Source organism: Ornithodoros turicata, unplaced genomic scaffold, assembly GCF_037126465.1.
Source record: "Ornithodoros turicata isolate Travis unplaced genomic scaffold, ASM3712646v1 Chromosome124, whole genome shotgun sequence".
NCBI classification, from domain to species: domain Eukaryota; kingdom Metazoa; phylum Arthropoda; class Arachnida; order Ixodida; family Argasidae; genus Ornithodoros; species Ornithodoros turicata.
Genome location: NW_026999305.1, coordinates 50,470 through 169,005, shown reverse-complemented (window position 1 = coordinate 169,005; position 118,536 = coordinate 50,470). Strand labels below are relative to the sequence as shown.

The 118,536-nt window shown below is 47.3% G+C and overlaps 5 protein-coding genes across 5 annotated transcripts; 4 read left to right on the top strand and 1 right to left on the bottom strand.

Annotated features, from left to right (window-relative positions):
* The first annotated feature begins 27,436 nt into the window (after positions 1-27,436).
* On the top strand, positions 27,437-29,500 carry LOC135371988 (uncharacterized). The gene has a single exon (XM_064605766.1). It carries the CDS (start codon positions 27,437-27,439, stop codon positions 29,498-29,500), a length of 2,064 nt encoding a protein of 687 aa, XP_064461836.1.
* A 174-nt stretch (positions 29,501-29,674) lies between these two features.
* On the top strand, positions 29,675-31,114 carry LOC135371987 (uncharacterized). Its single transcript, XM_064605765.1, has one exon. It carries the CDS (start codon positions 29,675-29,677, stop codon positions 31,112-31,114), a length of 1,440 nt encoding a protein of 479 aa, XP_064461835.1.
* A 5,640-nt stretch (positions 31,115-36,754) lies between these two features.
* Positions 36,755-91,691, bottom strand: LOC135371983 (uncharacterized). The gene is made up of 5 exons (XM_064605762.1): positions 91,374-91,691; positions 89,417-89,679; positions 76,421-76,648; positions 71,320-71,576; positions 36,755-37,541 (listed from the first exon to the last, which is right to left on the bottom strand). The coding sequence occupies exons 1-5, from the start codon at positions 91,547-91,549 to the stop codon at positions 37,218-37,220; spliced, it is 1,248 nt and encodes a 415-aa protein (XP_064461832.1). The 5' UTR covers positions 91,550-91,691; the 3' UTR covers positions 36,755-37,217.
* A 1,070-nt stretch (positions 91,692-92,761) lies between these two features.
* Positions 92,762-97,880, top strand: LOC135371985 (uncharacterized). Its single transcript, XM_064605763.1, has 3 exons — positions 92,762-92,825; positions 92,884-92,995; positions 96,708-97,880. Exons 2-3 carry the CDS (start codon positions 92,959-92,961, stop codon positions 97,778-97,780), a joined length of 1,110 nt encoding a protein of 369 aa, XP_064461833.1. The 5' UTR covers positions 92,762-92,825; positions 92,884-92,958; the 3' UTR covers positions 97,781-97,880.
* Positions 97,881-98,592: 712 nt separating this feature from the next.
* Positions 98,593-102,641, top strand: LOC135371986 (uncharacterized). Its single transcript, XM_064605764.1, has 3 exons — positions 98,593-99,219; positions 99,858-101,082; positions 101,293-102,641. The coding sequence occupies exons 1-3, from the start codon at positions 98,593-98,595 to the stop codon at positions 102,639-102,641; spliced, it is 3,201 nt and encodes a 1,066-aa protein (XP_064461834.1).
* Positions 102,642-118,536: the final 15,895 nt, after the last annotated feature.

Sequence of the window (118,536 nt, the reverse complement as noted above, 5' to 3'; positions counted from 1 at the left end):
TACTTACGCAGCCGCAAAAATCAATGACGTATTTCGCATCATCCGCTGGAGTATTATGGAGAATGTCGCTGCAAAAAAGCTACAAATACGGGTGTCACTGTGACTGTGCCGACATATGTCTGAAAGCATCTGACGGAAACCCCAGGAACCGGTACCGGGATTCGAATCCGGGTACCTCCCAGTCTCGACGTGATATGGCCAGCACGCTGTCCACTGAGCCACGCGAGCTAGTGGGTACCGCAATTCTTTTCCCGTTGCCACCGTGACGTTGGACCACCGCAGTGACTCCAGGTCGATACAGAGCCGTTTATAGAGAGAGTTTGGTCATTCTCTGATCTTTTGACGCCTTGTGGGTAGAGCCTATTTCGACGTCAGAGCGATCGTTGCGCAACCCAAGAAGCCATATACCAAGCGTAATCCGTCCAAAATCCGCTTGTCAGCTATCTGGGGCGCGCCATTTTGGTGCTCTCCGCCACCTGCTCGGCAGGTGCTTTGTCGAGCTCAATGTAATCTACAGAGATCGCCGGCTTATGACCCACAACCTTTTGTGATATAGGGTGTTTGCTGCAAAACTGGAAGAGTTCAAGACGAAGGACTTTCGAAGGGCGAACTACGCACGGGTCGTCCCTCCTTGGTATCGTAAACAACGCTCAGCATCAAAATAGCGTCGGCGGCCGGCTGACGACGGGGCAACAATAGAGCCCGGCGGGGAAGGTCCTTCAAATGTGACATCGCATGACCCGCTCCAAGTTGGGCTCCTCCCGATGGCTAAACTCTCTTTATAAACGCCAAGGGTTACTTAGCCGAAAGGCGCAACCTGTTGATGACGGTTGACAATCATGTCCTTTTACTTTTTCTTTTTTTTGAGAAAGACGTACAGCTCCCCGCAACCTTGGCTTTAACGCCGTTTCGTGTGGCGGAGAAGGAGGAGAGACACCCTTGTGGGATTCAGCGGAACTATTGGGAGAGCGCGTTTCGGGCTTCTCCACTCGCGTGTAGAGGTGTTTGGTTGTTGCTCAAACACCTCGAAGGCAGGCGGGCGTTAGTTTCTGAAAACGCCGTTATCGAGATGTCGATTGTTTGTGTTGCTTATATGAGGTGATATGCTGGATGATATCGGTAATGTGGGCGGTATTCGGGGCCATGGCCGCGTTGCCAGCTGGGAATGATTGTGTGCACCCGAATGGACTAGCAATGATGCTGTATCAACTCGAGACGAAATAAACGAGGATAAAACAACTTTATTTTGTAATTGTGATTGGAAAGTTTCAACTCCTTGTGTGGCGATGCTCTACACTATTGCGGTGAAATACGGATAAAGTGCAAAATACATTTATTTGACTCGGGAAGTAATGAAATTAAGTCAGCCGTAGTAGATGGCAATTGAAGCAGGACAACTTGTACCTTTCCTTTTCATGTTGCTGCATTTGCAAATGTTCTTGACGGCCATGCATCCTTGTACATATCCGGACTGTCCCGGGACTAGCCCATGCCTTCAGATGCTGCCTAGCAGTTTGAGGCGTTCAGCCGTTGCCCGTTAAAGAGCTTCAAGTCCTTTGGAACTGTACGTCTTACTTTTCTCTCTGGAGTCTTATGTTAAGCGTTATAGCAGTTTATGCAGACTACAGGTTATATCTATGCGGATCTTCTTCTTTATGCAACGATGTATTGACTGTCAACAACACTCGCAAGTCTGACTACACGAAAATGCACAAGTTGCCCTGTTTCAATTGCTGTTTCGGTACCCTATGTCACAAAGCGGAGATCACTGCCTCACACCTACTACGGCTCACTTAATTTCATTATTTCCTGAGTCAACTAAATGTATGATGCACTTCTATCGTTATTTCACCATATTACCATCAGCAATGGTGCAGAGCATCGCCACACAAGGAGATGAACCTTCCCAATCACAATCACAAAATAAAGTTGTTTTACCCTCGTTTATTTCGTCTCGAGTTGATACATTATCACTGCTGATCCATTCGGGTGCACACAATCATTCTTGGCTGTGAACGCATCCATGCCTCGCGAATCTCGCCGATATTACCGATATCATCCAGCGTACATCTCACATAAGCAACACAAACAATCGCCATCCCGATAACGGCGTCTTCGGAAAGCAACGCCCGCCTGCCTTTGAGGCGTTTGAGCAACAACCAGACACCCCTATACACGCGAGTGGAACAGCCCGAAACGCGCTCTCCCAATAGTTCAGCCAAATCCCACTAGGGTGCCTCTCTTCCGCCACGCGAAGCGGCGTTCAAGTTAAGGTTGCGGGGAGCTGTACATTGAAAAAAAGTAAAGGTTACTCGAACAAAGTAACTGAGTTACAGATAAAAGTACCTCCATGTACCTAATATTTCACTCAAGATACACAAACAGCGTCTCACCCTGCTTGTCACTCAGTTGGCCCGAGAACGACTCACATCCACTTTTCAACATTTGCTTCATCAGTTGTAGGATATGTGACGAATGTTTCGGTAATAGTAAAGCCTTTTAACGCTCGTACCAGGCGACCAAATTAAGCTATCGCGTTTTTACGTTTTTTTACGGTTTTTACGGTCGCGTTTATCGCGTTTTTACAAAGCACAACACTGCAGGGACCTGCATTTACAGGCCCGACACGGCTCGTACCCGACACCGTGGAGGCTTACCCGACTCGAGCGTTACCGGCTGCCGAAAGCAGGGCCGAGGCCCGCCTCGCAGCTGCATAGGAGGATGCCTAATGTGACCCGTCCAACACGTTCTATCTACACTATACACAGCAAACACCGGAAACCACACACACTTGCAACGCGCAAGCCCACAGTTTGCGGTCCGCCAAGTTTGGCGCGCCTCTTTATTGCGCGCCGCAGCGAGGGCGAGAATTTCCACATACGCGCGAAGTTGAGAATAAATAACTCGACAACTCGACGCCTATGTTGTAGCGTTTGAGCAGCACCCAGGTACATGGTTGCTTTGTTTCCAAAACGAATGCTGAGTATTAAATAATGCGAAAGAATGGCTCACGAAAGCTCGGCCCGACTGAGCCCACAGTCAAAACAGAGGACCGATTTCGGCCCGCGTGCCGGGTCTGGTGTTCGGGACGCACTTACTACAAAGTGGAATGTAAGTTCGTGAACGGCCAGATAGACGACCGATGCCAGTGACACTGAAAACGAGACATAGTGCGATGGCTACTGAACCGTCGAAATGAAGTCCCAGAACTGTGGCTCAGAGCACCGGAAACGAGTATTTAACCATGGCTACTCGTGCTCGTACGCCGTTTGAGACAAGACTTGGAACAAGGACTGTGCAAGCGGCCCAAGGCCTTCGCAGAATGTTCTGCAAGTAATGGTCCACCATTTCTCGTGGATGACGATGATTTAAAGGCTGGAATACTAGCAGGATTGGCATATCAGAACGATTTTTTTTCTTTTTCCTGTTTTGGTAACGGGGGGGGGGATAGTAAAAGACGTGAATTTAGTTTCTCTTTGTGTGCGAACATAGTCCTTCGCCATGAATCTTCGACAATTCCTTCGCTACAGTTTCCTGCAGATCGTAGCTGCCATGTCACAAAATAGCATCTGAATACGCCCTAGACTCCTCTAAAGAGGTCTAACAGCCTGTACTTTTCCGGGAGGTCCACAATCAACGATGTACAGTCTCAAATCGCGATACCCGTGCTTCAATTCCGCATATTAACGTGCTGCGGTAATGCATGAATTAGGGATTTTGTGCGCTCGCAACGCCAGCCCCTGAAAGAGGAAAACGTAGCTGGGTTGTTATACCTCTAGTTTGACAACGGCGCCCTGTTCATAAGCTAAATTTTCATACAAATTATGGAGAATATTATGAGAACGCGAGAGCGTGACACTTTTCTGCTTCGCAGGGATATGTGTCACTTCGGAGTGCAAATAACGGGGTATCTGAAACCTGAAATTACGGACACCCACCAGACTGGGATCAGACTATACCGGAAAAAACGTGTTTGTATAATGTACGTTTCAGTTTTACAGTACTCGTTGAGAATTTGTACGGGCAGGGGCGTCGGAAGTTCCTTTCCAACAGGAGGGCGAGCTGGAGTTCAAAGGATTCATGCACTAAGAACGTTCCGTATACTTCGAATAAATACAAATAAAATAGGAAAACGACACGTACTACGCGCAGTATAGTATTACTTCAAATATACTGCTACGAAAAACAGCCTCACCCTACAGCATTCAGTTACTTAGGAAACGAGCAGCCTTTCTTACATCTTGATAAGGAAAAGAGCAACCGAAGGTCACATCAACCGACCCCTAAAGTTCAAAACCCGCTCCCTCATCGTTCTCTAGTTACAGCACCCTCCCCGATCGCAACTTCCTGCACGTCTACTCCAAGGTGGCTTGGGCGACCGATGGACGAGCCATTGGCGAGACGGAGGCTGCTTTGCACCCTGAATAACTTGAAGATTATGTTGTAGGTCAGTGGCACGCTGTTGTGAAGCGGGTATCGGTGGGCGTCCAGTATGACGAGGGATATCTGTGAGTCGATGTTTCACGGGGAGGAGGATGGGGTGTCCTCATCAACGAAGAGCACGCCAAGGAATTTGAGGAGCAGACGTAGGGCGGAAGCTGCGCAAAGGCTTCTTTCTGGACGCGTAGGACCCAGATGCCTTCGGACGTAACAGACCCCAGACGCCACGAACGAACGTTTCCCTGAAGGGAAGCTCGACGTTTTGGACGACCCACCTAAAGACGGTTTCAACGGCTATGAGGTTAGCAGCGAGGCGTTCGATGTGGCCGTTCCAATAGTAGTCTGCTCTCACCAGTACGCCAACCTCTGCTGTCTCCCATGCGTCGGCGAACAGCAAGTCGCACTCACGCATAACACTGAGTGTTGTGAGGTCCAATGGGGAGAACGACGGGACAGTGGTCAGCGACTCCAAGAGCTGTCAAGTCGACAACGGAGAAACGACACCGGTCGAAGAGGCACTCGAGGCGCGACAGTGACCCGTTCGCAGCGGTAAACGAGAAACTGACAGCCAAATTTTCTTCATCCACGACGTCGCAACGTAGCTGCTGCAGAAGATCACGCCGGACGAACATCTGCTGACTGCCAGCGTCGAGGAGGATGTGAATTTGTTTTCTGCCGGCCGGCCTATAGGCCCACACTGTCTCAGTCTGAAGCCATGCAGTTCCCGGAGTACTTTGAAGACTTGAGGAGAGGGTAGTACGGCTGAGCGACTGCTGGGTTGGACTGGCCCTACCCGGTTGAGTAACGAGGGCCGCGATAGGGCGTTGTGGCGAATTACGCCTCTGGATGTCGCCCTGGATACGCCGCCGTTCTGCACAGTCTCGAAAGATGACCGAGTTTCCCGCACCGAAAACATCTGCCTGTTCGAGAAATCCGAAGCTTCTTTTCGGCGGGCGCTAAGGTTGCCGTACACGACTGCACTGGGTGTTTGGTAGAGGAGCATAGCAGACAAGTGGTAGACGAAGGATCAAGATTCGTGCGGCTGACGCAGATCGCTGGGCTGCTGAAGACGCCAGATCGTAGCGGATAGGGGCAACGTTGCGGTAGGGCCAAGGGCGCCGCTCGAAACTTTGTTGCCGCGCTCGACTGAAGGCAACTTCTTCACGCGTCTCTACTTACACTTTGAGGACGGATATTAAGGCTTCGATGTCTGCCGTCGGGCCCCCTGTGAGTTCGCCATTGGCTTGGTCTAATGCTTCCCCCCTTTTTTGCCGGAAAAGAACGCACAGATTATCATGAAGACATCGACAACCCGATGCAGAACAACTGCGTACTGTTCCTTAGGGACTCCAAGGGCGTCCAAGGCCTCTATGCAGAATGTCACAGGCGACTGGCGACCATGTGGAGACTGTCGTGCTCTCAACCGTGCCACAGTCCCCGACAGATATCCCATTCCTCACATCTTGGATTTTGCAGCGAACATGGAAGGGGCCACCACCTTTTCTAAGATCGATTTGGTACAGGCCTATCATCAGATCCCGATGGCGGGAGAGGACATGGTTAAAACAGCCATCACAACACCATTCGGTTTGTTCGAGTTCCTGAGAATGCCATTCGGCCTACGTAATTCGGCACAGACCTTCCAAAGATTCATCGATAACATCATTCGAGGCCTTCCCTTCGTCTACGCCTATGTGATGCGCACGCCTGCTCACGTCACGCTCACGATTAAATCTATCGACTAGAACTGTGTGGGTCCACGCTGAGGCGAGGAAAGACGACACGGAACTGACAAACAATTACAAAATGTTTAATTCCTATCTATGAACATCGCATGTGCGTCGGGCTCATCACTACGATGCGGCGTGACCACTGCTTCATCGAGGCTGCTTGCTCTGGCGAAGGTAGGTTGTCGCTAACGTCGACATGTGGTGGCGAAGTTGGCCCAGGCTGATTCCTGACGGGGGACCGAGGATGCAACGACGGAGTTGGCTGGCGAACAGCCGGCTCGGAGCACACCAGTCTGGAGATCTTTACTGTTCGCTGGATGCCGCTCTTCTCCCCTCTCAAGGGTCCTTTTCCTCGCTCGAAAGCTCGGTCCCTTTTGTTTCCTGGCCACCCACTTGTTTGTCCTTCGCTCTGTCCTCCCAGGTGGTTCTCATTTTCCATTCGTTTTGGGTGCCGCCGCCGTCGGGTTCCGTCGACTCACTCGAGGTGATGGTTCCGCCAATTTCTTTCAGACGCGGAGTCTCGGTGGCACGCTGTCCCGTCGCCTCACCAGGAAATTGTCGTCTGGCTTTCATTATACCTGTTCCCATCTGAGCATTGTTCGAACGTATACGGCGCCACGCATACCCATAGGGTTCGTCACATAAGGGTTCGTCACATCCGCTCACTCTCAGAGAAGAATTTTGTTGTAACAGACAAAATTCGTTTTCCACCACACTATGTTCACGCCACAAAGTTCATCACATAATTCGAGCACACCTGCAGCTTCCCGTACGCATCTGCGATGTTTCTTTTGAGTGCAATGCCACACTTAACTATACAACTATGACGCAACCGTGTGGCTTTCCCGGTCTGATCGCTAGAACTATCTAGAATAGCACACAATAGCACTACTGACCAATGGCAGAATACAACTCATATCATACATACTAAACACAACTCAAATGACGTACAGTAAGTTGCGCTGTTCCGTTCCCGTATCTCCATCAGATTGACCGTTATGGGGCGTCAGGCACGGGGCCGTGGCTCCGAAGTGCATATCGCGGAGTTGGAGGCACTACAATAGGGGCCGTTCTAGGGACATTCTGTGTCTCTGTGATCAAAGCTTCTTCTAAAAGAGCCTGCTCAGTATATCAGGGGCTATTTCAAGGGGAGTAAAACCATTGCCGCTAGAGGGAACCTGGTAAGAGCGCTGGGGAGGACTGTTTTCTGCTGCAGCGTTGTTACTCCTATGGGGTTCATTAAATGGATCGTGTGCGGGCTTTATCCTGTTCGCATGTACAACTTTATCGTCACCCCGCCTGACATCTCGGATTTTGAATGTCACGTCGGAACACTTTTCGATCACGCGATGTGGACCGGTCCATTTTGGTGCCAATTTCCCACTTACGCCCGGCGCAACGGCTTCCACCCGCAAGTACACGCGATCGCCCGGCTGGTAGCCCACGTTCCTCGCCCCCTTATCGTGTCTCTGCTTCCTTGTACTCGAAGCGTCCGTGAGACACGATGCCGCAATTTTATGTGCGATTGACAAACGCTGTATCAACTCCGCTCGGTAGTTCTCTAGTGTACCGTAATGAACTCGAGTTGACTCGTAAGCGACGTCAGGCACCACTGCTTCTCTACCGTGCAACAAGAAGTACGGGCTCTCCTTCGTTCCCTCATGAATGGCTGAATTGTGCGCAAAAAGAGCAAATGGAAGCCAAAGGTCCCAATCTCTTTGGTCATGGGACACGTAATGAGACAAGATTTTAACGAGCGTTTGGTTCAAACGCTCAACTGCACCGTTGCACTCTGGGTGATAAGCGGTTGTCTGCAGTTTCCTTACACCCAGCAGTGAGTATATTTCGTTCATCAGCCGCCCCGTGAAATTTGTGGCTGCTCGCTCAAAGGGGTACCGCGCCTCCCCAAATACCTGCATCGGAGCGCGTTTTTTGGTTTTTCGGGTCCTTTCTTAAACTGCACGATTCGCACGCGCGACAATACCTCGCAATGTCACCCCTCATTCCAGACCAGAAATACTGTTTTTGAACCTTCCGTATCATCTTCTTTACCCCCGGGTGCGCTGCATAAGGAGCATCGTGATATAACCGCAGCAGCTCTCCCACCATTGACCTCGGCGTGACTAGACGACCTTCCGATTTGCCAGCAGGGTCTATTTTCCGAAGAACCCCTCCTCGTTCAAGACAAAATTTTCCGGATGTTTTGCTAGGTGACGACTCACACACGTCGATAATCGGCCGTAGCCCCCCGTCTTTTCTTTGTTCCTCCTTCAGGTGCACTTGCTCCGCAGTGGGGATGAATATGTCCGCTTGACGGACAATGGCTCGACTTAACGCGTCCGCGTTCTGGTTCTTTTTGCCTGCTCTGTGGACGATTTCGAATTCGTACTCCTGCAGTAGGAGATTCCAGCGAGCAAGTCTCGAGTTAAGGGTCACGCGCGCTCATTAACCATTTGAGGGGTTGGCAGTCCGTAATTATGGTAAAATGGCGCCCGTACAGATAGCAACGGAAATGACGAACTGCCCACACGACGGCCAAACATCCTTGTTCGGTCGCTCCGTATTTTTGCTCAGCTTCATTTAGCTGTGGACTTGCGTACGCAACTGGTTGCTCTACGCCCTCAAAAACCTGAGAGAGGATAGCCCCTACTGCGTACTTGGAAGCGTCCGTTGTCAATGAAAATGGCCTGAAAAAATCTGGAAATTTTAGAACCGGTGCTTCGATCAGCTTTTGCTTGAGGCGGTCAAACGCGTCCTGAGCTTGTGTCCCCCAAAAGAATGGTCTCTTTGTCGTCAGCTGCGTTAGCGGGCGAGCGATCGCAGCAAATTCTGCAATATGCCGGCGATAATAGGTAAGTAAACCAAGAAACTGCCTCACCGTGGTTTTATCGGTAGGTGTTGGAAAGTTTCTGACACACTCCACCTTGTCAGGGTCGGGTCGGACCCCCTCTGCTGATACTATGTGGCCCAAATATTTAACCTCCCGTTTAAAAAACTGGCACTTGGAAGGCTTCAGTTTTAGTCCCGAGGACCTCAATCGACCAAAAATCGCTTCTACATCCTCCAGGTGCTTCTCAAATGAACCGCTGTATATAATTATGTCGTCTAGATAGACGTCACAAGATTTTCCGAGTAAGCCTGCAAGCACTACATCAGCTCTTCTCTGCCATACTGATGCACTGTTAACTAATCCCATAGGCATTCGCTTCCACTGATAGTGACCGGATGGGGTGTTGATGCCCGTTTTTTTCCTTGTCCCGTTCGTCCATATCAATTTGCCAATATCCGGACGCCATGTCCACCACCGTGAAATATTTAGCGTTCCCCAATTGCGCTAGAGTTTCCTGGATATTGGGAAGTGGGTATGGATCCACCCTTGTAACCCTGTTTAGGTCTCTGAAATCAACGACAAAGCGATAAGAACAATCTGGTTTTTGTACGAGCAGCGCAGGAGCTCCCCATGGTGAAGTGGAGTGTTCGATCACGTCACCCTCCAGCAGCTCGTTTACTTGTCTTTCCATTTCCTCACGCTTGGCATAGGGTATGCGGTACGCCATACGGAATACCGGTCGAGCATCTTCTGTCGGTATCCGATGTTTTACCGCTTTGCAGTGACCGATATCTGTACTGCCCCATGAAAATACATCCCCGTAGGTTTTAATTACTTCAGTCTGCGTTCCCGCTCCGTTCCGGCGACGTGCCCCAAATCAAACTTTGCAGCGACGTCTACCGCGTTAACCGCGTTGCAGTCTGAACGTAAGGGAGTCGATATCTCACCAATCTCGACGTCGACAAGTCTTCCCACTACCTTTTTTCGCGGAAGTTTTATCTCTTGTAAGGTAGTGTTGGCTACTCGTATGGGAATCGTACCGTCTTTGCGTATTTTTACTATCCCTGTCGCGACCCATGCGCCGGCCTCTATTTCCACATCGGACGTCTCCACAACCGCCACCCGACCTGCCATCCCTGGCGTGGCGACTCTCGCTGTCAGGAGCGACTCGCTCATGGGCGGTAAAGAGGAGGCGTCGACCAGCCGGACCTTCACGACAGTTTCCGCCACGCCCGAGCGTGGGACAATCTCCCCGCACGTTTGCGCCGTCCAATTCAAAATCGGGACCTCCCCGTCTTTCATCTGCAAAACGCCTCTGCTTAACAGCAGATCGGCTCCCTGGTCGCGAAGGATGTCTTGGCCAATCAGGGCCGCCGTAGGAAACGAAATTTGCTCCGTGCATACAAAACACAGGGAATTGAAACTGTGGTTACCAACTCTGAAGGGGATCTCGTAACAGCCTACCGTTTCAATCTTATCCCCTGTTATGCCGACCAACGTTCGATCGCCATTGCCCTCGCGGAATTTTCTTCGCCATCTCCTGTCTATGCGGTCTAGGACACATTCTTTTACTAGGCTGACCGTCGATCCTGTGTCAATTAGACACCTTACTCTGACGCCCCCGAGCTGGCATTCAATGATGGGACTTCTTTCTCAGCAGAATTTCACGTTAACTTCCTGCTCTTCCCCTTCGTCTCGGATACCCGAAGGGGACGCGACTAGTTTCCCGAGTGGGTGACCTCCCTATCTGTGTTGTTGCCTTCCGCGGTTTCACGTATCCCAATCGTCGGATTTCCCGTTGCCTGCGGGGTGTATCGTTGTGGACAGTTACGAGCAAAGTGTCCGACTTTACCGCAGACGTAACACTCTCCGCGTCTTTGCCGAGGTGCTGAACGTCGTTCCGCCCCGCGGCTCCGTAGTGAAATGGAGGCCTCGAACATTTTCTCCAAGCGATCGAGTCGCGCCCTGACATCGCCTCTCTCGGTGTCTTAGACGCGGCGTACGGAGGGTTGGCATTCGCCTATTGTTCGTTCGTGCATTTCTTCTTTAGCAGCAATCTCTACGGCGGCCTCAAAGCTTGCGGGGTCACGCGAAAGGGTGAAACGCCGCACTGGATCCCTTAGGCCCTTCAAAAAGTGTGTAAGCAACTGCTCTTTTAGTAATTGCTTAGAAATTTCAGCCTTTTGCTGAGCATCGTCACCTTCGTAACTCGCCAAAGTGGCGTTTCCTAGGTTGCGAAGTCTCGCGGCGAATGCACGCACGTCCTCCCCTGCGTTCTGCCCCGCTCCCGTGAATTTCTCCAATTTTACGTGCGCAGGCTCTGTGTCAAAGCGTTTCTTAGCCAAAGCCTTGAATTCAGTGAAAGTTTTGGCTGCACTGACTTCATCGTCCTGCCACGCGAAGTTATATGCCGCGCCTACCATTTTGCATCTGGCGATTCCTACGAGTTGATTATCCTGCCAACCTCCCATAAGGCCAACCTGCTCGAGGATGTTAAGGAAGTCTGTCAAACTTGGTCCCATGCTGTCCCCGGTAAAAGTGGGAACCATGCTGCCTAACGCTAGCACACCAGCACCTACACCTACACCCACCGGGTTAGCCACGGGTTGTGCCATAGCGTCTCGTTTTTCCTCTCGTGTGAGGGTACAATGATCTCACACTTTCCTCAGCGATTTCATCCACAGAGTATATCCCACCGCTGCCACCACTTAATGTGATGCGCACGCCTGCTCACGTCACGCTCACAATTAAATCTATCGACTAGAACTGTGTGGGTCCACGGTGAGGTGAGGAAAGACGAGACGGAACTGACAAACATTTACAAAATGTTTAATTCCTATCTATGAACATCGCATGTGCGTCAGGCTCACCACTACGATGCGGCGTGACCACTGCTTCATCGAGGCTGCTTGCTCTGGCGAAGGTAGGTTGTCGCTAACGTCGACATGTGGTGGCGAAGTTGGCCCAGGCTGGTTCCTGACGGGGGACCGAGGATGCAACGGCGGAGCTGGCTGGCGAACAGCCGGCTCGGAGCACACCAGTCTGGAGATCTTTACTGTTCGCTGGATGCCGCTCTTCTCCCCTCTCAAGGGTCATTTTCCTCGCTCGAAAGCTCGGCCCCTTTTGTTTCCTGGCCACCCACTTGTTTGTCCTTCGCTCTGTCCTCCCATGTGGTTCTCATTTTCCATTCGTTTTGGGTGCCGCCGCCGTCGGGTTCCGTCGACTCACTCGAGGTGATGGTTCCGCCAATTTCTTTCAGACGCGGAGTCTCGGTGGCACGCCGTCCCGTCGCCTCACCAGGAAATTGTCGTCTGGCTTTCATTGTACCTGTCCCCATCTGAGCATTGTTCGAACGTATACGGTGCCACGTATACCCATAGGGTTCGTCACATAAGGGTTCGTCACACCTACATCGATGATCTCCTAGTGGCAAGCTCTTCACCCGAGGAGCACGAACAACACTTTCACGCCGTCTTCACCCGTCTTCAAGAGAAACGACATTGTGATTAACGCTGCCAGGAGCGAATTCGGCGTCCAAGAACTAGACTTCCTCGGCCATCGGATCAACAGCCAAGGCATACTGCCTTTACCTTCTAAAGTTACCGCCATACGAGAGTTTCCACAGCCCTCTTCTCTCACCAAACTTCGACAATTCCTCGGGCTGGTAAATTTCTCCCGCAGTTTCGTCCCATCGTGCGCCGCTCTGCTTCACCCTTTGGAGGCCCTGCTCTCCACCTCTAAACGCTCTTCCGCAGCGCTTCAGTGGACTCCCGACGCCTCAGCAGCCTTCCAGTCCATCAAAGAAGCTATCGCCTCCGCCACGCTCTTGATCCACCCGCGGCATGATGCACCCACATGCATCATGGTGGATGCCTCCAGCGTTGCAGTCGGCGCCGTACTCCAACAGCAAGTTTCAGAGTCCTGGCACCCACTTGCATTCTTCTCCCGAAAACTCAAGCCTCACGAAACTCGCTACAGCACATTCGGCCGAGGGTTACTTGCCATCTACCTCGCAATCAAACATTTTCGCCATTTTCTTGAAGCCCCCCCCCCCATTTACAGTCTTTACGGATCATAAGCCTCTGACGTACGCCTTGTCATCCTCTGGTTCTGGGTACACCCCTCATGAAGTCCGGCATCTCTCCTTCATATCAGAGTTTACCACCGACATCCAGCATATCAGCGGCGCCGCAAACACTGTTGCTGGCGCCCTCAGTCGCCTGAGCTCGCTCACGCAAGCCGAGCGCACTTCCACCCATGAATCACCCTCGCTCGACACCCTGGCTCAGGCACAGCTTGTTGACCCTGAACTCGCCGCCTTTCGCGCTTCAACCTCAACATCCTTGAAGATCGAAGACGTCCACCTCCCTGGTACCACGACGGCTGTCGCCTGCGACACGTCCCAGGGCCGCCCTCGTCCTTTTGTCCCCGTTCCCCTTCGGCGTGCCGTCTTCGCCTGGTTCCACCGCCTTTGCCATCCAGGCATCCTTACTACTCAGCGGCTTATTACCCAGCGTTATGTCTGGCCCCACATGAAGAGGGACATCAAACGCTGGGTCCAGACCTGCCTATCCTGCCAGCGGAACAAGGTCCATCGTCACACTCGCCTGGCTCCTTCTGCTTTCCCACTCCCGTCGAGCCGCTTCGACCACATACATATAGAGCTTGTTGGCCCCCTACCATTGGCCAGCGGTTTCCGGTACATTCTCACCATCGTCGACCGATACACGCGCTGGCCGGTAGCCGTCCCCATCACCGTTGCTACCACCCCCACCATCGCCGAAGCGCTCATCAGTGCGTGGATATCACGCTTCGGGCTACCCTCTGTCATCACCACTGACAGAGGTCCTCAGTTCGAGTCAGCCCTCTTTACCAACCTCATGCGGACTCTTGGTACGAAGCGTTCCCGCACAACTGCCTATCATCCCGCATCCAACGGCCTCGTTGAGCGGCTCCACCGGCAGCTGAAGGTCGCCCTCCGCGCCGCCCAGCACACGCCCTGGCCAGAAGCTCTGCCCCTCGTACTGCTGGGCATCCGAACATCCTTCAAGCCCGACCTCGGCTGCACCACTGGAGATCTTGTTTATGGTGCCCCCCTACGCCTTTCCGCTGACCTCCTTGAGGCCTCGCCTACCCTGCCGCTCCTGGCTCCCGCCGACTACTTGTCCCGGCTCCGGCACACCATGGACGCTCTCCGCCCAACCCCTCCCCGTTCCAGTCGCGTCTCCAACGCCTTCCAACACCCGGACCTTGACCGCTGCTCGCACGTCTTCGTCCGCTGCGACGTGTCAAGAAACCGTTGCAGCCCCCTTACTCAGGGCCTTATCCCGTCATACGGAGAACCCCAGCCTACTTCACGCTTCTCGTCAACGGCAGGGAAGACACCGTTTCCCTCCACCGTCTAAAACCTGCCTTCATCGACGCCTACACCTTGCCGGCCGTCGCATCGCTTGGTCCCTCCGCCCCGCTTCCCACCAGTCAGCCTGGAGACCCGTCGCCAGCCCATTCGAGCCCTTCCCGTCCACATGTAACATGGTCCAAGCGCCTAGTCAGCAGTCGTCGCTTTACGGCGACTTTCTAGGAGGGGGGCAGCTGCAGCCGCACCCCTACCGCCATCGACAGCGCACCCGGAATCGTGGCACGCGATATTAAACTGCAGCCCAGCCAGTTCGGCTCTGGCTACCAACCAGAACGGTTGTGTCCGTGATTATTCTGGTTGAGCCAACAACCTCGTCAAGCAAAAGTCGAAGTTGGGAGATGTACTCGGTGCTTGCAACAGAGCTTGCAAGAGCTAGCAGATGATCAATGTGCTCCGCAGTCAGCAGCTCGGGACGGCCACACCTGTGCTTAAGTACGTCCACCGCCGCGGCATAGTTGTCTCCACTGATACGAATGCCATCGATGGAGCGTTTCGCTTCGTCGGTGACGTAGGTGGCAAGATATTTGAATTTCTCGACGGGGCCCAATGAGGTGTCTGAGTCAACTGTGACGTCCAGGTGTTCCCAGAAGAGCTGCCATTCTTGGGTTCTACCGGAAAACTTGGATATTTGAAGCTTAGGCTGGACAACAGACTTGGGCGTCTCTGAACGTTGCTGAGCTGAGAGGTTCTGAAGACGTGTCAATGCCCGACGTGCGCGGGCAATGGCTTCCTCAAGCTTGCGTTCGTACTGTAGAGCAGCGTTTCCCAAACTTTTGGCGGTGACGGACCCCCGGAAGCGATGAGAACCAATTCACGAACCCCCCCTCCCCCCACACACAAATATACCGGGATACGCGCTGTGTACACTGCATTGCATTGTACACTGCCGTCACTACCGCGCTCTCGTTCGCAGGACCGCCATGTGAATCCGACATTGGCCCGGCCGAAATGTGGCGGTTAGACGCCATCGGAATCACCGATGACCCCTCCGATCCCATGCACTTGCATCCAGCGTTGGATGAGTTTGAGCACCAGGTGGCCAAGATAGGCAATCGTTATCAAGTTCCGCTTCTCATCAAGGACTCCTGCTTCGGCGAACTAGCGGACGACCGAACGATTGCAGAGGCCAGACTCTTTTCGCAGCTTCGTCGCCTTCGCGATCAGCTCCAACTCCTGCGACACATATCCCCATATCATGACACGATATCGGAGTACTTCTCAGAAGGTCATGCAGAAGAGGTGCCCAACACGTCGAGCCGACCGTCGAGCCTCTATTACCTTCCTCATCATGCAGTCATACGCCAAGATGCCGTGACAACGAAGGTTGGGGTAATCTTCGGCGCCTCCTCGCATATGCCCGGCGAACTCTCGCTGAATCAAGTTCTGCACAAAGGCCTCTCAACGCTGACCTGAATCTCAACGCTGACCTCCTCGTGCAACTTATCGCGTTCCGCTGCCATCCGGTCGTACTGATTGCAGACATTCGCAAGGCCTATCTGCAGATCGCGATCCGTCCCGGGTGTCGGCACCAACAAATATATGTTACAGGAAGGAAACTCGGAGACCCGCTGTCATGAATATGGTCCCACTTTATTCCAGAGGGGCGGAACCAAACTGCCTGAACGAAGGTACAGGCCCGAGTGCCGGGCTCGCGATCCCTCTTTCTCTTTTGGTACTCGCGTGAGCAGAAACGTCCTCGTCGATTCCCAACAGACGGAATGGCACATAACACATTCTTCTCTCATTTCTGTTTTAGTCCAACACCCTGCGTGCGATTAAGTGCATACTTGATATTTAAAAAAAAATTAATCCGTGGTTGAGGGCTTCGTGCGCGGGGCCTATGCACGCGCGGGGCCTAAGGCGGACGCCTTACTCGCCTTACCCTATCGCCGGCCCTGGAGCCGGAGTAAGCCACACTCATAGCAACCGACCAATAGATCTCTGCCCGAGAAACTTCATCATGACGTTGATAGACAGACTCAAACTGAAACAAATCGGAAGGGGAAGGCTGGGTTCCATGAAATTGGTTCTTGTTCGCTGCATCCTATTGAAAGAAAAGTAGGATCGAAGGTCGCGTCCCTTTCAATGACCATCGTAATCCCCTCAAGACCGTCGCTTTTGGGCGCGACCTTGTTCTTCACTAGCTTCGAGCGTAGTTCAATTCTACCAAATTGGTGGCTGTTGAATTCTATGACGTCATTTGTTTACAAACAGAGAGAGTTCCATAGCCTTTAATCCGACTGATTGATTCAACCTGTGAACGCGTTACACGCGTTCCCTGCCCGCTTTAAACCCTTTACGCGTTAAACCCGCTCCTTTATCGTTCTCTACTTACAACACTATAGATTCGCAAATAAGCCATATTTAGGTTTCGAATGTGTATCGTATGAGAGGAGTAGTGATGTTCCTGGGAAATATATAACTTTTTTAATTAAGCTATGACAGCACAGACGGGTTATGCGGTCAGGCGACCATCCTGTCGGAAAGCACTGGACGACTATAATTAATACCCTAAAGTTAATTAATAGACCTTTTTCACAACGCTTCTGCGCATGGTCCGTGACCCTAGCGGCGCTGAAGAAGGTTCCCTACATATGCAATAGATACATGGCGCGAATATGGCGCAGGCTGTGCTTTGGCGCGCGCCGATCGTGTTTCGCTGAACAGCTGCTAGGATACGACGCGAGGGTGAAAAAGCTCCATTAACTTATTAATTAGATGATTTCGGAGAAACGGAAGATAACGGAATTGGATCCAGCAATTATTTAAATCCACCCTCTTTTTGAAATATCTTGAAAGGAGGATATAAAACATAGGTTCCCGAACACTGGAACCTTAAAGTACTCGTTAAATGGGTGCTCCATTTATATTGTTGCATTTCGGCAAAGGCTGCACTTGAAACCGCTATTACCTAATACAGCTCACCGTTCAGCGAGTGAAGCGTCACGCTGGTGAGTGCCAGCCGGCCTTGGAACTATTCTCGTGTTCTCGCGCATATCAACACGTGTGTTTATTTTGCCCACCAATGTGCAGATCACGAGACAATGACGTAGTTTTCCGGGAACTCTATTTGAAACGAAAATAAACTGACGTGCGAGTATTTTTAATAATTGGGTGTTTACGTCGCGAGACAATTAAGATCATGAGCGACGCCACAGCGGTCGGTCTGTGTACGAGTATTTAGGCAAGTGCAGCGTAATGGAACAGGAGCCGCACATTGAAACCACGCTTTATCTCTAATATTTCGGAAAACATTTCTAGTCGCAGTGCTAGAAACACGAAAACGCTTACCTACAAGAGTTCGTCTCCAGTGCGAGTGACTTGCCGTCCCTTTCATCCGCTCTTTATAAAGGAGTCTCATCCGGCGGTTAATTTATTTATGAAACACGGAACAAAGAGCCTTAGTTCTTGAATATGGTGCGTATAGCTTTGAAGGTACCTCGACGTTCGTGGTTAGAGATGCACATGGTTTACAACTTTACATTGTGATGTTTACAAGATGACTGCCGACTGCGTTTTGTACCTTGAAAACTAACGTTTCTTTGTTTCTTCTTCTTCTTTGTATTACACGTCGCCCGCTGTGTATATACCTTGCCCGCTAGTGAGTCTTGACAAGACCATGCTGCAAGCCCGACTGCGAGAACTTATTTGTCGATCTGCTTAACCCACTATTGTGTGAATGAACACGAACGCTGTCGGCTTGTTTGCTGATTACTCTTTATTCCCCTTTTCTCCTGCCAAAGGAATTCCCCCTTGCATGCTTGCTTGTGCTGTTGTTTCCGAGAGGTCTGTCCGCCATTGTGTCAGATTGTTAAAGACCGTAAGACCATAATGACCAACGAAGGCCGATAAATAGCCGTTCATTTTTAGCACTGTGGCTTCCGTGCTATTGAAATGAGTGCTAGCTCCCATTGTATTGAAACTTTAGTTTTGGCTCAAGTTTTGGACAAGCGGAGCTTGCACTGCAGCTCCGCGAGAATGAGAAAAAGATGCAAAATCAACGGTCTTCAAAGACTGGGGAAAATTTCGGGATTTTTGCTGACCTTGGAAACCACCCAGTGCCCTGACCTGACGGGCACAATGACAAATGTACGGGCGTAGATGTCGATGCAATGGCCATAACAGCAGCATTGCAAGGACAACAGTTCTTGCAGAATGTCTAAGAGGGCCGAGCCAGCACCTCCATCAAAATGTTAACGGTTTAATGGGCGGAATGGTCACGTGTGACACACGCCGTCGCTATCGTTACATCACCCCCTTCCCCTACTCCTCCTCCCAGTCTAGGGTCGTGACCTCCCGCGGCAAATGTGAACGATTGAGGATGTCATATGATGGATATCGACGCGGGTGTCAGTGGACGGTCTCGACGACAGGTTAGGTGACGCTCTGCTTATCTGCCCTAGTCCGATGTTTGTGGTTCCCGTACCATGTAAGATCGCCACTGTACGCTGCTATCCTGGGCGCGGGGCTGCGAATCATCGTCTCGTCTGTCGCGTTATCTGGGCGGAAAGGAGGGGCGTAGATGGCCGTGACAGCAGCGTTGGGGCAGAGACACAGCAATAGTAGTCAGGAAGTCACCGTTTCTGCAAAATATATCACTGCACTGCAGGATGTTTGAGGGGGACCGAGCGGAGGACCTCCACCAAGGTGACAGCAGCGTTGGGGCATGACGTCATAACGTCTATGCGGTCAGCCCGTCTTTTTCTTTATGTATGTGTGTGTGTGGGGGGGGGGGGGTCCCTTGTTTTGTAGACCGGCAAACCTCTTCCCTAGGGGAGGATCAGAAATTGATAGGTTAATCGCGGGCATGGAGCATTTCATTGTTCCACGAGAGTTTCCCCGTGTGCAATGCTTCTTCGGAGACCTGGACAGCTGACTAGCAGACGATACTCTGATCCAACCAGCGCGGACTGTTTGGCGTCAGCGCAACGTCGCAGGCTGGTACCGCTCTCCACCACCGTTGCGCACGGTCGCTTTCTTTTTTTTTTTTTTTTGCAGCGTGCTTTAAATTCAGTTTCCGCGACAGTTATGACTTTGTTGGGTGGGTTACTTTTCATGGGGCATTACAAATGTGCATTTTCACTCACTACTAGTAAGTTTTAGTATGTCGTACGACGACGCCTTTTCGTACGTAAGCCACAGCGTGGTGGTGCTGCGCAATGCGCAAAGCCCTGTTTATGTCTTGCACGTGCGCAGAATCACCAACGCTATCCCTTACGTACGCAAAGGCGATAGCGCACTGTCCCCCAATAGTCTTCCTTTGTCAAGAAACTCTTGCACGTGGCGGCGCATCGGTCCTTTAGGGACGAAGTCGTTTATGGGGGGGAGGAGAGTTTGGCCAATCTCTTGTGGCGGCCCGTGGACGACGACGACGCGCCTCTGCTGCCGCGCGCTGCCACGCCTGGCAGCCAGTTCTACCGGCACCGTCCTGGCGTGAAGCCACGACCATCTGTCCTCTGGGACATTCCATCATCGCAGGTCAGGACTCGTGTAGAGGAAGCCCATCGTCCTCTACATTTGGTGACCCGAACAACGAACACCATTGAGACTACAGGCCCTCCCGTTCACTGCCGCCCTCGCCGCTTGGCCCCGGAGAAGCTTACTGTAGTACGTAGCGAGTTCGAGCACATGCTTGGCCTCGACATTATTCGACTTGCAACCAACGATTGGTCTTCTGCTCTTCACATGACGCCTAAAAAGATCGGCGACTGGTGCCCATGTGGCGATTATCGTGCCTTGAACCTCGTGACCAAGCCTGATCGGTATCCGCTCCCGCAGTTTCAGAATTTCACCGCAAATTTATCCGGCACAACCGTCTTCTCGAGAATAGACTTCAAGAAGGCATACCATCAAATTCCTGTTGCGCCGGAAGATGTGCATAAGACCGCAATCACCACACCATTTGGCTTCTTCGAGTTTGTGCGAATGCCTTTTTGTCTACGCAACGCGGCGCATACCTTGCAACGGTTTATTGACAGCGTGCCGCGAGGCCTCCTCTTTGTTATGCGTACATCAACGACCTGCTTATCGCCAGCACCTCCCCTCAGGAGCATGAAGCCCATCTTCGCGCCGTCTTCTCAGGGCTACAATGCCATGACATCATAATCAACCTGGAGAAGTGCGAGTTTGGCGTGCCTTCACTCGAGTTCCTGGGGCATCGCGTTACGTCGCAAGGGAAGCTGCCTCTTCTCTCTGAAGTCCAGGCCATCACAGACTTCCCCATTCCGTCTACGGCGCAGCAGCTCCGCCGTTTCCTGGGCCTCGCTAACCATTACCGCCGCTTCATTCTCCATTGCGCCAGAACTGTCCGTCCTCTCGAAGACCTCCTCGGTGGCTTCTCTGCGTGGCACGCGTCGTTGTCACGGTCTCCGACTGCAGAAGACGCTGTTCAGAAAGCCAAGCACGAAATTGCATCCGCAACGCTTTTTGCGCACCCCAGACCTTGTGCTCCCGCTTTCCTCATGGCGGATGCTTCCGACGGAGCGGTCGGCGTGGCCCTTCATCAGAATCACGACGGCGCCGTTGTGCCGATCGCGTTTTTCTCTCATAAGCTGGCGCCCACGGAGGCCTCATACAGCGCTTTTGGCAAGGAGCTTCTCGCTGCGTACAAGTCCGTCCGGTACTTCCGATTCTTCCTTGAGGGCCGGCTGGTTACCCTGCTCACGGACCTTAAGCCGCTGACAACGGCCTTCACGTCGGACAGTAAAAAATACTCGATACCCGTGAATTCCGTCCTTTGTCTTCGTGGCGGGATTTATCACGGACGTCCAACACATGAAGGGGAAACTCAAACAGCCAGCTGACGCGCTGAGCTGAGTATGTGCGATTAACCCCACACTGTCTGTCAACTCCGATACTTTGGCCCGCTTACAGCAGGAAGATTCTGAGCTGCGCGAGGTCTGACGCTCAGCTTCTACTAGCTTGCGCTTCGAAGAGACCATCCTACCCGCGTCCAATACTCAGCTAACGTCTGACATCTCTACGGGAGCACCCCGACCCTTCGTGCCAAGACCTCTTCGACGCAGTTTTCTACCATCTTCACTGCTTAGCACATGCGGGCATCCACGCAATACAGCGTCTCGTAGCCGCAAGATACGGCTGTCAACGGGCTAAAGTGCACCCTCCAGCAGACTCGAGAAGGTGCATTTGGACATATCGGTCCTCTCCCACCATCCCGCGGCTGCCGTTATCTCCTTACGTGTATCGACAGGTACACTCGCTGGCCCGAAGCAGCCCCCATGCCGGACATAACAGCGGAAACTGTAGTCTCTGCATTTCTGCTGACTTGGGTTTCCGGGTTCGGAGTGCCCGCGCAGATCATCACCGATCGCGGACGGCAATTTGAAATCTCGCTCTTCTCGGGCTTGCACAAACTTCGCGGCACCAACTGCCGGCAACAAAAGAACTGTCGTCACTTTTGTTCAGCATGCTTGCATTTTCCAGTTGTGTCAGCTTTACAGGTGCAACTGACGGAAAGCACTGTACGAGGGTCGTGTGAGACCTATAACAAATGCTAAGTCATTTGTAAGGTACAGACACGTAGTCCAACGCGTTATTTGGGTTGCCGTGCAGGTAACGATTCACGAATTATGGGTGTGACTCTAGAAATCGGATCGCTGCGTTGTTGTGTGATTCATTCACTCAAGCTGCGTAACTGTATGCTGTCGCAGGAGCTTGCTCAAATTAGCTTGTGCCGAGGCGCTTTGGGCCATGGACGTACCGTGATGGGGGAAAGGCGGCGTGTCCCCCCTCCCGGAGCTCCAAGGTCACTTATGAAAGTTGTGGCTCTTTATAGTCTAATATGAACCTCTGAACACCCGCACAGTCCGCGGCGCCCATTTTCAGGAAGAGAGGGGGCGCACGCTTTGTTTCCCACTGAAAAAAATCCTGGGAATGCCCATGCTGCGGACTGAGTCGAAAATCACAAGCGGGGGGGGGGGGGCGTTTCCATGTGCGCGTCAACGCACTTGCTGTTCGTAGAGAGATTATTTCTTTTCTTCTTTTTTTTTTTTTACCAATCACGTCCACTTCTGTGCAAATGATCTGAGGAAATGTACTTATTACGTCTGTAGAGGAGGTGGTGTTCCTCTACATGAGTCCTGACCGGCGATGATGGAATGTCCCAGCGGGCAGATGGACGTGGCCTCACACTAGGACGGTGCCGGTAGAACTGCCGTGCCAGCGCCGTAGAGCGTGGCAGCAGAGGCGCGTCGTCGTCGTCTTCCACGGGCCGCCACATCACTCCCCCCCTCAGACGCGGAGCGGTGCATGCGGTTGAGGTCCGCGTCGATACCATGAAGAGGAGAATGAGGACGACTCGTGGACGGTGGACGTTTGGAGACACGGCTTGCGATTGTGGCTGTTGATGCAGCAGCGGGATGGCGGGAACAAGGGCGCTGCGGTCCGGGCGGGTTCCAAAGATGAGTTGTGAGTGCTGAGTGGTTGGGTGCTTGCGTGCGTTGTGTGGCGTTGAGTTGCTGCGTTGCTTGTTGCTGAGGGAGTGCGTAGAGTGATCGTTGTTGAGAGCTGTTTGTTGCTGATTGTGTTGAGTTGCTGAGTGGGCGACAGTACCGCGACCGGTACGACAGCGTGAATGCCGGTTGCCGCCAGAGAAGTGCCGGGGAGGACCATCATGAAGCAGGTGGAGGCCGGAAAGCCAGCTTACTGTGGTCTCCCTGCGGGTCCCCGGTGGAACAGTGGTCCCGGTGCGCCTTGCCTGCTAGAGGTTCGCTGCTGGTTTGCCGACGAAAAATTTAGGATGTTGAGTGGCCGAATTACGCCGAACATGGTGTTCGTTGTTCGGGTCACCAAATGTAGAGGAGGTGGTGTTCCTCTACATGAGTCCTGACCGGCGATGATGGAATGTCCCAGCGGGCAGATGGACGTGGCCTCACACTAGGACGGTGCCGGTAGAACTGCCGTGCCAGCGCCGTAGAGCGTGGCAGCAGAGGCGCGTCGTCGTCGTCTTCCACGGGCCGCCACACGTCCAAAGGCACGTTGTAGCTGATACAGGCTTTCACTTGCGAGATGTAATAGTCTTTGGTTAGTGTCACGTCGCAGTCAATTTCTTTTTCTAATCCGTAGACTCGCTTAATCAGCGCCTCTCCTTTCTGTGAGTTCGAGTCGCTAAGGCATTCACTAAGGGAACTTATTGCAAGAAACCCGCAAGAATTCCGAAACTGATGGGTTTACGCGGGTACGCGACCTGCGCGCTTCCGGTCACGTGTGGCGCTGAATGACATGGTTCGGAGCGCCCCCAAACGTCGTGCAACAGGCTATTGGGCACTTGTTCGCTGCCTCGTATTGAAAGCAAATTAGGACCGAAGGTCGCGTCCCTTTCAGGGACCATCGTAATCCCCTCAAGACCGTGGCTTTCGGGCGCGACCTTGTTCGCCTCTAGCTTCCAGCGTAGTTCAACCAGGCCCCCACAGCTCCCCCTCTTCGCGGCTCTAAAAAAATGTTTGCACGTCATAAACACGTGGTATTACTCCGTCAGGCATCATAGTTGATACCCATTGGCCGAAGGACATTACGCGCTCCGCTATTGGTTGGCAAAGTTTCAAAAGAGCATTCTTTCGCGGGCTGCCGGTCTGGCGGGCAGTTACGAGAAGAGAAATGGCAGCGGCGACGGCGTCTCGACGATGTCAGTTGACAGTACCGTATGACCACATTGTTCAAAGAGCAGTCGCAGATTTGTTTCAAAGTGACTCAGTTTCCAGACACAAGTATCCTACGTACGAACAGTCTCTCAGTTCAGAATAAAGCAGTAGTGAGCTGACGCCCGAGGAACACTTGTGAGCGCCGTCGCATTTTCAAATGCAGTCACAATGGAGACAGGATTCGGTGTCCGTGCGAGAAGCATTTCCCGCTTCGTTGTAACCTTCGCACTCCAACCAACGAAAGGAGATGTCACCGTGAAATCGCACGCACTCGTGTGAGCGTCACTCGCTTCTAGGAGTAGACTGTGTGTGTGTTTTGCGAGTTCGAACTTTGTCAACGAACGCAACGATCTGGACTCTGTACGCACGGTGAATATTTGTGTCAGACTATTGAGTCAGTACGATGTTTCAAATAAATGTGTATTTTGTCCAAAAGGGTGTAGTTCCGTATCGGGACCACTCATTTTTAAAAATTACTGAAACGGTTAGGCAAGTAAATATTGCATAGAAGTGGAAGGAGATCATATACTGAATCTAAAAATGTAAGAATTATAAAATTCTGTGGACTAGAAGTTTTTTTATATGCATTTAAACAACCCCATCTGATTCACCTTTAGCGCAGGAGAGACACGGGAATGCTAAGCCTAATGGTTTCGAAACTTGCCGTCTTGCGGAAGGTAGGATCGTTGAAATGGGCTAAATCACCTCACTTTAGTGAGGTTAGGTTAAGTTAGGTTCTACAGATTGGGGGGTCTGGGGGGCGCCCCCCCCCCCCAGGCACACACTAGGCGGTGCGGGCGTCGAGACTGTGCCTCGGGTTAGGTCAGTAAGGTCCTCAGCCAAGATGGCGGATCGCCATCAAGAAACCGACTATAAAATTTAATTTTTATAGGTTTCACGCAATATACGAGGGTCATTCCTGTTCAATTTCGTTACTAATTACTTCCTCTTTTACGTAAAAGCGTTTGATTTTTGTTTTTATTCGTCTTTCTTTAAAAAAAAAGCCAGTGGTCCCGATACGGAACTATATCCGTCCAAAATTTGCCTAGTTGTTCTGGAATACGGAATAACGAGCGTCGTGCATGAAAACCAGTAAAAGTAAAAGCCAATGGTAGCCAGTACCGGGCCAAAAGGCGAGCCAAAGAGAGATACTCCTGATTGGCCGAATGGTAGACATCATAGTTTATTTTCATTCGTTGCATGCCCAGTGTTGCATGAATTATCTCAAGCTATGGGCTCTATGGGGAGCTGTGGGAGCCTAGTTCAACTTAGAGTCACTATATAGGGCATGGAGGAAGGAAACACAAGGAGCGGCCCCTCCGACGGTTCCCCCTACGGTTTAGAGAGCCTCGTTTCAGAGAATTGCGTTTTAGAGAACAGGTCACGTTTTAGTGAGTTACGTTTTAGGGAAAAAGAGTCTCGTTTTAGCGAATACCGTTTTAGAGACTCCGGGGCACGTTTTAGGGAATGCCGTTTTAGAGAAAACAGATTTCGGTTTTGGTATGCTAGCTCCGAAGAACATAAAAGATGAAAAGAGGAGGGAAGCGCAGCAGAGATGAATATAGTTCTGGCTACTTGTTCGAGCGAAGACGAATTATTTTGCAACCGTCACTCCAGCAAGCATACATTTCTTACATAGTTTTATTACACTTAAGACATCGTAATAACCCCTGCGCTCCCTAAGCGTATCAAGACGGGGTAGTTTGTACAGGTTGAGCTTATGTTGTGTGCTTGTGTTTGTCTTGCTTGCTCTCCCCATCATGGTATCCTCCGTGAGAATACAGGGTGTGTTATTTATTTTTGGAAACGCATCACATCACAGCGCGTTCAGTTAAGAAAGAAAGAAAATCAACAATAATAATAATAATAATAATAATAATAATAAATAATAGTAATAATCAAATAACAACACACGCTGTATATTGCTCACAGTGTAGAAAAACTAGCAAATAATATTTCATAAATTTAATTAACTTGAAAATTATTATTACTTAAAAATTAGTTATGATGCAGCCATACATAAACCTCACCAACTAGCCAGACCTAGACACCATACATGAACACCGGCTTCTAAACTGAGCATACAAGAAAAGGGGGAAAAAATGCGTTGATGATTAGTGGGAAGCGAAACCTAAACCAAAATCGTGGTGGGTTTCGCTAAAGCGTTATTCTCTAAAACGGTTTTCCCTACGTAACCTACCGCCATCTTCTCTAAAACGCTATTGTCCAAAACGAGGCTCTCTAAAACGGGATCTCTAAAACGAGGTTCGCTAAAACGAGGCTCTCTAAAATGAACGGCTCCCCCTCCGACAGTTTTCTATCGGGACGAGCGTAGCCGGCCTCGCATTGCATTGCATTGCATTGCATTCTAGGATGCTCCTGTCTACCACGTGACCGCTCACGTGACCCTCCAGACAGCATGGGCATGGCTCCATCAAAGCAGACGACGCGAGCTGTAGTTTTGTCGCAGTTCAGATGGCAGTATTACGTTGAACGCGTGCTTGCACTTCATTTCTGTGTGTTCGAATGTTTACTGTTCTATTAGAAGACCAGTCACAGTGTGCAGAACGCAAAAGGAGTACGCGGGACCGGAAACATCACGTGTGGCAACGGTTACTTCCAACGTATGTACTTTTCTTGACTAAGTGGTACCATTAATCAGAGTTGTACAACAACAGAAGATATGAAATGAATATGCGGCAGAGTTTGAGGTCCCAAATGAACAATTCAAGACGACTCGAAGACACAGGGGCGGCTAAAGCAAGTTACCGTGTACTTACGAACAAAACGCGTTCCCATGACAGAGCTGCTTTCAGTTCGACGAGAGCCGCAGCCGGGACAGGAACACATTACCATACGCCGTTTCTACAACGGTGCTCACATTTTCACAATAAATTACTTTCAAAAACAAAAATCATACGGAGAGCAGCGCCAGAACCAAAGCTTTGCAAAACCGAAACTTTAGAGGGGATCACGTGGTGGACAGGATGCAATGGCGATTTTGACTCGAGCGACCGCTAGAGGATGGTTTTGCAGATTTGAGTTAAATAACTTCGTTGTCGTTGTCGTTCGTAAGTAGAGGAGGACGATGTGGGCCTTCGGGGACCTTAAATAGCGTGTGAGCCAATGATTGGGTAATATTTTTTGTTTGTTATGTTGCTGTTGTTGAATGGAGCGAAGCGCTCCGACCAGTTCCATAAAGAAGTTTGAAGTTTTGTCGAAGTCGTGGGTCCATTCTTGAATATTATTGGTGCCGAAAACCCGGGAACGTCGACTCGGTGACATACCGGAACGATCGATTCGAGGACCTGCTGACTTGGGAAATCTACTATCGAAGGTTCATCAACGGCCAGCACTGATGGAACGTCTGAAGGTCAAGCGAGGAGCGCGACGTGGACAGTCAACGAAGATTATCAATGAGGCGACGGCTGCCCTCGCAGACACGGGAACTACGGCACATACGTACGAGTCACTGTTGGAGAGACTTCTTACGACCAGCAGAGTAATCGGTCAACTCGACACGGAGCTGGAAGCGTTGGTGGCGACTGAGAGCCTCGCTGAAGAGTACGCTATGGTCCTGGAATACGAAGATCGCATCGCTCACACGACAGCGCTGTTGAAGGCGAAGATTGCGGAGTTAACGGAAGGTGACCGCAGACCTCCTGCGGCCTCTGCAGTAACCGAAGAGGGAACGAGAGGTAGGTCAAAGAGGATAAAGCTACCCAAGCTACAGCTACAGACCTTCCGTGGAGATCTGGATCGATGGCTCCCTTTCTGGGAACAATTCTGCGAAGCGGTGCACGAAAACGACGATCTCACAAAAAGTGAGAAATTTCAATACCTGCGGACGCTCTTGTCTGGACCACCCGCTGCCGCTATAGCTGGTCTGCAAGCTTCGGAGGCGTGTTACGAGGACGCTGTCAAGATACTAACCCGTCGATTTGGGGACCGGAAAAGGATCACCCAGGACCACCTTGTGAAGCTCCGGACCCTCCCAGCGGTGACGTCACCAAGTGATGTCAGAGGACTTCGACGACTGTACGATCACACGCAGGCTCATATCCGTGGTCTGCGAGCTCTGGGAGTTGCCAACTCAGCGTATGCTGCTTTGCTGGTGGACATCCTTCTCAAAGCACTACCCAGCGACATCACACTGGAGTACTATCGCCGATCAGCACGTGCAACAACAGCAACCGCTGTTCAACAGGACAGTGTATCGGGAGATGGTCAACGAGAAGTACAGCACGAGACCTCGTACACCGAAAATGAGTTAGAGAGAGTACTGGACTTCCTGCGTATCGAAGTGGAAAGCCGTGAGAAATCCGGTATGGTCAGCACGAACAGAGACGGGCCACCCAGAGGTGGAACCCTGGGAAAGAGTCTACGGAAAGAGAAGAACGTCCCAGCCGCGGCCGTACTGCAGTCATTAGCGAAAGCCACGTCAAAGTGCATCTTCTGCGACTCGGAAGACAACAGCAGTGGAGATTGCAACACACCCATTGAACTGGAACGAAAGAAGAAGGTACTCGCGACGGACGGCCGCTGCTTCAGGTGTACCGTCAAGGGGCACCGAGCTAAGGACTGTAGGCGAAAAGTCACATGCTTAACATGCAAGGGGAAACACGTGACCTCCATGTGCGACCCTAAATGGTCGGGAAGCTCGTCAACGAAAGCGAAAGAAGTTGACACAGTTGCCATGCACGCAGCAAGCTCCGATCGAGACAGGGTCAGTGCCACGGTACTTTTGCAGACGTTCCGCTCATGGGTCATCGCTGACAATCAATCCGCATATATCCGAGGTATTTTCGACGGCGGCAGTCAGAAAACGTTCGTTCGAGAAGATGTGTCACGGCAGCTGGAGCTACCGGTACTGGATGAAGTAACCGTGCGACTGAACACATTTGGGGACCCAGAAACGTCAGTAAGTTCACACAGAAGAAGACTGGTCCAGGTGCGTTTGCGGAGCCAGTACGATCAGAAAGAGCATATGATTGAAGCCGTAGAAATTCCTTTCATCTGTAAGGACCTGGCAGAAGCCACGGCAAATGACAGTTTCGTGGACGCCATCAGAAGGGAGGGCGGTTTCATTGCCGACAAAATGTTCTTCCCAGGAGCGAAAGCCAAAGCAGGAATCTGTCTTCTGATTGGAGCGGATCAGATGTGGAGGTTCCTAAAGTCCGATGTGCGACGGTCAGGGGCGGACGACCGTACAGTTGCGGTGAACACGCAGTTAGGCTGGACGTTCCAAGGTCCCACCGCTGTCCTGTCGTCAGTCACCGGAGACGTCACGCTAACCTGCGCGTTACACGTGGAGGCAAGCAACGAGGAAAGGCCGTTTGATCTCCGAATGTTCTGGGAGCTGGAAGGTCTTGGGATAACAGACGGCGCAAATGACCAGCGCTCAGAGGACGACGCAGTGTGACTACATTTCCAGGACACCATACAAAAGGAGGACGGCCGATATAAAGTGAGTTTGCCGTGGAAGACTGGCAGTGCCACGCTGAGGGACAACCGGGAAGTGGCTGAGCGTAGGCTGAGAAGCCTGATGAAGAGACTTCGTTCGAACAAAACTCTTCTGCTGGAGTACGATTGTGCGATGAGGAAGTACCTCAACGACGGACATGCAGAGGTAGTTACCGAAGCGGAGCAAGCACCAACAGAGCATATTTACTATATGCCACACCAGGCGGTTGTCCGGGAGGATTCAACGACAACGAAGCTCAGAGTTGTCTTTGATGCTTCTTCGCATGCCCCGGGGACCGCATCTCTGAACGCGCATCTCGAAAAGGGACCGAAGCTAAACACGGAACTACTGCCGCTGCTGCTGCGCTTTCGGACGGTAAAGGTCGCTCTGGTGGCGGACATTGCCAAAGCGTTCCTCCAGATTGTAGTCAGGGAAGAGGATCGTGACGCACTTCGTTTCCTGTGGTGTAACGAAACGTCGAAGGAAGATGGTCAGTTGCCCAACGTGGAAGTCTGGAGAATGACCAGAGTACCGTTCGGTACAACCTCCAGTCCTTTCCTTTTGTCGGCGACAATACGGTACCATCTAAAGAATGTGGAAGAGCACCTACAGGAAACGGCAGCGCATCTTGCAAATTCCTTTTATGTGGATGATCTATTGACTGGTGCTTCAAGCGAGGATGAAGCTGAAGAACTGTACAAGGACGCGAATACCGTCATGAGGGCGGCTGGGATGGAGTTAAGAAAGTGGGCATCGAATTCCCCGGCTCTCAATAGCCTCTTCGCAGATCACGAGCCACGCTTAGAAGAGCACTACGCTGCGACCATAGAAACAGGACTTTTGGAATTACGGTGGAATCGACACACTGACAGCATCAAGCTCACGGAATGCAGCCCACCCAACACCACGTCGGCGGGCAACACGAAACGCTCGGTGCTGCAGCTCTCAGCCTCGATTTTCGACCCACTTGGTGTTGCCAGTCCATTCACGATACGGGCTCGCATGCTCTTCCAGCGCATCTGGCAGCATGGTCTTAATTGGGACGACGAAATACCTGAAGAAATAGCTTTGGAGTGGAAGCGCTGGTGCGAGGAACTGCCGGACATGGCAAGAATCGAAATACCTCGGTATGTGAGCCAAGGGGTTGAAGACATTGCGAACGCAATCCAGGTGCACATCTTCACGGACGCCAGTCAGTCGGCTTACGGAGCCACCGTATACCTGCGCACAGAGGACGTCAATGGAAAGGTCGTGGTCACGCTGATGGTTGCTAAAGCACGAGTTGCGCCGCTAAAAACACTGACCCTACCCCGCCTAGAACTTATGGGAGCTCTAATAGGATGTAGGCTGGCCAAAAGCCTTTTGGGTTCGCTCTCTCACCTTCCCCTCCAGCTAATCTTCTGGACAGACTCGAACATCGTACTCTGTTGGATTAAAGGATCGGCACTGCGGTGGAAGCAGTTTGTACGCAACAGGGTGACAGAAATTCAAACTGCAACCGATCCAGCTGCTTGGAGGCACTGCTTGGAGGCCAGGGGAGCAAAATCCAGCGGACCTGCTCACAAGAGGTGAAAGCATGGAGAAACTGCTACACAGCAAGATATGGTTTAGAGGCCCTGCATGGTTGTCGGAGTCGGCGGAGTTATGGCCCAGCGGCACGCACGAACCACAGGTGAACGAAGAGACTGTAGAAGCAGAACGGGTAAAGATACAAGTGCTCTTCGTGGACACAGACACTACTACTTCCAGCCTACTGAGGCTAGATAACTACAGTAGTTGGTATTTCGTGTTGAGGCTCACAGCATGGATTCGCCGCTTTGCAGACCGTTGCAGGCGAAAGAAGAGGCGGCAAGGGCCCCTAACTGCTAATGAGGTTCATGAGGCGGAGGTCCATTGGGTTAAAGAGGCACAAAGGTCCGAGTACTACAAGGAGCTGCAGGAGCTCGCAGGTGGGGGCATGGTGAGCCAGAAGTCTCCGATCGCCCTCTTGCAGCCAGTTCTGGACCAGGATGATATTTTAAGGATCTCGGGACGGTTGCAGCACTCGACATTGCCAACAGACGTAAGACATCCGGTGCTCCTCCCGCACGGACACAGTCACCGAACTGATCGTTGAGGCGGCTCATCGACGGCTTCTCCACGGGGGTGTGCAAGACACCATAACCGAAGTGCGAGAGCGATATTGGGTACAGCGATGCCGGCAACTAGTCAAAAAAGTTCTCTTTCGATGCAACGCATGCAAACGACACCGGGTAAAGCCAGCGTCGGCACCTGTTGCACCACTGCCCAGCGAGCGGGTGACTGAGAACCGGCCATTCCAAGTGGTTGGGATAGATTTCGCGGGACCGTTGATCATCACACCAGCAGGTGGAGGCAACAAGAAGTCTTACATAGCGCTATTTACATGCGCAGTCACCCGTGCGGTGCACTTGGAACTAGTATCGGATATGACGACTCAAAGTTGTCTCCTGGCGTTCAAACGTTTCACTTCCCGGCGAGGGCTTCCATCGGTTATCTACAGCGACAACGCCGCAACCTTCAAGAAGGCCGAGAAGCAAGTGTGGAAAGCACTGAAAGACCCAGCCTTCCAGGACCACCTCACCACCGTAGGAATTAATTGGAAATATATCGTCGAACGCGCGCCCTGGTGGGGCGGTTTCTGGGAGCGACTGGTGAGAAGTGTCAAGACTGCGCTAAGAAGGACGCTCGGGAGGAACTGCTTCAGCTTCGAGGAGCTCACCACTGTTTTACATGGCGTAGAGGCAGTCATCAACTCTCGCCCTCTGACGGCTGTGAACGATACACCAGAAGACAGAGAGCCACTGACACCGGCCCACTTCCTGGTAGGGAAGCGGGTGACTTCTTTGCCACCTTTCGACATCAACCTTCAGGGGCCGACCACAGACACGCGGGCGTACTGGAAGCTTCATCAACAACTACTAGACTGTTTTTGGAAACGTTGGAGAACTGAATATCTTCTGCAGCTGCGGTCCGCCCATAGTGTCAAATCCACCGGTGGAACGACACCGCTTCGCGTCGGGGACCTGGTCATAGTGCACAATGAAAAGCTGCCCCGGCACATGTGGAAGACAGGACTGGTTGTGGAGCTGTTTCCCGGAAGAGATCGTAACGTCCGTGCGTGCGCTGTAAGATTGACTGATGGGACAGTGCTACGGAGACCAATTCAGTTGCTGTATCCATTAGAGGTTTATTGACTGAGTTAACGTGTGTTAGTAGTTTCACAAGAAAAATGAGACTTCTCATTTTGCCGGGGAGGATTTTGCAGATTTGAGTTAAATAACTTCGTTGTCGTTGTCGTTCGTAAGTAGAGGAGGACGATGTGGGCCTTCGGGGACCTTAAATAGCGTGTGAGCCAATGATTGGGTAATATTTTTTGTTTGTTATGTTGCTGTTGAATGGAGCGAAGCGCTCCGACCAGTTCCATAAAGAAGTTTGAAGTTTTGTCGAAGTCGTGGGTCCATTCTTGAATAGATAGCTACGCTAGTCTGAAGGGAACAGCCGCTCCTTGTGTTTCCTTCCTCCATGAAATAGGGGTACAGAGTATCGCACTCCTTTTCCGTGCCCGAGCCGCCGTCCGGTGCCTTCGATTGGGCCGATCGTGTCACGTGGTTTCTCCTTCCAAGATCGCGCCGTCCATGTTGAGACCCCTCCATCCAAAACCGGTTTCCTCGGTTGCGAGCTGGCTCGACTGCGCGCTGTTCTCCGGCGGAGGAGGAGATTGGCGACGCAGCCGCGCCGGACCCAAGATGGCGGTCTCGCTCGCCGGCGTGGCTCAGGGTCGCTACTCTGCTCCCTATTTAGTGACTCTAGTCCAACTCTACCAAATTTGTGGCGCTGTTGAACACTATGACGTCATTTGTATAGAAACAGGGAGAGGTCTATTAAATAACCATAGTCAGTTGGAGCAATGACACACACAACGCTTACTAACTCCCGACTCTACGGCGCGAGACAATAAAGGGTGTGGAGGGATATGTTTATCGATGATAAAAAAGAAAGCTTAGTCATTATGAGGGCTTGCTGTTCCCAAAACCAAAGAGAAACAAACAAAAAGGAAACAGAAGAAAAAGACACACAGAAAGTTATGGAAAAACACAGGAAAAAAAACAGCTCCTTCACTAGTCGACAACAACAACTTTACTCTTTCCGCTACCACAAAAGAATACAACAACAGAAGGGAATACTTAAAACTGCCCGAGTGACGACATTGGCCTCCGATCAAACTGAGCTAGATGTAATTGGTGCGCACCCGTCGTCGTCGAAGTACATCCCTAGCTCCAGTGCTTCTTGTGTAATGCGACACCGCAGAAGGCCGTTCTCATGAGATCCTTGAGCTTCCTAACTTAACGCAAATCGATGTGGGCAGCTTCAGTGTGCGTTTGGCAGCAGCGGCGGTGATGCGTCTTAGGGTGAAGCAGCCTTGCAGGACAATGCCGGCGGCAGGACAATGTGCGGGGGTTAAAATTGAATTTTTTTTTCTCGCTGCTACAACAAAAGGTGCTTCGATGAAACTTTGCAAAATAGATGTTCAAGGGGCTACTATCAAATGCAATTTGTCTCATATTTTTGTGAGGACCACCTCAGTGTGCAGTTGATGGCTGAACATGTAGTAAAAAACAACATTTCCGAAATTCCTTTTTTTTTCCTGCTTACTCTTCCAGGTCTGCCCGCCTCAAAGTATTTCTAACACGTTCTAGGCCTCCTACGCAGCAGCGCTAAACAGTTTTCACCTATAAAAAAATGCAGAGTTCCGTAAAAAATTCCAAAAGTTCCCGAAATTTTACAATTTTCTCGGGGGCATACACTCTCGATAAAGTGTTGATCGACTTTCCTAGGGCCTTGGCAGGAAAGTATTATGCCTTGTCTTCATCCAGAAGAGATTTCGTTGGAATTTGAGCAAAAGCTATTTTTTTAGATTTTTGTTTCGCCAGGTAGGTTGCATATCAAATCTTCAAGAGGTGGCCATGGCGAGACAAAAAAAAAAAAAAAACATGCGGCGAAAGAGGCCGGGAGCGCATTGGCTGCATGGGAACAAACAATAACTATTTATTTGAAAGAATTCGGGGATGGTCGAGCGCAATGTCGGGGGTGTGGTATGACCCTACTTTAAAAGATGATGGGAGAACTTGTGACATGCAAGACACATGATCTTGATCTGCCATTGAGCGTGATTTTTTTATTGCTTCTTCTCAGTGCTGTTCTGTTTGTTTTAGTGAGTCTGAAAGTTGTGTGTGTGTGTTTTATTCTGTGCTAGTGCCGCAAAGCAAATGTGGTCAGATCGAGAGAGGACAACAGGAAGGAGTGAGGGACAGAGGGGCTACTCATTACGTTCAGTACATGTAGTGAATGTAGTGAACTCTCTAGTGAAGTGAGCTCTATGTAGTGAAGTGAGCTTGCAGTGTGATAGCGAGGACAGCGTGATACTGGTGAAGATACTGATATGGCGATATCTTTTAACTGTTTGAAACACCTTCTACTTACAAATAAATGATACGTGTTTCAACACTTTGCTTTGTGCCTTATGTCCATGACATGTTCTCGTTATAAGTTTTAATGATCCTGGTCAACACTTATGTAAGGTGGTGCTTATTATTACTGCAATAATGTTTAACATTGTTTTAGTTTAGTTTATTTGTAGCACTATCAAGACACATGTCGGTACAAGGGTGACAAGACTCTTGGGAATGTCTCAAACGTTTTTAAACACAGTAGCTCTATAGGGCTATCGATGGCAGTAAAATTGTGTCAAGCTCCTTTTCGAATGGTACTAAATTTTTGAAAATGTATTCCCAAAGCTGCGCGATAAAGACATAATATTTTCTGTTTGGCCATTTGAGGTGATGATGTCGCCTCCATAGGTGGCGAAATATCTAGTACTGTTTTGTTTTATACTGTTACGCAAGCTGGAGTAGTAAAGACTTATACGTTATCTCCTAAATTTTTATTGGAAGCCCGTTAATGTTGAGTGAAGTTTTTATTGGAGCCCGTAAATTAGTTTAGTTTATTTATTTTTCCATGGCTACTGTGGTGGTCACACAATTGCAGCATATCTCAAACACAGTCTGCGTGGTGGTGACATATGGGTTCTTTTCTTTATCCAACCTGGGTAACTCGGAAGTAACCCTCGTTAGGCGAAATATCAGGGTTAGTGGAAATAATGTCATGATCCACTGGCAAAAATTCAAGTTTTGTCACCTGAGGGCGGCAGGAGTACCTACTCACGGCTATCCTGCTCGGCAGGTAGGTTAGATAGGGTTCTGACGTGACGCACACCAATTTTCACGAGCAGACGACAAGCCATGTATGGTTTCAGTTTTCATTTGACAGCTATGTCCCAGTCGATTAGACGTCTGCACTGTGAACTCAACAATGAAAACTTAGAAGAGCTAATTGAGGATATCCGCATTATCCACGGGTTACCTTCTGTCATAAATGTATCGTAAGTGCAATTTAAAGGCTTCATTTGCTCACTTGCTTTTGATCAGTCTTTACTTTCATTTAAACACACACTTTTCGTTGTATATTGTGGATGTGTGGTCCTGGGAGGACCATGGAAGACCTTTCATGCATAATAGCATAACAAAAAGCATAACTGATTCCTAGTGTTCCTGTTGTTGTCTTTTCCCTGAGTGATTTTTCTTTAAACAGGCTGTCCCTATTTTTAAGAGCAGTGCAACTATGGATATTATTTTGAAGTCTGTAAAGTATGCACCTTGTAATGCAAAATTCTCTTTATTCAGTTCTATGGACCTGTTATGTGCATTCTGATCAGAGTAGACGGTAAGCAAAACTATAACAACAAGCGACCACAAAAAAAACTTTAGCCCTTTGCCTACACGAATCATAATAAGACTCAATTATTTATTCCAAGGGTACAGTAACTGACAAACATCTTTTGCGCCTGCTATCAGGAATGCTGGCTATATTGTACTAGTATCTTGCCAAGTGTCTCTTCATCCATTCTTGAAACATATTCTCAGAATATTTGTGTCTGACCTTGTTCGACTTGTCTACCTTTCCTGGGAACCTGTACCTCCTCGCTCTACCGCGTATGGGGTTACATGTCATATCTGCATCGTGCCTCCTCTTTTTTTTCTATGTACTACATATTGTCCACCGGAACCTGACTCCGGAACACAGCGTACCTGCCGAAAACGTGACATCTGCAACAAACTGCAACACTGCAAGTGTGGAAATATCGTGCCCTAAAGAACAAATGAATTCCTCCGTGCCCATAAGCAGCACTTCGAAAAGAGTGTCTCCTTCGGCAGCCATGTTGAAAGTAACCCCCTTCGGGCAAAGATTCAACACGAGTGGTCACCCTCAGGTCACGAGACGACTTATGCTCATAGGTTACCAACTTACCCGAGGGTTACCCAGGTTGAATAAAGAAATACAGCCATTGTCGCATGACGTGGCTCTATGAAGCGTACACAACAAAATGTCTGAATGCACTCCTGATGTCATTTGGGATCTTTTAGTCATAAATCCCATCCCTCAGAGGGAGGGACCACCTCATCTTGCCCAAAGCCTGGTTGCAAGCAGTATTGGACATGCTTTTGTACGGGGAGACTTCTAACATTCCTATCCTCCACGTGGCCTACTTCCTTCCAATAGGCCAGGGTAAGAGGAAGTGCTCTCGACGAGCACCCTTTCACGTAGAGTTTGACGAGGTGTCCTCATTTGTCTTCTTCATCCCCGAGCTCTTTTCAAACCATTCCGTTAGCACAGTCTTTGGAAGTAGCGGCCGACGCTTCTCAATTGACCGGTGCCGTTGTGGGACAACCTTGGGCCGCTTAGAGAGCATTCTAGACAAGGCTATTGTCGTCACCGACATTGCCTTCACCGCCTCTTCTTCGCTATGGACCTGTTTCAGCTGTTCGCATATTTTCCTGAGGTGCTTTCTATAAGTGATATTTTTTACGGCCAGAGCATGGATCCTTTGCAACTCGCACAGACAATCTGCCACGCTTGCGTCCTGAAAGGCAAGAAAGACATCTTGTAAACACGGCATTAACTCCCATATTTAATGCATCCCCAACACTGGTGCCCAAATATTGACTGCTTTTTCCCTCTGGTATTTAACACACATGCAGAGATGCGTAACTTTCGGAAAACTGGCCCTAAATGCTTCTGGTGTCAACTTACTACAAAGGACAATACAGTTATAACGACTAATCACAACGGATCAGCTTCGGTTCGTGATGAGAGCTTAGTGAACGAGTTCAACAGATTTTCTTGTTCCATCACGCCATGTTTTCCTTCTTCTCGATATTGTCTAAATGACCTCGTAGTTAGTAAAGAGGGCTAAACCAGTTTAACCCACGAAAATCCTGCGGTCTGGAATGCATTCGTAACATTTTTCTAAAATGATATGCCGAATGGTGAGTAAGGTTTCTCACCGCAACATAAACCTCTTTAGTCTGTTGTCCGGGGATTTGCCAGATGACTGGAAAGTAGCAAAGGTAGTGCCAATACTTAAAAGTGGGGACAGTACAAGCGTAATTAACTCTAGACTGGTGTCTCCAGTGAGTATGTTTAGCAAGGTGCTAGAGCATTTTACGTATAAGCACATAATAACATTCTTAAAACACAACTCGTTTCTTAGAAAAGAGCAGCATGGTTTCCGAAGGGGCTTTTCAATGACAACTCAGCTTCTACACCTAATTCATGACTTTGCCGCTGCGGTCCATGACGATGTTCAAGTTGACGTTACATTCCTTGAAAGTTTCATAACGTAAATTGCTAATCAACGTGAGAAACTTTCTTGAGAATTATAGGATGATACTCCGGTTTGATTCCTATCAGCCTAAACCGAAACAATTTGTGAGTGTTCCTGGCGTCCTACAGTGCTCGGTACTAGGAAGGTGACTTTTCTCAAATCATGGTTAAAAGCGTTAAAACCCCAGTGCCGGGGAGCTAAAAAGACAGACACGGACTCTGTGTCTGTCTTTTTAGCTCCCCGGCACTGGGTTTTAACGCTCTTAATCATGATTCCAGAAAACCGAACAGCCCAATTTTTAACCCTTTTTGATATACAGTCATGTCTCGCTTATCTGGAGTTCAGATATCCGGAAAACTCGCCATCCGGACTACGATACCGGGAACGAACCTGCCACCATTGAATTTTGTCTCGGTTATCCGGAATTCGTTATCCATATCCGGACAGCAAGTAAGGGGACCAATCTTCCAAGACCTAGGTTATTCTGGTTCGCTTATACGGAAAAGTGCTAACGTCCTCTGTCCCTGGCATGTGCTGTGTTCGCATTGTTCCGGAAGAGGAACTTTCTGAGACATTACCCTTCTTTAAGCAGCCGGGTGACGCAGCGGGTGCCAAGGCTGTGACCAAAATCCTGTCGCACGTGCGCATGAATTTTTGAAGCAACGATATTTTCCTTGTTTTCCTCAATAGAACTATAAAGAGGTCTCCCAAATTCGTCGGGTTTCCCCGGAAATTTGTTGGTTCAGTTATCCAGAAATTCGTTATCTGGACGAAAAGTGACGACTCCCGAGGAATCCGGATAATAGAGACATGACTATACAGTCGACCCCCATTTATCCGGACTTCATTTATCCGGATCCCGCGGTATACGGACAAAAGGCACGGGAACGGATTTTCCTTCATGTATTTTGTTCTCGTTTATCCGGACTTCAGCTTCTGGACTCGGACAAGAATTCCAGGGAACAAAAGTCGAAAATTCTTGTAATCCAGCTTCAGTTATCCGGACTACCGTGAGTAAGAGGAGACGCTGACCCCGCTTCGTCACCCTTTTCGCTGTGTTGGGGTTATTCCCGTCACACGTCAGGGGCCTGCATTCCTCCGTAGGGGAGACAACCCTGCATGATGACCCCCTTTTCTATTTGTGTGCCTTGGGTCACGTTGACCAGTCGAGTCATTTGGAAATATCTCGAGCAACTGTCTGGTTCTAGAGGGGAAAACTCCAACCCGAGGGCCTGCTGCGATCCCTGATGCAGGGCTCACTGCGACTGCCGTTGCGGCTGCGGTTTCTGACTACGTTGACGTTGATAAGGATGGTGACGCGTGTGCTGCTATGTCTGATGACGGTGTGATTACTGATATTGACTCCGATGATGTGCAGCAAGACGGTGCCGATGACGCCAGTGAGAAACAAGGCTCCGACATTGACACTTTGCGTCCGCACTGACATTCTTTGAGCAGCGCAACAGCGTGGCTCAACTCTGTGCAATTAGCAAAAGTTTGCAGGAATGCCTACACTACTATGTAACCGCTGTCATTGACGAGATTTCTGTGTTTTAATTAAACCTTGCTCTGTAGGACGTTTCTATTCGGTCGTTTCATTTATCCGGATGCCACGGTATCCGGACGATTTTGCCGGGAACGGCACCGTCCGGATAAACGGGGGCCGACTGAACTTTTCTCAATATTTTAAAATGATCTTTATATAGATAACCCAATCCTACAATGTTCCTTTTTTTTGCAGACAATTGTATAGTGTACTGTAGAATTTTTGATGACAGTGAATATGAACACCCCTCTGCGTTTCATCTCCTCTTTGTGCAAGTGGCAAATGGTCGCAAAGGGGCACAAAAATGCAAAAACAAGTTGACTTCAAATTACGTTCCACGCTACGTTAATTTCAACCTTGTTGTCATAATTCAGAACTTTGATTCCGTTATGGAGCTACAATCAAAATTATACCAGACTCTTTCTTGCTTCGGCGCTAAGCAGTGAACGTCGTTTCAGGTCGTGCATCGGTGTTTTTAGTCCATGCTGCACGTTACATGTCACGGAGCAGTCCCGGTGAAAAACACAGTGCGCGTTGCGAAACGGACTGGCGTCGCTGTTCGAAGGACGCAAAGATAAATGTTATTAGTGGAACATTCGCCAGAACCGTTGTGGGCCACAACTCAGTGGATCGGCATTGAAAAGTGCAGCAGTGCTCATCATGCCGCGCATATCCGGAACACTACGATCGGACCCCTTCCAAATCCACACGGCCACGATGTACGCGCGGGCTTCTCCTGCTGTCTCATTGGATGCCACCAATCTTTGCCTCCTGGGAATCCCATTCGTTACCACCAAAGACGGCTCTGTTTTCATAGCGTTTTTCTGCGAAAGGGTAGCTCTGTGTGAGCTAATTTGACATGCATTATGCTAATTGAAACATGGATGCTCATTTGAGAGCGAGTTGTTTTTGCATTTTAGTGCCCCTTTAAACTTCGATTAATGCGTCCAAATGACAGTCGCGACCAAGAAAACAGCATTTTTCTTCTTACATAGCCTCAGTGATACAGCGCTCAGGTTATCAGTGTCCTAGAGTATAAATTAGGGATCCGAATCTGCAAAACCTCGCATCCTATGCAGGGATTCGAGGTTCGCGAATCTGAATCACATTGTTCAAAATAGCGAATCGAATCTTTCGAATCCACCAACCACGTTTGTTTCAGTGCCTCCTAGCCTGCTTGGCCGGCGGCCTCCAAGGCACGCCAGAACCGCAACATAAAGAACCAATATTAGAAGTTTAGAAGTAACACAGTTTTGCTTTGATTGTTGCTTTGTTTGATGGAGGAAATTCAGACTCCTGAGTTTTTGTATTTCCTGTAGTCGATGAACAACATGTTAAATAAGTTACACTTGGAAGAAGTGTATGCCCAGACAGCACAAGATGTTGCAAATGTGTTGCATTAATGTTACCTCAACGTCGAACTGTCGAAGCGATGTTTCATGCTCACATTCGTCGTTGTAGCAATATACTTGTTGCAAAGTTTATGCTATGTCTCAAAGATTGTGTAAGGCTAACATTGCGATGCTCTTACTGAAGCAATGCCGAGTATGTTACACTAAGCTAATGTGGCCTTTACATTGCTGGTGCAATGTTTTGCAGGCAATGTGAATGCCATGTTGCAATTACATTTCTTCCACAATGCTTAATCAGCAATGTGGATTCAACGATTGTGCAATATTTTATTTCAATGTTTTGCCATACTTCAAAAGATGCGTATAGCTAACAGTGTGATTGTGTCCCCAAATGTCGCAGTTACATTGCTGATGTGGTGTTTGGCAATTAATTTTAACGCAATGTTGCAATGGGATTGCTCACAAAAAAGTGCGTCGGTGGCCTAATCTTAGCGTTGTTGCACTATCATTATATCAATGTGTCTGCTGTATTTCAAAGGATGCATAGAGTTGACAGTGTGATTGTCTTGCGAGAGCAATGTTGCACAAGGTACATTGAGGGAACATCGTAGTTATAATGTGTAATAGAAATGTTACCTCTAGGTCAGGGTGTCGAACCGAACCCGAACCCGAACCGAAAACCGTACCCGAACCGTTATTTTTGCCGGAACCGAACCCGAACCCGAACCGAAATTTTCAGAACACAGCTGAACCCGAACCGGAGCAGAACCATAAAAAATAATAGCGGTAACCGGTTCGCAACAAAACGGTTCGGACATAGAAGTCAGCACAAGAGTTCCTCTCTATCCCCGAACGAAGACACACCGGTATCATCATCACGCGCCTATATCATGGATTTCAGAAATTTTCACCTAGCAGTCAGACGACGACGTATAGTAAGTATACTTTCAGCATCTTTTTAACATGTTGAAGCGCAGTTGTACTTGTGAGCGCCGCGGCTGGCGCCCCACGCACGCGGTGATGCGGCGTCTACTCTTCAGAGACGAGGTGCCACGCGGACGAATGCAACAGGAATGGAGTAGGCCAGTTATGTAGCTCTACACGACGAATATGTGATCAAATAAGCGCCCAAGATTTCTTTTTACACGTGAGCAGTAAAAATTAAACAAGTCAGAAACCTGAGAAGTGGAGAAGAAGCATACGCAGAACGGTGCCTGTTTGATTGGTCGTGGTTTGAAAAGTAAATGTGGTTCTGCTTATTGGTAGTGCAGTTGTGTCGTGATACATTGCCTTTGTGAGGTGGATTAACTAGTACACTGCTGTGAGCTTGGACAGAGTAAGGCTGGCAGGCTTATTTTCGACATGCTTCAGTACGGTTTCAGATCGATTCACGCTGCGAAGGCAGTGTGCCGGCAAGTACTGTCGTCTATCTTACGCTGTCCATCTTATTAGGCTTCCTTTAAGTTTATCTTGCTGGCACTGTGCGTGTGAAAAAGAGATTTTGGGAACAGAAAGTAGCGGGACAACACCGCTTCATCAGCGTGGACGCTATTTGCAATAAGTGTTCATCCATTTCTTATTTCTCTCGCTAAAGAGCTACCTCACCGCTAAAGACGTCAATGCAGACAACAGCAGTAAGCTATTAGCTACGCATTTCCTGATAAAAGCAGTTTTATGAAACATATAAAACGGAAGCGTTGAACCGGTTCGCGAACCGGTTCCGGGCTGCGAACCGGTTTGCGAACCGGTTCGGTTTTTGGCGTGGCCGAACCGGAACTGAACCGGAACGAAATCAAAACAACGCGAACCCGAACCCGAACCGAACCCGTATTTTTTGCGGTTCGACACCCTGCTCTAGGTGACACCTGAAACATTGCAGCAACATCGAAACAAACATATTGCTACAATGTTGCACGTTCTGCATGCAACATTGCTAAGCACTTGCTCCGAGTGCTCCAGTAACACGATGTTTGCACTATCTTGTTCTACCTGTAATTCCCACCAATCAACAATGAGCGGGACTCCCTGTGACGTTCACCCGTCATTTATCAGTTTGCTTTTCACGACATGTTCAAATGTTGCGGCAACGTTTAATGCACAAATGGAACGTTACCACAATGCCACTAGTTCAATGTTGGTGCAGCATTTTGACACGATGCATTTTAGAAACATTACGATTAATTTGCCCCAGGCCGTGTTCCACGTGCTCCAGTGAGGGAACATTACAGTTAGAGACACCATTATGGGGAGAAGTAATTCAGAATATGAGAGACATACTCTGAGGCAACACTGCTGACACACTACGGAGATGACTATGGACGAAAGGATCAAGACGAGGACGACGTGATCTCAAAGAAAATTAGTCTGACCGAAAATTTGAAATTAATTACAATCCATTTTTACGCACACGTGAATGCGCGCTGACCCTCGATACGGCGTTCTTCCATAGCATCAGTGCGACCACAACCCTTAAGCACTCTCGTGACATAGTGTTTAGAATGATCAGCCTTCCGTGCAAAGACTGACACACGGTTTCAAATCCTGACTGTGCTGTCAGCGGTTTTCCCATGTCTTTCCGGCAGGCTTTCCAGAGGAGTGTCGGCACCATTCCCCTGAAGTCTGCCCAGGAGAAGGACGATTACTGAATGTGTAAGCATACTGTTCTCACTTGCAAACATATCAGCAACACTAAGTGCCCCTCTGGTGCTGCGTTCGTAAGGTTGCACATTGTAAAATACTGTAAACGTATTTTTATTCGCGGCGTATTAATTTTCGAGAAACGCGCAATCAGTCACTTGAGAAATTGTTCGCGAGTATTTAATTTCGCGATTCCAGGGCTGTTTCCTTTCGCGGGATAAACGACAAGCTGTGTCCGCGAGTACAATTTTTCGCGATTTTTCGGCGGTCGCGAAATTTGCGCAAATTAATACATCGCGAATAAAAATACGTTTACAGTAAGTGGTCATTGGCAATGTTGCATCAACATCGCAATACCACATTTTTTGCAATGTTGATTTTGTAATATTGTTCCAAAATAAGGAAGCCGGTCTTTTGCAATATCACATCAGCATTGCAATGTCACATTTTTGCAATGTTGTTTCAATTACATCATTGCAGCATAATGAAAGCGGTCATTAGCAACATAACATCAATATTGCGTGGCAATACTGGTGCAATGTCACTGCAACAATTTGTGCTTACTGGGTAGGTAAGTCTTCTCCCGAAATTTGTTTTTTATTAAGCGTAAATATCAAATTCTGCTTCAAAAAACTTCTCAATACAACAGTTTTCTCTCTGGCTTTTTAAACTCTCTTTAAAGAAAGGATTCGAAAGATTCGTAAGATTCGTGGATTTGCAGAACCTTCCTGGATTCGGATTTTGATCCAGATTCGAGAAATTCTGGATTCGTCCCATCTCTAGTATAAATACTACCACGGTCCCTCAATACTCTTTCTGGTCTGGAAACTCCGCTCGAATACAATAGACAAGGTCACTTAGGGACAATTCCTCCCGCATGGGGCGCTCGCGTCGTTCGGGAGGAGACACCCTCGTGGAGCAGACGACGTTTCCATAGCGCTGCGTGTTTTTAGGGAAGATTTGATCAGCTACTTTTTAAAGTTCATTTCGTGTTTAGAGCAGAAATAATTCTCGAATAGGTTCATGAGTTCAGCCCGCACATTTTAGTTCAGTTAGCGTAAATTTGCAGATTTTCCGCGTAGATTGCAACTTTCGTTGTTGTCTTTTTCTGACACGGAAAATATTGATTTTACTCTCACTCATATTTCTCAATGAAGGCTGAGAAACATATTAATTCATTCTGTTACACAATCACACAAACTAGTGATGTGTTATAAAGTAATGCCGCTTTCGGTAGTTATTTCGTGAGGGCGAAACTTTCCAAACACGTGGTTTCCTTGTAGCATGCAGTTTGTTGCAATCTGAGCAGAGATAAAATTACGAGGTGATTCTATTTCAGAGAAGACAGATAAGACTTCAGAAGAAGTACTTATAGAAATCCTGCGTTATAATCATGATCATCTGAAAGTCGTCTCTTGCGGTATGAGAGACGGGGGATACACATGCTATAAATCGCATGACTCGATCGTTTTCGGTGAAGAAATAAACTTATGTTGTTTTTCGATGTGGTTGACAATAACTGATCTATATTACACTATTAACGTATTGTAGATATCTTTACACACTTTGGGAAGACTTATCGACTTAAGATAGCAATGGCTCTCATGCGTTCCTTTTAAACATAATGCACATGATCATCCCATGATAATATTTTTGAAGAACCCTTCAAGTATTCCTACTATTTTTGCGTCTCGAACTGACTGACCAGCCAGTTGTAATAAGGAGATTCCAACATGATTTAAAGCCGGGTTACTAAATTAACAGGATAGAATTTCCGCTTACTGAAGTGTGGCTCTAATAGCACTTTTCAGCTTTAGAAATTGGCTGACGAGATTCAGGTGTCAAATTCATCGCGTTGGAACAAACTATTTAAAATGATAAAATTGTAGCGGCGTGTGCTGCTACAGAATGAATTTTTATGTGGGAGCGGCCACTGTTCTCATAGCTCGGAAATACATTTTAGGACTGGCGAAGAACTACATTTACAAGAAAAACGTTGCGGTATCTGGTGACAAATAAATATAATAACCGGAAGGAGATAAGTAAGAAGAAATGCAGAAAATTTTATGAGTCAGTCTTTCGCTTGAAAGTAATGATGAAGCCAAAGAAACGATATTTTGTAGCTCTAGAGTCTGTAGTGTATAGGCCGCAAAAAAATTTCACGTATTGCAGATCAGAAAGGAAAAAGAAAAATGAAAGGATAAAAAGTGAAAACATCATCCCTCCCTCTCCCCGCTTACGATTCAGCAAAAACGAATATATAAGCCGGTATGGAAACGGGTGCGTAAACCAGTAAACGGGTATTAGCTAACTCGTTTACTGCTGCATCTTTCCTCGCAAGTTGTACCATAAAAAATGTTATTGTATTGACATCATGTTGAAAGACCTATCATTTGAAATTTTTACGGTTTTATAGTGTTTGATGCTCCACAAATCACGCTCATCGCAGTACACCTCCAATAAGGCTAGTAGCGAATGGTTTGTATTTATTCCCCTATACCAAGTCATCGCTGTTTTGTAGACAAAGAAAAAAATACTTTCATTCACTTCTCGTAAAGTTAAGGTTCCGAGGAATATAGTCATTCCAAAATGCTGCGTGCTCGTATCAGTCTCCTTCATCTGTGTAGATCATTCTTACACACGAACAGAGCGCAAAGATTGCAGTAAATTTCAAGGATATTTAAAAAAATGAACCTCTGTTTACGCACGCAAAACGCAAGCACCAAAAAAGAAAAAGTTCTCACTTCCAAACACCCGCAGAAACACATGCAATCGATACGTGCAGGCAGCGGCGGACACGAAAGTCTCCTCCCGAGCGACGATGCGTCGCCACGTGTCGTCGGGGCGCCCTAAGCGAACTTTTCGCGGGAGTTTCCTGACCAGAAAGAGTATTGAGGGACCGTGATACTACCTAGGAATTTTTATCACGTCATATCTCAACTGGCCCATTCATATTGAAGCGATGGTTTCTAAGGCATTTTGCAAGTTTTCGTATTTGCGTAGAATGATGAGACATTATTGTACTCTGCAGACGAAGCTCAAACCCCATACGTGTCACTACCACATCCTCTACCAGAAAACGTGGACATCTTGTGGGATCCCCACAAACTTACAGATATAAACCTGTCAGAGAATGTGCAGAAAACAGCTTGAAGATTTATCTGTACTAATTCGTATGCGAAAGACTCATCAGTAGCAGTGCTGTACGGAGCTTCTAGAATTTCCCCGTTGGCTCTTCGGAGAAAACTCTCACGCCACTGAAATTCTTGCATAACATTGATAGGGTTAAACTTGGACGATTATTTGGCATAGAGCTCCAGTCGCTTGACAAGACAGGAACATGGCAGGCTCATCTGTGAGCTTCGTTTGAGGAAGAATGTACTGCATTTTTCATTTTTTCTCGCACACTGCGCGAGAGGAATGATTTGCCAGCGGATGCTACAGCAATTTTACGTGCACCCTCCTTTTCATTGGCTATCGAACGTTATCGTAGAATTCCTGTTGAGGGAATTTATGCGTTCTGTTTTCGCTCTGCCCTGAATAATATTCCTGCTGAGAGAACTTATGTATCATGTTATCGTTCTGCTACTGGTTTATTCTTAAGCAGTTTTCTTTCTTTTTTTGGCATGCAGAGTTGACGCTGACTAGTACTTATTCTGCTGTTAGCTGATAATTATCACTGTGCATATCTTGTTTTTACCTGCCTTGGCTGTCAACGGTATGCCGGTAGTATTCACTAATAAATAAATAAATAAACACGTGGTTCAGAGGATGCAGACCCGAATGCTTCCAAACACAGTAGAGTCCATTTATTCCGATCTTCAATATAACAATAACCCCCGATATTACACTCCAACTGCAGGTTCCTGTCAACACTCCCATGGAAGTAGATGCAAAAAAGTTTTCTCCTGGTTTGCTGCATGCTACAAGCTACAATGGCGTCTGTGGTTCCGGTTGTGAGACGTGTCTTGATGAAGACACCCACATGGCTCAACTCGAAGCGTGTGCTTGATGGATTTTGTACTGATGCAAAACCTCGTTGCGAAGTACAGTGCCCGATCCTGACTGTCGATTTCACGAAAGTTCATGTGTGGTGATACTCTGGCATAACGATCATATACTGCACTTCCGTCTGCATCGTTTTTACGGGCTCAACTACAGTCCACCCTCGATTTATGAACCTTCGATCTATGAATTCCCTCGTTTTATGAACACGAGCACGAGGAACCAAACTTTTTACATGCATTCTTCCCTCGTTTTATGAACCTTGATATCCGAATAATGAATGGAACTTCTGGGAACCAACTAGAAGTTGCCCACCGTTTTTGCCCTCAATTTATAAACGGATCATTCCGAGGTCAACAGAAACCTTCAAACGGATTATTCCATGGTCTTACGAATGACGCCTGAATGGACAAAACGTTTTCTAGGTATTGCACCCTCGGTTCCGAACAACAAACAGATTTTCCGGGGTAGCACATGGAGCGACCAAGTGTTCCTGACCTCAATTGATAAATAAGGTGGCCGCTGTCACCCGGAGATTTTAATACGTAAACGGATGTTAAATGTCCCGGAGGAAATCCGAGACCAGCCGAGTGCGAATGTTCTGACATCTCTTCTTTCCAAGATTGACACACCGGAAGGTCCAAAGCAAAATTAAACAATTTACTATTGCATAATAAACAGAGTGTGAATGTGCTAAAGTCTGTTCTTTGTGAGATTGATACAGCAGAAGGCGTGGTCGAAAGCAAAATTACACAATATATTACATTATAAACACAATCCCAACTAGGAAATACTGTTCCATTTGCTCGATAGTACTCACTTCACAGATTTTTCGATTTATGAATCCCTCGATTTATGAACAATTCTTCGGGGAACCGAGGGTGTTCATAAATCGAGAGTTGACTGTATATGTGATGTGAGCTTAGTGTATTGTCAGCACTAAGATCAACTTTTTTCCTTCTGCAATTAATGCACGTCTTAAAGGGGCACTAAACAGCTCGACGAACATTCTCCAATTATTATGCTCCACGAAACAACGTGGCTCACGATATCCAATTATAAAATTCATTTACTTCTAGCGAGCGTCTTTACCACGAAACAATGCAATTCAAAGTGCATAACCCGCGCGAGTCTCTCCTTCAACCTCGGAACGAGGTCATGTCACCATGTTCCAAAGTACGGCAACACCGAATTCTAGGCGCTGGATGTGGGGGAGACTTCGCTGTCCTAGCCAATGACGGGCCCCCACTATGACAAGCCGCAGCTCACGAAGGAACCGGTTGCGGAAACATTGCGGTGGCCTCGCGGAGCAGTACAGCACTGGAAAGATAGTGTGCACATGAAATGGGACATTGTGGGCTTTTGGTACCGTTTGATCTGGCTACCTTGGGACTGACAAGTGAAATGATGTTTAGAATTTACATCACTTCCCAATATTCCAAAAAAATCAATGTTGTTGTAGCTATGCTGTTTTCTTCCACCCTGATGCAGTGCCCGTGTAATAGGGGTGTAGGAGTAATCAGCGTTATGACAGAGGGAGGTACAGAGGGCATGCTATACTGTTCTACTAGGAACAACCATTTTGAGAGTTGGCTCGTGGTTACACTGTCTGACTGGACACAGTGGAAGAGAAAGTGTACTGGGCTCTCGCACTGCAGTAATACAGCACTGAATTCCAGTAGATATGTGGGAAAAACGATATGGTCACCGGTAAGTTGTCACGCTTGAACTAACAACAACAACAACAACAAACCTAACTTTCCTTTCGTTAACATTTGGTTTTGGGCTTGTTCTGGGGGGGGGCTTGCTTTTGGGAAGAGTATGTTCTTAGTATTTTTTAGTATTTATCTAAATCTTTATCTTTAGTATTTAGTATTTTTAGTATAGCACCAGCATTGAGCACACCCATGTTGCAATTCCAACTAGACCAGGCCGAATTACCACAATGTTTCAATTCAGAGGACGGTCCCACATTTTCGACAACCTGGTTCTGAAAAAAAGTTTCACTCTAATCCAAGCACCCACTCCGCTCATGTGTCACGGTGTCAGATGATTTGTGTGATTACTCGCCTTTCCCACTTCTTAAACCAGAGTTGAGACAGTTGTGGTATGTGAGCCCTTATTTCTCTCTTTGGTGTCGGGCCAAAAACGAAGCGAAAAGGAAGTTGGTACGATTAACTTGAAGAGGGGATCACATCTGACACAACTTAAACGAAATGTGATATACCATGCACAAAATGCCAATTGTTGACATGTCATCAATGTTGACGCTGGATGTGTTCAGTGGTCACCGTGCTGACAAAGTGAAAGAACTGTGCAAAACCATAACAGTGACATGGTGGTTATCCCTGGAGGATTGACAGTTGTGTTTCCATTAACAAATCTTTTGAAACGAACCGGCGCACACAGTATGAAGAATGGATCTGGGCTAGACACCGGGAGCAGACACTCACTGAGAAGGTACGAATAAGGCCCTTGGTTTTCCGCGATTCCGCAAAATTTCGCTGAATCCTTCATTTGGCACGGAATCCCTTATTTTTAGGGGTGTGCCGATATTCGAGTTGAAATCGAATATCAACCACTCCAAGTATTCGATTTGTGAATCCAATACCCAATATTTGGGTTCCCGGATATTCGGCCATTTCTCGAATATGAACGGCACCTCCCGACAGTGGGCTTCACCTGACGCTTCCCTGCATGAGGTGCAGCCCGCTGTACAAAATTGAAGCCTGCTTTACAAAATTGTCCAGGCTGCAGGACAAACACAGACAGATTGTAGTTTAGCTTAAGATAATGTTAGCCCCTGTTTATTGTGCATACTTCGCCTGAGAAAGGGGAGGCGTCCCTCCTGTGTGCGGTTTAAAGGCGGCAGTGGGGGACCTCGATTTAAAGGAGTAGGGAGGGCCTTCCAAAAAATATCAGATTAAGACGTCTGATGAAAGTGTGTTTGTCATTTTACCGAATGGCGCTGAAGGTTTTGATGTGTGCAATTTGTTTCCCAGAAAAAAACTCACATAAACATGGGTCCGCGCCTTCACCCTTAATTCGCCACTCCGGGTATTACGAGGAGGAGAAAGTATGATGCCACGTCACCGACGACATTATAAGGAGAAGTCGTTCTGCTTCACCGGTCAGTGGGGGTCAGCGCCTTGTCCCTTTGCCACACGTAAACCAGTTTTGCCAGTTCTCCCGAAGAACTGGGGATAGAAGGAACTGACGAATCATTACCGAGCCAGGAGAAAGGTTTTTTTTCAGAACTTCAAACAGCCGAGTAGCAGACGACAGAGGAGTAGCAGACACCATTTCTATAGACCAATCAGTGAGCATTCTCCTTATAACGTCAGTGCGAGGCTCCAGGCGGATCACAGCCTGGTACCACTCTTCACCGCTGTTGCGCACGGTCGCTTTTTTGCGACCTACTTTAAATTCAATTTCTGCGATAATTATGACTCCGTGGTGTGAATTACTTCGCATGGTGCATTTTACTTGCCCACTTAACTGTTGTATAGGAAGGAAACAGGGGGTCAAAAATGACTTCTGTGCTACTTTAATGTCTGGGAGGTGCATTCAAAAAGTTAAGACTCTTAAGCAAGTAAGACTCTTAAGTAAGCTTACTGCTTACCAATGCCATTAAGTACTGAAAGCTTACTGAAAGAATGGCCATTAACTAATAAGTAAGTAGGTCTCTTCAGTAATGCCTACAGTACCAGGAACAAAAAAGGGTGCCCTAAAAATGTAACTTCCCACGGGATGAATTGCAAACTCCTTCCTATAAAGTTCCTATAAACTCGATAGAAGCTGAAAGATCTTTCAGCAGGTATAAAATGATTGCAGGCGACAGACTGCATCAGAGGAGAACACAAGATATCATGTATGTAAGGCTGAGCCACAACAGTGCTTTGAATCTGTGCTTTTATAAAAATTTTATAATATTAAAATTTATGAAATCTTTATAAATGCAAGCAGCCGTTGGCTACTTACCGCGGAAAATCGTGCAAGCTACAAGTCAGTGCCGTTGAAAGCAGAAAATCGAGGGCCTTAGGTATGAATGCCGTGTCTTCATGGGGGGGGGGGGGGTCTAAAAAGAGCATACAGCCAGAAATAATTTAGAAATCATGCAAGAAGCACACCATAAGCAATACTTTGGATGGTTCCGAAGACAATGTACTGTGGGAGGTGATGACTCCGGTCATGACTGAACTTTTTTTTTATGACTTGGACTCTCGGTCACGTCCAGCTAAACTCCCTGTACTTGTATATAAGTGTCGAAGCTATGAAGAATCGGTGCTGCGCTTTTGATAATACAGTTAAGCCTCCACATAAAGAGTGTTTATTAAACTAAACCCTATATTTAACGCATTACTTCTGTTGCATGTACATTTCCCCACAGACGCCTGTGCATTTTTCCACTCGATTTTAACAAAGTGTTTTTATTTCACATGTTCTATTTGACGAAGTCCGTAGGCAGCAAATACTCTTCCCACACCGTCGCACGTGCTTCTCTTCATGTGCAGGAGAGAATGGATGAGTCCCGTCCAGTGTTGCCACACCAGTCGGAGGAAAAGTATGGAGATCACTCGTTAAAAAGTATGGAGATTTCCGTAAAAACACATTGCAGTAAAACATACAACTTGCTTTATTAACACCCTTTTCAGCATAATGTAAAACCCCGAGACTAGGGAACATGAAAGGACAGACACAAACACGAAGTCTTGAACGAACATTGAGACTTCGTGTTTGTGTCTGTCCTTTCGTGTTCCGTAGTCTCGGGGTTTTACATTATGCATCATCTTCACCAGGTCGCTTGCTTCCTAGCCATTTTTTCATTACCCTTTTTAGGCCACGATTTAGTGCGTTTCGTTATCTGACATTTTGTACTTCGCTCTTCGAATCGAAACAATGGAAATATGTGATGGCAAAAGTTATTAGGGAGCTGCGCAGGATGGATTGACTCTCCCGGGTTCAAATCCTGGTGCCAGGTCTGGGAAGAACCGAGCAACAAGCCGTCAGGCAAATCAATACAGCGATCTAACCATGATGATTAGTAACTACATCGTGTAATTAAGTGCAAACAGCCTCAGTGCCACGAGCGATACAAAATATCAAAGATTATAATACTGTCACGACTGTCGCTACCGTTGGCCCCGCACGATTCCCAATCAGCACAGTCATCGTCGGGCAAACGTGAACGGCTTGTGCACGAAAGCGAACAAAACCGGGCAGCACGGGAGTTGATGGTCTCTCTCTCTTGACTGGTCTGGTCCTTCGTCATGTCTACCAGAGCTTACGACTTTCATTAAAATCCAGTTGCTGGACCTCTCTGTGCCGTCGTTTCGGGGGAAGGAATGCATCGATACTGACAGTCATATACCGACACACCACGAAGCAAACATGAAATTAAAAATTCATTGTTTTGTTTTTTCACCCCAGAGTGGAACATGGTGAATCGGCCTTCTCGTCACAACATTTTAATGACTGTCCGAAGATATGATAACACAGCCTAAACGCAGGCTGGCTGGTGCGTGAAATCCATGAAACGAGCCTAAGCATGGTAACTATCTTTATGTATGTTTGTGTATTTCATTCTCAGATTTGTTTTCATCATTGAGTTAAAAATCTGTAGATTCTGCCGGAAATCTGTAGACTTCTATGCAAATCTGTAGATGTGGCAACTCTGGTCCCGTCCACAGGGGAGGGAGGGAGTAACGCCAACGTGATAATGCATTCTCATTAGGGGTGTGCGAATATTCGAGTTCTCGAATTCGAATCGAATATAAAACGCTCGAACTACTCGATTCGCCAATCGAATATCCAATATTCGAATTTTCGAATATTCGACTATTCCACGAATATGAACGACACAACCCGAAAGTGGGCTTCACCTGATGCTTCCGTGCATAAGGAGAAGCCTGCTTTACGAAATTGCCCTTGTTGCAGGACCAACACAGGCGGGACGGTGTTTTGTTTGAGATAACGTTATCCAAAGTTTGTTTTGTAGACATCGTCCGTGGAAGGGGTGGCGCCCCTCCCACATGCAGTTTAGGGGTGCCGACGAGGGACTTTGATTTGATGTGTGTGAGGTTGCCCTTAAAAAGTTAGAACTCTCGAATAATGACTACAGCCCACGGACAAGAAGGGTGTCTTAAAGATGTCCTTTACGTCTAAAATTTCAGTAGTGCAACTTCCTAGGGCGAGTGCAAAGAAACTAAAGGGTGTTCATGGCAAAGCTGAGGCAGGATGCCAATTCGTTTCACAAATGGCCTGTGGTTGTCTGAAGCAATTACAGCCTCATCCGTGTAACATGCCACTGCCTGACATAAAATTTTGAAATGAAGGTAACCACTCCAGTAAGTGTAGGCTCACCTGGAAAGCAGGAAGCACTCTCATGTAAAATTAAAGAGTAGGGGCTATAAACAGAAGAATTGCATGTCTCTCTTGTGACAGTTAATGCCAGAAATATTGCACTAAAGCCATGGGCTACAAAATGAAAACTTTTAGTGCAAAAGTCACATATTGTAAATTTTGCACGAATATTCGATATTCGATTCGGTATTCGCAATTTTTTCCCCCATTCGATTCGATATTCAATTCGACTTAAAATATCCTGATTTGCACACCCCTAATTCTTATTGGTTATTGGCATCGTCACGTCAGATGACGTAATTGGTGAAGTCAGTCATGCTTCAAACTTTTGCAATGTGCTTTCACTGTAGGAACTGCAGTCGCTCCCCTGTTACATTCGTTTTTCTAAATTGTTTTCCAGTAATGCTTCATGATTGGTGCACTCCAAAAAGGAAAACTTTTTTTGTCCACTGATGAGGAACTCGAAATAGTCAATGTTGTGCACATGGCCGGAAAAAAAATGACATTCCTATCCGCAACATACAAACATCCTGTGCTCACTACGTCGGAAAATGCAACTCACGCAAACCTTACTTTTTCTGTACGCCCCCGAATGGCAGGTGGGTAGTTTCATTTTAAATCGAACAACGTATGAAAGTCGTATTTTTTAATTCGCCCAGAAAAAATACATGTTAGAGGACAGTTCAAACGACGCAAATCGCGCCACATGCGATGCTCGTGCGTGTAATAGTTTCCGCGTAGGAGAGGGGGAAAGCCAGAGGCTGCTTGGGCGCGCTTTCTTCTGGACCGACTTTGACGGGACCTAGCACCGCTGACTTTATGCCTCGGAACTGGAGGATTTTTGTGATTATAGGCTGCACCATAGACACTGTCTACAGCCACCCACAGAACTCTGAGAGCCACAGATTTTCTGTTAAAAAATGCCAAACTTCGCGTAAACGTTCAAAGAGGCCAAACTTTGTTACCAATTTTCTTCATGACGGAACGTCTGAGAACATCGAGCTTAGTGCCATTCGATAGGACGTTGAAAGAGCTTTCGTGCTGTATAAAATTCATTTTTCTCAGCCCAGTTGTTTCTGCATTATTAGCTTGAGAATCACACATGGTAGGCGAAAATTGCCAATGTTGCATCTCAATTTTCTCAAAAATGCCATCTTCGATTTCCTTGATTATTTTTCAAAAGGTGGCGTCATGTCTCTACTTTAGACGCCAAGTGAGACAAGATTTTATTTTTGCCTGAGAGACGCGCAGCGATTTTTTTTGTCAGGCAGGGTGCACGAGGCTGCGGCCTTGCGCGCCCCACCCACGAGGACGCGACCTTCAACCTCTTCTTTGCTACATGTGTCCCGCTGACGGAGAAATCAATGACCACACTGCGTGAGCTTGTTGTAGTGTCCCCGGATCATCACTTTACGTTTACCCAATGGTCTCTCAGTTCCGTCAGGCTCATTCAAACCGTGGGAGAGTACATGAGTTGCCTGTGCGCCCTTGACGAGAAGCCCCAGTTCGACAAACATACCGACAAAGCAGTGAGAAGAAACGAAGCGCCTCGTAGAGATCCACTGGTAACATCTTAGCTTTTGTTTCAGGTTGCCGCCAGTCCCTCAGGCAGTGTGAAAGGCACATCCTTTTCATTGGTAAAATAACGAAAACCGAAAGTTTCGAAAAACGTAAAATGTGCCCATTGCGAGACCCCTGCAGGTGGTGGCTGCCACCATTGGATTAGCATCATCCGATAGCTTTAGACATGACCTTTCACATGATATAAAGTGACTGGGTTCAAGCGCATTCTTTGTCCGCCTTGTATCGCAAAACCACGAGTGGTACGCGAAAATTTTGCATGTTCGATCTGCCGGAATATTGTTCACGATTTATTCCACAGGGGCAGAATTATGCCGGTACTTTGCGCTGCTGGTAAAGTACATTTTCTCTTTCTGATTGAGACGTAAGTCTACCTTTCCGCGGAGCGATTTTTCCACACAAAGGCGCTCTTCGTATGTTTACGAGCGCGTTTTGCTTCGTAGTCTTTGCTTTGTAATTTAATGCCCAGATGTTGCATTATGTACTTGTTTTGCACTTATGGTACGTATGTTTATTTTTTCCTTTGGAGACGCACGGCAATACTTTCGTGGGCGACTTGAACTTGCTATTACGCACTTTCATGGGAGTCGCTCGCACGACGTGTGCGTATACACACGTGCGCATATTCACTATTCTCCCGCACATGTGCTTGAGGCAATGCACATACGCACGCTATGAGGCTGTCGTGCGAGTTAATATTAAGAAGGCAGAACTACGGCCACAGGGGACAGAAAGTTACATCTGAGAATACAAACTTGAGATAACAAGGTCGCGTGGTTGCAGTCGCTTCTTAGCTTGGGCGCAAAAAGTGATAGTTCCGAAGGTGTGCATGCTCTCTGTAATTAGTTTTATGCTCCGTAGCGTTATTTCGGAACCACGACGAGTGGTACAAAACCCGTAAGACCGCTGTGATGACAGTTGCTGCTCTCAAGTATAACACGTTCGCCCTCACCGAGATGTGTCAATGTCACCGTGGGAATCAAAATTTCTGACAGAACAACGCACAACTAAAAACCCTCGTTTCCGGTAGCCGTAGGTACCTTAAACCCTCGGTGTGGTCTTCAGTAGTCCTTCTGGCATCCATGCGCTTGAATCCATTCACTTTATATCATGTGAAAGGACATGTGTAAAGCTATCGGATGATGCTAATCCAATGGTGGCAGCCACCACCTGCAGGGGTCTCGCAATGTGCACATTTTACGTTTTTCGAAACTTCCGTTTTTCGTTCTTTTACCAATGAAAAGGATGTGACTTTCACACTTCCTGGGGGACTGGCGGCAACCTGAAACAAAAGCTAAGATGTTACCAGTGGATAAAGATCTCTACGAAGCGCTTCGTTTCTTCTCACTGCTTTGTCGGTATGTTCGTCGAACTGGGGCTTCTCGTTAAGGGCGCACATGCAACTCATGTACTCTCCCACGGTTTGAATGAGCCTGACGGAACTGGGAGGCCATTGGGTAAACGTAAAGTGATGCTCTGGGGACACTACAACAGGCTCACGCAGTGTGGTCATTGATTTCTCCGTCAGCGGGACACTTGTAGCAAAGAAGAGGTTGAAGGTCGCGTGCTCGTGGGTGGGGCGCGCAAGGCCGCAGCCTCGTGCACCTTGCCTGACAAAAAAAATCGCTGCGCGTCTCTCAGGCAAAAATAAAAGATTGTCTCACTTGGCGTCTAAAGTAGAGACATGAGGCCACCTTTTGAAAAATAATCAATTAAATCGAAGATGGCATTTTTGAGAAAACTGAGATGCAACATTGGCAATTTTCGCCTACCATGTGTGATTCTCAAGCTAATAACACAGAAACAACTGGGCTGAGAAAAATGAGCTCTATACAGCACGAAAGCGCTTTTAATGTCCTATCGAATGGCACTAAGCTCGATGTTCTCAGAGGTATCGTCATGAAGCAAATTGGTAACAAAGTTTGGCCTTTTTGAACGTTTACGCAAAGTTTGGCATTTTTTAACAGAAAATCTGTGGCTCTCAGAGTTCTGTGGGTAACTGTCGACAGTGTCTATGGTGCAGCCTATAATCACAAAAAAGCTCCAGTTCGTAGACATAAAATTAGCGGTGCTAGGTCCCGTCAAAGTCGGTCCAGAAGAAAGCTTGCTCAAGCAGCATCAGACTTTCCCCCTCTCCTACGCGGAAACTACTACAGGCACGAGCGTCGAACGTGGCGCGATTTGCGTCGTTTGAGCTGTCCTCTAACATATATTTTTTCTGGGCGAATTAAAAAATACGACTTTCACACGTTGTTCGATTTAAAATGAAACTACCCAGGTATGGCAATGGTGTTTGCACTAATTGGAATATTGTGCCACATTACCTCTTTCCTTACTGCGCCCATACAGTGTCGATTACTGGTGGTCGATGGCGCTATGGCACTATTTTTGTTCAAGATACAGGCGCCTCTTCATGAGGATTCCGCTGTTTGCACAGATTTTTTTGTATTCCAAAATTAATTTTGGAAATACGGTACATGGGTAGCTTTGTCTCAGAAACTTACATCATTCGACAGGGCATTCATTTGGCTACATTTTTTATACAGAAACGCATTTTGAATGATACTGTCAGCCACAAAAAAATATATTTGTCAAACCACCCAAAAATGGCCATTTTTGCGGCAGTAAGGAAAGAGTTAATGCTGAGCATGCGTTTTTACGCCGGTCTTATGACAGCGTAACGTAGGATGGGGCACGTGGGTTGCGGCTATTTCTTCAGGAAATATTTGGTTTAACACTTTGAAAGCACTGTAAAGAAGCAATAAAGTGACACAAAGCTCCGCTCTGTGTTCTGTGGACTGTCTTAGAGGTCGCACTAAATGTGGTGTGTTTTGGGGCTATTGCGCTATTGCAATAAAACCCAACACAGCACTGGAAATGCAGATGCTCTATGTGAACTTGGATCAGAAAGAGAAATCACAAATAGGATCGGTTATGCGACAAAGTAATCTTCCTCGATCACTCTGTGTCTCGCCTGTCATTGGTGATCACGCCTTCTTCGCGTAACGACCAATGACAGGCAAAGGCACAAAGTAATCGAGGCCAACTACTTTAACGAGAACAGGGTCCCAAGAGGAAGATGGCAGCGGCCACACCATGAAGAAAAGGACCAGCGAGACAGCCATCATTCAGCGCAGCTGGGGCTGGAAGATGAACTCGCTGCGCTGGCATGACTGGAATCGCCTCTCATTGGAGCGAGTTTCCATTATAGCAAGTGTAAAAAGCTAACTCGACTCGCTCTGTCGACTTCATGTAAACATGGCTTATGCTGTAAGGTTAAGGGAGGACATGGGAATCAACACAAACTTTTTTGTTTCTTAATAGATTATGATGAAAATCTGCACCAACTTTAATAATGACCTCAAAATGAATTAACCAGAGAAAAAAAAATATTACAGTATCTCGAAAACTGTTTTTTTTACAAATTTTTACAAATTACAAAATCTTTGAGTTTTGTGAAAGGCCTGCAGAGTTTGAAAAATGTGATAGAAGACAGCTTGAACTTGCAGTGTATTCCCAAATGTATGGTTGAGGATGTGACATTCTTAGTTTTTTTTTTTTTCAATTTCCACAATGACAATTTTTGGTTTTCACTTTTCGGCATGCGGTTGCAGCTGACACATCTGGCATCGAAATGGTGATAGCATAAATTCTAAATTGATTTACAGTCGAACCTCGTTAAAACGAAGTCGGTTACAGCGAATTTTCGGTTATTAAGAAATTTTTTATTTACTTGGTTGGCCATGCATTGGTTCTATGGGGATTTTTTTTCTACAACGAAGTAACCTCCTCTATTTTCATCGCATCCTCGGTTATTGCGAAGTTTTGGCTCCGAATTTCTTATCGCGGAATGAGTTATTCACGGAGATTAGTGATGTACGTGTCACTGATGTGACGAATGAACTCAATGAGCGATCGAGTCCTGGCCTCGCGCTGCGCTAGCATTCTCTCGCTTCCTCTTCGCCACATCTCCACCTCCACGCCCAGTCTTCTTCCACCCACGTGACCACGCGTAACGTGATTCGTTCCCTTCTGGCAGTGTGGACAACGTGGGTACACCTTCGGCTGGTACACCATATCTCGCAAACGGAAAGTGTTGCCTTTGGAAATGAAAATGCGATTGAGATGTTGTTCGGGGCGTGGAACGACGTCACGCACACCACAATCCGAAACTGCTTTGCGAAGGGAGTGCTCGCGGCCATCGCGGAGGAAGTTGACACGGAGGCGACATCGGTAACAAATGAGGCTAGGCACCAAGTGGAAGCCAGCGTGTGGAAGCGTCTGCAAATGGTGGAGCTGGTGCGATTTTGTGTCGGCCGACGACGAGCTCGTGGTGGCAGCTGAGCTATCAGACAGTGACATAATCACAGCCGTCACCACGCAAAACACGATGGTTGGAGCTGACGCAATCAGTGATGAGGACTGCGGTGACAGCGAAAACGAACATACGGAGAACTCTCGCGTAACTAGTGCCGAGGCGCTTAGCATGGTGCGAACATTAAAGGACTTCCTCTTGGAACATCCGACGGCGTCAGAAGCAGATGTTTGCAACGGACTTCATTGTCTCGATAAGGTGAGCGACATTGTCGTGCGCAATGCTATCGCGACGAGGCAACGAGTGATTACAGATTTTTTCAAATAAATATACTTTTTTGAGTGCTCATTTTGTGTTGTAGCCTGACTGTATCATACCACAACGTGGTGCACGCACTTGTTAGCAGCTTAGTGGCAATCTCCTACAATTTCTGGAGGTATTTTTTTACTACGAATTTCGGATACAACGAACAAATTCGCGGTTCCCGTGAGACTTCGCTATAACGAAGATGGGTAGAAATCCAGCGAACCGATATAGATGTAGGAAGGGAGTTGCCTCAGGACAGAAGCCGCCGATATTTCGAACAGAGACTGTTCTTCTTCTGGGCACCGTCCTCATCATTGGCATGGTATTTAAAGGGTTAGGTGTGACGTGTTTAAAGGTTCATCCGAATTGTGGGTCAACAGCCCGGAGGGAAGAAAGGGTCCGTACGGGCTTCTACGGCCGGAGTGAATGGCTGCTTTCTTAGAGTGTGGAGGGGATTATGTGAACGTAGTGATCTAGGCTACAGACAGGTTACAGAAAAATGGAAGGTTTACGAACACGTGGACAAAACGGGACAACAGGCAAGAATTGGCAAGCATAGCGAAAGATAAGGAGGTTAGTGGTTACGTGGGGAAAATTCCAGAACGAGCAAAGGTTTTTTTTTTATATATATATTTGTAATACAAAGTTGTGGCATGCAATAAAGAAAGCAGAGAGCAGTGGCCATGCAGAACATAACAGATGATAATGGAGGTAGAAGGGAAAAGCATATTTTATTTGTGAAGTGTTTCTAGGGTGCCTTGTGATTTGTTGATACCGGACGGGTGAAGAGCGTTGAACTTGTTTATGAGATAAGACTCCCTATCACGTCTGTCACGTGTGAATCTAAACCCGGTTCCTAGAATATATAGTTTAATGTTGTCAAAATTGTGACAGGGAACGTTAAAGTGTTCGGCGACTGCTTTGGGGAGTTTGTTGGACGTGTCGGTTCTGTGTCCGGTAAGGCGGTTGTTCATTTGTTGGCCAGATTCACCAATGTATTGCATAGAGCAGTCGCCACATTCACTGCAGTATATGACATTGGAGCTCGTGCATGTGAATGCGTGGTTAACGGGGTGGGTGTAATTGCTCGCAGTGCTTTTGATGGAGTTAGCGTGTTGAACGTGCTTACATGTTTTGCAGCGCGGGAGGTTGCAGGGTCATGTTCCCGTGTACGGGGTGCTTGTTTTGCTAATTTTGGCATTGACCAAGGAGTCTGCCAGGTTTCTTGCGCGTCGGTATGTCACCTGTATGGGATTTGTGAATTTGTTGTTAAGTCAGTCACTGCCTTGGAGGAGGGGCTCGTGCTTTTGTTGAATGGCTTTGATGTTTGGAAGTGCGTTGGAATATCTTGTGGTGAAGCTCAGAATAATCAGAGATATAAACAACACTCGTACATTTGGTAGGGACACAATACTAGCCACGCTGGATGTGACATCGCTGTATACTAACATCCCACACAACGACGGAACCACAGCCCTCTGCAATACCCTTTCTACAACAAACACCAGAAAAGACACGGAAACCATACTCGCTCTAATGGACTTGGTCCTTAAACTGAACTACTTCGAGTTCAATGGCGAATACTACCTACAAGTACACGGTACAAGTATGGACACACCTGTTGCACCCACATACGCAAATATCTTCATGGGGTTCTTAGAAAACAAAGTTCTCAGCGCCCTCTCATTAAAACCCACGGTGTACCTTCGATACATCGATGATATACTGATAATATGGGAACATGGAGAACATGAATTTCAAAAGTTCGTACATCTACTGAACACCGCACATAGCAACATAAAGTTCACATCACAACAGTCAACTAGCTTACTTAACTTCCTCGACACCACGATATCACTAGACAACGGCAACCTCATCACAACCCTGTACAAAAAGCCAATTGACAAACAACAATACCTTCACTTCAAGAGTCACCACCCGCGTCACTGTAAGGTTGGAATTCCTAATGGGCAGAGTGTAAGACTACGCAGTATTTGTTCAAACGACACAGATTACGCTGAGAAGCTTGACGAACTCTGCAGTACACTTGCCCAAAGGGACTATCCAGACTCCCTCCTAACCGAATTCCGTCGCAAGGCACTCACACTCGATCAAATTGAGGTTCTGGAAAACCGAAAAAATCCCGACGCGTGCCAAATAAGGTTCATCACAAGATATTCCAACGCACTTCCAAACATCAAAGCCATTCTACGGAAGCACGAGCCCCTCCTCCAAAGCAGTGACCGACTTCGCAACATACAGTAGAATCTCGATGATACGATCACGGATGATACGAATTTCGGGATGATACGAATTCTTTTCCGGTCCCGGCCGGAACGCCTATTCTTCCCACGTATTAGAGTTCGGATGATGCGAATGAGCCAAGCATGCGACAGAGATCGTTCCCCCGTGACGCGAGAGCGCGCGAGTCATGCTGCTGCTTCTTTCGAAAAGGGAGGGCGATCCTCACCACGAACTCCCTTACACCATGCAGCGCAATGCAAGCAATGACTTTTCTTTTGGTGGTTGTGGTGGAGATAAGATCAAAGAGATTGAAGGGCCCCGAACCTTATCACCTTATCTCTGTTTTGACCTTTTTACCCCCCTCGCAACAATAAACCGCGAAGCTGTGTGACATCGGTCTGGCGGAAAACAGCGACCAGAACCCCAGAACACGTGGAGGGAACATATCAGGACAACTTTTGGCAACATTACGCGTCACCATTCCGCAAGTCGGCTTCACCTAGCGCCTGCTTGCTTTAGGAGAAGCTCGCTTTAGACCACTGTCGCGCGACTCGCGGGTGAAAAGCAAGTGCTACGTCTTTTGAATCATCTCGCGTATTTGGGCAGCATTGGCTAAAAACGGAAACACAAAACCGTTAAAACCGACCTCTTTCATTGACAGTAACGGAAAATGAACAGTCACTGTCTATTTTCTTGCCTCAATTTTTATTTTGGTTTAATTCGTTTGATACGAATTTCGGATGATACGAATTTTTTCCGCGACCCCGTGAGATTCGTATCATCGAGATTCTACTGTATTCACAAATCCCATACAGGTGACATACCGATGCGCAAGAATCCTGGCACACTCCTTGGTCAATGCCAAAATCAACAAAACGAGCACCCCATACACGGGAACACGACCCTGCAACCTCCCGCGCTGCAAAACATACAAGCACGTTCAACACGCTAACTCCATCAAAAGCACTGCGAGCAATTATACCCACCACGTTAACCACGCATTCACATGCATAAGCTCCAATGTCATATACTGCATTGAATGCGGCGACTGCTCTATGCAATACATTGGTGAAACCGGCCAACAAATGAACAACCGCCTTACCGGACACAGAACCGACACGTCCAACAAACTCCCCAAAGCAGTCGTCGAACACTTTAACGTTCCTGGTCACAATTTTGACAACATTAAACTATATATTCTAGAAACCGGGTTTAGATTCACACGTGACAGACGTGATAGGGAGTCTTATCTCATATACAAGTTCAACGCTCTTCACCCGTCCGGTATCAACAAATCACAAGGCACCCTAGAAACACTTCACAAATAAAATATGCTTTTCCCTTCTACCTCCATTATCATCTGTTATGTTCTGCATGGCCACTGCTTTCTGCTCTCTTTATTGCATGCCACAACTTTGTATTACAAATATATATACAGTCGAACCTCGATATAACGAAACCCACGGGGACTGCAATTGTTTTCGTTGTATCGAACATTTCGTTGTACCGAACTGAAGGTCACGGATCGCGACCTTTGCGAGGGCGCGAGCTGTACATAAGCGTCGATAATTCCCGCTATGATGCGGAAAAGTTTTTCGTGAAAAATGACCACAACTACAAATACAGCGCCAAAGTGCACCTACGGTATTTTATTCTTGCGTCAAATAGCCGGTTATACGCGTCTGCGTTGTGCCTAGAAGACGCGGTGTCACGCGTTATTCGTACGCCGCCGAAGCCTCCGCAGCTTTCTCCATATCGCGTTGCGATCTCCTGCAAACCTTCTACGTCTATGACAGTGCGTTTTCCGTAAGGCTCTCCGTTGCTACGGCATGTTTGTCCCCGTCAAGAAAATCATCTACGCTGATTTCGTCACTTACGCCGCCACGCGAACGAAGCGTTTCCCACGCGCGCGATGGCGCCTTGCGTCTCGTGCTCTTTTTACTTGGCTGCAACCGGACAGTTCAAAACAAGTGCGAAAAGGAGAAGCCTCGGAAGAAAATCCCTAACCTTCCAATGACTCAGACTTCCTTTTGTAGGCACCAGATTCCTCCCGACCCTAATCGCACGTGCCATCTTTCGCCGCGGGAACAGGACGCTGCTTGCGCCCTTTGTTTTCATGACCCTAAAGTCGCTTTGGGGTCATAAACCTTATCGCGTTCTTACGCTGTATCGAGGCGGCGGCTAAAAAGTGTTTCGTTGTACCGGGAGTTAAAATACATTGATCTCTATGGCCCTCTGCCGGGGAATCAAAATTATTTCGCTCTATCGCGAATTTCGTTATATCGCGTTTCGTTGTAACGAGGTTTGACTGTATATTAAAAAAAAAACCTTTGCTCGTTCTGAAATTTTCCCCACGTAACCACTAACCTCCTTATATTTCGCTATGCTTGCCAATTCTTGCCTGTTGTCCCGTTCCGTCCACGTATTCGTGAACCTTCCATTTTTCTGTAACCGGTCTGTAGTCTAGATCCCTACATTCACATAATCCCCTCCACACTCTAAAAAAGCAGCCATTCACTCCGGCCGTAGAAGCCCGTACGGAACCTTTCTTCCCTCCGGGCTGTTGACCCACAATTCGCATGAACCTTTAAACACGTCACACCTAACCCTTTAAATACCATGCCAATGATGAGGACGGTGCCCAGAAGAAGAACAGTCTCAGTTCGAAATATCGGCGGCTTCTGTCCTGAGGCAACTCCCTTCCTTCGCTATAACGAGGTTCGACTGTACCTGGAAAAATAAGAATGTCACGTCCTCTAGAGATGTTCAGCGGTTGTAAGAAAACAGATCCCATCGATATAGACAAAGTGGTTACAGAGATATCAGTTTCACAAGCGGAGCAGGTAGAGCAAAAAGTTGTTTTGAGAAAATGAAGCGCAAAGTTTCACACTATTTTTACTGCAAATTAGAAGGCTCCAGCAATATAGTATTTTGTGTCCTTTTGTGCACAGGTTCTCTTGCCATTCTGGCGCATTGTTTGATGCACTTTGGCTGCTTTTGCCTTTGATCAAAAGTCTGAAAAGGCAGTAAACCCTTGTCCAATGCTTTTGTTAGCTTGTTAGCTTTTGTTAGCTTCACAAAACAGATGCTCATAGGGGTTCTACTCAGGGAAGGAAAACGGTAATGGTAACGGAAACAGAAACGGTATATTACTGAAATTGGAGATGGTAACGGAAACAGAAATGCATACCGCGGTCCTCCATTACTGGAAACAAACGGAAACGAAAATTATCGTCCGGTAATGGATATTCCTGTTGTGCGATGACATATGAGTGACTTTTCACTTTAATTTTTTATTTTGATAACTCTATTCCCTGGAATTCTCTAAATACGTCACGAGAGCATGGAAACAAAGCGCAATATTGGATTTCGAGGGTGCATCCTTCGCTTACCTCGTGTCAGTCCTCATAACTCCATGACATTAACGCATGACTATACTCCTCCATAGCACGACGACGACAGTCTACGATTTTTAGTTATTCTATAGTCAGAGATCTTATTGTGTCCATCCACTTTTTCCCAATCTCAGGGTTTTAATGATGGAAGTCCATAACCACCAGTTTGCTTTTATTTCTGTTTTGCTTATGTTTCGTACATTTACAGTTTCTGACTGTGAGTGCTAGGATTTATATTATATAATACTTCTCTGCATGCAGCCGTTGCACACAGCAGCTCGGAGACAACTTGTGGGGTGAGCAGTGCGGAGAGGGAACACTTCCAACATAGCGTGCTCTGCAACGCGTGCGTCTAATGCTTGTCAGTTGTGGGCAGTTAAACGAGCTCTCACTTCACTTTTCTTGAGGGCTATGACTAAGGCCCTTCTTTTTCTGCTGCGGCAAATCCTGAATTCCGCAGCAGGGAACTATGAGTTCTGCATTTTTCCGCGGTAGAAGGCAAATTGCCCTAGTTCAGACAGAAAATACTCTCTGTTAGCACTTAGTGTGGAGGAACACGGTTACAACTCCAAAAACTGTTGTGACTTAGCATAACAAGGTACATTGTGCTTTCTTCTGAGAGGGAGTGACGTTTGTCACCGACTATCAAATTGTACTTGCTAAGTGGCCTCTCTGCATGTACAGAGTTTACTGTCGCACAGAGGTACTTGACAGCTATGGGCACCAAAGCAGGGGTCAGTGTTTGCATTCCACTCCAGAATCCCAGAGAGTTGAGGGTTAGAGAGAGAAGTTAGATGGTTTTTCCAGCACACAGATGGGGCCATAGCACGGCCTGGTGGCCTTATCCGGTTGGCACATCTACACTGTAATGCGAGCCGACCCGGTGCGAGCAAAGTCCGTTCATCTCGCGCATAAACTGAGTTAAGCACGCGGTTTCTGCAAAATTCTGCGCAAAACCTCATATTCCGCGGCAGACCTACAATTCTGCGAATTTTTGCAGAATCGCGGAATCGCAGAAAAAGAAGAGCCTTAGCTATGACTCTTGAAAGTGTGACCATCCTTCATTTCCAGTAAAAAAAAATATAATTTTGCTTTCCAATTTCCACAGATTTTACTGGCCACCAAGAGAACTCTGATCACTATACATGAACAGGCACTTTAATGTTGATAGTTAAATCAAAGACTTCGTTACATGTGCTTCAAACGGCGACCTGACAGGAGCCAATTTCACTGGAATATCGAAGTTATCGTTGTGTTGAAGTTTGTGGTAAATGAGCTTGGCTGGATTTAATCTCAGATTCTGAATTGAATAAGGTATTCTATATTCAAATTCTCCACAGAGGGAATGAACTGAATATATTCAAACACCTGAAGCTAGACTCATGATCCCAAAAATGCCAGAAGACAGGGTACAAGACAAAGCTTTATATGAAGATCCGCATCAAGTTTATTTGCTGTATGTGCGTACTGCTGAATACCGTATTTGGCCGCATATAATGCGAACCCGCGTATAATGCGAAGTCGCTTTTCAGTGATCACCCATAAGGAAAACACGATTGAGTGACAAATTTATTGAACGCGAATTTATCCGCCCACAAGCGAACAGTGACGCCCGCTGCTGACGCCAAAGGCGAATGTTCGAATCGTTCATGCCGTACTTCCTCGATGCAGACATGTTGCTGGAAGCCTCAGCTTCCAAGATGATTTGCCTTTTGAACTTCGCAGTGTAGACACAACGTCTTACTGGCATTTCGGAATAGCGTCGTTCAACCAACGCACGTGTCGGGAGAGAGCTAACAGAACACACAACTGTAGAACGCAGGACACGTGGAAAGGAGTGACTCACGTTCCGTTTGCGCCTTCTCTCAGGCGTTTCGTTGTCACTGCTTGCGCTGCCGTAGACCAATCACCGCGGGGCAGGGAAGCACAGATAGGAGAAGGAGCAGGTTCATGGCTACGGTGTTTATTTCGTATGAGATAACAGTCCTCATACGAAACAAACATCGTAGCCATGAACCTTCCCTCCTATTCCGGGGTTTCGCGTTTTTGGCATTTATCGCTGTGCAGATACGATGCCCTCGTGTCTGCGTAGCGATAAACTCCGGAAACACAGAACCCTAGAATAACAGAGGTCTGCGATGGCCGTGGGGCTATGGCCCCAAAGTGCCGCGTAGAATGCGAGCCCGGGTATAATGCGAATGCGTTTTTAGCAACTAAATTTCAAGGTAAAAAACCTCGCATTATATGCGGACAAATACGGTATATGTTTGGTATCATCATGTAGCTATAGTGTACTCTCTTTAATTCGAACTTGAGGGGGCCAGGATACTTGTTCGAATAAAGTGCAGACTCAACTAATGGGAGACGCTCTCCTAGAAGGGGGCTTGGGCGCAGGAAGTGTGTGCAGACACGTTGCGATACACTTTCGCAGTCATGTTATATGTTTGCGGTACTGGTGTCACTTTAAGACACATTTACAGTGGCGTAATTCAAATCGTTACTGTTGCCAAACTCCGCCCCTACCGTCGTCATGTTCCATTATGTTACAGCGGAGAAAACTGCCAGAGCGTCGCGGCCATTACGGATCTGAAGGAAATACAGGACTTATACGGTCACAAGAATTCACTTACAGAAATTATGAAGCAAGTTAGGGTTGAAAGCAGTCAATAATTCACTCTCGCAACCGTTTCCTAGAGCAGGACTGTTGGCATGGCCTTCGATTTGGACGCAGGTTCAAGCACGGCATTTTCCTCAGAAGAAAAATAGTGTGCCATAATATCCAGCACCGATGTTACATCAGATCCACTTGGTAAAGGCAATGGTTCACGGCTTGGGTCAAACTTTATCGCTGCACTCTGCATGGTCCTCTGGCCTAGTTCGGCTGGCGCATGCAACGTCGATGGCATCCGCATGAGTCAAGAGCCCAATCTCCACGGCGGTGTCTCCGCTGACATTGTGCCAGTTAAGGAAATAAACTAGGGATGTGGCAACCGAATCCGCGAATCTTAGGCAGGGATTCGAGATTCGCGAATCCGAATCCCACTGCCCAAAACGACAAATGGAATCTTTCGAATTCATCAACCACATTTGTTTGTTTCTTTTTCAAATTGGTGCCTCTGGAGTTTGCCGAAAGTCTCATTGGCCAACGGGTATTTTCGTGTTTGTTTGTTTACATTGCTCTCGTCATCGTCTGGTACTCCGTTAGATAATCCGTAACCTTCCCTTTTGTCCATTCTGGGCCACTCGTTTCCCATACTCCTGACCCCCTTCCGCGAAACTGGGTTGGCAAGCCTTTTTGTTCACAACAACACCTTTTACTGTTCTTAAACGGTTAGAGGTCACTTATCCGTCTGCCCAGCTATTCATTGTACACAGACATGTGGCACCATATCTCCTTTCCTCTTCCCTTTCTTTGTACAGCAGTATGTTTAGTCGTGTATATGTCTATACTATATATACTTATGTGTGTCACCACTTCACTTTGTACCTGAGGAAGCGTGGACCTCCACGCGGAAGCTTGTACAAATTAAACTTAAACAAAAATCTTCAGTGTCGGCTTCTGTATTTTGTTTATGTGATCTACAGGACTTGACTCCCCTCTTTGTATACGCTTCTGCTCTGGACTGAAAGAATTTAGGCAGGAACTGTTATATTACAACTTCAAAAGTAACCTGGTTTTGCTTTTGATTGTTGCTTAGTTTTATGGAAGCATAATTCAGACTCGAGAATTTATGCATTTCTTGTAGTCGATGAACAACAGGTCAAATAGATTACGTTTAGGAAGAACTGTATTGGTATATTTTCCCGTGAAACTGAAGCATTATTTAAGTTGTTAGATATCATACCCTGCTTCAAAACACTTTTCAGTAGAAGTGTCTTTTTCTTCTTCCTGGCTTTTTCAGCTCTCTTTAAAGAAGGGATTCGAAATAATTTGAGATTCGTAAGATTCGTGGATTCGTAAAACACTCCCTTGATTCGGATTCAAAAGATTTTAGATTTGTCCCATCTCTAAAATGAATAGAGCCTAAAGTTTTCGGGAATTATTTTTTTCTAAATTCGGGGAGTAAAAATTGGGTAAATAAACATGTGCTCTAAATTCATGCTAATTTGGGTGAAAAAACTTCCAGCACACTAAATTCGGGGAGAAATTGGGCTGAGTTACCCAAACTGGTTCGGTACAAATGGTGATGTATCTGTGTCTGTTGCCAAACAAGCTAGTGTCCATTCCTACAGACGTCTCAGTGAGGGCAATTTGCCGGGTAAAAATCGGGTTTCACCCTAAAGAGGCAACCTTCAATTCGGGGTGCAAATTCAGGGGAGAATCGGGTTAAACCCTAAAACTTCAGGCTCTAAAGTTAAACTGAACTAACATAAACTATGACATAAACATAAAATATGACAGTGAACTACAAGAGTCATAAAAGCGAGTGACTGCACATGAACGCACCTCCTCCACCCTTTATGGTCTCAAGAGGAAGAGGGGGAAAGAGGGGAGGGAAAGAGGGGGAGGGAAAGAGGGAGAACGTTCTCGTAAGCTCCTTGCTGTTGCAGAGGTGAAAGCGCCTTCGAACAGCGCAAGACGCAGAAAGAGGACGGGAACCGTACGAAAGGTCAATAACCAGACAGGTATGGGGCGCTGTGACCCGTTCCGGTGCGACGCGCCGTTGGTTCCAATTATGCGGTGTATACGCTCGTCCGTTCGTATTAACGGGAGTTTCTCCCCATTGAAATACATGTGGCTTGGACGGGACCCGAATGAGAGTTCGAATCATCCGGAGGTTCAAATTAAGCGTTTTCAAATTAACGAGATTCTACCGTATTAATTTCAGTTTTGAAATTACCATTCACAGGGCCCTAGTTTTAGTGGTGCTCCATCATGTACGCACCTGCTGTTTTTGGGCCCGGGGCAAATAAAATTGTTGTGTGACGTTGTGGTGCGTGCGTTCAAAAAGTGTGGAATATCCAACACCTTGGATGGTACGGAAGATGGCTTTCTTTCGGATGAGAGTGACAAAGAGAACAGTGATACAGAATGCGATGACGAATAAATGGTACTACTGGAATGGACCCTGCCAAATATGTTGCTTCCTTTTTTTTTTCCAATTTCGGATATTTTGAACTGGGGGTCGTCTTAAATTAAGGGGCGTCTTATATTCGAGAAAATATGGTACAAATGGAAGTAACGAGGCTTTTAAAAGCAATCTGGTTGGCAAGGTACGGGACATACGTTGACTGTTTCTCTTGGTTAGTAAGGACACATTCTTCCATTGAAGCAGGAAACCAGCCTCACCTTCTCAGAGACAGAGTTGCTCTCCAACAACCCTTCCGATACTTCTATGGTCGTTTCCTCATTGTGAGTGTCACTGCCAGATTCAGCCTCATTGCCCTCCATGCTGTTATGGATGACCTCAAAAAAACTGAGGCTAGGGCATTTGTCCCCCAAGGAGTCCTTCCCCAACGTGTGGTGTTCTTTTGCAGAGGAAGCTGGCATGTTGAGCACCTCCCAGAAGTTATCAAACTCAGGTGGACTCAGTTCCAGCGGTGGTTCTGCAAACGCATATGCATATTTATGGGGCAGGTACTTGAAACATCTCGAAACACTCCATGAATATTTGTCACAAAATTTGTCACGCAAATGATGCAGTCCCAGTACCAACATTCACTAACCCAGCTGAACGCCCCCACAAAAAAAATCACGATGAACAAATGCAAAAAGGAGAGACACAGATAGACACTTGCAGTATTCTTGAACAACTGAATTGTTGGGACAACCAGAAAGACAGTGGCTAACCTGGAAAGCCTCTAGCTACAAAAGTGACCACTGCACAAGTCACTGACCTTCACTCGCATTAGTCAATGAAGGTTATTTCGGCAGCCTCCGACTCAGGCCAGGAAGGAAATTCATGATTAGGAAAGGAACCTTTTTAGTGACTGGTACAGACCCAACACACTACTTTCATGCTGACAAAGGCAAACATTCAGAGACTGCGATATTTATCTTGTGTATTCTATTTCCTGCACATTAAGCAGTTTTGTCTCTGTCAGATGATATGGCCTGGTTCCCAAAAGTGCCCCAAATGTCAACCCAAATTTGAGAACGTTACAGTCACGCTGTGGAACCCTTCACAGCTTTGAGTGGGAGGTTGTTGGAGTTGGGCCTTTGCAGCCAGAGACTTACGAGGTTAGTTGTCTGCACTAATTCAGCCCCTTAGGCTCCATCCCCTTATGACACTACACAGGGGCTATTGCAATGAAAAATATAATTTGCAATTATTCGCAAAATTATGTGATGCACTACAGTATAATTTCTGTATGTAACACTTCACAAAAGGTTCGACCTTCACCTCGATTCGAAGCCTGTACTACAGGTATGTTCTGCTCTTTTCACAAGTTCTGTGGGACCAACCCACAGTCCTGTCAAATGAGGGCAATCACCCAGTTCATTCCGGGACAACTCGTACCAGGAAGACTCATAATAGGAATTATCATTGATGACCCAGAAAAGGTGTACAGAGATGGGACTCTACTATCCATGGTGAGATGTTGCTAGGAGAAAGGAGCAGAGAAGACTTCAGTACAGTGCTATGGTAATTTCGGGAGAAGCAAGCACGATTAATTTTGTGGCGTAGTGAAAGTAGTGGCATGTGAAGGTTACATTTCACTAATGCGACACTCACAGTGTGGTTATAAATGCACAGCTCTATTCTGTACACAATCTGTGTTCACTTTATATCGGTAAAAATACACGGGTGTGTCAACAAGCAACAAGCAAGAACAACATATACTTGACGTTTCGAAAGTCACGTGACTTCTATCATCAGAATATGTCCTTCCACTGTCTTTGGACAGTTTTAAGACACTCCATGGTATAAGTTAGAGACTCCTAATGAGGGTCCCAAATTGCTGCCGCGTACATATTCCAGTTTTGACATAACGTGGGTCCTAACACTTATGTACCTAAGTGACCTACACTGAAGTACTCCATTGTCCAAATAATTCGGAGGATAATGCCAGAATATCTGAAGACAACCAACCTGAGAGTTTTATCCCCATACACCCATGTCCCGCTTTTATATAAAATATTATTCGAAAATGTGGGCACCATTCCCCGACATACCCTGTGAATCAAGCATCATGCTGCATCCTGCAGTAGCCAATAAAAATTATTCTTTATGATATTGCACCCTCTTCAACACTTATGAACAGGAGTCGTGCCATGGGAATTATTTATAAAAGAATTATAAAAGGGGAGATCTACATATGAATGTCCACAAAATTTCTGCCGAGTAACATTAACATGTTGATGCCGCTAACTACGTAAAGCAGTCCACTATTCGCTGTCACACCGTTGAATCCAAAGAACACAGGGATGTGCAATACCAGAGCTGAGTCTCCTTGTGTGGGCAAAACCCCGAACAATCATTTGAAACCTTTCTCTAGAGCAAAACCAGTAACAAAAAATTGGGATAATGGGGTTGGGCAAGTTTCAAAAGTGGCAAATACGGATGTTACAAATATTTTGTATATAACTGGAAGCAACTCTGTTTACTGCAATATGCACAACCACATTTCGTTAACCACAGACACAGAAATATGTAAGGAAAGCATGAACTAAGAAAGGATGAGGGAAAGGTTGCCACTCCCATAAGACAACCGTTACACTTCCAGGTGTACCCCATCCATTGTACAGTTCATCAAGGGCACATTTGATGCAGTGTGAGTGACTCCCTGTCATGTACAACACCTTGAGCTTGAAGATGGATGTAAGGGGGTGGCAAATCAGACTAAAAAAACCTTTGGCTTGCTCACCACGTCAGCACCTCACCAGGGATGCTCTCGTACTCGTCCGACCGACCCAACCTATCCTCTTGTGTCTGGTAAGACATCTCTCGAAAATGATATCCTTCCTGGTTAAGAGAGTATACCACCTGTGGCGGCCCCATGGGTCTTTAATGGGAGAAACTTTGCACTTCCTTTTGGTAAATAATGAACTGATTTTAACGGGACTAGTCTTGTTCAATAGCACTTGGAGATGCGCTTTGTCCCTCCAGAAAAAATTACTGGTTTTCTCAATTTCTCTATTTTTCTAAACACATTAGTGAAGTGCAATTCATTCATTCATGAACTGGATGCACACCTCCAAAATGAACTTGTGGCCTTTCTCAGATTCAGACACCCAGGGAATTTCCACTTTCCTTAGAAATATAAGCTATGAAATCATCCTATGGAATCTGCGCATATAGACTTCTCATTGTCCCTCACTGCTGAGGTATATATCATATGCGAATCTGAAACGATGGGGAGTTTTATAGAATCATTCCAAATCTGTATTACTGCTAGTCAATCAGAAACTGTCAGCCACTCCAAAGCTACCATGCGTTTCACTTATGTTTTCAGAAACGTTATAGTAAATCGTCTTCATGATAGTCTACACTCTTCGCTAAGATAGAGGTCACTCATACAACTGCATTTGCGATCGTTTGAGCTATACAGAGGAGTATTCAACGGAGCCTGAAGAAGCTACCTCCTCATCATATGCGCTTAGATTTTGCAAGTTATTTTCCATAATGGAGTATATTTATGGAAGTAAGTGCACTGCTGTATGTTCCATGAAGTATGACAAATAACGTGACAACATAACAGTTGAATGACATGCTCTGTGATCATTTGCCCACCTTGAGCCTCTGAGGGGTGAGCAAATGCCGGTGATAAATTGCCCGGGGGTTGCCCGTTAGGATAAATTAATCAAATTGCCCATTAGGACAATTACCTCGTTAACATTCTTGGAACCGTGCATTCTCTCTATGCTTGACCAGCGCCGAGCACTGAAGAAATTCCTGTCGTCCCACAGTGTCTTGCGGGGATATCAGGAGTATCGAGCATTGTGCAAGAACATTTTGCATTTGCAAGCTATTTATAGGGGCTATCCCAGTTTTCGTGAGACAATGCCATCGTATGAATATAGAGCCTGAAGTTTTCAGGAAATATTTTTTTCTAAATTCGGGGAGTAAAAATTGGGTAAATAAACGTGTGCACTAAATTCGTGCAAATTCGAGTGAAAAAAACTTCCAGTACACTAAATCTGGGGAGAAACTTGGCTCAGTTACTCAAAGTAACTGTAGCGGTTTGGTACTAACGGTGCTGGAAATGCATTTGCTGCCAAACATATAGGTTATTGCATTCCTACAGACGTCCCAGTGAAGGCAATTTGCCGGGTAAAAATCGGGTTTCACCCTAAAGCGTCAACCTTCAATTCGGGGTGCAAATTCGGGGAAGAATCGGGTAAAACCCTAAAACTTTAGGCTCTACATATGACGCGTGTCAAGCACACCACTAATGTCACGGCGCGTTAAACTGGGACTCTGCGACAAAGTCACCACAAAGGTTGTTGTATATCCATAACCTTAGGAATGTCGGGAACATGTGCACGAAATACGAAGAGAGTATTCGTCCCTGTGAAGTGAGAGGGCGCTGAAAGCAACCACTACCAACACCACCTAGATGGAGAAAGCACTGTTTCCTCTCCCTCCTTCGCTGCGTGGACATATATAACGTGGGAGAACTGATGTTCTCAGGCTGGAACAACATAGAAAGGACAAATACTACATACAAAGCATCATATATAGAGATATGTATAGTCACAATGCGTCTGCTACTGCGATTCACCGTTCTGCAAATTTCAAGAACCCGCAAATAATTGCAGCTCACCTGGAACCTGTAGTCCTAAATATTTAGAGAAAAAGTGCAAGATGCTTTCCCAAAAATCAGATTTGAGAAAGAGAGAGACCATTTTGTGCTTCATTTCAAAGTTTTTCCTGTTTAGTACGCGGGGACGTTCAATCACAAGTCGCAGACGACGGTGGTTCTTCTCCGTGGACACGACCGCTGAAAGCACGTTCGTGATTGGCTACGGCCGTTGGAAACACGGTCCTGATTGGCTGACTCTCAATTGTTACGCCAAGTTAACGAGAGCGCAGGCTTTCTGTATCTAGGTGGTGTTGCCACTGCTGACATCACCCAGCATCCAGCAAGGGAGAAAGAATGCAGTCTTGGGGAAAAAACAGATGACAATGCTGGGTTACGTCACGAAATAAGTCTCTGGACGAACCGCCGTAGTATGGAGCTCTACTCTTTGCTCTTTGTATTTCGGTTTCAGCTTGCTATTGGCATCATTTGTGAATTAATTACTCGCACAAAATGAAAGCAAATCTTGTATTCGGTATCAAAGAGGTGGTTCGTGTTCAGTATGATGCTCACCTATGTTTTTTCAAATCCTCGCAAAGTCCCCCCTTAAGCACACAAAAAGGAGAGCGTAGAACAGGATGATGCCCGAGGTTGAGATGCATTAAATGTGAGTAAGTACAGTATGTTAGATGAGCTCATATACTTGCCTTTCTTGACATACACTGTAACATCTTCGTCATCCTTTGAATGAGACAAGGGGTTGCCAGCACTGTCGTACCCTCCTTTCCTCCACTTTGCGTACCAGTAGTACACTCTACTTGATGTGGGATTCACAATCCCATTGGACAGTACATCCTCTTTTGCACCATTTTCCAAGAGCTTCCTTCTGTGTTGCCTTATTGCCTCAGCTGGCGTCAAACCGTCGGCAAAGTAACCTACAAGATTGTAACTGTGGTAAGTGGGAAGAACAAACAAAATTGAGTTTCACAGAAACCGGAACGAAACCTCTCTCAGTTGGCATTATCAAAGTCAAACTTACGCGTAAATGTAATCTAATTTAAATGGGCTCACGTATCGCTGTTTTTACTTCTAAAGCTCTCTTTCATAAATTGCCTTTGCTGAGCTAGGCCTCATTTGCTACGGTGAATTAGTGCCAGCGCAATAAAACTTTGCCCTGCAAACGTGTCGCAACACTAAGGCACCTAAGAACATGTAGCTACGTGTAGTGGGTGACATTTACATACATTTAAATGTGCCCAATAGCTTCAAGAAGCTTCACCCTAAATTACTAGTGCATTACTATAGGGAAAAAATTCTGCCCATCAGCACTTGTCTGTGTAAACGTTAATGGGAAATATGAAAGGCAGCATATGTAGATGGTGCAAAACGCAGACCCCATAACAAGCGACGCACTGCAGAATTGGTCGCTGTCGCATCTGGTCATGGCGCGACTTCCCGGTCCATTTGTGCATCGACATTTCGTCGCCGAGAAATTATGTTTTTGGAGAAGCAATGCTTATTTTATTCGAGCTAAGTTGTAAATTGCCATAAATATACCAAAAATAGTATTCCATTCGTCAAAATGAGAAGAACTTGCAATGAAGTGCTACGTAATATTTGCCGTGCGGTTGAAGTTCCCAACGTCCTGCCCACTTCGTCGTCTGCTACTTTTGTTGGCTGCCCTCTCCACCCTTTCCCTTGCCCACACGTTCAGTCCTTGTTTCACACCGCCAAATCTAGCTGGTTTTGTCAAACAACAGGAAATGGACTCAACGACATGCTAAAAATATCTACTGGGGGTAGATGCAGAAATATTGAGCCATGACCAAGCTTTTTTGACGCTCCCGTGGCGGCGCTGACGTCAATTTTGTCTCTTCTCGCCTGTATCTGCCGCAAGTCGCTTGTTATGGGATTCAGGCTTAATTAGGGACCCCGTGTTAGGGTAAGACCAGTTTTTTCGCCCCCCGATTTGCATCATTACCACTTATGATAAAACCCGAGAAAACCCGGAAACAAACTTTGCAAAGGGCCAATTCAGCCACCTATGTGGGCACTGGAAAGTGCTAAGCATTGGAGATTCAGCACAGCTGCTCTGCATCTTATGTCGATCTAAAATGCGAGAAACACTCGTCTTTATTTTCAACCCCAAAATTTACCTTTCCGCCCAATATCAGTCGATTTTACCCTGCTTGATGGCTCCCGAAATAAAACCAAATTTTCAAACATAAAACCCGAAAACGCAGCACCCTGGGTATAATCCTCGCGCATCTGAGTCAAGTTTTGCGTACAGATGAGAAGGCACAGAAGGTGGAAGGTTTGGGTTCGAACACTCCTGGGGGTGTCGTTCCATAAACTGTCCTTCTTTAAGCAGACATTATGAGTAGATAATGCCATGGAACGATGCCTGTCTCCGCATAAATGGGTAAAAGCAGAGCTTAATAAAATGTCTCACAGTAATGTCACGCGGATAAGTTTTTCGAAGCTACTCCGGTGTATGCACTGAAGTGGCTTATCTGACAAAATTCATTAGTTCTTGAAAGCCCAAAAAGCTGAAAAAACAAAACAAAAAAAACTTATTTATATATGACTCATAACTGACCTCTTTCTGCTACCCTTCTCCTTCGTTTAGTAGCATCAGTTATTTATATATTTATTTTTAATGATTGATTTGGAATATACTGCCAGTCTACCTGGGATCCCCTGGGATCACTAAAGCTCCTATTGAATTCCTTCCCTTCTTTCATTCTGACATACTCATACAGTGTATTCACACGAGTCACATTCCCCCAGAAGCGGAAGATGCGAAAAGCGTCATTGCGTTTTGCTGTCACGTGAGCGCGAGCACTCAACATTGTGTCTTCACACACATTGCTGAGCGTAGGGAATAGCCTACGACACAGCCACAAGATATTCCGTAGCAGACGACAGGAAAACACGCGGTCTGCTAAATACGCAGTACGCCGCTCCCGATATTCCGCACCGTGCGAATGCTCAATATAACGCGGGATGGAACTTTGGCTCTGTGAGCAGTGTTCTCACATTTTCTTCCCTTAGAATATTCCATGAGGATGTTGCTCATGTGAATATGCAGTTAGGAACGTGTTTACTCCAGTGCCATTACTCCACACTTCGGAGCTCATACCCGGTCACTCGAGGCAGGCTGCTCATCGGCAACTGCGCAAGCTGGTCTAAGAAAACTTGATCGTACTTGCTGCGGAAGCCTCTGGAGAAACAGCTTGCACGAGACGGACGGATGGTTATGTGTCTTGAGAGTCCCCCAGAAGCTGTTTGAGCTGAAGGAGAGGAGCTGCCGGATGTGGGTCTGTTCACTATGTTTGGTGGGCATGAGGACAGCCTCCTTCAAATGGCTGTATGCATTATTGGGTGGGCGTGAAGCAAGGAAGTGAAGCTAGGAAGGAAGGACTTGACCTGCAATTTCCATGGGGAGAGTAGACACGACGTTATGGTAAGGAGTAAGAGAAGACGTAATTCTTCCGAGAGTGAAGCGGGGCCTCAACTTGGGAGAACCAAGGGCGATCATTCTCGGTCCAGAAAGGCAGCAGCTCGACTTTTCGCACAACAGAGCTCACCAACAGGGAACCGAATGATGGTCCTGCCGGAGGTGCAAGGGCCATCAAGACGGTAACGTTTCTGTCATCGGATGTGACAGGCTAGCAGGACTAAGTAGGAGACAAACCATAACTGACACCCTGACCACCCTTTCGGTGTCTGGGACCCCTCCGGTTCAACAGAACCCGTGTCATCCGCACTGAGCTTCCAGTGCCCTGCCCTGTCACTGTCCTAGCCGACTTTCCCGCTGTTGCGCGGCCTTCCAACTTTGCTGTTTCACGCAGGCACACTGTGCTGCATCACATCCAAATACTGGTCCCCTCGTTTCAGCACAGCCGTGGCGCCTCTTTGGTGAATGCCTCAAAATTGCCCGTTGGGAGTTGGACCGCACGCTGCAACTGGGTCTCATCCGTCCATCTTTCCGCCATTAGGATTCCCCGCTTCATTCCGTAGCCAAGAAGGACCCGGGGATTACAGTGCCCTCGATGCACGTATCATGCTTGACCAGTTTCCTCTGCCTCATACCGACAATTCTGCCAATGGCCCTATGTCACAAATCCGGGATTGCGGCGCATTTCGTGAACTTTTTCGAACGTGGATTATGTAGCCAAAAGTACGGTAGCCCAGAGCTGCAGTTGTCTTTTGCATCATGTACTTTACCTAGACGTCGAAGTGACCTTTTTCCTGCCAAAAGCAGTCGGTGTATATGAATGTGTACCGAACATTGGGAAGGGCAGTGAACCCCTGGCCGTGTGGTTGCGGGTGTCAAGTGACAGCACTGAGTGTGTGCGCGTCTGGAATTCCTCCTTCCCGGCACTTGAGAAAAAGTACAGAACAAGCCGAACAAACAGTGAACCAGACCAGGAAGGAGGCCAAGAAACGCCAGTCGTGGTTTGGAAACAAGCGTGTGCGGCAGCGGCAGTCCTCGAGGGGAGACGTCGGAGAGTTCCTTTGCTTGGGTGTGTCGTGGAAGAAAACTGCAGAGACCACAGACTGACAAGGACCCCCGCCGCGCGACCCGACTCATCACCGCACCATTCTGACAACGGACATTCGGACCTTCTGTGCAAAACAGCTAAGACTGAAATTCTCTGCCACCGTGTCGAAACTGTGTCAAGGCCATTTCCACGTAGACAATGTTTTCTTAATGAGTTTTGCACCTCGTATTTTTAGTTACAATTAATCTCTGTGTTGGAGCATACACAACGGTTGTTTCTTTTCAATTTGGCAAGATTGTAGTAAAACGTTGTGTTGGATCGTTATCGTTGTACCGAGTCACTCCTTTGACGATTACACCATCGTGCTCTAACGAGTGCTGATCGCCCTGGGTCGGACTAAGTATTGTCGAGAGAATCGTGGGTTGGCTAGAGTGCTGATTTGTCCGTCAGTAACCGCCGAGTGTAGGCCAGTGAGTGCATAAGCCTCTCAGTCTTAGGGACTGAGCGGTAATGGGAGTAACGTGGCGTACGACCACAGCGCAATCTGCATCCTCACCGATTTTGGAAATCATCATTTCAAAAAGCAAATTCAATTCCATTCCTTTCGACAATACAACACCCTGCAGGTGCCTCAAAGCGTGGAGTGATGGCACTGTGGCAAACATGTTCTTACCATATTCCCGCGCATTAGCCGGCATGCCGCAAAAAGGCGAGGGAGGCCAGCATGCCGCAGAACCCCGTATTTTACGGCATGCCGGAAAACCCGGGGGAATTTTTCTTGGGGTGAACAACCTGCCGGGACCGGTGATAAATAACAGAAGGTTACGGAACACAAAGGCAGAAACCGAGAAAGGATTGATGAGAGTGCTTCTTGCGCCCTGACAAGTGACCACAAGAGTGACAAACACCAGTAGGTCAGGGAGCACAGGGGGGAAAACCCCGAAAGGATTAAAGAAGGGCTATAGGTGCACGGGGTAATCCACCTGCATAGCTATAGGACAAAGGCTTGACAAGAAGGAGATAAGGAAGTACAGCAGTGGTGAAACCAAAAGGATATCGTGCATACTCTGTATCCGAGTTCAGTCATGGATTGTGCACCACTGGAGATGGAGGGAGCATACGAAATGCACGCTGCCATGCAGCCATCGGCAACATCAGCGACAGATGGAGAAGTGCCACGAGGAGGACAGCGCGGACGCTCCCGGACCCAAAGTTATTCGATCGCATTCGAGCTGGATGTTATAAAGAGACTGGATGAGGTCGGTGGCAACATCAGTGCAACTGCAAGAGCATTTGGTATTCCTCGCCAGTGCGTGCAAGACTGGTTGAAAAGCCGGGATCAACTACAGGCCTGCACATCAGTTAACGACGTTTGCGTTCGGAAGAGAAGGAATCTGCCTTCCAGTGAGGAAAACAGGAGGAAACGAGCTCAGTTCCCTGAGATGGAGCAGGAACTGTCGTCATGGATAACGCTGCAGCGTGAGAATGGCTTCCCCGTATGTTCCAGCACGATTAAGGTACGAGCTCAGCAAATATTAGAAGACGGACATGCTCACGGACAAGGGTTTCATACGTCGAATGACTGGCTGGAATGGTTCTTGAAGAGGCACGATTCATCAGCAGGACAGTGACAACAAATGCAGACTTGTGCCAAAGCTTTTTCACCTTTCACAACTCAGTCCTTGATGGTGTGCCTACATCCTGCATTGGAAACATGGATGAGACCCCTCTGTGGTTTGACATGCCACAAAGCAAAACATTCGACTTCAAGGGCGTAAAACAGGTGACGTGCAAGACGAGGGGGAAGCAGAATCTCAGGTAGACAGTTGTTCTGAGTGCGATGGCTGATGGAACAAAGTTAAAGCCAATGATTATTTTCAAGGGGCTTAAGAACGTGCCAAAGTTTGAGTTCCCAAAGAAAGTCGTCGTCACTGTCGCAATGAAAGGAAGCATGACGGCAGAATTAATGAACACCTACAAGCAGAAAGTGTGGGGCGCCAGACCGGGAGCATTTTTCAAGCCGAAGGCCGTTCTTGTAATGGATAGAGCACCCGCGCAGTTGAAAAACACTACGAAGACCAGCTTCAAACAGCACTATAACACATGTCTGCCTGTCATTCCTGGTGGTCTGACACCACTTCTGCAGCCAACTGATGTCGTTTGGAACAGACTGTTCAAAGCAGCAATGAGGGATCGATGGTTGAAATGGCATCGCAGTGGAGAAGTAGAGTTCACAAAGACAGGGAAACGTCGGAGTGCTTCGTACCTGATGGTTGCACAGTGGGTGAAGCAGGCGTGGGAAGAAATCTCTCATGATTTAATTCAAGAGTCCTTCGTGAAGTGCGGACTGGTGGGGCACCAGGACGAGGAGAAACTGCACAGGTGCCTGCGAGAAACAATGATGTCTGGCACACCGCGCTTCGAGGATGACGACCGGATACAGACCGAGGATACAGACACAGAGAGAGACTCAGAAGATGAAGAAGACCAACTTCAGCTTCAAAATATGCTGGAGCAACGATGACCACAGCCACAGAAAGGCCAAAAACGGATGCAAGAGTACAGAAAACAGAAATAAAGTCTGCAGTTGGTTTACCACGTACACTGTCAGACATCTTTATTTTTCCCTCGATTTTTGCGGCATGCCGGAAAGTACCAAGTTTCCTAAGCCCAGAATTTGGTCAGCCTCGAATAGTGCGGCATGCCGGCTAATGCGGGGGAAAACGGTAACAGTTCACCAGAATGAAGATAAAGGGGGAGGCAGTCAATAGGGAGCTTTAGGCAGGGGACTATTGACCCTACTAAACGAAGAAGAAAGCTAACGGAATGCGGAACGGAATTCTCGGACTTTTCCAGGTTTTCACTAACTCTTTCGAGAGAATTCCCTGACCAAAACGAAAGGGAACTTGCTGCATCCTCTTTCATTTTGAAACAGATCCCTCATAAAATAGACCATTTATTAAGTGTATTAGTGAGAGGCTACCCCACTTTTCAGCCTCTGAACTTGTCGTATTGGCAAACTTCTACTCGTGGCAATGTTGCTGTGGCATGGCCACTCAACCAATGGTCGGCATTCGCAATTCGCTGTGTATTGTCGCACCATTTTCCCTGACTTCAGCTGGTTTTTGTCCCTGACAATTCCCCGACTTTTCCAGTTACATCAACATTCACAGTTGGTTCACGGTTTACATCAAATTTTCCAGGTTGGGAGGGGTCAGCTATGAGCCACATACGAGGGGGTTCATGCTGATGGCCTCGCAGGTACCACCACATTTAGCAAGGTCAATTTGGTGAAGACATATCACCAGATTCCGGTAGCCCCTGAAGATATCCCGAATACAGCAGGGCGATTTCATCTCAGATCAGGCAAGCCGGTCCCCTTTGGCCCTCCGATTTCGTTGATTCTCTTTTATGCTAAAGCCACACCTCTATGATGAACAGTGCCACTGGTCCGAAACTTGAGATCGCAGTAGTTGCCGAGAAAAAAATTGACGAGCGTGCCTGGGTGGCGTCGTGCGCTTCACAGAATCTTCCTCGGGTGGTACTTTGAGAGCCTCTCGTCCGCACCACGAACGCGCTAGAGGAGCGCCAATATTTTTGCGCATTCTGCAGGTGTCAGACTACCACTTAATTTCAAAAAACGGGCATTTCCTTTCACGAACTGTTCGATAAAAAATCGCGAAAACGCTCGTGAGAGCGATTTTACGCACATTTTAAACTTTTATTGCGGAAGAGGTACGCATAGTAGAATTACGAACTATGCACCAAATGAAAGATAATTAATTGCTCTTTCCAACGACGTATTAAGCATAAATGTGAGTGTTACTGGAGAATAGGTAGAATAAGACGAACCATGCTGCCTCCGTGAAAATACGCGAAGTTCGTAGGTCAATTCCTCAAAAACCCCACCTTTAATTTTGGCAAAAAAAATTGCATGGAATCCTGATTATATTACCTTTCCAATGGTGTAAAATTTGTGTGTTCTAAAAGTTTAGAACCGAAATGCCAGCGCGCATAAGGAGAGCAGGTACAACGCGGTCATGCGGTTCCAACTCCGGCCACCCTCCAGCGTTTGTACTGATCGTCGACGAAGGGAACCTGACTTCCACGTATGCTACACTCGATTTCATCACCTGTTGTGCCTGTGATGGAGATTTCGTGCCATATCGTATTTCGACTACGGACAGGCTGCAAAGACGAAACATTGGTATCAGGTTGCGTGACGCGGAGGCTATATTCTCTTTCACCCAAACTTTGTGCCCGCGTCCCATCGCCTTTGCCGGATGTACATACGGATTATAAGTAATACGCAAACCCGCACTGGGAACACCAGACGCCAGACTTCCTAACAAAAATGACCTTGCTGCGGTGTGGACAGGTTCATTTGGTCGCCGTGTGTGGCCAATAATGCACGGACCTGCCGTCGACGATGCAGCGGTTGAGTGAGGTGTCTGAATAACTATTGGTTCGTCAGCGTTGGAAGTGGTCTCCATGGCTGTCATGATCGTCTGCCATCTCACTCCAAAAATAGGGCAACAGACCGTGGTCTGGCTCCCCCGAAGTGTTTGGCGAAAAATGTATGTGTGGGGGGGACTCTGTTTATAGAGGTCATTGTACAAGTGATCCGGAGTCTTGGGTTTGCGGTCGTTGGAACCATTAACTCAGACTGACTTCGGCCGACCGTGGGATTGTTTAAGGGAAAAGCACGTTGTGCCTGTGTGTATCGTATATCTTCCCGAGGTGTGTAACGGGAAACGTATCTTCGCGCACTATGTCTTCCTCCCCCGAGGAACATAATAAGAGGCCTATAGACGCTAAGGCGCCACACATAGAACAAGTGTCAAAAACAAAGAGGGAGAAAGAAAATGAAAAAAAAACCTCTGGGAGCGTAGTGGGATTAAGAGAGCAGTTGGCAAGGTGTGGCCGCGAAGTGAGGACGGCTGAGGCCGTGGTGCCGACTCCGGACTTTGTGTGTGAGAACTCTGCGATGCGATGTACTGAGTGAGAACATCGCAAGGGAGCCGTGTGCGGTTGTGGACTTTCCAGACATCAAAGAAACCACCAGCGCAAGAGTGTCGTGACCCATCATCGTCGAGCATTCCACTAGACGCACCCAGCACCCGCCTTCGCAGGAGTCCGACAGATATGTACCACACCAGTACTGTTGCACTGATATCGTTGTTAGCATTTGTTGTATTTCTCAGTAAAATGTTGCAAATGTCGACTCTTTGCTAGCCTCCCAATTTCCTTCTTGCCGAGGTCCAAATTACCTGCACGATGTGGCATCACTGCCCGGGAAACTTAAACTAAGAGCGGAGTGGTCTGTCCCTAATAGGCCATCCCCTCGGAGTTGGTGACGAACCCGACCACATTTCGTGACAATGGCTCGAACATTTATAGTGAGGAACCGCCGAGGACATGTTTGAACCTCGGTCATAGCTGCGTTGTTTTCAGCCCGTCGAACGATCAGCACACTACGTCTGGCTGGTGATGTTTTCGAGAATGTGCATACAAATCTATGCTTTCCAACAGAATCCGTTTGTAATGCCGCTCACACATAGGTGACATTTGTTCCTGATTCCGCTTTCAGCTGTGTTTTGTTCGGTTCCCGGGAGCGTTTCCCGACCAACCAGAGGGATGCGTGCATCGCATGGTGGCCTGACCGAAGCGTTCGTGATACCAGCAGGGTGGTGGGTTCTGGTTATCAGCTGGAGAAACGCTGCGGTTTGAGTAACGCCGTGGGGAACGGCGGAATCTTCTGAATCGGCCAGAACGACTTGGGGAGCGGCTGTGGTTGTCACAAACTGGAGCGCGGCGACTGTGTCGGAGAGGCGGTGAATGTCCGCGCGCATAGACGAAAGCTCCTCGGCGAATGTAGACGGGGCCGTTGAAACCGGTGGCTGGCAGCCACTGATGCAGGTGCTCCAGGCGCGTGGCCATCTTCGTCGTTGTCCACCGTCATCGCCTCTCCGTGGCATACCATCATACGTATGGCTCTTTCATGCACCGTAACTATGTTTCTCTTGTTTTAGTGTCTTTCGTAAATTCTCTCTAAACGTGAGCAATAGCAAAGCCAGTCACCAAATAAACCACTCTACCGGCTTGCAATGTTGTATTATTCCTGTACTTTTATGCGTATCAATATATTAGGCCAGCTGCCCTGCTTCAAGTTCGTTAAATCAGTTAAATACGGACCACATCTCAAGCGCCTGTCAACAGAAAACAAAGGATTAGAACGGAAGAAGATGGAACCGTCGGGCCGCGTTGCACCTGGTCTCCTCATGTACATGATAGCAACGTTTTTTCTTTGCACCCTGTCCTAGTCGAAATACGATATGGCACGAAATGTCCATCTCAGGCACAGGAGGTGATGAAAGCCTGGTTCCCTTCGTCGACGATCAGTACAAACGCTGGAGGGTGGCCGGAGTTGGAACCGCATGACCGCGTTGTACCTGCTCTCCTTATGCGCGCTGGCATTTCGGTTCTAAACTTTTAGAACACACAAATTTTACACCATTGGAAAGGTAATATAATCAGGATTCCATGCAATTTTTTTCGCCAAAATTAAAGGTGGGGTTTTTGAGAAATTGACCTACGAACTTCGCGTATTTTCACTGAGGCAGCATGGTTCGTCTTATTCTACCTATTCTCCAGTAACACTCACATTTATGCGTAATACGTCGTTGGAAAGAGCAATTAATTATCTTTCATTTGGTGCATAGTTCGTAATTGTACCATGCGTACTTCTGCCGCAATAAAAGTTAAAAATGTGCGCAAAATCGCGCTCACGAGCGTTTTCGCGATTTTTTATCGAACAGTTCGTGAGAAGAAATGCCCGTTTTTTTAAATTACGTGGCAGTCCGGCACCTGTAGAATGCGCAAAAAAATTGGCGCTCCTCTAGCGCGTTCGTGGTGCGGACGAGACGCTCTCAAAGTACCACCCGAGGAAGATTCTGTGAAGCGCACGACGCCACCCAGGCACGCTGGTAAATTTTTTTCTCGGCAACTACTGCGATCTCAAGTTCCGGACCAGTGGCACTGTTCATCATAGAGGTGTGGCTTTAGCATAAAAAAGAACCAACGAAATCGGAGGACCAAAGGGGACCGGCTTGCCTGATCTGAGATGAAATCGCCCAGCAATTACCACACCTTTTGGACTGTTTGAGTTCGTTCGTAGCCTTTGAGCTCAGTCTTGTTCAACAATTTCCCGGGTGCCTCAGCCATTTTGCTAGAAATACATGTATCGCCTCAACATACCAACAAAGCTACAACATCGAATTCAAGCAGTCCAGTTCGTTCAGCAACATGGGAATAGAGCAGTTAGATGAGAGTATGGCGTTGATTAGCGGTGCATCGCGAACTTGCTCAAAATCACTTTTGTATTGAAGACACTGCCGAGGACAAAAAGGACTTCTTAGGCTTTGTAACTTTGATCCAGGCACTACATAATTATCGGCTGCAAGGAGATGGTGATGATGCGAGCCAGCCCTTTTTTTGGAGCAGGACAATGTTGAGTGCGATGGAAGTACTGGAGCTTGACACACGTGAATGCCTACTGGAGATGTGCTTGTACAACTAAAAGCGTGTTTCACTTGTGGTTCACGTGTGTATGTCCACTGTGTTTAACACAATATCTCTCTGACACAGTAGCCACCGCTTATCTAAAGGTTCGGCTTTACGTGTCACAAAATTTTGCCACAAATGCAAATGGAACTGCCCCGAGGCTTATCTGCAGTGCGTCTAACCGACAAATAGACCGTGTTTGTCTGTTATCGTCCGCTACCTCGTCTCGGGTTTTCATGTCATGGGTTGTACCCCTGCCAGGCTGCCACACGGGAGGATTTAAGTGTCATTTTTCGTGAAGTGCATTCTAAACAGCGAATGTCACTTTCACTACGTGCTTGCTACAACATACAAGAACGAACAGCGGCAACATTTTTAGGTGTGCGCAATAATACCTTACTCAGAATGTATTCAGAAACACTTCCTGTTAATCTTCTTCCAACATTAAACAAATTTGCCTCAAACATGTGCCAGAACAAAAATTCGGCCGCTGCCGAAATCGCAGAGATTGCGAAGTTGTCACAGGCTGTTAACGAGAGTAATGACATGCTTTTTTGCACCATCTCACGCTGTACTTACATTTAAAAAACACGCTGTTGAAAATACTTTGTTTTAAAATATAGTTGTGTCGGGACCCATCGCTTTTGCTCAATATTTCTACCTGCACCACGAAGCCTGCCGTCAAGGATACACACTTTGTCCGCCGAAGACAAGTGAAATGAGATTGGGGAACTCACTAAATTGTTAGTGCACTTTCTGTCGGGTGTCACCAAAAGATGTCGTGTGACAGCACACGAATGACACTAAGTGCAAGTGTCACTCGCTGAAAGTGACACTAAATTAGTCTGTCTGGCAGGGGTATAAGTTGGTGATGTGACTGAAGTGAACACTAAACGTGACTGTACGATGTTGCTGATCCCATAGCTAATTCTCATATTTTCACTAGCCTGATCTACTAGTATCGACGATGATCGTAACACTATGCATCAATATACGCCTCTACTAGTAGGTAGGAGAAAACAATTTATACGAGAAAATAATTGGGGTATAAAGCAGCACGCAGGACCACAACTTACAAATTGCAAAATAGAAATGCTTATATATAGAAAAAAAAAAGGCAAATGTATATAAATAAATTCTGTCAAGGACACATGGAATTCAACTGCACCAGTAACAAGCACACTGGGTAATCATAAGGAAAGAAGGATGAAGAATGAGCAATTGTGAGACTTGTTTGCGTTTAAATGGGAACCCTCTCACGTACAAGGAGGGTCGACATTTTCTCATGCTGGAATGAGAAGGTGAACTCTATATTCCGCTTCATACAGTAGCTCTCGAAGAACAAAGACCAATCACATTTAAATTGAGTCATAATCGAGAATGCAGATTTCATAAATAACCTTAACAAAACTGGACATGAAAACATCAACTGAACAGATCAGTTCAGTTCAGAACAGGAATTCATCGACCAGCTTGCCTGTGTCCACACAGGTTTTATCTCAAGAGCTAGTCCCTGAGAGAACTGATGTTCTGAGGCTGGAACAACATAGAAAGGACAAATACATACAAAGCCTCAAATTGCTAGTCCCTCACAAGGTAATGATTAGGGAAGTTCGAAGAAGGCAAGCTTACCGAAGAACGTTGCTTGCGTCTTCCCACTGCAACGCAAACGTCGTAATTCTTCCGCAGTGTCTGTTGGATGGTTGTGCTGCGCGCGCAACTTGATGATGGCAGGGAGCGGTACGTCCCCTCGAAGGAAAACGTCGTGGCGTTTAGTGCTTCGGTTTACTTTTTTTATCTTGATATCCAGGGTTGCTGCGCAGTCTGTGCAATTGTCCAGGTTTGACTTGTTGCGTTTACTGCGATGACAGCGCCAAGTCTTGTGGTATACCATCCTGCAACGGGAAAGAAGGAGTCCAGTGTTTTCCGAGATTTGAAGGACCGTTCCCACATTGCATTAGTGCAAGCAGAGCTCGAGGTAACTCGTCACTGTAACTAAGTTCCTTTTTTTTTTACTTGTAACTTAACTCAGCACTTTTGCGTGGTGGCAACTTTCAGAGGAACTCGTTTCTTTTTCGGGTAACTTTGTCAAAGTAAGTTAAGTTAAGTTCCAAGTTACTTTTAATTCGCTTTTCACTCACACGCACACATTTTCTTGCTTTCTCTCCGGTCCTTTCGTGGCATTTTATGCCAGGAAATGTGATATTCAATCAATGACAGTATTCTATTCAGGAAGTAAGAATCGCCGCCATTGAAATGAAGCTGAACCATTGTGCGCCCACAGGGACTAAGATGCAGAGTGTTCGAATTGTTGGACATGAAAGAAAATGATCTCAGCGTGTTACACTCCTCCGCAGGCAACTCAAGGTCTAACTCAACTGTTGCTCCTGTGTAGTTCTATCTTGTGTCCGAAGTAACTTGGAAGCATCTAGTTCTTTTTTTAAGTAACACTGTAACTGCGAGTTACATTTTAGGCTACGTAGAACTTTGTTATTAACTTAGTTACATTTTCCACACGGTAACTTAACTTGTGATGAGTTCTTTTTGATGGGTAACGTGTCGATGAATGATTCTAAGTGCTGTGCAAAAAATATAACACCACTGGGAACTTCCTATTGGGATGCCTCAGGGAACGTACAAGTCGGAGCAACTTGACAATCTGAACTCGTGCCAGTAGTATTTATTCATTTTACTTATTTACAACGAGGTATTGGTGCATCTTTGTGCCACTAGAAACCTAATAAATTTGGTGTGGGCCTTACTCTGACTTTGAGCTCACTTACTTTCCATCCTAAGGGCCCAGGAAGCAATGCTGAGCAGGTATCCATGTGGGAGAATAGGTAATGACAAAACGCAAGAGACAACAACTAGGCAAGTAACTGAACACGATGCCTCAGCAGTTGCTCTGACAACATCCAAATGTTTCGGCCCAATTAAGAGATCAACAAGGGCACAAATGTATGCATGGTTACTGATAAAGTAGCACAGTTTGTATCATGTTGTCATCACTGTGGTAGACCGTATTAATGAAGGATAAGCAAGATAAGCGTTAAGCGGATAAGATAAACGCAGATGCAGGCTAGCTGGAGGCTAAACTGCATGATAGGCAAGCCTGAGCATGCGCGAAGACACAACACAACAGGAGGGCTAGCTTGGTCCTAGGGTGTAAAGGAACCCCAACGATACTTTTGAGTTTGAGCTGCAGTGTAAAAATTTAAAGATGCAACCTACTCTAATTTCTGAAGCTTATGTACTACAAGCTTAAAGTCGGCATTGTGTCGCGCCTCAGAGCTTGCTGCACGACTTTTTGCATCACGATCCTTTCCAATCGGTAGAATCGGCAAGTTATGCGCACAAACCCCATAAGACCGTGATCCACTTCGTCGTGGGACATTGGAAAATACGTCGTCAGAATGGAAAGTATGCCGTGATGAATTGGGTAACTTTTGGTCACCTGTGTGCTATGTGCTAAGAATAATCGCAGGCCACGGGGCTTTTGGGTTTTCTTTTTTTTTTTTTGGGGGGGGGGGGGGGGCGTCAATGTGCAGGGCACTAATACAATGTAAACGAATGCAAATGTGCAACTTACCGCTGGCAGTACCGTTGGCAAGAATCTACAATCCACGACGTTCTCGTTTCAGCAGCGTAGTTCTCTAGCCATTTGTTAGCGTCCTCTTCACTGTTTAGATTAGCGCGAATCACACGCAGCTCGTCCGATGATGTGTCTTTGTCCTCGACGAGTGTGAACGGTTCCGCATTAGACATTCTTTCACTTCATTGAGGAGTCCAAGCGCCAACAAAGACACACAGACGACGAATGTAAACAAAACCGCTTTCAGAGTTACCACCTGCGTCCACCGACGACTGGATTGGAGTTGGACTATCGAGCCAATCCACCTTGGACGGATCGACAGACAGATGGCTAGTAACCTACTACTATACTAGAGACCACTGCTAGAGACTGGGTAATAGTTCTGGAAATCGCCGCTTGGCTATGGGATTTGGCACTAGCTCGCACTATTCGTTACCACGTGACTTGTCGAAACCGCGGCGATGTAAGGTAGGCTGTGTTGACAACGACGAAGCAGTATGAGAAAGATAATAGCGCGTGCTTAGCAACAGCCTGTGTATCTCTGTATCCCTGCGTACCTGCGTAGCAGACTAAAGGCGGTGGCAAGGGTGATTCCCTCTCCCCAATAATCCAATAATGCTATGTGGCGCTAGGCTATGGCTAGGGCTATAGCTAGTGGCTGGCTTTCCCCGTGAAACAGGCTGGTGGCGCCACCTAGCCTATTAGAGAGAAGCAGGGAAGCATGGAGAGAAGGTTTTCGCAACGCGTCGTCTACCCGGCTGAACTGCTATTTTCAATCCACGAGGTCGTCGACTAAATCCCTATCCACCTCTTTCAAAAAAGCGAGTGCGCATGCGTCAGCCTCTTCCCTCTTCCGCGCGTCCGCGCGTGACCTCAAGAGGTTAGAAAAGTGAAAAGTACCGCGAGTCTCGAAGTGTGCCCCACGCCATGTCGGCAAGTTGTTGTTCGTCTTTAGATTTCCCTCGTAGAAATTATATCCGGAGAGACAGAAAGCGTGGATCCGAGCCTTAAAAAGAGTCGAGAAAGACGGTACGCCTTGGAAGCCCACGATACATTCGAGGATTTGCGGCGTACACTTTGTGACTGCTGAGAATGTAAACTACCACTCGTTTGACTCGTATGTGTCTCAATGTTAGCATCTCTGAACGACACTGATGATGCAACGATTCAGGGCTTCATTTTTGACACAATGACAATGCCATATCGATTACGTGCCGACAGTTTTCATCTACAAAAAGGAAAACAACAATGCAACTCTGGCTAGGTATCAGCGCCTAAAACGAAGAACGACGCTAAAAGGTAATGCCTTCTAACGTGCGGCTAAAAGTAAAAGTTGATTATGGCCTAACAAATGTAGTCATCCTTGCTTTTGCATGCTTCTGATACGAGCATCATGTTTCAGGACAAACAACTATCACCTGTGGCCGCCAGAACAGTTTCATCAGTGGGGTAAGCTGAGGGTGAGACTAGACTAGACAAGGCTGTTACATTTCCTTTTTTCCAACAGCTCAAGGGAGTCAGACAGGCCTGCTACAAATACACAAACGACAACCTTACTCAAGACACACAGCTGTGGTCAAGGATGGAGTGTATGCCAGTGGTGGTTGAACCCGAGCCTGGTAAGTGTATACTGGAATCTACATTTTTAAGCATGGACTTTAAATTGGAAACGCCATTTCTCCTCTATCGCCGAATGACAAGGCTATGCAGGCACATTACACAGACATGATTTACAGCATGCTAGTTGTTAATTAGTCACGCGATGTATTCCTTGACCAGGGCAGGTGCTAGTAGCCAGAGCTGTGATAGTTACTTTGATAATGTAATTAGGTTAGTGTTACACACCCCTAGCACTGCAATGTAACTGAGTTACAGTTACTCTCAAAAAGTAATTGAGTTACTTTCAAGTTGCTTTTTGTTACAACATGGCTCACTTGCAAAAATTTTATTGTCAAAAACTACGACGACTATACGTACACACTGGATGCAAACTCTAGTTCACTTAAGCTGGTAGTGCCCATTGGTCCTGAGGAGCAGGACATTTTCAAAGTTCTCATCTGACAGGCTTCCTCTTTTTTTTTGGCCATGATGATACCTCCAATACTGAACAGCCTCTCCACAGAAGCACTACTTGTCAAAGATGTATTATACTTCAGGAAAGCTGATTTTATGGTGGGAAGCTCGTTCAAAGAGTCAAGAGACGTGGATGCAGGCAGAGATACATACTTAGTGAATCGTAGTTCCTGTGGCGCAGTCGTCCTCTCTTTACTTTTCCCGAACATGAAGAAACTGTCAGGAGAGTCGTCATCAGCAGAAGACGCTTCATGTCCTGTGTGCCGCAGTTGCTATGTGTTTGCCAGGACTTGGAGAACGTTCTTGAAGGATACGAGGGCACTTTGTTTTTTCAACAGGATCTTCTATCCAGTCTGCTTTGAACTTGAGATGTGACACTGAACTGATTATGAGGGGCTTGTCGCTCATCATGGTGCCAAACCTTGCATCCAGCCAATAGCTCCATGCAGAATTTCAGTGGATGCCGTTCCTTTATGCATCCTGCAGCTTAGCTTTCAGTGAAGACACTGTAGGGAGAAAGTACCCCATGAACATGCTCTGCTTTCGCTGTGGAAGATCGAGCGCCTGTACTTTCGGCGGTGCGCCAGTTATGTACTCTTGCATGAATTCTTTGTTTGCAGCGGTGAACCGTGGTAGACCAAATCGGTCACAAATGTCTTTGAACTTTGCCTCTTTTTTTGTCACGGCGTTATGCAGAGACCTGATTGCAATGTACATCGAGTTCCATCTTGTTACAAAAGGTACAGGGATGTACAAACCACGGCCTTCCTTTAGGGCACCTGCCAGGGAAGCTGACCTGCTCTGTTTGTTCCATATAGCAGAGCATTTAGCATATGGCTGGCTCCACTGCCTTTTCTATGATGGAGACATGTTTGCTTTCTGCACATCCTATAAAAATATTTGTGTGAGAGCCTTAAATGGGGTGCACACTATACCTCTTATCATTACCTTGGTGGCCACAAGACTCGGCAAATGGCAAGCACATCGTTGATGACGTGGCAGTGAGTAGTCCAGGATCCCCTCGTCATGTGAGTTGTGGATCACGTTGTGGATCTCAACCGGGACAACACCGTCGTCATCACAGCCATCCGAGCCATTGGTCTCCCTTACAGGCGTTTCACACTCTTCGAAATCGGAAAACTTCATGAAATGGCTGAAAGCAGTAGCCAGTGAGTAAGAGTACTTGCGAATCTGCCTCATGATAGTCCCACAAGTGACAGCTTTTTTTAAGTTGGACGTGTTGTCCGTCGTTGTTGCAGTTAGATTATCCGATATGTTGTAATCATTGTATACGTCCTCAAGAGCACTGGCAAGGACATCGAAGAAATGGCTCCCCTTAAGTCTCTTGCAGGCTAACGTGGCAGACTCTCTTCTAAGGCTTGCACAGTCAACCCAATGCACTGTAAAGCTCAAATAGGCCCTGAAAATGGACAGCCCCACACATTTGGCATTGAAAGGTGACCACAGAGTTATTACCTTTTGTGGACAGTCCAGCAGTCCACTGTGGATGCGATGTAGCCGATTCTTACGAACTTCTTCGAAGTCTTCCTTCAGCTGCAGAGCCTCTGCCTGAAGTTTTTTACCAATGTAGTCCGGCGTTCAATGTGATGTTTGCTTGTTTGATTAAGGGGTAGGGAATGTTAGCCATCCTGGGGGAGGCTTGCTATCCATGGAAACCATGGATGACCAGGGAAACCCGTAGCTGTGATCCACTTCCACTCTCGTTCCACTATAGAAAATTGAAGTCCCCCTTGCACTATCATCCCTCTGATCACTTTGTTCAGGGTGTCTGTAATAAATCGGCACAGTGTAATTCGATGGTGATCAGAAACACACAGAATTAAACGAAATAACTGATACAAATACTGGGAACCTTTTTCATTTTTACATACCCACTTTACTGATACAAATACTGGGAACATGTTGGTCTCGTGAATGTCGCAAGGGCCATCTGTTTTGCTGGGCGAAAGCTATCTTTTATTGTTTTTTTCCTCTTTCTTGTATCAGGAGTCCATCTTCATTTTCTCAGCCCGCAAGGCGCCAGAATGCAGTCGATAGATAATGATTATGAACAGTTAACTATCCTTCTGATAAGGATCGCGTAGAATCACACATTCAAGAGCGCGTCATATCATGAACCTGTCTGTCATTCTTCTTAGTATCACAACCGCCAAGACATTGATACAAAATAGCTTAGAATCCGGCAGCAGAAAACGCAACCGCTGAATACTTGCCATTTCATAGGGGCTGCTTGATACGAGACTCAGACAGTGATTTATTTACTCAGACTTTATTCACATTTATTCGGGTGGTATTGCGGCTGAAGGAGGCCTTAAATACGTTGCTTTCTGCATTACGACTCCTGAGGAATTATGATACCCTCCCAGTTTTTTGCGACACCCGCCTAAGCCCAGACTTTCTGTATAAACCGCTGGACTAGACCCTTTCTTCCGCCACATTCAAAATAAACTTGGGTACGGAACAAGTGTGCAATACATTGTAATGCCACCTTGGGACTTACCATGAGGTGTTTTCGTAAGTTTGACGTACTTTTTGCATTTGTTCTCAGAAGTTTCAGTTTGGGTAAGCACAGCTTGCCTTTAACGGCATTCCTTTGGTAGGCATTGCCATTCTGCAAGTCAGCTTCACGGCAACGCCTACCAAAACATTTAACCTCTGTGTTCCTTTCGTCAACCTTTGCGTTGATATCGAAGAACTGTGTGTAGAATGGCCATGGCAACTCCGCGCTGGAGTCCGGAGGTTCGGGCGGTGACGATGACGGTGAAGTGTCCTCCATGCTAACAGAAAAAGTACGTTGCCAGCCAGTGTCTAAGCAAGTGCTTAAGTTTTTCTCTTCATACCCGCTTCACTTTCATTTGACATGGCTTGGCTATAGTTTGGCTAACAGAGAACGGCCTGGCCTGGCTTGGCCATATGGCTGACGAATGGCTAATGCTGACTAGACCGGCCAATGTTGCCAACATGGAATGCGCAACCAGCTAATAGCGACCGGGATTCCGTGAAAAGTTATTGCAGTTTGAGTACAAATTACATGAAGAAAGTAATGAAGTTAGTTACAATTATTTGTTTCAGGATGTACTTAGTTTCTGTAATAAATTACTGTAACTTAATTACTTGTAATTAAGTTACCCACAACTCTGCTAGTAGTAGCTATAACCTGTGTATTGAAATGTGTTTTGGATACGTATTTGCTTATGCACCTTCATTGCAACGGCTACACAGTGCATTTTTCTTCAGACATTGAAGCCCCTGCGAGTGCCCAGCCGGTGCTGGAAGATATTGGTGAACCAGAAGAGGACCTGCATGTGAAGCTGGCACGCCCGCAGCAGCAGGTCGTAACACTCACAGAATGTAACACCTACCTTCAAGCAGAGCTTAGTGGTATTAAGTCTCGTCTTTTGAGCTTAGAACTGATACAAAACGACGCTGAGTGCCGGTACTACACTGGATTCCCAAACTTTGGTGTCTTCCAAGCTCTTTTTGATTTTTTGTTCCCTCGCGCCTCTGCGATGATGTACCGGGGCAGTATGGAAAAAAAGTTGAATCAAAAACGTGGACGAATGCGACAGAGAGAGCTCATGGAAGAGTTTTTCATGGTCCTCGTCAAGCTTAGAAATGGCATGTCCGGAAGGGAGATATCTCGCAATTTTGGGACATCAGAGTGCAGTTTCAGTAAGATATTTGTTACATGGATCAATTTTCTTCAACGAGAGCTAAAAAACATTACGCGCTTCCCAACAGTTGCACAGATAAAGCCCTATCTACCTGACGTATTCCAGGAGTTCCCAAACACGAGGTTAGTACTCGATGTAACGGAAGTTCGAATTCAGAGGCCACCATCTCTGAATGTACAAGGGCAAACCTTTTTGCACTATAACACGTACAAGGTAGTCGTTGGATGTACCCCAGATGGCTACATCAGCTACGTGTCAAAACTTTGGGGTGGGTCGGTATCTGATGCCCATATAGTGCAGAAAAGTGGAGTTTTTGATAGCCTTGAACCTGGTGATGGTATACTGGTGGACAGAGGCTTTAACTACCCCTGTGTTCCTCAGGGAATTGACATATACAGTCCACCCTTTCAGAGTAGAGGAGAAGCCCAATGTCGCGAAGCATTGCTGAGCACAAGAAGGGTGCCGAGTGCTCGGGTTCATGTTGAGCGTGTAATCAGAAGAGTGAAAGAATTTCACATCCTTGACAAGCCCTTTCCCATCAACATGGTCGATATAGCAGAGCACATATTCCATGTATGTTGTTATCTGAGCAACTTCCGCTGCCCTTTAATTAGGGATAGCCTTGATGACCCATAACATTGGTATTTCATGTACACCAATGCATACAATCCACATGGACACAAATGCTGTAGGCAATAATGAATGAACTTTATGTATAATAAAATACTTGCAAACATTTCTGGTTCCAGAGTAGTCTCTAGCGAAGCCTCCTTGAGCTTGTTTTAAGATCTCCAATTACGCTGGCTATGTAATACCCATGCACAAATTTGTTTATCTTACACATAGGGCCCTAAGGTTCCCAGCTGACGTACTCGCCTGGTAATGACCTCAGGCATGAGAGCGTGTTCTGTAAAATACATAAATGTTGGCAAGCAGTTAACGTCCCAGAAGTCCTTATCGAAGTACGTACCGTAATTTCACGCGTATTAGCCGCGGCTTATCTGATGACTATTTTTCCCTGGTATTTTCCCCATACGCCGGTTTTAACGAATGGGCCGAAAGTGTCTCTGGAAGAACACCGCCCGTGCACGAACAGTGCGTAACAGGGGCGCGTCCATATTCGAGTACATTGATTTTCCTGGTGTTTAACCCCAAGCAGTGCCGTATATGCCAAAGGGAGTCTGGCCATTAATGGGACCTGCCTGTACATGTGGCTTCACCCACTGTTTAAGGTATCTAGCCAATCACACGTCGAAATACAGTTGTCTATTATTACATCTGTAGTGCGACGACAACGACACTACACTCCGCCCACGCCACGCGCTCTTGCCTCACGCTGGAATTAAACTTTCTTCTTTCGCCCACCGACAACGGCTGTTGTAGTCTGTCCTCATTCTTCTGCGAGAACCCTACACTGGTTACCCGGACGTGATTCAGCAGCCGCGACGATGGATCCGACTGCCGGTCCTAGCAGCGAGCCTGCAACCCAGCCCCACATCGGCCATGTCGCCGTGAAGATTCCGCCTTTCTGGCACGCGAATCCCGCCGTGTGGTTTTCGCAGGTAGAATGTCACTTTCGTCTTGCTAATATTACGTCTCAAGCCACCCGCTATTTCCACGTCGCTTCGGCTTTACCTTCGGACGTGGCCGGCGACGTGGCTGACATTCTCTGCGCCCCTTTATCAACAACGCCGTACGAAGACCTCAAGGCCGCGATCAGCGCGAGGACAACACTTTCCGAGCGAAAGCGACTCCAGCAGCTGTTGTCCGCCGAGGACCTTGGCGATCGCACTCCGTCTCAACTTTTGCGACACATGCGGACCCTTCTCGGATCCCGCGCTACCACGATGGACGAGCCTTTGCTGAAGGAGCTTTTTCTTCAGCGTCTCCCTCCTACCGTGCAAATGCTCCTGGCCACATCAACAACCCTACCGATCGCAGACTTGGCCGACCATGCTGACAGAATACTTGAGGTCGCGCCAGCGACGATTGCCACCGTTCAGACTCCAGAATCACCTATCCCTGGCACTCCGTCCCGTTCTCTCCAGGACGGTCTGGCAGAACTTACAGACGATGTACGCCACATGTCTTCGCTTCTCGCAGCTGTACTGCCGCGACGGCAGAATTCAAGAGATGACAATTCCGGGAGAGCACGTTCTCGCCGACCACGCTCAACCTCTTCCCCTTCCCCGCTCGACGACCCCGTTCCCCTTCCTCGGAGAACCCAACTGACTTTTGTTGGTATCACTGGTCTTTCGGCGCAGGAGCCAGAAAGTGCAGACCTCCTTGCGCGTGGTCGGGAAACCGCCCAGGGGGCCGCTAACGGCGGGGTGCGGCACCCCTTCTCCTGTCAACGGCAGCCGCCTCCTGTATATCACGGACCCCGTTTCTCGTCGCCGCTATCTTGTCGACACCGGGGCGGAAGTTAGCCTAATCCCTGCAACTCGCGCCGACCGGTTGAAAGAAGCCACTTATCACCTCGCTGCCGCCAACGCTACCCGGGATTCCCGTTTACGGTGAACGTTCCTTGACACTCTCCTTGGGACTTCGCCGTACATTTCACTGGATTTTCCGCACCGCCTCCATTACTCACAACATTTTGGGCGCGGATTTCCTACACCACTTCGGCTTGCTCGTCGATCTGAAACGAAGAACTCTGGTCGACTCTACCACACAATTGCGCACGCCTGCCCTGCGTTTAACGGCACCGCAGACCGTTCCCTCTCCCATCATCTCATCACTTCAATCCCCTTTCGCTGAGGTGGTGCATGAATTCCCATCGCTCACGAAGCCACCAGACTGGACGAAGCCGGTGGGACATGATGTCGTTCATCATATTGAGACGAAGGGTGCCCCAGTTCACTTTCGACCACGCCGTCTCGCCCCTGAAAAGCTGCGGATCGCTCAAGGCGAATTTCAACATATGCTTGACATCGGCATCGCGCGTCCGTCAAACAGTGATTGGGCGACTCCGCTTCACATGGTTCCAAAAAAAACTGGTGATTGGCGGCTTTGTGGGGATTTTCGAGCACTCAACTCCATCACGAAGCCAGACAGATACCCTCTGCCCAACATTCAGGACTTCACCATAAATTTGGCCGGCACCAGATACTTCAGCAAAATAGATCAGGTGAAAGCGTATCATCAGATTCCGATGGCACCAGACGACATTCACAAAACAGCGATTACGACGCCATTCGGATTATTTGAATTCTTGCGCATGCCGTTCGGCCTAAAGAACGCAGCCCAAACCTTTCAGCGCTTCATCGACACCATCCTACGAGGGCTCCCTTTCGCTTTTGCGTATATCGACGACATACTTATCGCCAGCGCTACAGAACAGCAACACTTAGACCACCTTCGGCAAGTTCTCTCTCGTCTGCAGGAACACGGAATCGTGATAAACGTCCAGAAATCCGAATTCGGCAAATCGTCTCTTGAGTTCCTCGGTCACACCATCACATCGGACGGCATTGTTCCTCTTCCCAGCAAGGTCCGGGCCATCCGGGAGTTCCCTCGCCCCACCTCCAGCAGGCAACTGCGACGTTTCCTCGGGCTTCTGAATTTCTATCGTCGTTTTGTTCCAGGCTGCGCGGCGCTTGTGCGGCCACTCGAGAATTTACTGAGCTCGTCCCGCTCGCCAGCAGCGCTCTTGCCCTGGTCAGAAGACGCGGCAGAAGCCTTCGACTCTGTCAAAGAAGCACTCGCGAGCGCCACCATGCTCAGCCACCCAATTCACGATGCACCAACTTCCCCTCTTGTCGACGCTTCCGACAATGCACTCGGAGCGGCTCTTCAACAGGAAATCGGCGGCATGCGTTTTCCACTCGCTTTTTTCTCACGGAAACTTTCCGAGACCGAGTCAAAGTACAGCGCTTTCGGGAAAGAACTCCTCGCCGCTTACTCCGCCGTCCAACACTTCAGGCATTTCTTGGAAGGTCGGAGTTTTACTATTTAGACTGACCATGAGCCTCTTGTCGGCGCCTTCACCTCCGCAAGTCGGAACTACACTCCGCGTGAAATCCGGCATTTGGCTTACATCGCGGAATTCTCCACGGACGTTCGGCACATCAGAGGCGCCAAGAACGCAGCTGCTGACGCCCTAAGTCGCGTTCACTCTATCGGCAGCCCTCCTGTTCTCTTCGCAGATATCATTGCCCTTGAACAGTCACGCGACCCTGAGATCGCTCACCTCCGAACACAGCGTTCCACCAGCCTCAAGCTTCAGGACGTGCTTTTCCCGGGCCATAGCGCACCCATTCTTTGCGACAACACCTGCGCTGATCCCCGTCCTGTCATACCAGCGACTTTACGGAAATCTGTCTTTGACAGTATTCACGGGCTTGCCCACCCAGGAACGCGTGCTTCCATCAAACTTGTCCTCCAACGCTTCGTGTGGCCCGGAGCACGTCAGGATATTCGCCGCTGGGTACGCTCTTGCGTTCCGTGTCAGCTCTCCAAATGCCATCGGCACACGGTTTCCCCTTTCGCAGCGTTCCTGCCTCCTACGGACCGCTTCACAAAGGTGCATATTGACCTGGTCGGTCCATTACCACCATCCAAAGGAAACCGCTACATACTCACCTGCGTTGACCGGTTCACGCGGTGGCCAGAGGCAACTCCTATTCCCGACGCTACTGCTGCCACCGTCGCTACGGCATTTTTGGCAACTTGGGTCGCCCGTTTTGGCGTTCCGGAGGAAGTCGTAACGGATCGGGGCCCGCAGTTTGAGAGCGCCCTGTTCCACGCTTTTACCCGCGCCCTCGGAACTGAAAGGCTTCGAGCTTCCGCGTACCACCCCGCCTGCAATGCGCTAGTCGAGCGTTTTCACCGCCACATGAAACAAGCTATCATGGCGCAAAACTGCCGAGATCACTGGACCGAAACCCTTCCGTTGGTCCCTTTGGGTATCCGATCTGCCCTCAAGTCCGACTTGGGTTGCTCTTCCGCGGAACTCGTCTACGGAGCCCCGCTGCGGGTGCCTGCGGACGTTTTTAACCCGCCTCCCCAGCCTGTTCACCCTTCAACTTTCGTCGCCCAACTCCGGAACGCCTTCGCAACCCTCCAGTTTACTCCAACTCGTGCCTCATCCGTGGCGCCACCTTTCATTCCCACCGACCTGCAGTCCACGACCCACGTATTTTTGCGCACCGACCGCCTTCGTCGCGCCCTCGAACCTCCTTACTCCGGCCCTTACAAGGTACTGCTACGCGCTTCTAAAACCTTCCTCCTCGACGTCCGCGGCCGGCCCGAAAGTGTGTCGATTGATCGGCTGAAGCCCGCATTCCTCGACAATATTGCCCCGGCCCACAATCCTGACTCATCTCTACCACAGGACGTCGTCACGCCACCCACGCCTCCAAGACGTGTCACTTGGGCTCCGACTACTCTTGCTCCAACTTTCCTCCGGAACTCTGGAAGGGGGGCATATGTAGTGCGACGACAACGACACTACAATCCGCCCACGCCACGCGCTCTTGCCTCACGCAGGAATTAAACTTTCTTCTTTCGCCCACCGACAACGGCTGTTGTAGTCTGACCTCATTCTTCTGCGAGAACCCCACACATCCATCCAGTATTTATACCCAGAGGCGGAGAGTTTTCATTTTCCCGGAGGGGGCAAGGGCGCACCGCGAAGTAAGTACTCTGGCGCGGGGGGGATATGTTTATTAAGAAAAAAAGAAAGGAAAGGTAAGCCAGATGGATGTCGGCTTGTTATTCCAAAAAAAAAGTGAAAGGGGGAAGTCAAAAGAGGCAAAGAAAAAAAAGAAGGAATGTAAAGGAAAAGAAAAATGAAGAACACAAAACTAAAGCTGAAGAATCACACACTCTGGCGGGATCCTATTATGTACTATGCAGAACTGGTATAGAAATAAGAGGAAGGAAGAACAGAAAAAACAAAACAAAAGAAAAAAAAACAAGAGAGAACGTAAACAGTGAACATGTGCACAACTGAAGGCAATAAGCCTTTGAAAACTAAGTCCAAAAAGAACAAAATGTATTAAATCCTCGGTGTTTGACCCGAAATGCGCGCAATATAATGAATATGGTCCATGAAATGGAGCTGCGGGAGTTGAACCCGCTCCCAACGAATATGAAGATTCCGAAGATCCTACCGTTACACCTCACTGGCAACTGCTGGTACCTTTTCGACTGCTGATCTGATTGCTTTGGGCGAAATTCAGGCTATGTGTTGTGTCATCCTCTGTGTTTCTTCGCCTCACCTTCTACTGTGATAATGAGTATGGTGGGCGGATACATATTTTACAAATTGCAAGATTCATTTTTGGTTTGTGCCTCTTCGCTCTTTTGACCCGGGCGCGCCGAGCCTCAAAGGTTGGTGTCAGTCTCTTAGCGGGACTTCCCGGGGGAGGCGGCGCCCCCCCTAGTTCATGTTCCGGGGGGCAAGGGCCCCCGCGCCCCCCCCCCCCCCCCGCAGTCGGCGCCTATGCTTATACCTCACCCTTATTTAATGGGTGCCCCATTTTGGAGAAACTTGATTGAAACGGATACCACCGGTGACAGAACAAAACAACAGATTTTGCGCCCACTTTTATCAACGCCATCTGCATGGAGAGAGGCATGATGCGAAAGCTCAGAATTGCAGAAATGGTTGCTGGCAGAAGTGATTGGCCAGGAGAGCGGTACAACCGCTTCTTCGTAGCAGACGACTGCCGCTATGAAGTTTTAAATCACGTAATGTAAGTAGATCGAATAAAAAATGAGCAAAGAAGTATGTATAAATAAAATGCAATTATATGACGCAAAATCCTACGTATAAGGGTCGTCGTCCTTGGTATTTTCTTGATATCACGGTTTTAACTAGGCCTAACGTTAGCGATGAAACATCCCATTTTCGCGTAAATAATGATGGCGCAGCGAAAGCTGAAGCTGATTTTGCAGATGCGTACATGAGGATATATACTCAGACTATGAAATTAAAGTTGTCCGTGAAAATTTTTTTGTCACGAAATCTCCACTTCCCCGTTCCAAGCACCATTCTCCATCTTGGCGAAAATTTGGTGTCATGGCAGCTGCCATGGAAAGTAGTAACGAATGAAATCCGCCTAAGTCTGATTGACAGGTCGACCCTCTTTTTTTATAGGGTCCTCCTAATGGCCAGACTCCCTTTGGCATACACAGCACTGCCCCCAAGCAGCTTTAACGAAAGTGGTGACAGTGATCCGTGTCTTCAGACCACTTACCCCTCGATCCATGAAAAACACACAACAAGGGCCGATCATGGCACAACACTACAACTGACTTCCTTTGTTGTACACCATGCCGACCCCTGAGTATGAACCACAAGGCCCTTATGGCCGTCTCTGTGGTCACTTTTGTGGCACAAATCAGTCGCGCCGTACTGCCCGCGGCTTATATGCGAGTGCGGCTTATACGCGTGAAATTACGGTATATGCTTTGAATGTTTATGTATTGTGCTAGGTCTACATGGTTCGTCCATACCACAAAATGACACCACTGGTGTCTTGTGAGAGCCATCTGGCCTTGTATTTGGATTTGGATGTAGTAACTGTGTGTAGGCTTAAGCTTTACTTCCCTGCCAACAACTTCGCAACCTAAGCCCTTTGTTGCACATGCTTGCAACGGGGACATACCCTGCTTGCTAAAGGGACATTTGACTTCAAGAAGGCCCTCTTCGCCATCTACTCTAACAATCCTGTCTGGTGATGCAGTCAGAACGTTGTGCTCGTGGTGAATGTGAAGCCCAGTCTCTTGTACGGTGACACGTACGTTTCTCATACAGCGACATAATTTCTTTGTACGCTTGTACTGCATGGGCTTCATGCTGTCTTCCATAGATGAGTGCCTTTGCTGCCACCAGCCGTCGAGGGTACAAAATATAGGTAAGCAGTCCGTCTGGTTTTGGCAGTTGATCATGCGTGCAAAATTTGAAGCTGTGATGCGTCCAGTTCGCTCCTGGTGCCACTTCCAGGAAGTGTACTGTATCTTTCCTATGTCAGAGGAGGAGAGGGAAGCAGTGACAGAAAGTACAAGACGATAAGCAGAGAATAGAATGTGACATTCTATTTTCTGCTTGTCCTCTTGTTGCTCCCAGAGGCCCTCATTATGCTCAATCAACTCTTTCACTTTCGCTGGGATGCTGCTGGATACTGTGCCACAGCCACTGCAGGGCTGGACAACATCCTGTCAATTTCTCCCGAAGAGTGCTGTAGTCAGAACAGGAATGCTCCTAGCCCCTTTGGCAAGGGCTGTAAGCCCTTTTCTTCACTTCTGGAGTTGGTTTATTGACAAGAAATTGCAGGAAGGTAATGCCTTGCAAAAGTATTGCTGGGCCACGTTCTTTTTGCTGCAGTGGAAAAACAAACTCATTAGCATGAGTACATTATGCGAATGTGAAAGGTCAGCGATGGGCAAAGTACATCAAGCTGGTACTTGAAAGTACCAACTGCACGATCCCATTAATGCTTCAGGAACAGTACAATGTACTTTACCCAAATGTTCAGTTTCTCACAGTTTACCCGATCATCTAATAGGCTGTATATGTTTGCTGAACTAAAGGAGGCACTGCTGAAATACAAAAATACATGGCAGGTCCGTTCATGATTCCCGTTTAACGCAGTGCGCCGGCCTTTCTCTGGGTTATACATTCAGTGCCGGATTTAAGGAGGGGCAAACCGGGCGCATGCCCCGGGGCCCCCACCACTGAAATTGTCACTGCTTCTACAAACGACACGGTTTTGGACTCTCGCCCAAACCACATATGGAGCAGGAATTTTCGTGCACTTGGAAAATACCGCCCTGGTTGAAAGATATGCGTATATAGCTCACTGCCATAATTCAGTTCATGTTCTTAGGGACCTTAAGGCTTGTGTTAACACAAGCCTCAGGATGAAGCACACAATGTTGTGTGTTCCAGCCTTAGACCAGTTGCTTTCCATCGTGTACGGTTCATGCATAACCAGGGGCATAATGCCAAGGACATGTTCGAAGCTGTATTCGACGCGCATGTATAAATAGGCAGGGTAGTCCTACGACAATGCTGCATCCATGAGTATAACGTACAAAGTTATTCAAGCACGCGAGTACGACAGAAAAAGCACCTGGCTACGTGGGTTCCTTGTTAGGGGCGCTGTCTGAATCTGGTGGCAAAGTTAGCTGCCGGGTGCTGCCGTGTTGCTGTTCCCTTTTTAGATTTCCTCGTGCAAGTATACGAGTTCTTTACATGCATCTACGCATAGACACAAAGATAGACACGAAGACACAGGTGATGAGCAACCTCACCACAACGGTGTCCGGTGATTGCTCAACAAAGCAGCCCGTTCCAGAACCGAAAACACGATGGTGCTGTAGAGCGGATGCTGTGTGAGCCGTCAGGGGATACTGTCTTTTCTTTAGAACGTTATTACGTCTAAAAGTCGTTAAACGTCGTTACGTCCTTAAAACATATCTACGTTATTACTAGCAATCGAGATGAAATAACTGAAGTGCGTTTTAAAACCGGCGGTGTCAGTGTCTTGGGAATTAATGCGGCGTTTTGGGACAATATTTTAGACAGAGTGGACAAGAATAGCAAAACGTTACAAAGTCCACAGATAGACCTGAACAGCGACCTGAACATGCTTTGACCTGAAGGCGTGAAGCGTTCGATCACTACCGCATGGTTGGGGAAGATGTAACTGGAACGAGGGAATTTACTGCAGTAAGAAAGCGCAATTGACGATCCAGTGTACGGCTGACGTCACCAGGCCACGTAACTGCCGCTGAAGCATGGTTTAGTGGCACTTCACAGAGGAAGAACTTTCTCCCGCCCTCGAATCAATTTAGCTTCTCTGGATCAACGGCTGTCCGCGTATGAAGAGCTATCGTCCTGGTTCCGTATCTGTGGAGAAATCTGCATCCTGGACGTATACGCGTCAGCCTCTGTGCTCAGGCATTTTTGCAAGACGAGGTCAGCAGCCGAGAATCTTTCCTCTACGCACTGATCATGGAGAAAGGAGTGAAGGAACTTTTGCCTTATATAGAGGTTGCTCTTCATATAGATCTCAGTGTGATGGTTAGCAGCAGCTCCTGTGAGCGCTCATTTTCGATACTGAAGCTCATAAGGAACAGTCATCGTGCAGCCATGACGCAGGGCAGACACCTTTGTCGCCCTTATGCAAAGGGGCATTCTGAAACAGCTTCATTTTACTGAGCTCAATACCGATTGAGTATAAGGAAGTCAACGAAGGTTCCAGTTTGCGCTACCAGCGTAATGTAGTCTTGAATAGGTTGCAAAATAGTAGGTACAAGATCTTAAAAGATGTTCACTGTAAAAGCTAATGTGAAGTACTCTTTCTGGAAATGGTTCTGTAATAAACGAACCAACTGCTGGACATTGAAATTTTTCATATATGTAAGTATTTATCGCACGGAATATTCGCACCAAGGTCAGGCATCTGTATGCCCATAATTTACACTCACGAAGCACCATGAAAAGTACTGAGAAGAAGGGCCCCCACCATGTACGTTGCCCCGGGCCCCGACCACTCTAAGTCCCGCACTGTATACATTATACACGAACCTCCCGTCTTACATGTATGACGAACGTGTATAACGAACATCCTCTAAACATGTATGATCATACAGTGCTGGTCACACTGCTTATACACCGGCAAAATATGTTTTAAAACACGTATGTATAAAGTGTGACCGTGCTCTGACTATGTTTGACAACATGTTGTCAAACGCACGCGCTCTGACTGTGTTTGAAAAACGCACGACTATGTATTTGGACACTGCCGAAAAACGGTGATGGACAAGTTGGATAAACGGGCGTATTCGCCACGACAGTTTTCGTTCGCACCAGTCAATGTCAACGACATCGTGATGCGCGTGAGTTATTTTGCACGAGTGCAAATCAGCAAGTGCAGCCCACTGATCTCTATGTATAAAGGCTGGATCGCGCATGGGAGAGGGGCTCGTGGGGGAGAGGCGTGCCTTCGGGCCGCCATGTTGGTGGGCCCTAAAATGCTGTGTGCGCCCATAGAAAACAATGGGAGGCAACAGAGATTGTGAGTATTTATTGCGCTGCAAGCATTGGTCGTTGTTTGTTATCACACAATTTTGTAAGGTTCCAGTATACTGATGTATCCTAACAGTGTTTCACAGGTGCCCTGCCGTCCGATTCTTAATTACGTTATGTTTTGCATTCCGAAACTAGACCGTCACTGCAGTGCAGCGCTGGGGATTGTACTACAGCACGTTTCCCAGCCAATATTTCAATAAGAAACGACTTGAGGTTAACAACAACTATGTATATAATATCCCGTACTGCGTTCTGGACAAAAATTGTTCCATAAAGAACGGTCCGGGAAAAGATATACTCGCATGGCAGAAAGAGATCGTTCTGCAGAATCACAGCCGTTGTTTTAGCCGTGTATGCGCTTAGTATGATTTATATCAAGCATCGCCTTAGAAAGAGTCTTTTAGTAAACGACAGCAGTGCTTTGCCTCGCAAATATGGACAGACCGAAGCAGCCCAAATAATTACTTCACGCAATTAGATCACACTCGTTAGGACAGTTAATCAGGTAGTGATGTTAATCAATTAAGTTACTTAGAAAGTGGTAACACCTCCTTGAGACACAGGACTTATCCCTTTTTGAAGTACAGCCCTTCTATGTTTGTTTGCTTCTTCCTTTATGTGTTCTGATTATTTGCAGGCGCGGTTGTGCCAAACTCAATGTCCTTCTCCAGCACTCACATGCTTTTGTTGAATACAACTGCAGTGTGAGAAAAGCTGCTTGGGGACGGGGTCCTGCTATCCAGTGCTGACTTTGTCATGCTTGTTATGTGGAGCATGTTCCAAAAAATGCAGCTCCACGTATGGTCTTCAAATTGCAACAGGACTATTTGGAGCTTGAAACAGTTGTGATTTTGTCATTTTGGCTCTCGTGCACCCTGTCTGTGAAACGCAAACAAAAAAGTCTAACACGATATGCTTTTGTAATGCAGATCACTGATGATGAGTAAAGAAAATATACGACATTGAAAAAATGGCTAGGAAGCAAGCGAGCTGGTGAAGATGATGCATAATGTAAAAACCCCGAGACTAGGGAACACGAAGGGACAGACACAGCACGAAGTCTCAAACACAGCTGAAAATTTTACTTCACGAAACAAGAAATATATACAAACAGAAGGGAAGGGAACACTATTTGAGAACAAAATAGGAGGTCATTTCGGGGGAGCGAGCAGTTTGTTCAAGGCCGGACCAGGGATTACTGAAGGTTTGCTGACACAGTTTCCACAAGAAGTTATGAAAAGGGTCTCTCTCTAAAGTCTTCTGTGAGGGTCCACTTCAGATGCCTTTACAATTGTTTCATCCCATAGAGGGAAGCAATCTGAGCATTCTTCCAAATGTTTTGCAATTTCAGAGTTTGAGAGTCCCCTCTGTGGAAAGTCAGCTTCTCCGTTTGAATGATGCTAGTTACCCCCATCACATGTTACCTGGTGCTTTAGATGTTTTGTTAAACACCTTGCTTCCTGGTTCACCTGAAACTAAGCCCTCTGTCCCCAAACGGGTGGCTTTACCCTTCTTTCACAAAGTGTCTCACAACTTGTTAGCCGTTGCGAAGAAGTTTCAAATCAACATCGTTTTCAAGAACAACTTCCGTCTTGACCGCCTCACGCCTTTCGCCAAACCTGAAGTTTTTTGCAAGAATCACTGGAATAAATTTGTCCCCTGTTCTTCAAACGTTGTTTACCAGATCCCCTTAGCTTCTGGTTTCTGTTATATTGGCCAGACAAAACGTTGCTTAAATGATCGTTTGAGAGAGCACTCTTTAAAAGTAAAAAATAAAGCTTCAAACTCTGAAATTGCAAAACATTTGGAAGATTGCTCAGATTGCTTCCCTCTATGGGATGAAACAATTGTAAAGGCATCCGAAGTGGACCCTCACAGAAGACTTTTGAGAGAGACCCTTTTCATAACTTCTTGTGGAAACTGTGTCAGCAAACCTTCCGTAATCCTCGGTCCGGCCTTGAACAAACTGCTCGTTCCCCCGAAATGACCTCCTATTTTGTTCTCAAATAGTGTTCCCTTCCCTTCTGTTTGTATATATTTCTTGTTTTGTGAAGTAAAATTTTCAGCTGTGTTTGAGACTTAGTGTTGTGTCTGTCCCTTTGTGTTCCCTAGTCTTGGGGTTTTTACATTATGCAGAATATATGAGTTCAAGTTTATTCAATATTTTATATCATCCATTATATCATTCAACATTTTATGTCAAGTTTATACAACATCAAGTTTATTCAAGTTCAAGATTTATTTCTTGCACTTATGCGTTTCAGGATACAATGAACGTGCAGGGAGGTCGCAAAAGACTACATTTATTGTTTTGTCACCTTGCTACGATGGCAATATATATTTTAGGAATGACAATGGTCAGGTACGCTCTCTCAATTTTAGGTTGGAATGAGCAATGAATAGCAACTTCCCTCCTGATATTTTCTTATATATGCTAAATTTTAAATTTAATGTGATCGAATATGTGATAATATAATAATAATATATAAGAATATAATATGTGATAAATGAATGTGATCAACAGCAGATGTAAACAACATGAGTAGCCAGAGAAGTGCATTCTCAATAAATAATTTTCTTCTTATAGCGTATATGTGCATGCTTATTAACTGAAACAATTATCACAGTTCCCTGACAAGTTTTAATTTCTGAGAGTGTACCGTAGAGGCTGCTTAGATCTACAACAGTTCATACAAGGTATTATATACTGTGAATGCCTTTAAAAATCCCACGTGACACATATGCCTTTACTTTCTGGAGGTGCTGTGGTAGTCAAAATTTGTGGGCATTACGCAGGTTCTGCATCCATTTCTTGAGTATGTCAAGGCAGCTGTGAAGTAACCTGCATTGATGATGATTATTCCAATTTTTATGGTGCATCGACAACAAAGGAAATAATACATCAGAACATTGGTTCGGGTGCAACCAGTTAAAAATGAATATATGGTGTTTAATAAATGCATTGGACAAATGGTAAAACATCAGTTTAAAACATGGTTTACAATCCCTGTATCTTCTAAAAATTAAAAAGATTAAAAACTATTCTAAAAAGAATATCGGGAACTCTTCTAAAAAGAATTATAATCTCTAATTATTATATTGCTGGGTGAAGGAGCCTAAAGTCTAAGGTGTGTTTCTGATGTGAACATGTAAGAAAATATGTAAAACTGAGAGAGGCTAACCACAGTGCGTGCACTGAGGTTGTTCCTTCCTGTAAAGTAGAAACCAGTGGATGAGGAACGTGATACTTACCTGTACACCCAGCCGTATCACACTGCACAGATTATTCACTGGGTAGCCCTCATGACGAAACCTGTATGAGAGACCACTTTTGCCTTAAAAACTGCTACAAATAGCACGACACGCTACAAATTATTACTATCGTAACAAGCTGACGATACAGCTCAGACACAAAGGCGTTATTCAAGTCGCGCCACACCACCGTTACGTAGGATTCTTTGTCACAAATCAAACCAAGGCACAAAACAATACCAATACATGAAAAAAGGTGACAATCGTGGTCTCATTATGACGTAATACCGAACTTGTGCGCGAAGGTAATTCAAAGAAATGAATGTGGCACTTGCTTCCGAAGAGAACACCGTGTACCATGCTAGCAATGCATGCAAAAAAGCGCTAGAGTCCTTGCACATATATTGATGACAACACTACCTGTGTAGTGTAACGTGTTCTTTCAAGCATATTATGCACTCAAACTGTACTTGCCGCCGGGTAAAATGCAAATGTGCTCGATTGAACGTCGGAAGAGCGATCAAGCAACTTGCATCGAGTGCTCGTTTTGGGCAAAAAAACACTTCATAATGGTCAACTAAATATACAGAATGGACGCCTATTTATTCCTCGATGAAGAGTGACTCACCTGTATAAATTTAGGCCCTGTAACCTTGCCAGTACGGTTGGTACGACCGTAATTGCAAGAAGTTGCCATGATCGCTGCGGCGGCTGTTGTGGGTACAGTAAGATGGCGGCCGGTTTCTTCACGCTTGCGCTCCCTATCCGCGATCCAGCCTTTTACAATCGAGATCAGTGGTGCAGCCCCGTCTTCGTCGTCTTCGTACCTTTTGAATTGCGATGTCGGCGAATGGAAAGTATATAAACTCCTCGGTTTGTTATTCTGACATTGACGTGTGCCATACATCAGGGTTTAAGCCACTCCCACTACTCCTCCATTTATGTTGTATAACCAGTGTGACCGATGTTTGGACTGTTGGTTGCACGTTGTCAACCATGTACATAGTTTTCGTTTTTTCTCTTCTTCGTCAGCTGACTAAATAAAAGCGAACTGCAGGAGCCGTTTTTTTAGTTCCTGTGAGCCGACGAAGTTGTTGGGTTGTCAGCTCCTTGCGCGCATCTTAGGTGACCTGCGACAATCTCATGTTCCTGGATCAACAATAGGTTATGGGCCAAACGGAAGTGTTGTCAACACATTGGCAGGAAAGGAAGTCCTGTATGTACCCGGAATGGCGGACCCGGAATTTGATCTCCGTTTCCAAACTAACTGACAAGTGGTATCATCGTCACATTCAGCGGGGACGAACGCACTGCTTTCAAAGGAAACCGGTCCGTTTTCTCAGGGGCCAAAAAGCAGGAATCTACAGATTGATGGGGAAGTGACGTCATCCTTCGCAGAGGTTGTGAGAAGCGTAAAAAAGAAGGACAGTATGGTGTGGCATCGGCGTATGTGCCATTTGAACTTCGATACATTCATACAGATGGGTCAACAACACGTTATCAGTGGTTTATCCACTATCCAACGCGAACATCCCCAATGTGAAGACTGCGTTACAGCGAAGCAGCCAATGGCTTCGTTCAAGTCCATAAACGCTAAACCAAGGGATTACGTATGCTGTGCGTATTACGTATGCATGCCGACCTTTGTGGTCCATTTCCAGTATTATCGATTGGCGGAAGTAAATACGCCCTCATCATTGTGGATGACCAGAGAAGAAAAGTCTTCGTCTACTTCCTCACATACAAGGATGAAGCAGGGGACAAAATTATACATTTTGTACGTCAAGCAGAAGTACAAACAGGAAGAAAAGTTAAGAAGCTACGAACAGACAACGGTGGGGTATTTCTCGGTGAACACCTAGAGCGTTTTTTTTTTTTTTTTTTTTGTGCACAATGGAGTCATTCATGAGAAGACTGTCCCGCATTCACCAGCTCAAAACGGAATCGCGGAGCGCATGAACCGCAACCGAGTCCAAGCCCCCGGGGGCGAGTCCAAGTCCCCGCTCGAATTTCGGGCTGAGGCCTGCGTATGTCCGGAATAGATGCAGCAAAACAGTACTAAATGGAAAAGTCCCCGAAGAAGTGTTTACAAAGAGACTCAGACAGTGAAGTAATTCAAAACCTTCGGATGTCTTCCCTACATATCCATTCCCGACAGGTGCAGGACGAAGCTGGACAATCGAAGCAAGCCTGTCATATTCCTCGGCTACTGCATCGACAAGAAAGGTTGCCGTTTCTACGACCCTCAAGAGAAGCGTGTAATTGTGAATCGGGACGTCACGTTTGTCGAACAAAAGAGAGGATCATACTTACTACAAGAGGCTCCCGTTCAGACACCACGACACGATCAAGTTCAATACATCGTTTTACGGAGCACAAGCACTAACATGAACCAGACAGATCGGGAAGAATTTCACTTGCACGAAGCGGCTCTCGAACACGAGCCAACGGCTGAAGAGAGCAACAGTAGTGACAGGGAGGACGGCAACGGGAATGAGCAAGAGATTCGTGAGCATCCCGTACCTCGGAGGTCAACGCGGATCTCTCGCCCTCCTCAACGCCGCCAGGTGGACCCAACCAAACCAAGTTACTGTAATATGGCAGAAGTGGAACTCAGCCAAAAAAAAAAAAAAAAGGAAATGGTCCAGTTGGAATTTCTAATTGGTTCGAATGGGACCCAACAGGTCCCATGTCAAAACCTGTTGGATCGTTCAGTTCCAATTGGACTGTCCAGTTGGTAGTTGAGCACCAATTGGAAGGTCCATTTGGTTTTATGCACTTCAACTGGACATCATGGGTCCAATTGGTCGTTCTGATAGGGAACTCCAGTTCCATTTTGTCTCTCGGTCTCCAACTGGTCCGCCCAATTAGCAGACAACTAGCAACTGTTGGCCCAATTTGCAACTGATTCCAATGTAGAGTTGTAAAGTAAGTGATGTTACTCAGCATTTTCAATACAACTAGTCAGTGCATGTGTACCTAAACTATTAATGCTATCAATAAGCAACAGTAATTTATATTAACAGTATTTTATATTTTAAGGATTAGTTCGTCCCCCGGAGAGCGAGATTTTTCGGTATAAATAGCAGAAAATGCGTAAATTAGGTTTCATAGCCACAGCTGGATAGAATATAAAATGATAGCGCCAAAGGAAGTTCGTGGTTCTACATCGCACGAGTAAAGCTTTCGCTGTCTTCACTTCAGTTTGAAACCGAAACTCTCATCGTCATGTCTGACGCAGCGCATCGGCATCACCCCAGAATAGTGATTTAGTTCAGTTCACTCCACTGAACTGTCCAAAAGAATAGTTTATTCGTTCACCTGTTCGCAATTAAACACAGTCAAGTAATATAGTCCCAAACTTTAAAGTGGCTCGACCAAGAGAGATACAACAAAATGATCTTGCAATGCAGTTTTCCAAAGGTTCGAGAACATCAACATAGCAAACGTAATCTTTTAGGACTTAGGACGTAATCTTTTTTTTTATTTTGCTTTAATTTTCTGCGTATATTTTTAACGAGAAAAGTAATGCACAGATCAATATGCAAGGTGCCATCGTCGTTCAATGTTACAGTCGTGTATTTCTCATCACTTCCGTCTGCTTGCTGCAAACTTGAGAACACAGAAGTGTGATAGAGTAACCGCAGTTTCAACTCATTTCATTCAAATGCATGAGAGAGCTTGAAGAAAAGTACAACGTCTAGCGTTGTGGAGGAAAAATTGGGAAGCTTGTAGTGTATTGCCGCAAAAATAGCGTGCCCGCTCCAAGGTGTGCCAGTCACAAGCAGTCAGCCAGAAGTCAGAACATAACGGCGCCACTAGCAGTCCAACTGCGAGAAGGAGCTCAGAGCGATCTCAGCGCAAGCAGTTCTAAATGATTTAGTCTTGTTCAGCGTTTGTCGTTCATATAGTTCATTTGACAACAGTACTTCAATCCATACGGCGTTCAAAGCCGGTCTGCTGGCTCTCCCTCCCCGCGCTTTTCCTTAAGCGCATGCGCCGTGGACGAGTAACAGTTCTGACAGGCGCCGCGAGTACTTCCAAACGACCCGCGGCATCGTTTAGTTCTTTACTTAATCCAGTTCTCTTCCTTCACACCTTCGCACAGTCCACTCGAACCTCTCCCTCCCCGCGCCACCCGCGCTTTTTCTTAAGCGCATGCGCTGTGGACTAGCACCTTCTCTGACGGGCAACGGCAGACCCTGCAAGTGCTTCAAAACGTCCCGCGGCATCGTTTAGTTCTTTAGTTCTTAGTTCATCCAGTTCTCTTCCTTCACACAGTCCACTTGAGGCTCTGCGCTGTGCCTCGCCGCACCACCCGCGCTTTTCCTTAAGCGCATGCGCTGTGGACGAGCAGCAGTTCTGACAGGCAACGGCAGGCTCTGCGAGTACTTCAAAACGACTCGCGACGTCGTTTAGTTCTTTAGTTCATCCAGTTCAGTTCCTTCACACCTTCACACAGTCCACTTCAGCGCAGCGTCACAGCTACTCAAGACCACAGCGTATGCGTCGTGGTCTCCCGCCCTTCTTGCGCGCATGTGCTTTGATAGCTTTGCAAAACATTCGTTAGATGGCGCAGACGTCACACTTCGAAGCGTATCAAAGCGTATGGCGTATGCGTTGTGGGTGTCGAGGCCCAATGCACTGAATTGCGGAACTAATGTTTTGGTTGTTGTTGAACTAGTTCGTTCAGTTCACCCGAATGACTATAGTTCAGTTTGAAGGGTTCGTCCACGAACGACACATCACTACCCCAGAATCTGTTTGAACAAGTTTCCGTTGTCGTTGGTCGCGTCGATTGTGCAGCTCCGTGAACGAAGCGTTTCGTCTGGCTTTTCAAACCGTGTAAGAACGCGAACATAATTGTATCTGCGTCGTGAGCTGCTGTGTTATGCGTAGAATTTTCTCTTCGCACCCGTGCACCAGCTGAGTTACGAGAAGGGACAAGCGGCCCGTGCATGACAGTTGTGAATTTCCTGAACTCTCAAATCCGAACTAAGGCGGGTGATAGTAACTCGATAGATATGTATGTTTATCTTGTGAGCTTCGGGAAACCATGAGAACGATAAGGCACAACTTTAATGGAATGTTGAGTGATACATATGAGTAGCGGCAGCACAACGGCATGGCACCGCCATGTTCGTTCGTAGAATCTTCGAGAGTCGTCTCTCCAATGTTGCCCGACCGAGCTTCCGGGTACGCTGTACTGGGAGGGGACACCAGGCCTTACTCACATTCCTCCCCTGCTGAGAGTCCAAGTCCCGTTGGACTAGTAACCATGAAGGCAATAAAACACACTGCTATTCTTGGGCAACACTTTCAACATTGAGGTATGAGATGAAACAAATGATTGAAAATTATTCACATAAGAATTACCATAGTTTCAACAAAACAGAACTATTCTGTGGTTAACTCATAGTCAATAAGGTGATGAGGAAGTCTGCGGGAACGTTGAGGTCTTAAGCTTGTGGATTCGTTCACAGACTGATCCGTATCGTTGTCGTTCTCCAGTCGCCAGGTGGCTGGTGGATGCTCTTCTGTGGATGTCACAGGCGCAACTGTGAGAGCTGGGTCAATGTACGGAGGGTTGTACTTCTTGAACTGACTGACTTACATGAACTACCCTTGTTCGCCTTTGTGATGAATTTGTTGGAGCAACCGGTCGGACGTCGAAAGTGACAGGTGTTTTCCGTCGTACAAGTTGAAAAAGTCCTTTGTATCGTGGGGTTAGCTTTGGACATCCTTCCTTTATTGGTTCCTGCCGTCTAACCCAAACCAGGTCTCCAGTCTCAAAGGAGGACTCCCTGTGTGTTTTGTCATATTGTGCCTTCCTTGCCTCTTGAGCTTCCTCTGAATGAATTGCAGCTTCGCTTCGTCTGTTTTGTAGATCTAAGAGTCTGTCTGACGTGGTCTGATGCTGCTCAGGGCGTATCTTTTGGTGAGGCAGCTTTGGGATAAATCCAAAAGCTAACTCAAAGGGTGAGAATCCGGTGCTGCTGTTGCGTGTGGTGTTGAGCGCAAAAGCCGCATCAGCGAGATGATCCTTCCACTTCTCGTGTTCCTCACATGATATCTTGCGGAGTACTGACGTGAGTGTGGCATTGCAACGTTCGATCATAGCATTACCTGCGGCACGGTAAGCTACTGAATGGTGAACCTCAATGCCGTGGTGGTGCATGAAGTGAAGAAAGGTTGTCGACGTAAAGCAACTTCCGTGGTCCGTTAAGCAATGATCTGGAGTGCCAAAAGTATGAAAAATCATGTGCAGGTGCTTTATCACTTCTGCTGTAGAGGTTGTGGGTGTCACTGCTGGGATGACATACCTCGTGGCAAAGTCAATTACGTTCAGTATATGTTTGGTTGAACTGTCTCGTGACATTGTGATGTGATCAAGGGCCAGTATGTTGAACGGGGTCTCTGTTGATGGCATGAATTCCATTTGTCCTACGGATTTTGACGTGGGGCGGTTGTTAGCTTGGCATACTTGACACGATGAGACGTATTGCTGTACTGTTGACGTCATGCCCTTCCACCAAAATCTCTCTCTGACCTTTTTCAAGGTACGGTCAACATCCATGTGCCCGTTGCCATCGTGCATTGTCTGAAGGACTGAGTGTCTCATCCTTGCGGGAACTACCAGTACATTAAGAGTTGGCGTGGCCTGCTTGTACAGTATGCCGTTGATTTCTACAAAACCAGCGTTAAGACTGTCAGGAGTGCTTAGGCGCTCACGGATTTGTGCACATTCCCTGTCTTCTTGCTGGGCTTCCTGTAGTGTGACCTTCACTGGGATTGTAGCGAAGGACATACGTGACAACATGTCAGCCACATAATTCTGTCTGCCTGGCCGGTGCTGAACGACGAAGTCGAATTCTGCCAGGTCAAGAAGTATGGTTGTGAAACGGCGTGAAGGTTTGAAACTAGTGGTGAGGCATGCTACGGTCCAGTTGTCGGTCAAAAGAGTGAACTTTTTGTCCAACAGGTAGCGCCGAAACTTAAGTGTGACTGCCCAATGTACTGCCAAAGCTTCCCAGACATTACTGTGGAGCTTGCGTTCTGGGTCCGTTAAAGTCCTGCTGGCGTATTCTATGAC

Excerpts from the sequence above, each read along its gene's own strand:
- LOC135371985 (XM_064605763.1), top strand. The coding sequence starts at position 92,959 with ATGGAGTGTATGCCAGTGGTGGTTGAACCCGAGCCTG. Across the intron at positions 92,996-96,707 it reads GGTGGTTGAACCCGAGCCTG|ACATTGAAGCCCCTGCGAGT; the intron begins GTAAGTGTATAC and ends ATTTTTCTTCAG.
- LOC135371983 (XM_064605762.1), bottom strand. The coding sequence starts at position 91,549 with ATGTCTAATGCGGAACCGTTCACACTCGTCGAGGACAAAGACACATCA. Across the intron at positions 71,577-76,420 it reads TACAGTGTATGTCAAGAAAG|AACCACCGCTGGAACTGAGT; the intron begins GCAAGTATATGA and ends ATGCGTTTGCAG. Across the intron at positions 37,542-71,319 it reads GCAACTCTGTCTCTGAGAAG|GACGCAAGCGTGGCAGATTG; the intron begins GTGAGGCTGGTT and ends CTTGCCTTTCAG.
- LOC135371988 (XM_064605766.1), top strand. The coding sequence starts at position 27,437 with ATGGAACGTCTGAAGGTCAAGCGAGGAGCGCGACGTGGACAGTCAACG.
- LOC135371987 (XM_064605765.1), top strand. The coding sequence starts at position 29,675 with ATGAGGAAGTACCTCAACGACGGACATGCAGAGGTAGTTACCGAAGCG.
- LOC135371986 (XM_064605764.1), top strand. The coding sequence starts at position 98,593 with ATGGATCCGACTGCCGGTCCTAGCAGCGAGCCTGCAACCCAGCCCCAC. Across the intron at positions 99,220-99,857 it reads TGGCAGAACTTACAGACGAT|ACCGTTCCCTCTCCCATCAT; the intron begins GTACGCCACATG and ends ACGGCACCGCAG. Across the intron at positions 101,083-101,292 it reads CTTCAGGCATTTCTTGGAAG|ATATCATTGCCCTTGAACAG; the intron begins GTCGGAGTTTTA and ends TTCTCTTCGCAG.